This window comes from Abramis brama (genome assembly GCF_963993115.1).
Source record: "Abramis brama genome assembly, chromosome: 13".
In the NCBI taxonomy this organism is placed as follows: Eukaryota; Metazoa; Chordata; class Actinopteri; order Cypriniformes; family Leuciscidae; genus Abramis; species Abramis brama.
In genome coordinates this window covers 7285351-7429529 of record NC_139975.1, presented here as the reverse complement: position 1 = coordinate 7429529, position 144179 = coordinate 7285351, and the positions used below count along the sequence as shown (strand labels likewise).

At 37.5% G+C, this 144179-nt stretch overlaps 7 protein-coding genes across 27 annotated transcripts; 3 read left to right on the top strand and 4 right to left on the bottom strand.

Annotated features, from left to right (window-relative positions):
• The first annotated feature begins 16080 nt into the window (after positions 1 to 16080).
• On the top strand, positions 16081 to 31813 carry brd8b (bromodomain containing 8b). 6 transcript variants are annotated; one of them, XM_084132197.1, is made up of 19 exons: positions 16081 to 16193; positions 16619 to 16715; positions 17531 to 17600; positions 17680 to 17729; positions 18055 to 18177; positions 18255 to 18335; positions 19070 to 19134; positions 19388 to 19530; positions 19611 to 19802; positions 20719 to 20818; positions 21065 to 21190; positions 21892 to 22076; positions 22802 to 23287; positions 24097 to 24299; positions 24434 to 24526; positions 24644 to 24712; positions 25630 to 25912; positions 27655 to 27747; positions 30970 to 31813. In XM_084132197.1, the coding sequence occupies exons 1-19, from the start codon at positions 16175 to 16177 to the stop codon at positions 31027 to 31029; spliced, it is 2538 nt and encodes an 845-aa protein (XP_083988323.1). In that variant the 5' UTR covers positions 16081 to 16174; the 3' UTR covers positions 31030 to 31813. The 6 variants fall into 6 exon arrangements, with proteins under 6 accessions (XP_083988323.1, XP_083988324.1, XP_083988326.1 ...); XM_084132198.1 differs by lacking the exon at positions 27655 to 27747 and adding an exon at positions 30066 to 30110 and having other exon boundaries at positions 16117 to 16193; positions 30970 to 31809; XM_084132200.1 differs by lacking the exon at positions 21065 to 21190 and having other exon boundaries at positions 16117 to 16193.
• Positions 31812 to 34204, bottom strand: LOC311094313 (DNA damage-inducible transcript 4-like protein). Its single transcript, XM_084132203.1, has 2 exons — positions 33930 to 34204; positions 31812 to 32969 (listed from the first exon to the last, which is right to left on the bottom strand). Exons 1-2 carry the CDS (start codon positions 34081 to 34083, stop codon positions 32518 to 32520), a joined length of 606 nt encoding a protein of 201 aa, XP_083988329.1. The 5' UTR covers positions 34084 to 34204; the 3' UTR covers positions 31812 to 32517.
• Positions 34205 to 38207: 4003 nt separating this feature from the next.
• LOC311095441 (stimulator of interferon genes protein-like) lies at positions 38208 to 51531 on the bottom strand. Its single transcript, XM_084133941.1, has 7 exons — positions 51209 to 51531; positions 47491 to 47717; positions 47233 to 47410; positions 41474 to 41582; positions 40757 to 40980; positions 38965 to 39151; positions 38208 to 38569 (listed from the first exon to the last, which is right to left on the bottom strand). Exons 2-7 carry the CDS (start codon positions 47715 to 47717, stop codon positions 38316 to 38318), a joined length of 1179 nt encoding a protein of 392 aa, XP_083990067.1. The 5' UTR covers positions 51209 to 51531; the 3' UTR covers positions 38208 to 38315.
• Positions 51532 to 54819: 3288 nt separating this feature from the next.
• On the bottom strand, positions 54820 to 70055 carry LOC311095442 (stimulator of interferon genes protein-like). 3 transcript variants are annotated; one of them, XM_084133942.1, is made up of 8 exons: positions 69925 to 70055; positions 69671 to 69786; positions 67240 to 67466; positions 66985 to 67159; positions 61275 to 61383; positions 60455 to 60678; positions 56803 to 56989; positions 54820 to 56403 (listed from the first exon to the last, which is right to left on the bottom strand). In XM_084133942.1, exons 3-8 carry the CDS (start codon positions 67464 to 67466, stop codon positions 56297 to 56299), a joined length of 1029 nt encoding a protein of 342 aa, XP_083990068.1. In that variant the 5' UTR covers positions 69671 to 69786; positions 69925 to 70055; the 3' UTR covers positions 54820 to 56296. The 3 variants fall into 3 exon arrangements, with proteins under 3 accessions (XP_083990068.1, XP_083990070.1, XP_083990069.1); XM_084133944.1 differs by lacking the exon at positions 69671 to 69786 and having other exon boundaries at positions 69925 to 70000; XM_084133943.1 differs by lacking the exon at positions 69925 to 70055 and having other exon boundaries at positions 69671 to 69797.
• A 5962-nt stretch (positions 70056 to 76017) lies between these two features.
• ppp3cb (protein phosphatase 3, catalytic subunit, beta isozyme) lies at positions 76018 to 126706 on the bottom strand. 13 transcript variants are annotated; one of them, XM_084133929.1, is made up of 15 exons: positions 126606 to 126706; positions 124770 to 125337; positions 96887 to 97111; positions 93238 to 93362; positions 93018 to 93129; positions 90879 to 91024; positions 89290 to 89429; positions 86803 to 86880; positions 85976 to 86070; positions 84272 to 84397; positions 83789 to 83863; positions 83425 to 83509; positions 82134 to 82231; positions 81735 to 81782; positions 76018 to 77850 (listed from the first exon to the last, which is right to left on the bottom strand). In XM_084133929.1, the coding sequence occupies exons 2-15, from the start codon at positions 124825 to 124827 to the stop codon at positions 77672 to 77674; spliced, it is 1590 nt and encodes a 529-aa protein (XP_083990055.1). In that variant the 5' UTR covers positions 124828 to 125337; positions 126606 to 126706; the 3' UTR covers positions 76018 to 77671. The 13 variants fall into 13 exon arrangements, with proteins under 13 accessions (XP_083990055.1, XP_083990056.1, XP_083990047.1 ...); XM_084133930.1 differs by lacking the exon at positions 126606 to 126706 and having other exon boundaries at positions 96887 to 97087; positions 124770 to 125138; XM_084133921.1 differs by lacking the exons at positions 124770 to 125337; positions 126606 to 126706 and adding an exon at positions 122488 to 122613 and having other exon boundaries at positions 96887 to 97087.
• A 171-nt stretch (positions 126707 to 126877) lies between these two features.
• Positions 126878 to 134621, top strand: ube2d2 (ubiquitin-conjugating enzyme E2D 2). The gene is made up of 7 exons (XM_084133251.1): positions 126878 to 127170; positions 128407 to 128470; positions 130251 to 130282; positions 131203 to 131280; positions 131630 to 131735; positions 132566 to 132659; positions 133473 to 134621. Exons 1-7 carry the CDS (start codon positions 127147 to 127149, stop codon positions 133516 to 133518), a joined length of 444 nt encoding a protein of 147 aa, XP_083989377.1. The 5' UTR covers positions 126878 to 127146; the 3' UTR covers positions 133519 to 134621.
• Positions 134622 to 135549: 928 nt separating this feature from the next.
• Positions 135550 to 140627, top strand: LOC311095444 (CDGSH iron-sulfur domain-containing protein 1). 2 transcript variants are annotated; one of them, XM_084133949.1, is made up of 3 exons: positions 135550 to 135716; positions 137336 to 137538; positions 139979 to 140627. In XM_084133949.1, the coding sequence occupies exons 1-3, from the start codon at positions 135644 to 135646 to the stop codon at positions 140066 to 140068; spliced, it is 366 nt and encodes a 121-aa protein (XP_083990075.1). In that variant the 5' UTR covers positions 135550 to 135643; the 3' UTR covers positions 140069 to 140627. The 2 variants fall into 2 exon arrangements, with proteins under 2 accessions (XP_083990075.1, XP_083990076.1); XM_084133950.1 differs by having other exon boundaries at positions 135557 to 135716; positions 137366 to 137538.
• Positions 140628 to 144179: the final 3552 nt, after the last annotated feature.

The following is a 144179-nucleotide window of genomic DNA, read 5'->3' as shown; positions in this document are numbered from 1 at the left end:
TCCTAAGAATAAACATCTGAGACTGTAAGTTGATATTTCAATTAAACAGAACTTGTGTCTCCTGAGTCATTAAAGAGCAACTTCTGAGCATCCAGTGGGCTCACAATGAGACAAACTTACAAGAAAGCATTTATGAAGGTAAGTTTGCGGTGAGTAAGTTGTGAGTCAGCCGGCATGTGGGAATGAGGCGTAGTAAATTACGTCTGCAGGCATCAGCAAATACACTCCTGCAGAGATGGAGGGATGCTATGACAGAATGATAGAGCACAGATGAAAACAGATCAAGTGTGTGTGTGTGTGTATGTGCATGTGCGTGAGAGAGTGTATTAGCTGTGCCAAGACAGCATGTTTTCAATTGTTTATGCCATCATTTTTTTTCTTAAGTGCGCATGTAGTGGCATGTGAAAGGGTATCCGAAGTTAAAAGCATTTTCCGGTCAGTTCAGTAGATTGGGCTCAGTTTTTCCCCTGGGAAACTGTGGTTTGCAGTACAACAGAAATGGATGAGGATGAAATTGCGAGCACCTTTTGTTCTCTATTGTGACGTAAACTACTGGCCAGAAGTTTTTTTTGAAAGAAGTCTATTATGCTCACTAAGGCTTTATTTATATGATCAAAAAGATTAAAAAAATAAATAAATAAAAAATCTATCAACATGCAGAAACATGCAAGTAGGCTTATGTGCTGCTAACACATGCTACTACAATGTTAAATCATGCTAGCAACATTTTAAAACGTGTTAACATGCTAAATCATGTTAGCAACTTGCTAGAAACGTACTACATCATGGTAGCAATGTGTTAATTCATGCTAGAAACATGCCAGCAATGTGCCAAATTGTGCTAGCTACATCTTAAAACATATTAGCAATGTGATAAATCATGGTAGCATGCTAACAATGTGTTAAATCATGCAAACAATGTTAAATCATGCTAGCAACATACAAGCACAATACTAAATCATGTTAGCAACATGTTAAAACATGTTAAGTCATGTGAGAAACATGATAGCAAAGTGTTAAATCATGCTTGCAACGTGCTAAAACATGCTGTCAATGTGTTAATGCTAGAAACAGGCTAACAACATGCTTAATCATGCTAGCAACATGCTAAAACATGTTAGCAATGTGCTAAATCGTGCTAAAAACAATAGCAATGTGTTAATCATGTTAGGAACATGTTAAATCATGCTAGCAATGTGCAGAGTAAAACAAGTTAAGAACTTGCTAAAATGTCTTAAAATATGCTAGCAATTTGCTAAAACATGTTAGCAATGTGTTAGAACATGTTGATAACATCTTATTGACTGAGAAAAATCTGCAAACTTCAAGCTTTTTAAAGGTTTTTCAAACTTTCAGACAAGGCTTTGTCAAGCCAACATCAAAGTTTTTAATCAAACTTTATTAATTTAGTTTCTTATTTTATTCTTTCAATATCTGTGTGAAATATGACCCACACATTTCTTTGTGAAATTCACCCATGGATTCACCTGAAAAGTCTGTAGAGGTAAACGCTGGGGAACTTTTCAACTGACTGGAGCTGCTCCCAGAATGAGAAAACGTGGATATGAGGTGAGAAAACGTGGATATGAGGTGAGACAACCTGAGAAGACAGAGAAAGAGAGGCAGACAGAGTGAGGCAAGCATGGGACATCCTCTTAAAACAGAGAAAACAGGAAGACAAGAGCAAACGAGGAAGAAATTGGGTGAAAGATTAGAGGAGAGGAGCATGAAATGAAAGTATTGAGTGGGGAAGATAGGAGTGGATAATCGAAGAAAGTAATAAAGTGGAAAAAATAGAGGGAGGGGAGAGAGGAGAGAATTAGAGAAGAGGAGGGAGGTGGAGAGGAGGAATACAAATTGAAAGGGAAAAGAAGGTGGAAATGGAGGTGGGTCAAAATCGCAGACACACACACACAGAGAAAATGAGCAGGAAGATCTCATGAAAAAACTTCCAGATCACATTTAAGCACAAAAGCAAAAGAAACAAATATTGAAATACAAATTCTCGCATAACAGAAATGAAGCCTATTTTAAGGACCATTTAGATTTTTGTATTCTGACATTATTTTCACAACAATTAAGCCTTTTCCCACTAAAAACAAAGCTTCAGGGAGCCGCCCCTCATTTCTAAGCCAATCAGAATAAATATACCTTTTATTTGTCTGGTAGAGCTGCACAATTTGAGAGGAAAAAAACTAAATTGCAATATTTCAGACAGACATTGTGATTAAAAAAGGTTTGCTGTGCTTGTTTATTGGGCTGCATGTTTTGGCCCAGTTGTTTTTGATTACATATCAATATGACTAAAAATAATAATCAATAATTAAAAATTATAATAATAAACAAAAAATGAAGCCAGATAAGAAATATTATTATTGTAATATTTCACTGTAAAATTAAAAAGCAAGAATTTAGGAAATATATAATAATAATAATAATAATAATAATAATAATAATAATAATATTAAATAAAAATAAAAAACAAAATAATAAATAAATATTAATATTGTAATATTTCACTATAAAATAAAAAAATCAAGTATTTAGGAAAATATAATAATAATACTTTTTCTTTTTTATGATGATTATTTTACAAAACAAAAATATAACAAAATAAGAAATATAACTATTGCAATATACACTCTAAAATAAAAAAAAAGTATTTAGGAAAACATTATTATAATTAACAGTACAACTGTAAAATGAATATGCAAATTGTATCCTTCGTCAACTTATCCTTCATTCTCAAGCGTTAAACCTATTCTTTCGTTAACAACCACCGGTTTCCAGTGTAAGGCTTTATTTTGATTAATCATGCAGCCCTAGTTTCTTTGGCTGGGTGGGGTTTTGGAGGCTATACGGTTGTAATTTAGTGGCCAAGTCTAGCAGAAGTTAGCAAAGTGGCATTAATCGCTTCTGGGTTTTGGGGTGAAATATGACTCAGACTTGTTCTTGACAGCTTTGTGAGATTCTTTTAGATATTGCAGATGGAATAAAGGATAGCTGAGCAGAGAAGGAGAAAATGTGGTGGTGAATGTATGAACAACCGAGAGAGAGAGAGAGAGAGAGAGAGAGAGAGAGAGATAATCAGGAAGAAAGAGAGTAAAATATGAAGTGATGAGCCAAAGGAGAGAAATGAAAGATGGAGGGTGAATAATGAAGGCCAGAGGACCAGGACAGGATGCTGAGCAAGAGAACCAGACATGAATGAGGGATGAGGAAGGATATAGGTGAAGGAAATAAGGAGAATGTTGCCGAACTGAACCATGCTGCAAATTAGGAATGAGGGGAACGCGAGGGAGAGAGACGGAGATGGAGAGAGAGGAGAAGAAAGCCCTCAGCGATGAGACCATTACATTGGGGATAATGAAGAGGTTCCACTCTGTCACACTGAGCATTAGGCCTCTGTCAAACTGACCCCAAAGTGTCAACAAGTTAATAGCCTGGGTATCAGCTGTATTATGACATGCCACCATACATAGACGCTGACACACTCATCATTTACACACAGCGACAACCACATGCAAGACTCATTCAAACACAAACAAACACTGTCTGGCACACTCACCAGAACAAGCTGGGAAAAGCAAACACAAACGAGGGAGGAAAGACAAGCGAACGCAGGTCTCGCAGTGAAAGAGTCCGTGCATGAGATGAAGAATATTAGCTTCAGATGCTCTGAAGGCATACATTATTTAAAAGGTGTTGTTGCTCTTTTGCACATTGTTAATGTATTGTCTTTGCGATCCGCAGAACGCGCCGGAGCTTTGTTGAATAAATAAAGGCCGAATCTGCTGGGGAATGCCAACTACAGAAAGGCACATGGCATCGAGTGAACATTATTTCATTTTTTTTTTAAGCTGGAACAAATAAAGCTTTAAAGAAAATGTCTTTTGAAAAGACTCACTCTCACCTTGTTTCGCTCTCTCTCTCCCTCTTCTTTACTGTAGAGAGTTCATACTGCTGACTGTCTTCAGCTAATGCTTGAGTTCAGAGTAAACAGAAGTGTTATTTACAGTGTTAGTGTACAGTAGAAGTCAAAGTAGAATAACAGACAGCTCTAATGTGAATCATAATGCACCATATGGAGCCTTTTCACGAACTGTGATGACGCGTTTCCAAAGTTTTTAATATTTTAATTTTTTTATTAACACTATACTTTGTGTTATTTTACCTTGGCATTAAATGACTTTTGAAATGAAATTAATTGTCAGCTGTGAGGTTGTTTTTAATGCCTCGTTTCCACCGAGCGGTACAGCACAGTTCAGTTCGGTACGCAAATTTGACCGTTTCCATTGTCAGAAGTTGTGAATGGCACCCTAATTCCGAACCATACCGTACAACTTTTTTGGGACCCTTCCATTGGGGTCTCTAGCACAGTAGTCCGGTACTAAAGGGTGGAGCTAGACTCCCTGCAGAACGCTGATTGGTTGACAGAGAATCGTCACTTGTGCGTGCTTTTTCGGCTGTGTTTTTCCTTGCAGCCTGAATGCTGAGAAGCAAGAACAAGATCTGTTGTATGTCCTCCATTGTTGTTTACGGTGTCGTTTCCGTCTTCTTCAATCAATGACGTTGATTACTACACCACGCCTATCAAGCAAGGGTACTATTGGTGGTGGAAACACAAGCCGGATCATGGTTTACCGTCCCGAATCGCACTACTGTACTGTATTGTACCGTACCACTCGGTGGAAACGAGCCATAATACAACAGCTGAGGGAGCGGTGGAAAGTTTGACATCTTTCTCTCTTCTGACTGCTCTTCAGTCTCTCAAATTGTTTTCCCTGTATTGGAAAGTCAGGGAAACTCTATCACGGTTTTATCTTTTGATTTCAGAGCAAATGCAAATACTAAATAATATTTGCCATCTTCTCCAATTCACTGTTATAGAAGTTTACCCAACCATGACGACTTCTGCGTCTGAGAACCACAGAAATGTGAATCATATCATAATCATAATGCTCCTGTCTTTCTTTCTTATATATATATATATATATGGTTTGCTCTTGTTTATATATTATTTGTTATTATTAGGCCCTACTGTTTTTTATTAATTAATGCTTGCCATTGTTGGTTTTGTTTTGTTTGTTGTTAAAAGTTAAAATGATAATAAAAAAGATCAAATGAATGACAGTTTAATAAAATATGTCTAATAATTAAAGGCTACTTTATATAAACATTATACTTTGTAATATACTTATACTTCATCCAATGTCTAAAAGTAATAAAAAAAAGTTTTGAATATTTTACTCATATTTGTGTGTGCTTTGTGTTTTTAGATTAGTTAACTCAGCAAAATGCCAACACCAAGCTCTGGAATCAATTGTGAGTCAAATCGTCTGTGTTGGAAAGGGTTTTTGTTAGGGCCTGTGGGGTTGCACACAACAAAATCAAGTCACTTATCATTCCATTTCAGTTAGGAAGCTGTCTATGTAGGCAGCAGACAGAAAGGCAGCTCACTAGTTTATGAGTTCAGAGAACTCCCAGCACAATAATAACATTTCTCTTAAAACACTTCTGATTTGCACCAGGGGACCATAAGAGCACTGCGCGTCCAGCTGTCCCCGACTAATATTTCTCTAGGCTTTTGTTTAGGCTTGGTTGTCTTGTGTAGCCCACTGCATTTAATGTGCTGCATTGTTTTTCAGTTACTGGTCATTAAAAATTTAGAAACGACATATCAAAACTCTTAATCGAATCTAAAACCCCTCCCTCAGCGGCGACGGGCTCCTATCTGGACCAATTAGAGGCAGGCGAGGCTGACAGTAATGGGTGCTATCTGCAGGTCCCCCGGGGGCGGATGGAGGGAGATAGATAGCAGGAGGGCAGGTACTGTGTACAGTACCCCCCCGCAGCAGTACCTCCCTCCTTCCACCCCATCCCAGGAGAGCTAATGCTCCCTAATGCACAAGACGGACGGAGATAATACCTCCCGATTACAAACGCATCCCTCTCTAATCCAATCAACTGTCAGCGCACACACAAACACACACATACACGCGTCCTTCTCCGCTGTCCCGTATACCTGACTCAGAATAGAGAAGGACTGAGAAAGAGAGAAACGGTGAGTGGCAGAAGGAGGAATAGCGGGGAAAAGAGAGGCATAGTGACAGGAATGAGGAAAAATCATTGACACCTGGGATGAATAGTAGCATTCAAAAAAAAAATATGGGCGGCTTTTGTGACGATTATGACATCGTTTTGAGCGCTATGATGTCATTAAAGAATTATGAGGGGAAACAACTGAAGCACTTCAACAATGGCTCAGTCAGGCAAACAGTTTCCACTCTTATTTCAGAACAAAACCCCATTCATTTCTGTCTGTTCCCTCCCCGCGCCACTTAGTCACAAAAACCCTTGCACTCTCGCTCCCTACCATGATCCAATCAGCAAAGAGATCAATGCGGCAGAGGGCACAGAGGTCAAAGGTAATGCCACTCACCCTGTGGCATTCTGAGGTCAGATCTCAATGCCTCGTTTTATGCAGTGGGCAGGCCCACATTGAATCTGTATCCAGAGAAATCGCAGCTGATGGAATTTGGAACGCTGACTATTCCCAGAGTTCCCCTTGAGGGTTTGTTTATTAAATATTTTGGATAATTTGATAACGCTTTCAGTTGCTCTCTGCTCTGTTTAAAGAGATTCACTGTAACTCCACTATGGCTCTTAAATGCATATTCAAATTTGGTACATCATGATGAATTACAAAATCAATGACAAAACTAATTATGTGTGGCATCATGGATACGATAAATGGACCATATTTGAATATGCACTACCGTTCAAAAGATCCCAAAAATTAATTAATGTTTTAATGAATGAATTAATGTTTAAAAATAAATGTTTTTATTCAGCAAGCATGCATTAAACCGATCAAAAGCGACAGTAAAGACATTTATAATACAAAAGATTTTTTATTTCAAATAAACTGTTCTCTTGAACTTTCTATTTATCAAAGAATCCTGAAAAGAAATGATCAGTTACCATGAATATATTAAGAAGCACAACTGTTTTCAGCATTGATAATAATAAATATTTCTTGATCATTAAATCAGCATTTTAGAATGATTTCTGAAGGATCATGTGACACTAAAGACTGGAGTAATGATGCTGAAAATTCAGCTTTTATTACAGGAATAAATGACATTTAATATATATTAAAATCAGAAGAAAGTTTTTTTTAAATTGTAATAATATTTCACAATACATTTATACATTTTTGAATGGTAGTGTATGCAAATGTGAATGATCTTCGTAAGCAGTGCCAGAAGAATAATTCTGCAGAGAGAATTAAAAAGAGCAGAGAGAACATTCTGCTTTTCTGTGTTTCAATCCATTCTCCAGATTTTCCCTAACATCCTCATGGAATTCTTTTTTTTTTTTTACATCCACAGATTCTGCCTAGGCCTGCCATGGGTAAAACTCTCAAATAAAAACCACAAAAATCCATGGTACTTTGCTCTTGTTGTGATGTTTCCTTTCCTTGAGCACTTTGCCTATCCACTTACACCGTACATAACCCTATATTTATCTCTGGGATTTTTTTCAAATAATACAGAGCTCCTGCAGAGCAGTGCCATGGGTATTTTCAGGAAACCCTGGCTGTAGAAAAGAATTCGATCTGACTCAGCTTAAAAAAAACAGCTTTCAATTATGACATTCACAAGATTGCACACCTGTCCTTGGAAAGAGCTGATGAAACGTCTCTCTAGCTCTTTCTGTTTTTCCCCTCACCATCTTTCTACCTTCGGTCTCTTTCACAAAAAGGTGATGGACTGCCCAGTGACATCGCTCCTTTTTTTGCTCTACTCTCTCTCTCTCTCTCTCTGGTGTGATGGAGTGTGGAAGAGTAGTATGATTTATCACCAGCTGAAGGCTGAGGATGGCGTCACTCTAAGAAGTGTGTGTGTGTGTGTGTGTGTGTGTGTGTGTGTGTGTGTGTGTGTGTGTGTGTGTGTGTGTGTCACTCCGTTAGGTCCATCTGTACAGTGAGCTAGTATACGGACAGTTTCCATGTGTGTGTAAAACCAGGCGTGCAAAACAGCTTATCATCTGAGAACAATTCTCAGATGGCGCAGCCCCTGCTGACTGAGGTTAAATCCATTTTACCCCCCACACACATATGTGCTAACATTAGTCAGACTCACACACACATGCTGCTAGTGCACCCATGTTCCATATATCAGAATTTTACACTCGCTAGATCAAGCCAACACATCCAAACCCACACAACTCCCCCTTTTTTTGTTCACACACACACACACATTGGTGATTTGTAGCTGTTACGAGCACGTGTGGGCCCATTGCCTCAGCGAGATGTCATGCTGTGGTGTCACACTGCAGTGATAATGGCGAGGTCAAAGGTTGAGTGTGAGCGAGAGGGTGTTTGGGGGGGGGGCACTCAGGCACTTTGGCAAATTGGCTAATGTCCCGAGGGAGAGGGGCGGGGCAGGGGAGGGTGACACGGAGACATGACATCATAGAATCCCCCTGAGAGGAGGCGGGAGGAGAAGGTGAGGAAAGAGACATGCCACCTGGAATGGCCAGCGTACTGCTACTGTGCACTATACACTACCTAGTATTTTTGTGATGTATGCTAAGGTGAGCATCACTATTGCTCATATGTAGGGTTGAAAATCGTAAGTTCAGTCGGATAGAAAAGCAATAGTGTCCGTCCACTTTTTCAGCGGCCTTGGTTCTGGATGTATTTTTCCCCATTTATTTTTCACATAGTGATTTTTAAAAGTCAGTGTTTAAGAGTTATAAGCCATGAACCAAAACAAACAGCAATGAGGTAAATCACACCAGTACGAACTTTAATTTGAAGCATTAAAGCATTTGGACAAAAAGACAAAGGTACAAGAATGTGTATTTAACAGCTTTAATGAGGGAATGAACTGCAATCCCATAGCATTGCGACAAACAATTTGCTAGAACTGCCCGGTCCTGCAGATTTGCCTTACACAACATTAGGCCCTTCCTATCAGAGCATGCTTCACAACTCCTTGTCCAAGTGCTTGTTCTATCCAGACCGGACTATTGTAATGTTCTCCTGGCAGGTCTTCCAGCTTGCACTGTCAAACCTCTGCAAATGATCCAGGATGCGGCAGCGGGACTGGTCTTTAACGAGCCGAAGAGAGCACACGTCACTCCTCTCCTCACAAAATTGCACTGGTTGCCAGTTGCCGCTCGCATCAAATTCAAGTCACTGACTTTTGCCTACAGAACAACCACTGGCTCTTCTCCCTTTTACCTAAACTCATTTACTTCAGACTTCCGTGCCATCCAGAAACTTGCGCTCTGCAAGTGAACGCAGTCTTGTGGTGCCATCTTAAAGAGGCACACAATCTCTTTCTCTGACCTTTTCCTGGTCTGATCCCTGCTGGTGGAATGATCTGCCCAACTCAACCAGAGCGGCTGAGTCTGTAGCCATTTTCAAGAAACGGCTGAAGACGCATCTTTTTCGGCAACACTTGATCCATTAACACTTTCTATTCTATATCTATCATCTTTATTAATTTATTTATTTATTTATTTTTTTTTAAAAGTACACGTACTGCGTTAGATTAAACTGGGAAGTGTCATAGCACTTGGTTTAACTGCTTCTATTGTTCTCATTTGTAAGGCATTTTGGATAAAAGCATCTGCTAAATGAATAAATGTAAATGTAAACAATTTAAAAAACAAGGAAGAAATATAAAACGTTGGGTTTAAAGACGTTGATTATCTTATCTTATCTTATATGTGACCCTGGATCACAAAACCAGTCATAAGTCACACGGGTGTATTTGTGGCAATAGCCAACAATACATTGTATGGGTCAAAATTATCGATTTTTCTTTTATGCCAAAAATCATTAGGATATTAAGTAAAGATCATGTTCCATGAAGATATTTTGTAAATTTCCTACAGTAAATATATAAAACATTTATTTTTGTGAGTGAATGCAGCACAATCACGAACATAAATGGACAACTTTAAAGGCGATTTTCTCAATATTTCGATTTTTTAGCACCCTCAGATTCCAGATTTTCAAATAGTTGTTACTCGGCCAAATATCCTATCCTAACAAACAATACATCAATGTAAAACTTATTTATTCAGCTTTCAGATTATGTATAAATCTCAATTTCAAAAAAAATTGACTCAGGTGACTTGTTTTGTGGTCCAGGGCGCGCATATACATATGTATATATATATATATATATATATATATATATATATTTCTTTACAAACAATAGCTAGAATGAATACATTTTACTTTTATTATTATGCATTGCATACAAATATTTAAGTAGTTTTAGAGCATAGGGAAACTAACTCTAGGTCATTCGCAGTGCTTCATGTGAGTGGATGAGCACTAAAGTGTTCTTTTGGTGCAGTTTTCTTGTTTAATTCTCTGATTGGTGGAGATTTCTCTGCATAATCATGGGACATGTTTGTTTTTCACCACGAATTCTGCTGTTAAACATGATTATTTAACAAACAAGTTTAAATAATGCAAGCTGATGGCTTCAACAAAAGCATATACCACCGATTAACAAGCTCGTAGCTCATAGAAAGCCGGTCTTTAAAGGTTTATATAAGTTAACATTCAAAATCAATTCTCCTATGGAGAAAAGTAATGGGATAATTCCGGAACGGGACTGTTGCATTCTATAAAATGACTCTGCTCAACAATCCACATGATTTGAGGTATAGTTCATGTCTGCAGCACAACGTGTAGTGGTAGGGGTCGGATCGAACTCCATGTATAGTAGTAGCCTAATATTTATAAGTGCCTTAGCAAGTGCCACCAATAAATATATCTTGCTTTAGTTAACTCTGTTTGTGTGTGTAATTCTGGGGCTCAGGTGGGTTCTGCCCTAATGAGCCAATTGAGGCCATCATGATGCATGCCCTGATTTCAGCCAGGAATACCAACACAATTTGGCCCAGAGGACAGATGAAGAACACACACACACACACTTGTGAGGTTTCTAACCTCAGCTAACACAAAAAGGGGTCGAGTTTATGAAAGCGAAGACAGAAAATGTAGAAAGAGAGAGGGGGACAGATAAAAAGAGTAAGAGGTTGATGGAGTGGAGAGGGCCAGAGGCTGAGAGAGAAACTATCATCAGCCTGTACACCGTTTCAGCTTTCTGTGCTTAATGGACTCAGTGGGCAGAAAAGACAGTGGAGATGAACAGAGAGAGAGAGTGTTACAGAAAGTATGACGCATTAATGGCTCATATTAATAACACAGTAGGACCAAACAAAATCATTTTGGCTCATCTCTAACTAACCACAGTGACCAGGCGTTCTTGTTTCCCGGGGCAGTCCTTGTTTTTGGTCCCCGTCTGAAGCTGTCCTGTGTGTCTACAGCCTGAAAAGTGAAATTAGACTTAACGAGCTAGATATTGCAAACAAAACATTAGGCCTATAATAACACTGCATGCATCCAATGTGTCATTTCAACTTTTCTTACAATTATAGAAAAAACTAAAGATAACTCACTGAGAATAGAATACAACTAAAAACTAAATATTCTGTATACTTTATAGCTATATTGTAAATAAAGGCCCCATAGTTATAACTAACCTGTTTCAGATTCATTAGTTCACGTGTCGGTGTTCATGCTTAGTTTTGGATTTAATTATTTAACTTTTTTATATTTAAATCAGCATCAATTGCTATTTTCATGGCAAGATCAAGATTTAAAAGAAAAGATACCAACAAGAGATAGCAGCATTACAGAATAATCTATAGCTTTGTTTTGGACGTGTGCTGACGTCAACGACAGTCTACAAGCAAACGAATGAGTTGCACAAGTATGTTGAACAACTTGAAGGGTTCACGATTAGCGATAGACAAAGGCTGCATCCGAAATCGCATACTTCCCACATATAGTAGGCGAAAAACAGTATGTGACAAAAGAAGTATGTCTGAATTCACAGTAACTTTGCAAAAAGTACCCGGATGTCATACTTCTTCCTGAGTTGGATCTTTTCAATGACTTGGTTAAACCAGATCACAAAACTTAATGGTTCTGATCTGATTTAAACCACACATATCAGACTGAACGATTCGTTCACAAGTCAGACTGAATCAGTCTAACCGGTTCTTGAGTTAACAACTCACTGAACCAACTTCACTAAACCAAAAAATGCCTCTTTTGGGCATGTCACAATGAGTCTGTGACCGATGAATAACCTAATAGTAAGAGCATTTGAAGTGTACAGATATTTTACTGAAAATTAAGTTGTATTCATAGTCGAAGTGTAGATTGGCAAGAACTGGGATGTATAAAATAAGTACTGTCAAATCGATTAATCGTAATTAAATCACATCTAACATAAACATTTTGTTTTTATAATATATATATATACACATATATATACACACACAGAGATACGAGCACACACAAACACTTATATAATATGTATAAATATAATAATATATACACACACACACATATTATGTAAACAAAAACTTTTATGTTAGATGCGATTAATCGTGATAAATCGATTGTAATCGATTTGTAATGTCTCGTATGTCATGACGTAAACGTTTTTTTTAACCGTTTCTTTGAAACAAACTGTTTGAAATATCCGATTTACATTTCCCAAATTCCCATCATTGGCTTTGATGTCTTTGCAATAGTAGATTTACCATAAATCCTTACAGTGCTCCATTTACCATGGTGAAAATACATAAAACCAGGATTGATCCCCTTCAAATGATTTAATTCATGTATCATTAGAAATGTAAAATAGATCGCTGAACTAGAAACGTCCCTGGTTTTCATTTCAGAAATCTGGTCACCTTAGAGTGTGAGAGAGTTTTAAAGTCCAATTCAATTGTATTGCTGCACTAAAAGGGAAAAATGGGTCAATATCCAACCGTATAGTTTCATTAGCTACTGAAAACAGGTCTTGTGTTTACGCCTCTGAGCTCATGGTCTCCAACATCCCATTTCTTAATCTGTCACTCCTCTCTTTTGGTCTCTATATGACCTCCCTTTCTCTCTCTAGCAACAGCTGTTGTTGTGTAGCTCTTCCTCAAACCCCCTGCGGGCAAGAGAAGTGAATGCAACAAACTCAACCCACACCACAAGGCCGGGCGCCCAGGTCCGCTGTGGTCCTGTCTGACCGACACATCAGTGTGATTACAGGCAGCATACATCAGTGAGGTTCTCCCCAACGAAACCCAGCCACTTACCCTCACAGATTCACCTCACATTCTTCTTTCGCCCCGGGCGTTCCTCAGCCCTTCACTGAATAAGATGAGCTCATCAATTCAATGCAACAGAGATATTGATTCAAGTGAATGGTGTTATAACCGTAGAGACGCCTGAGGACATCGTATTATGCCGATGCGTTCATTAATATTTGCTGTAGAACACAGACAGAGCAGGTTATCCGGTGGAGTGTTCAGAAATTCAGCATGGATCTGTTGGTCTGATACTGCTGACGAATAAACTTACAGCTCAGTTACCGCAAACCGTGAAAATGCTGCTATTCAGGAATTCATATTAATTAGTCATCATTTGGCTAGATCTGAAATTCAGGATTGGTTTGAACAATTACTCTCTGATTGGCGTTTTTGGCAGGTGTCATTCATAAAAGAACCATGCAGGATGTTAGCCAGGCTCTGTGCGCATGCGCAATGGGTTTACAGGCTTGAAAGCGCAACACTCTTATGACATCTCGTAACTATTTTACGTTTTAGCGAATTTGTGACTAAATGGTTAGGTTTAGGGGTGGACCTTCATGCTTATGTTTTTTTTTGTATTATAAAAAAATCATAAGTTTCCAAACACATCGAATAAATGTATAGGCCTACCAAATCACTTTGTAAAATGTTAAAGGGTTAGTTCACCCAAAAATGACAATTCTGTCAGTAATTACTCACCCTCATGTTGTTCCAACCCCGTAAGACTTTCTTTCATCTTCGGAACACAAATTAAGATATTATTGATGAAATCTGAGAGCTGTCTCACACCTCCATAGGCTTCTATGGGATCGAAACTTGCCAGCCCAGAAAAGTTTTCATCGTTAAAATAGTCCAAGTGACTACAGTGGCTCAACCACAAGTTTATCAAGCGACGAGAATACGTTTTGCGCGCAAAAAACAACAAAAATAACGACTTTATTATCCAACTATCCATTTTCTTCTCTCTGGGCCTCGTAGTGTTTTTGCGCAGCGCGTCTGTGTTACACGTCATCACGCATCACACACATGACCAGCGTCGGCCAATAGTGAGCCTACGTGGTGACGTGCAACACAGACGCGCTGCGCAAAAACACTACGTGAACCAACTAGAGGCCCAGAGAGAAGGAAATGAATAGTGGAATAAAGTCGTTATTTTTGTTTGTTTTTGCGCACAAAAAGTATTTTCGTCGCTTGATATACGTAAGATTGAGCCACTGTAGTCACTTGGACTATATTAACGATCTCTTTAATAACTTTTCTGGGCCAGCAAGTTTCGGTCACCTAGCAGCCTATGGAGAAGTGATCAGCTCTCAGATTTCATCAAAAATATCTTAATTTGTGTTCCGAAGATGAACGAAGGTCTTACGCGGTTGGAACAACATGAGGGTGAGTAATTACTGACAGAATTTTCATTTTTGGGTGAACTAACCCTTTAAGGTTACAGGTAATTTCTGCCTGAAAAGGGCGCATTTACTACGGTACATCCTGATAAGTATATTCTGCTGACATTGTAATGTTAACTGTTGCTCATCCTGACAAATAAGCACATTTTCTCGGACAAGTATGCCTGCTTAAACTATTAGTGGATCATCCTGTGGCTTGATCATTTCAGAAAGATCGCTTTTTGATAGCGTTGCAGATTTAAATGTAATAAGTATTGCTAATGTTCACATCACTTCAGAAGAGTAACAACACTGACAGCCTCCCCATATTGCTAGTAATAATGATTTCTCCTTTGGGATCCTAAATATAAAAAAGGTTCCATAACAGGTGGGAGACGTGCTTTATTTCAATAGGTATAACAACAAGTGGTGACTGTGAAAATACTTATATAAGTATAATTTAATAAAACATATTTACAATAAGGTGCATATGAGTATTTCATAAATGGGAATTTTTTTAGGCAGGCATCTTTAGGGCCCTAGATAAATGTGAATTACGTATGATCTGCGTATTGTAGTGTGCTGTTGTCACCTGGCGGCTGAAAAGGAAACTACAGTATTATTTTGAGCGTCTTTTTTTCTTTTCGATGCAGAGGTAACAAACTCCATTTATATATAATACGTGAATTTATTTGTTATGTTGATAAAATGATGAATACATGTATGCATCGGTTCTTATTCAGAATCGGTTCTTTAAAAAAGTCGGATAAAAAGAACAAATACAGGAACCGAACGACGTTCGGTTCATCTAACGATTCAAACCGCTACTGAATCAACATCGTAATTATTTGGATTATTTGGATTTTACTAGCCTACCTTTAAACAACACTTGTAAAATGAATTGTCTGTAAAAGTTGGTGGGCTGGATTTTTTTTCCTAGTGTGTCATTATAATGTTGCAAAGATCCCTATTAAACTTTCTAATTTTCATAACCAAAAGCTATTGGCCTGACCTCTAATATACAAACACTACTTTTCTCCACACAGATATTACATATGGAGCAATAAGGATTCTCGACATAAGTAAATCACATTTATTTTACAACTGGTTCAAAAACAATCTTGTTTTAGTTAGACAGCTTTTTAACTCACAGGGCAGATTTTTTTAACCTAACTAGTATGTATAGTAGAGTATACCTTGGGGAAAAGTATGGTCCTTCATAGCCTAAGTAGGCTATCTCTAAATTCCTCGCGATTCCTATCTCCATAAATATGTAATGAATTTGAACTATAAGGAACAGCAACTGTTATGCTACATGGTAGTTACAATAATCACAAATAGCATCTTTGTCAAATAATGATATTTGTTTTAATTACACTTTTAAAATGAAATAAATAATTGGAGGATGCGGGCATCGATCCCGCTACCTCTCGCATGCTAAGCGAGCGCTCTACCATCTGAGCTAATCCCCCTACAAAGACTGCAGTGGCGGAATGATATCTGTGGGACACCTGATAGCGTTCATGTGGGTGTTACACTACAATAGTACCGGCGGAAGTGAGTAGAACGAGCGCGCGGCCTGTTTCGCATAGGCGAAAATGTCGAGCGGGGTGGGAAGTAAGTGTAATTTATTTCATAAATAGATTAACATTACAGTCTGAAACCAAAATCACTTTGTAAATTGAATTCTGAAGTATTTGATCATATGTGAGAAGAGCATCTAAAGCTCTTAATAACGCCGAGGTGAGCAATATAGCGGTTGCGCTAACTTAATTGGCTTCATGATAACAAAGACGATCTATGTTTACATTTTCAACACACATTTCTCTCTATTTTTAAACAAAATGTACTATTTTACGTTCTCTATATGTCATAATAAATGGTTCGTGTCGTTTTAAATAAGTCACTAAGGTCACACTACATGAGTGATTAGCCTTTTTTATTGTAAACAAATTTCCCCCTAACATTACACTTTTGTTATAAATTGAACTAAGTTACAGCGAAATAAAACTCATCATTTGAACCCCTAACTGTCCCTGTAGAACACAAGATGCTGTCGCTGGGTCCGACTGAACCCTGGTCTATTCGGGAGAAACTCTGTCTCGCCTCCTCAGTGATGAGAAGCGGAGATCAGAACTGGTAAGAATAAATAATTAACGCACATGATTCATAGAACTGTAAAATTAAAGCGTGTTAAATAATTCAGAGCTTTATCCTGTATCACCCTTAACCAAACGTGGGGCTTTTACGTTTAGAAATGATTGTGACAGTTATGTTAATTGTTATGATCAAGGCAATAAACAGATATTGGAGGATGCGGGCATCGATCCCGCTACCTCTCGCATGCTAAGCGAGCGCTCTACCATCTGAGCTAATCCCCCTGTGGTAGACATGGAGGTGACATCTGGGGAGGCACCCAAAATAATCTCATTTACTGTGTTATTTGTATTAAATTACATATTTCTGAAATAGAATCACTTTAAAAAAAATTAGTAATATTTTTCCTAATTTCAAATAATAAATTGTATATGATCATTTATAACTTAATTGATAATGTTTTATATTTCATGACTTTAGCCACTAGATGGCCTTATAGCTCTATATGAGCTGTTCCGCTGGGTACTAAAGTCATTTCTCTTCCGTGTGCATTCAGATACACATGTAAACATTATAAAATACTCTCTTTTTTTGGTAAATTTTGAGCATTTTTAGGTTTTTCTATGTGTACTGAAGCATTCCTTACATCAAATTGAAAGGATTTGTTACTTTTTTTAAAACTCCTCCTCCCATTCAAATTTGTGTATTCGTGGTTCAAGTGCGACAAAAGTCCTAGGGTCTTGGACCCCTCTGATGAACACTCAAAAAAAGAGTTTCAGCTCAAAATGACCCGAGGGAAGGATGAGGATAATGTTTTATTGTTGAATGTGTCCGATACACTGTTATTTTTTTGTCAGGGTGTCTGTAAGCAGAGCCATCAAGCCCTTCTCAGAGTCTGGACGACCCCCTGACTGGTTCTCCCAGAAGGTGATTCATATTATTGATTATATCCGTATTAGTGATCTGCTGAATGAATCATGTTTTAACGTCAATATGACCTCTGCAGCATTGTGCCTCCCAATATTCTGAGCTGCTGGAAACCACAGAGGCCCCAAAGTAAGTGATTCTCTCTCTCTTTCTCAAAACATCTGTGCTGAGCAACTTTACTAAATCTTGCCATTGTTCTTGCAAAACCCAAGAGTTAAAGTCCTCAAACCATCTGGTCTGTGTATACAATAAAAAAGAATAATCAGCAAAGATGTACTTTATATTTGTGCATGGAAAGCGGTAAATACGTGGTGAATGATTTTATGGCTTTTCACAGACTTTGTGTAATTAGACTTCACACTATTATTTTAGCCAGTATCATTGGCAACCAAAACCATCTAATTCCCATCATTCACAAGTTCATTGGCAAGTTTGGCATGTGCTCTCCCTGCAGACGTAAGCGGGGTGAGAAAGGAGAGGTGGTTGAGACCATTGAGGACGTGATCGTCCGGAGATTGACAGCAGAAAGAATCGAGGAACTCAAGAGGCTGATCAAAGACACACAGGAGAAGTACAGGTGCGTCTCCTCCTCCTTCTCCCTCTCACTGTCTATATCTGCCACTCACATGTGATAAATGTATTCTGTACCTTCAGGAAACTGAAGAAAGAGGTGGATTTAATCCAGGCAGGTCATATGGACACTAAACTGGAGGAGCTGTGGGCAGAGATAGAGCTGTAAGACAATTCTGCACTGTTTCCACATTTGTGCTGTCATTTCATCCTCTTTATGCTAAGAACTGAAATTTCTTCCAGTATGATCTAGTTTCAACCACTCTTGTTGAAATGTAATTTAATAAACATTGTCATATTATGTTAGCGATATCAGAGATGTTCAGAAGTTATCAGAGCCCCATGATTGTATAAAGATTATTTTTATGAAATGAATGCACTATATTTCATTTCAACAATATTTTTCAATGCTATTTTGAGAGTTTTTCATGGAATTAAACAATATTCACCTCTAAATTATGCACAATTTATGTCTATATATTAAGATAAAAAATTTGGTATTATATATTTGTATATTATATATTTGTTATATTATATATTATACATACATATTTATTTATTTATTTGGACATTGTCAATGACTACTTTTTGTCAAAGTTTAGATTTTGTTTTGTTTGAAATGTTGATTTGAAGTTATGTTGGTTTAATGCTTTAATCGCGATTAATCAGATCTAATATAAAAGTTTTTGTGTGTATGTATATATATATATATATATATATATATATACATACACACGTTTACTCACACACATATACTTTAGATCGTTAGATATTAATCGATTTGACAGCACATAGAGAAAGCATTTTGTTACCCATAATCTAATTCAAACATCAAAATTTAATACATATGTGCATTGTGTGTGGGATCATGGGATTGTGTGTGTTTTCATGCTTGTCAGAAAAAAGAAGCAGGAAGAGGAGGAGGCGGAGCAGAAGAAGAGGGCAACTGAGGCGGCCTATCAGGGTGAGATTTACATTCACTCAGCACTTTTAAAAGTTAATGCCTTCACACAAAAAAGTTATTTTGAATTATATTAGTTTAGCAGTTCAACATATTGCCAATGTATTTTCAAATAATATTAGTTCAACATGGAGCTTATTGCAGATATATTAAATTTTTAATACTAAGAAAATTCAGTTTTTATTACTTTGGCTTATTGCTGCCAGTGAATTAATGTTTATTTTGCAGAATTATTTTTATTTCTCTTGTTCTCCAGTTCGTCAGGCAGCTAAAAACACTCCAAAGAGAGTCCCCAGCGTGACGGTACGTTCTCCACCCGATGCTAGCTCTCCCAGCATGGAAGTCTCTCAGCCAGACACATCGCAGCCAATGACGGAGGAATCCTGTGCCGTTCCCATGGTGAGTTCCTGCTTCTTTTTTATTAACCTTTTAACTTGAATCTGACTTAAAGGGGTCAAAATCATGATTTTTTTGTCTAGACTCAAGGAGTGACCGTCTTCATGCCTGTGTCAGAGGTCACGGGTTCAGGGCCTAAAGAGCCAGGTTTGGGCGCTCTAGTGGACGACTCCCCACAGAAGAAACACCTCGCTCCGAAAGCCACACCACCTCCCTCCCCGCTGCTGTCTGAACTGCTGAAGAAGGGCAGCCTCATCGCTGCCAGCTCTAGACTGGTGAGTGAGGGGTACTGTAAAGCACTCAAAGTTTAAGCCTTTGGATTTAAGATTTAAGAGGCATGTCACAGCAAACAGGCTTGCTTCTTTCCCAGGCACATTTTATATTTCTCAACCCTACTTTTATGTCTGAATCATATTGTCTTATAAATAAAGTCAAGAAAGATTCCATGGTAATCAACATACTCTAACGTTCACAAAGGAAACTTTCCTCTTCAGTCCAACCAGCCCATTTATTACTAACTAAACTGCAAACATTAACATTTAACAGCTTTACATTGAGTATTTGGATTTGTACTTTTGCTGCATCTCGCACATGAGCAGCATGTTTTTTAAAATGCTGTGTAGTACAACTTTTAAAAACACATCTTGAGACGTTGCATTTTTCTTCTGCATAGACAGCCAAAAAAAAGGCCATCTTGCCAATGGTGAAATACCCTTTTAATACAGTGGAAACTGTCACTTGCCACCAGTGTTATTTTAGTATTATTTATATACTATTGTAGTTTTTATTATTTTTAATGAGCTATTTTTGTTAATTTCAGTTTTCATTTTAGTTGTAGTTTAATTTTTAGTAATTCTGTTATGTGCTTTCATAATTTATATTATGCTTGTGTAAAAATAATAAATAAATAAAATATTTTAGTTTTAGTTTTTTATTTATTTCCAGTTAGTTATTTTTGTGCTTCAACATAAGCTTATTTCAGTTATTTGCAAAGACAGCATTTCTAGTTTTTCATATAATATTTGTCATGCAAAAATGTTTTTAATAGTTTGTTAATGTTTTTAATATTTTCATATTAACTCTGCGTACAGCTAATCTATGAAACCTTGACTCACATTAAAAGTGGAGAATGTGCCTGTAGATTTTGTGAATGGTTTGTCATACTGTTCTGTGTGTGGGTTTGTCGTGCAGGTGGTTGAAGGCGATGTGGCCACAGGTTTGAGTAACGGATCTCATGTCGAGCTTCACACCTCTGCAACCGCTCTGCCTATTAATCAAGACATCACAGCAGGTAAACACGAAAACACACTTCTATCTGCTTGCTTGTACGTTTTAAATGTCCCTCTTCAACGTTTAACATTTTCTGTGTCGGTGAACAAACTGAATTTTAAGTTATTTTGACTGCGTCCTGTATGCAACTTTTAGATTTCACGCCCGTTGTATTGCATTATTACTGTGTAGTTTGAGTATTGTGAAAATAGCTTTGGCTTTAGTGTGCGTGTTTGTAGCGCTATATGTGTGTGTGTCTCTATGTCAGATGCTCCTACATTATCTCGTCTGTTGGAGAGCTCCACCCCAGCGCAGAAACCTGTCAGTGTTGATCCCCCTAAGTCCCCCACAGTGGTCCCGCCAGCCCTGGGCCACCTCTCTGTGCCTAAAACAGGTCTCTGATCTGATTTCCTCTCTTCAGCACTCTCTCTGTAGGACAGTCAGTCTGTTTTTGCTCAGGCAATCTGTTTCCTGTTTGTGTCATGTCATGTGTAAGCTCATCCAGTCATCCTCATCCAATCACAGGCTGGACTTTTCTGATTATATTCTAGAATAACAGGAAATACTGCAGATTTGTTGAACTGCAGGTCTAATATAGAACGTCAGAAGTATTTTTATACAGAAGACTTTTATACATTTATTTTTGAATTCTAGGTGTACACTAAAAAGTGAAATATTATTATTATTATTATTTATTTATTATTTAATACATTATAAAATATAATTTATTCTTGTGATGCAAAGCTGATTTTTTTTTTTTGCATCATTACTCCAGTCTTTAGTGAGACATGATCCTTTAGAAAGGATTTTTGATGAATAAAAAGTTCAAGAGAACAGCATTTATTTGAAATAGAAATGTTTTGTAATATTATAAATGGCTTTACTGTCACACTTGATCCATTTAATATGTCTTTGCTGAATAAAAGTATTAATAAAAAAAATAAAAAAAATGTTACTGTCCCCAAAGGCCAAATTCAGCATTTAAAAACATTGATGTGTTTTTTCTTCTCAAAAAGAATAATCACTTCTTCTTCAGAGCACTCCATAAAAGAGATGAAGCATAGTAAGAGTGAGTGTGTTTGTTGGCACGCGCAGGAGCCGCAGCTGTCGCTGAAGGTTCTGGAGCAGAGGCGGTAATGGCAGGTTCGTCCACGCCAGCGGAGGTGGAGGGGAAAGAGACAGAGCTGGTGGAGGAGGACACAGTGGTGTCGGTGTCATACATGGCCCACGAACTGGACCTGGAGACTGTTGGAGACATCATTGCAATCATAGAGGAGAAGGTATGCACACACAAAAACATATACAACCACCTATGTGGTTTTAATGCAAATCCCCTGTCCTTATTAACTGCTATAAATGGTTGTAATAAACAAGCTGTCATTCCAAACCTGTAAGATATTCATTCATCTTCAGAATACAAATAAAGATCTTTTTAATGAAATCTGAGAGCTTTCTGTCCCTCCATTGAACGTCTACGCAACAACCACTTTCAAGCCCCAGAAAGCGAGTAAAGACATCTTAAAGTAATCCATGTGACTCCAGTGGTTTAATCTAAATTTTATGAAGTGACGCAAGTGCTTTGTTTCAGCAAAAAAACAAACATAATTTACCACTTTATTTACAAAATATTAATCTCCAACAAGGTCAAGGTTTCTCTGGTTTTCCCAGAGAAAACAAACCATCTCCTTTATTGTTTACGGCGAATGCAGAACGTGTAGAAACAAAATGTGACTACTAAATTCTTATAATGTTTAATTAAAAACAGTAAATGAGTGTAAAAGTGTAAGTGTAATGAGTAACACAACAGAAACAATGCAAAAGTGACATATGAATGTTACGTTTAGTATTTAAACTTCTAAATGTAACAAATTACAAGAGCTCTCCAACCCCACCAAGTGCTTTCATGGTTTCCTTCAAAACATTTTTCTTCAAACAGAAATAGTTGAAAAGCTCTTTCTTTCTGTTGCCATATCTGAAACAAAGTAATCAAATGGCTCTGTCTCAGGTGGACGACCCTGTGGAGGCTCTGGACGCAGCCGCAGTGGAGGCGGCTCTCTCCCTCTGTGAGGATCCAGCGGTCGGGGGACACCCCCTCACCAGCCCCTGGGAGTCACAGTCTTTTAAGGCAGATGAACCGGAGCCCATCGTCCAGCAGAGCGCCGCCCCAGCGGTCACACAGAGCGACCCTGACCCTGCCGATGTGCAGGGAGAAATGGAGGTTCTGGAAGAGGAGGCTACAGAAACTGAAGCGGTCGACGGAGCAGCAGGGGAAGCTGTGACGCCCGTCGCCCCTGACGCAGGGCAGAGCCAGGACTGTGAAGTTAAGATCGAGAGGGAAGGAGAGGGAGAAGGAGGGATGGAGGAAATGCAGCAGGAGATCAGATCCCCAAGTCCAGCTGTGAAGTGTGAGGTGGAGGACTGGGTTCAGCCAGAGACAGTGACGCCCTGTCTGGACTCAGAGGACAGCTCAGCCTCGGCGAAGGACACGAAGGTATCAGCAAAGCAGCAGCAAAATGAAAATGTTGTTTTCTTATACAGTTCCGTTTCAAAAGTTTGGGATCAGTTTGGGATCATATAATATATAATACTTTTATTCAGGAAGGATGCTTAAAATTATTATTTTTTGTTGAGCACAAAATGAGAAAATAGCACGGGGTAAAAACACACCCCAAAGGTGGTCTATACAAAACATGCATCATATTTCAAGTCTTATGAGGTCATTTGATAGTTTTATGTAAGTAAAAGACCAAAATGTAAGTTATTATTCACTGATAATTGTACGTTTGGTTGCAACTCTCAAATATTTTACGCAATTGAATTTGTGCCCCATTCAAATATAGTCACACCTGGTTGATTCAGTAATGAGATAAATAGGCCATTTTGCAAAAAGATCTCCTGTCATCCGTGAAAGAAAGTGAGTTAAAGAATTAGGGTGAGGAAATAATGACAGATTTTTTCATTTTTGAGTGAACTACTCCTTTAAAACAGCAAATCCCAAACTTCTTTGTCACTCATACCCTTTTTGTTGTAATTTAACAACACCTTCGCATGTTCATGGTTCTCTCATGTCAGTTAATGGTAACATAACATGCAGATAAACAAATAATCTATTTAATCTTTTTTTTATTTTTTTATTGTTTTATTTAGATTTTTTTTCGAATTATTTACTTATTTTATTAATGTTTTTTTTGTTTTTTTACACTTCATCAACTCTTGAAACTGCTTCGAAAGAAAAAAGTGAAACGCTGTGCTAATAATTTATTACGTCTACGGTTTATTTTTCTCTTTCACATGATGTAGGAGGTTAAAGAAGAGGATGGAGGTAGTGAGGTGGATGTGGATGAAGGGATGGAGATGAAAGAGTGTGGCGATGTGGACGGAGAGGGTGCGTATCTCTCGGAGGTTGATCCTCCTGCCAGTGAGAGTGAGGATGGATACGGCAGTCACTCCCAGCGCTACACTACTGCAGACTCCACTGCCAGCAGCCCTGCCTCATCTCAGTTGTGAGTGTCTGAGTGCATGTTTGTGTGATAGCATACACTACTTTCTTTTTTATCTTTCACCTGCCTTTAACAATTTTCTCTCTCTCTCTCTCTCTCTCTCTCTCTCTCTCTCTCTCTCTCTCTCTCTCTCTCAGCTCAATGTGTAGTGAGGATCAAGAGGCCTTGCAGGCTCAGAAGATCTGGAAGAAAGCCATCATGCTGGTGTGGCGGGCAGCAGCCAATCACAGGTGAGCTTGGAATTCTTACTTAACACAGTTGCTGTTTTATGATAACTAACGACCTATAGATAGAAATGTGTTTGTGTAGTAGCCTATGTGTGTATCATTTATGGTTTTGTGTTTCAGGTATGCAAGTGTGTTTCTGCAGCCTGTGTCTGATGACATCGCCCCTGGTTATCACAGCATTGTACACAGGTACCAAGCTTAGACTGCTTTAAATATAAGAATCTCTCATTCTTTTGAGTATGTAGGGCCTATGAAAACTTGAAAGGAATTCTGAAATCCAGTCATAAAAATGGAATTTATAACATAACACCGAATGTCAAAATTTGGATGAATTAAGCAAAAGTATGTCTGTACAATTAATTTAATTGTGATATGGATGAGTGTCTTTGAATATTATTAATAATATCATATTAAATCATAATTCAAAATATTAAATCATAAATCCTGAAAAAACTGAATTAACACAGAATTTCTGAAAAAAATTCAAACATTTCATAGAGCCCTATCATTGTAAAAATGTTAATAAATTATTAAATTGTTAAAATGTTATGAATTCAGTTGATTAGACATGCTTTTGATTATTTAAATTTAATTAAACCGTTAAAACAAAATCCAGAAAAATTCTAATGGAAAACATGGAAACTGGGAAAAATAAAACTGAATTTAGGGGGGGATTTCATAATGGAATCCCCCAAAAATTCAAAAAATGTTTTATAGAATCCAGAAATATTTAAATTAAATAATAATAAATTATTAAATAGTTAAAATTGTATGAATTCAATTGATTAGACATGCTTTTTAATTATTTAAATTTAATTAAACAATTAAAACAAAATTCAGAGAAAATTAAATGGAAAACATGGAAATTGGGAAAAATTAAAAACATAATTGAGGAAATTTTTTATAAAAATGGATTTCATAATAGAATCCAGCAAAAAATTAAATGGAAAGAAATTGAATCAAAAAAAAAAAAAAAAAAAATGGAAATTTGAGAAATTTTTTGATATTTTGGAAAAAAATAAAATGCATTTCATAGGGCCCTAAGTAAGGAGTTTTTCTATTGGCTAATAAGGTTTCTGTCTTTCCTGATTTCTCCACCTCCTCAGACCAATGGACCTGTCAGCCATCAAGAAGAACATTGAGTCTGGGCAGATCCGTACAACAGCGGAGTTCCAGCGTGACATCATGCTGATGTTCCAGAACGCAGTGATGTATAACAGCTCGGATCATGACGTCTACCACATGGCCCTGGAGATGCAGAGGGATGTTCTGGAACAGATACAGCAGTTCTTGGCTACTCAGCTGATCATGCAAACATCAGAATCAGGCATCAGCACCAAGAGCCTGCGTGGAAGGGAAGCCAACCGCAAACAAGACCCCAATGAGAAGGTTAGAGACACACATGGATAGTCACACACACACACACACACACACACACAAACCTGAGTGGAAACAAGACACTGTGGAGAAGGTTGCAGGAATAACAACACAAACACACAGTGAGCACCATAAGGAGACCCATCAATCACACTATGCTTTCAGCGCTAATTATTTGGCCAGTGACATTTAATAGTTTTTCAATGGCTTAACAAACTTATATTGATGTATTTCCTATTTAGTTTGTTGTTGGTGCGTTAGAACATAAAAGGAACAGGTCCGTGTCAGTATAGCTGGTCATTTCGTAATATAAAAAAATTAGAGCAGATCATTCAGTGAGACAAAAGAGAGCTCAAAGAAGCAGGAAGATCATTAGAAGGTCTTTAAGACTGTTATTTTAGTATTATTTATATACTATATAGTCATTAATATTTTAAATTTACTTTTATTTTGAAATTTTCAATTCTTGAAAGTTATTTTTAATCATTTTAGTTTTAGTCAACAATAACACTAGACTGTTGAGTGAAAAGCATGTGCAGTTATGAAGAGAAATTGCATCTCTAGAACAAATCAAGATCCAAGACTGGGGTTTTTTTTAGAGAGCAAGGCTAGAAGCTTCAAACGCCTCAAGGACAGGACATCAAAGTACATCAAAGAGTCTGTGGACATCTGAAGTGAAGTGTTGTGGACAGTGAAACGGTTTAGGAAGAGCGAGAGTCAAAGAAAGGAAAGTGAAAATCAGCTTCCTGTGCGCCACAGCATGGAGCTTTATCTGGGAGGATGATGCTGTGGGGTTGGCTCTTATATCTGTATCTGGTGAAGCAGCATGAATTCAAGTGTGTCCTGAAAACATCATTTTTACTTGGGTAAAACCTTTTGCCTCCAACTATCGGTTGACAATGCCACCAAACATACGGTTCCTGCAACTTGACCTGATTTCAGTCCAGCTGAGAAAGAATGAGAAAGCACAAACTGAAGCATCATCAGAAAATATAACTCACGATGTCTTTAGGCTGCAGACTTAATGGCCGTCGGTACACTCAGAATGGATTTGCGGCCATGAACTGCACATGACGTTGTTGTAATACTCACAGGTAATCTGCACAAATTGATTTTCTGGCTCTTAATGGGATGGCTCCGCTCAAATTGTCGTTTCAGCACTTTGTCCCTGAGCTAAGTTTTATTTAAAATCCAAAAATGCTGAAATGCAGGAAAAAGTGTCACTGTCCAAATACTTTCTGTATAAACTTGGATGGTGAATCTCACAAAACCTGTCAAAAACTTGTTCTGGTTATATTTTACCCCAAAACGAGAAGAATGAAATTAGAACCAGATTTTTAATTGTTAACAGACTTTTTTTAGTCCCTTTGTCAAATATAATATACAATGCATTCCGACATTTAGACGCCTTCAATTTATTTTGTTACATGCTTTACATTACCACATATTATGACAATATAAGAACCAGATCTGTGATAAGAAAAAACTGAAATGTGGAAAAAAAGGAGTCTGAATACTTTCTGAATGCACTTGACCGTTGATTTCGGGCTAAACTTTGGCCGGATATGTTTTCTTGAGATTGAATCAGAAGCAATTTGGTTTCCACACACTCCACATAGATGAAACGCTTTGTTATAGGACCCAAACAACAGATTTTTTTGTCCCTTACCCTCACTCACACACACAAGTGAACTACTGAAGTCCCTGACAGTAAGGTTAGCGTTACTTGCACTAACACACAGTCTCGTATGTAGACCCTGAGTCCTGCACACAAAGACCCTCATTTAGAGCCAGAACCACCTGCCAGAAGGAAAAGGAACAACTCCAAACAAGAAACTAATGAGAAGGTCAGTGATGTACACACACAAACACACTCACAGGTGAGAATCAAGGGCAATGACTACTGCACTACTAACCCATAATGAGACTTCTGCACAACTACTCCACATGCATCCAAGGTTCTCTTCCAGGTTTCCACACGGCACTGGATTTGTGGCTCTTGTTGTTCTGTAAAAGACTGAATCTGTGGTCCTATCCGTCCGTCCGTCTGTATATACACTACCGGTCAAAAGTTTGGAATATGGAAATCATTCTAATATGATGATTTACTGCTCAAGAAACATTTCTTATTATTATCAATGTTATTATTATTAAGTTTATTTTATTATTAAACAATTATTAAAACTGTTGCGCCGCTTAATATTTTTGTAGATTGTTTGTATTCTTTGATGAATATAAAGTTAATTTATTTGGATAGAAATATTTTGTAACATTGTTATAAATGTCTTTACTTTTGCTGAATAAGTGTTAATTCATTTTGAAAAATCTTACTGACCCCAAACTTTGGAACGATAGTGTGTATTATTGTGAGAACTATTGTAAATACAACTTGATTATTGTAAACAATTTATTTGTATATGTGGTGTAAGGGTTGGGTTAAACAGCCTTTTGGTGTCATCTGTTGTTGAATCTGTGTGCCATTTTTATTTTTTAACACACCAGACCAAAGTTAAGTGAAAGTTGTTTTGTTTTTTTGCATGGTTTGTTCAGTGATGCGTTCACACTGAGCTGTGTGATCAAGATCATTCAAATGACTGGACGCTCATTTCATCACCATCTTTTTGAGTTTATGTTGGAGTGCTGCGGTCGTCATGGAAACAGTTACAACACACTCTCACTTACATGAACACCTCATGTCTTCATCCGGCTAACACACACATAGACACAACTCTGTTACTCATCAACCCCACAGATCCTCCCTTTAGTATCTCCAGTTTTGGATTCTCCTTTTTCCATCTTTATTTCATTTAATCCTCCTTTTCTTTCTCATCTGTGTGTTCCTTGTATGTAAAGAAGCTTTCCAGGGTGACCAGATGACCATGATAGAAAACTGCTCCGTTTTTCAACACGTTTCATATGCGAGAGACTCTAGTTCAAAACCAGTGTGAAAGTCTGCGTTTTTGTTTGAATTCACAACCATCTGAAAACAAAATCCAACAGAAAACTGGATTCGTGGATAAGATGTTTTTAAGAGGACTGGCAATGTAAAAGATTTGTCAGATTCCCAAAAGCGAGTCTGCTAAATCACCTTTATTTATAAAGCACTTTATACAATACAGATTGTTTCAAAGCAGCTTCACAGTAATCAACAGAAAAAAAGATCAATGATTCAAACTTCATCAAAAATGAGACTCATTCAGATTCTGCTGTAAAGCAATCATTATTCAGCTCAATTCAGTTCAATGTTGATTCAGTTCAGTTCAGTGAGTGGCATCGATGTTGCAAAATTAATTAATTATGAACCAAAGTCGAATCGGCTATAAAGCAGAAAACTTCATAAATAAAAATGAATGACTAATATCATGAGTAGGTTTGTTGTTATAAGCGATTAGATCAAAAATGTTAGAACAATAAAATGAGAGCAATTTCTACTTAAAACTGCTGTCAATCATTTTACACATGCATGACAGATGTGTTCAACTTATCTCTTTATATTATGAAAGGAAAGCAACAGATTTCCCATACACTTGTCATTTAAGGCTAGATTGAATCACTGTAGTATCAGCATACGCATGTTTATTAATCACCATCAAACTAAGATTAAAAGTCAAGTCACCTTTATTTATATAGTGCTTTATATAATACAGATTAGTTTCAAACGAACAAACACAGTGTGATTATGATTCAGGCTGCATCACACTGTTTATTTTGGGAATTGGTATGTTTTGTCGGGGCACGAAGAAATATGAAGCCGAGTATCATCAGCGTATCAGTGAAAACTAATGCCATGCTTCCTAATGATATCTCCCAAGGGTAGCGTGTATAGGATGAAAAGCAACGGTCCTAGTACTGAGCCTTGTGGTTCTCCATACTGAGCTTGTGATCAAAATGACAGCTCTTTCTTTACTGCTAAAACTAATTGTTGGGTCAAATGACATCCTGAATAGAATTCCCTCAAGATACGTCTGGTCATTCTGGTCCCTTTGCACGTCTCTGATGTTTTCCGTCTCATGATCAGGGATTTAGATTAGTATACCTGCTGTATGCTCCCATAACACCTGCTTTTGCTCTGTTGTACATGTCTGTCTGTCTCTCTGTCTGTTTCTACGGTAGGTTTTAAATAGTGAACTCTCTTTTTCTCACTGTGCTGTTTGTCCTTCTACAGGACAGCCTCTCCATGGCCTCTCCTGCTTTCCTTCTCTCTCTCTTTGTAAGTATCCAGGCCGAAGATCACAAGATATTCCCCGTCCCCTCTAACCAAACATGCACACACGCACACATTTCATACTCTGACTCTGTTCTCTGATTGGTTAGATCTGATTGCTCGTTTCATGATTGAGCAGCATTTGCTCCCTGTTATGAACTCGTCCAGGTTTGTATGATGAAAAGGGTTGTGAGCTCCATGATATATTCAGCCAAATAATCCATTAAAAATGAGTATTGTCATTATTTATTCACCCTAATGTTGGTTCCAGTTCAGCTTTGACATCACAGGAATAAATTACATTTATAAATATATTACAATTGAAAACAGCTATTAATATTGTGAAACATTTCTGTTTTCACTGTATCTTTGATCAAATAATTGCAGCCTTGGTAAGCATTAAAAAATATGTGTGTGTGTTTGTGTGCCGATTTGGAATAACATGAGGATGAATAAATAATGCACATTTTTTTTATTTTTGGGTGAAATTTTCCTTCAAATGTTTTGGATTGCTTTTTCCTTTTTTTTATTTCTCTTCAAGAAACTTCAACTCTTCAGTGAGCAACTCACTTTTGACTATTAACACATTCACTCTTTCTTTACTATGAAATTTTTATGCTGTTTTACTGTTGTTTAGCTTTTCTGTTGTTTCAGCTTGTAGTCTGCAATTTCCTAACTATGTGTTGCAGCACTTCCGAACTCACTGTCTCTTTAAGATGAATATCTCATGTTCTAGTAACACACACACACACACACTTCCTGTTCTCAGGTAATAGCTAGTTAGCTTGGCTCTGATGGTCTGGTGTGTTAGGGCAGTGGATGACAGGCATTGGCTCACATCTTTCCTGCTTCTCTACTCTTCCAGGACGGAGGCACTAGAGGACGCCGCAGTGCCATTGAGGCCGACATGAAGATGAAAAAGTGAACTGAGATGTTTCACTGCAGCTGTCACGGAAGTTCAATAGGCTTTATTTCCCTGTTTCTTTAAGAAGTTCTGGCTACGTTTAGTTACTCAATGCCTGGGTGGTTTGATTCAGCAGTTCAACACAGTCTAATTACAGCTGGACATAAAGGACACGAAAAGAAGAGACTTTTTAAGGGCTCGACCCCCTTTCACCTTCAGTCCTAGACCTGAAGAACTGGTCCAGTGTGCTCTGATGGTACACTCACGGGACAGGTCAAACTGACCATGTTTATTTGAAGTTAGAGGAGTTGGTTAAAAGTTTTTGACTCTGTCACAAAAAGTGAGCCGTCATCACTGGTCTCTTAAAAAAGTTGAATGTACCACCATCATGACCACTAGATGGTTAGAAAGCAGATTGTCACTTTCTAGAGACAAGTATGAAACTTTACAAGCCATTGTTCAAGACAAAGATTGCTATCGCCTTATCACTTTGGGATGATGTAAAACACTGAGGAAAGAGCAATAAAATTAAGTTTTTTTCTTTTATAGGAATGAATAAGGATCCTCAGTTTCTTTAAACTTGATTTTTCCCCTAGTCAAGATCATTGATGCTTTGGTTTACAGTTTAAAGGCCTACTGTACTAGTTTCGTTCTTAAATAAGTGAGACTTAATTTGACATCTGTATGTTTAGAAAGAACATATAGTTTTGTACAGAGCCTTCGTGTACAGTGTTTTTGTATAGTGTTGTGAAATGTTTTAATAAAACATGAGAGTCTGCAAATAAACAAGATGTTCAATGGGGTTATTTTAAGAATAATTTATTCCACTTGTGCTTTCAAACAAAAATACTGTTACAAACGCTTCACTGGGAGACAATACCAGCTTGTCCCGTTCGTTTCAAAGTCACACACACAAAAAAATAATAATCGATAACTATTAATGGCTTCAACATATATCAGCAGACAATCTGAGCCTTCCTATTTCCCTGAACATCGGTAACAGTAGTGAAGAATCTGCAGTCACAGTCATACACACATGCCATTGTGATCGCATCACACATGCGCTGTCACCTGACAAATACAACTAGTTACAAAGTAGTGTTTGTTATTCTTTGATGAGCTTTTACAACATTATATAATCCCAGATTATACATGATTGTTCAAAAGTTTGGGGTCAGTACGATTTTTATACATTCAACACTTCTTTCAAAACATTTTAAAAATCTTTCCGACCACAAACTTTTGAACGTTAGTGTATCGGGTTTCATGTTTTTATTTATTTGTATGAATATTAATGATCTTTTAAGCATCATATAATGCAATATTATGACAGCATAGCTGCTAGAAATGTCAGCTTCTTTAAGTTTTAAACATCATTCTGTAAACTCTGAAATATACTGATGTAACAGTGAGAAATAATGTGCAAAATGAACAGTTCCTAAAGTTGCCCTCATCCTCTATATACCTCAGGCATTGCCTTCTCCTTATTTTACTCTTAATACCACAAGTTTAATAAAACTGAAGTACAGTAGGAGTGGCGGACGAGTAGAGCTTCCGTTTGATCAGCCGGTATTCCCGTCGGAGGCTCAAGATCTTCCCGCTCCCGAACAGGATCTTCAGCGGAGGCCATCCGCCCAGGTCAGGCTGCAGGACCACTGACACCTCGAAGGTCGGCGTGAGACTCTGATCGGGAATGACGGTGCCCAGCTTCAGTAGTGTGCCCTTGCTTTCCATGAACATGTGGATCAGTGCGCCCCGTATCCCACACGGCTCATCCGTGGATGAGCGCAGGATGTCTCCGGCCACGCGTGTGGTCATGTGCCTGGGCAGACGCAGCTCCTGACAGCGCAGACTCGCACCTTTAGCGTCGTAGAGGCACTTCTCGATGCGTTTGGACAGGTCGAGGTGAAGACTCATGTCTTCTCTTTCCTCCTCTTCCAAACTGCTCTCAGATCCCAGACCTGTGAATGAGTAAATGGGAAGAATGTGTCAGGCTCAGCTGATCAGACAGAAACTTTACGCCTCAGCGGTTTGAGAGTGACCAATGGCTCATTAGATTAGGATCAGGAAACTAACACCGTCAGTCTGTACAGTGTCATCTGATGATCTAAGCTGTTGGACTTCAGCAGAATTAATATGTTGCAAGTTTGGAAAACTGGAACAATGTACATCCCTGCTCATGGTGTCATCAATAAAATAATCACATGCTCTTTCAAATTGACCTTAATGAGAAATCTTAGGCCAGACAGTTCTTAAAGTCTTGATACAGGAAAGCTTTTGAACATTAAGATACATTTTTATACATTTTGTTGGTGCACTGCAGGCTATATAAATTGTCAATGTGAATATTCTGTTCATTGTATAGTAAAATAACAAAAAAATGGACAGGGTAACAAAAATGTCAACTGATTAATGAAAGTCAGGTTGGGGCAAGTTGTCACGTCTATTATGTGGTTGATGTGAATTATGCCATTCAAACTAAAAATAAAACTTTTTTTGTACACAAAGAAAATCACAATGATATAGCCTACATTACAATCTACTTTTCTGTAGATTTATACAATAAAATATAATTAATATAGATATATCAATATAGAATGTACTAAAATATGACACTAATTTGAGGCCAATATATTGTAATAATTTTAAAAATATAAAAATAAATAAATTAAATATAAACATATAAAACACGAGACAACTTGCTTCAACCGGTTTTCATTCAAAAAAAGATCCTAATTTAACATTTTTAAACTAGACTATGACTATCTAAAGCCAGCGAAACCAAAACGGAGACGGAGCGTCTGTGACGACATGCCCCGCTCTCCCTCACAATAGATCGTTTTACATTAAATCATTTAGCAGACGCTTTTATCCAAAGCGACTTCCAAATGAGGAGCGCAATAGAAGGATGAGATTCTTACTTGATAAGCTGTGTGCTTTCATGAGTCTGCCGCCGTGTTTGAGCTTGTGTCTGTCGGATCTGAAGCACTGTGGCAAGCTCAGGTCCTCTGGGCTTTCCTGCTCGTTTCTGACGGTCATCCCGTTACCGAGCACGAGAGCTTGGGTATAGACCATTTTAACGTGATTTCCTCCGACTGTTTCCCCGAGAGCTCGCCCAACTCGTCAAATGAGTGTTTCTTTGTTCCTTCCATGAATGCGAGAGGTTGAAATGTGTGGCTCTGACCCGCAGTCTGTATTTATACTGAGCGCTGTTGTTGTTGCATCAGCTGAGGTTTGTGGGATGGGCGATATGACGAAACCCCGTGAGAGGTTGCTTTAGTTTAGTACATGCAACCTAACCGGCTTCTTGCGTTTATACGTTTAGATTAGGTTTTATAGTATATTCAATTATATTTAGGCTATGTATATAGCATAAATATAAGCTATATATAGCCTAATATATATATTTTAGGCTACTTGTAGCCTACTAAAGCTACCTATAGCTTTTATATATATATAGGTTTTTATATATATATATATATATATATATATATATATATATATATATATATATATATATATATATATATATATAGCTTTAAGGTTCTTCATGAAACAATAGATTGCAACAAAGAACCTTTATTTTAAAGAGTAGGCCTATATTATATTATATTATATTATATTATATTATATTATATTATATTATATTATATTATATTATATATCATTATATTATATTGTATTATATTATACATACAAATAATTTTGGATTAAATATTATGTATTTATATTATGTAATGTTTTTAGATGTGACCGATCACTATATATCTTATTACAAAATTATATATATATTCTCAATTGACATAAGGTCATAAACATGTCTAAACTACTTTCATTTTAGCATAATAATTGTGGGAATATTATAGCAATGTTTGAGACACTTTGGCATTTGGAGTTACACACTGAAACAAAACAAAAATGATTATGCTAATGATGAAACAAAGACATTTAGAGTAAAGCTTAGCTTATAAATACACAGAAGTTTATTGACTTTATATCTTTGAATCATTGTGTCAGATGACTCAAATTGTTCTGCCATAACACATGCAAAATGCTGGTGAACAGAAGAAGGATGTAGGCTTCTGTAAAAAAGAAAGTGATTCAGACAGTGCGAGATATGAGATTATGCACAGGTGAGACTCACATGACCAGAGAGACAAACAATGCGGCCAGTAAAATCCAGTTCTGCAGCCTGTCAAAGAAGCACTCTTAAAGGGATAGTTCACTAAAAAAAAGTAAACTCTGTCATCATTTACAAGTGGTTCCAAACCTGTATGAATTTCTTTCTTCTTCTGAACACACAAAAAAAGATACTTTGAAAAATGGCGGAAACCAAACAATTGATGGGCCCCATTGACTAGTAATTTGCCCATACTAGTCAGTAGGGCCCATTAACTCTTTGGTTACCGACATTTTTCAAAGTATCTTTTTTTGTGTGTTCAGAAGAAGAAATTCATACAGGTTTGGAACAACTTGGGGGTGAGTAAATGAAGACAGAATTTTCGTTTTTGAGTGAACTATCCCTTTAAGAGCGAAATGATCCTCATGACCCAGAAAACATTTCTACACTCCGAGATGTTCCCTCTTTCCCTCAATCCCTCTTTAAAATCGAAATATTTCTAAGACTCAAAATTGATTTAATGAATGCAAACTACAATCAATACCTGCTTTTTAAAACTGCATTTGCTAAATGTAAAACTTTAAAAAATAGTTTATTTTTCATGGCAATCAGTTTGATTCTGAGTTTGATTTCATTCATTCTAAATGGAAATAGATGTGTGACTAAAGTCTGTCTGATTTGCTGATCTAGGAAGAGCTTTTACTGTCTTACTGGCATGTCTGAAATCATCAGCTTCTGTATGTTTGCCGTCAGTCTGTCTCTGAGTCACGATGAGGGACTTTTCCTCGTGACCTCGCCTTTGTTCTGTCATTAACCAACCGGTCGTCACACTGCACCACTGAAGAAATGAACCATCTTACGATATTATAATGAGGAAGTAGGAGAGACTTCTTTAGAACCACCTTCGAGAAGTTACATGTAAATGAGGAAAGAAGTGAACCACAGATCTGGTGTATGTATTCCTGAGTGGGCCAACAAGGAAGGAAGATTAAACTAATGAAAACCTTTGACCATGGAGGGTTTTCATAATGTGATTGCATGTGCAAAATGCGATTGTGTGTCTTCACTGAATCAGCTGTTACTAAAATACATTCATGTGACCTCAAATTAAGTCAACAGTAGGCCTATATATTTAGCTTATTCCTTCTTTCCATTGCATGGTATTGAATGGGAAAACCCTCAGTCTATATACTGAGAATATAGGCTACATTTTGTAGTAGGCTAAATATCACAATAATACATTATTACACCTAATAAAATCTCTGAATATCATTTAAGTGATTGTTTGAGGTGGAGATATCACAATATTGCCTAAAAGTCCACAGGTTCATCTGTTATTTAAGTTGTTTTCATGAAAAGAAAGTATTTGACCATGTAGAAGAGATATTGTATCTCAATGGGACCTTCCTGGTTAAATAAATAAATGCTTTTAATGTATAATTACTATATTTTTGTTACAGTTCAATCAAAATATTTGAGAATGGAAAAATTATACTGATCAGTTGCAAGAACTACAATTAGTACTCATTCCATAACAAAAACGTAAGAAATTGAATAAGTTAGACATAATTAACAATTGCGAGCAAAGTGAGGAAAGTCTCAAGCAAAGAGAGTAAATATTAAAATGAAGAATTATATTTGTGTGATTTTGCATAAAAAGAATATAGGAGGAAATCTGTTAGTGTTATGTTTGAATTTAGGGGCTTCAATAAATAAATATATTAAAACATATATATAATATAATAAATATAATACAATTATATATATATATATATATATATAGATAAATAGATAGATATATAAACCTCTTAGTTTAACCTGTTTTAATAAGAATAATAATATTTATTTATTTATTTAATATAACATTTTAAATACATTTTCACACACAATTCATTGGAAATCGATAGCAGTCTGAGTGTAATAAAAATTAATCAGTTTGTCAATCCACCAGTGAAATTACATCAGCTCAGCTGTTGAAACCTTTGTTGAACCCTGATGGACTAGTTTGCTCAGCTTTATTCACTTTAGTGGAAGGGCTTTATAGTGTCATTTCAAAATGTTAAAATTAGATACCAGCTGATCTGGATAAAAGTTAGATAATATATTAGTCATAGGCAAGCAGTGTAGTGATTTAGTTTGAATCTTCCCAGTGTTACGAATCACCTCCGACACCGTCACCATGACTTGTTTAAACGTGTTTCTCTCATTCAGTGTAATTGTTCTGCCACAGGACATGGAAAATAATGCAGCCAATCAGAAGAGAGCTGTTCACTGGAAGAGGCAAGGAATTTTCCAACAACATTGAGAGTAGTAATTTTCTTCAGTAATAAGGAAACACCTTTCATTGGAAATCTTACCATTTCTGTATAGGCAATAATTTATTTAAATTTCTTGTCAAATCTTTTTAGAGCTAATTTTAACATTTTGAAATGACACTCTATAAAGCCCTTCCACTAAAGTGAATGAAGCTGAGCAAACTAGTCCATCAGGGTTCAACAAAGGTTTCAACAGCTGAGCTGATGTAATTTCACTGGTGGATTGACAAACTGATTCTTATTACACTCAGACTTCTATCATTTTCAAATGAATTGTGTGTGAAAATGTTTTACTTTACCAAGTTTTGTAACATTCTGATTCTAAAAAAACGAACATAAAATTTTTCGGCCAATAATTATCGAACTACCAACTAAAACTAAAACCAAAAAAAACATTTCCATTACTGAAATGAATTAAATGTTAATTTAAATAATTATATATATATATATATTTTTTTTTTTTTCTTTATTTTTTTTTTTAAACCCTAAAACTCACTTAACTTACTAAAACTTTAACTAAAATTAAAGTGAAAACAGAAAATCGAAAAATAAAATCTAATTGAGAAAATATTAACAAAAAATATATCAATGATCCTAAAATAACACTGGTCTCAGGTGTGTGATTCTAGAGCAATTTATTAGCAATACTTGACCTGTAAAAGTGGCATGAGCACTATTGGGTGTGTTCAGTGTTGGCAGATATTTCTCACTGAAAGTGTCCATGAGAATTGCAAGAAAGGAAAGAGAGAAACTTATACATAACAGCTGATTAAAAAAATTCTTTATTATTATTACATTAAAGTCTAAATAATTACTGAACACAAGCAACCAAGAAATCATGCAGAGCACGCATCTCCTGTTAGTAACTACTGCTAGTAATCAGTGGTTTCCACTGGTTGCGATCTTAATGATTGAGGTAGGCTGAACATGAGGGTGGGTTCGCTGCTCATTTGGTCTCCTGAGAAAGTGGCAGACAGCGCACCCTTAAAAATCTGACCCTCTTCTGGAACTGGATAGACTTCATTTGGTGGCTCCTGGATGGGGTCCATGTGTATCTCTCCGTCCTGCTGTTTCAGGTGCTGGATGATCTCTCTGGAGAGGTGATGAGGATCACCTGTGTGCTCATCTGAAAAACAGATGTATCAAATCAGTATTACGGACACTGGGCCGAACTATAGGAGAATGTTACAAGAATAACATCCAAATAAGCTTTTAAAACTCTAAAAGATTGTATTTTGAACATTTCCAGGACAAGGCTCTTAGGCCTGGTTTCACAGACAGGGCTTAGATTAGGCTTTAGTTCAATTAGGGCATTTAAACGTGCCTTAGAAAAATCATTACTGGTGTGGATCTTGAGACAAAACAATGGCAGTGACCTATTTTAAAATATGTCTGTGTAAGTTGCTTTCAGTTAAAACAGCTCAAACATCAATTTTAGTCTGAGACTAGGCTTAAGTGTTGTCTGTGAAACCGGGCATTAAAGGCCTTGCTTGTTTTATTGATCTGAATGGAATTGCTCACCGTCGAGCAGGATGAGCCGGTAACGGTTCCGGCACTCTAGGGAATTTTCCAGAATTTGGCTGAGGGTTCTGTAGAACAGCAAGACCTGCTGTTTTCGTTCTCTCTCTCCAAACCCTGCGCTGCTCTCCTGGGACATCAGATACAGCGTCCGCAGCGGTGTGGCATATTCCAGAACACAGCTATAAGTCTAGGAATAGAAACACAGAGAGAAGGTAGGAACATGCATTTACGTTCAGTGCCAGTACAGCTTTTAACCACAAGGAGATGCTGTTTTGACAGCTGAATGTTGTGTTGCCCTGCATCCCAATTTGCAAATTATCTATCATACTATCTATGCTATTTAAGTGCAGTTCATTGAAAACGTGTGACGGTAATACCTGAATGGTATATACTATTTATTGTATCTTAGTATCTTAATGTGTGCATGCATACTACACTATTAGAAGAGAAGGTTCTATATAGAACCATAAAAGGGTTCTGCCAGGTGTTTCATACCTTTTAGAGGTTCCCATCATCATTTTATGGATTTAGTTTTAATTAAATAATTAAGTTTGATTTCGTTTTTAATTGTAATTAAATGTTATGAATTAAACAGCTTGTAAACATACTTTATCTCTAGACAAATTTGAAATAACCCGTTAAACAAGAAAGTATTATGCAATCATTTAAGACATTTCTCCTTATATACTGTTGAACCTTTTTTGCATAAAGTAGAGTTACTACAGCTAACATTACAACAACACCATATCTTGGTTGTGTGAAACATAGCAAAACCGGCAGTGCAACCTCAAAATCAATGCAACCTCGTCGTCCGTTTTCAGGCTGTCCCACTTAAGCACGGGAAAGCTTTTCTCATGTTAAAGGGGGGGTGAAATGCTATTTCATGCATACTGAGTTTTTTACACTGTTAAAGAGTTGGATTCCCATGCCAAACATGGACAAAGTTTAAAAAATTAAGTTGTACGTTTGATGAAGTATTTCTGTGCCAAAGTTCTGGCGGTGAGTAAAACTGCTTCAAATGTCTGTGTGTTGTTAGCTATCGGCGCGTAAGCACCGCCCACACGGCATGCCTCCAGCCGCTCGCTTTTTTCCGGAAACTTTTTTCGGTACAGCCTATCTTTCTTTTATAAATATAATAAAACTAAAGACTTTTTGGAGATATGAAGGATGCAATACTACTCTATAGGTACTCAAGATTAACATGAGATTGACTGAAACTGAGTGTTTCACCCCCCCTTTAACATGGGGTTAAAGCTCTGGCCTGATCATAACCCTTATTTCCAACAACCCATACCCTTATTTGATATTCCTCGGACCTTTTCTCTTTTGTAATGTTTCTCAGCCATCTCTCTTTCTACAGTCTTTCTTCAGAATCTCCCTTTGGCTCACTCTCTCTCCTCCCCCATCATGAGTGGACACGCCCCCTACTGCTTATTGGCTCACCCTCTCTCCTCCCCCATCATGAGTGGACACGCCCTCTACTGCTGATTGGCTACAAATGTGTTGCGCTGCTTGGTCGGATCCACTTTCAACAGCGTTCCTCAAAAATTGTTTACTGCACCTTTAATACTGGCATACTGCCATACCACATGCTTAAAAGTATTTACTTTCTCAACAACAGAGAATTACAGACAAGAAGCATATGCATTAGCATGCAACATAGCTCTTCTCTCAATCAAAGTAAAACACCATCTTATGCTAGCTCTTCATATCATCATATTTTAGCTTTTTCTAGAAAAAGTACAGGACTACTTCCAGTATCAAAGAACTAAAATGATCAGCATTATCCCACCTTATTGTTCTGGGTGATCTTGTAGACGCTGTTCTTGTAGCTACGTTTCCGCACACCTGCTATGTCCAACTCCAGTTCTGGAAGGTTCTCGTGGAAGACCACATTAGTGTCCTCCTCTTTAGGTGTGCTTGGGACCACAGCGTTGAGTGGCAGAAGGATATGTAGACGTGAGGAGCTCAGTCTCGCCCCCGTGGAGGAATATTGGCTGATTTTGTTTTGTAAATCTGCAAGTGAAAGAACATAAAATGGAAATGAAAAGGGAGCAGAATCTTTCAAATGATCAAGTGGTTTTACAGGTTGGAGCAATTCACTTATATTCACTAATATCATGATGTATGCACATACTAAACTAACCTTGTTATGTCCAAATGCAACACATCATGTTTGAATATGTGGGCATGTGAATAATATTTGAGAGCTATGGCAAATTGAAAGATTTTCAAAGTAAAATGAGCTCTGTTAGTCAAAACTCATCGTATGGCTTCAGTAGACTTGGAATATTGTGCAAGAGTCATATTGAGAAATTGTATTGTAGTTTTTGTCCTTTTTTGAGATTCCCAGCTAACTGGAACTTTGGATAACGTTCTGGCAAGGTTCTCTCAAAGTTGTGAACAAAAGTTTTTTCAATATTTTCATGCACACATCACGGTGCGTCATTACTGCCCTCTAGAGGCGTCAACAAGCAGTGGCTCACATGTGGACTGCAAATAAATGTACCTGGAAGGATCAATTTGAGGTAGCCGATATAGAAAGACCAGGCCAAACCATGAGCCACATTCATCTTCTTCACTTCACAGATTTCTGAGATCTCCACTGGAGTAGGGCCCTGCAAACACAGAAATATAAAAGAACTGAAAATCAAACAGAGAGATCTGTTATTATTTCTTTAAATGATTTGTTATTATTATTTTATTTGACTTGCACTACTTTTTAATCGTCCATAGTAAAGCTTCAGTACTAACACACAGTTGTTGTAATTATGGTGTATAGTTGGTGTATATCATAGTCGTATAAATTATCATTGAAATTGAGTGAGATGCTTGTGCATAGAGACAGAACCTTAAGAATGACAAAAAATTACTATAATGAATTTATACAACACTTTGATAGGCTAAGTGTGCATCCCGTTGGCTAACTAAAGGTTATAAAAACACTTTATGACTGTCTTCACGCCCACTTGAACTCTGTGGCCAAATACAGAAAAATATGTTATGTAGGCTAAGTGTCAAGTGCAAAGTCTGTGTATTGAGTCAGGCCCGTACTTGTGAAATCTGGTGATGGCCAATGTCTTTATATGACAGAAATGGCAGTGCGCGTAGAATGCTAGTATGCTATTTGTCTCTGATATCTGAATGTGATTATCTGATATTTTTGAAGATACTTATCAATAAATCAATCAAACTTTATTTATAAAGCACTTTAAAACGACCGAAGTAGACCAAAGTGCTGTATATACAAAAACAGAACACATTAACACAACAATTCATTCTCATACAAAACATAAAATACAATCTAAAACAAATTAAGAAACAAAACAACAGCCAAACCATAAAACATTTAAATAAACAAAATGTCAACTTCTGGTGTTAAAGGACAAAGAAAAAAGATGGCCACTTATCTACTTGGCCACTTGAAAACCGTAAATAAGAATCGGCTTTGCCACATTTCATACTATTCCGTTGGCATCAAAGTAACTGAATCAGTTGAACAAATATATTGAATATCATAGCTAACAAAAATAAGTTCTAAGAGCGTTTTGCTAACATTCCCATTAAGTTATAAAAACGTTTAAAGCATCCTTTTTTGTGTGAATGTTAGAGAAAACATTAAAGCTTTTTTATATAAATTTTCAACTTTCTTTAGTGTGTAATGTTGCTGTTTGAGCATGAAAAAGGTCTGCAAAGTTACAAAGCACAAAGTCACTCCAAAGGGTGTTATTCTCTATATCAGTGCGCACTGTTTCTGAACTCCCTGGCTGAATCTGAAATCGCCCCATAAACCCTCAATCACTATTCCCTACGTTAGTCCACTAATACAGTTCACTTGAAGGAGTGAATGAAAATGAGTGAGCTAATTCAGACAGCCGTTGAACTTACATCGGCTGTAGGCTGGCGTAACTATCGGTAAGCAGGGTAAGCGGTTGCTTACGGGCCCGGACCAATCAGGGGCCCGCCCGCGTTGCTGGAAGATATTGATTGACAGCCGGATCCTCCTATCGCATTTTACTACTTTTAGTCTGATCGCATTTTAATTTTTTGCGAATTGATTTGAATAAATAATGACAACAACATATTTGACTGATCATTAAATAAATGTTTGAAACGAACAATGATGAATTTGGTGTAATTTGTTTCGAATTGGGACTGGGGAATCCCCGGGTGAACATGCGCATTGCATGCAAAACAGTAAAAAAAACGTTGAACTTGAGACAGATATGGAGTCGTCAAATTTTAAACACAAAAGTGGCTTTCAAAAGCGTAAACAAAAAGAAGAATTTGATAAATTAATTAATAAATTACCAAATATAGGAAGCTTAAAAAAGATGACACAGGGGGAGATCGAGATTGAGATGGAGCAAGAGAGTGAAGCGAGTAGCACCTGAAGCGACCGTTGGTAGTAGCAGCTCCGTGGTTAAATGCAGCTATAATGTAAGTGAGCATCTTTTTTATGTATTTGGACCTAGGCCTATGTGTATATAGCAGTGACAGTAACAGTAACAATGTGTTATTAACTGTTCTATAAAAACAGAACTTTTTTTTTGGTGCGCGTAGCGTCATCACGTGTTGTAGTAGGGGGGCCCGCCTTGATAATCCTGCTTAAGGGCCCTGTGTTGGCTCGTTACGCCACTGCTACACTCTCAATAACGTCCACAATGGACACCACTACAAATGGCTGTCCCTTCAAATAATGCCCTATTTGAGGGTATTGGGGTCGATTTCGGATTCAGCCCGTCAATCACCATTGTAGTCTTGAGTTTTCTTCCAGGAACACGTCACAATATTCCTCATTAAATAATTCCCACCAAAGGAATTCGCAAAAAAAGGGGGCGAGGCCTGGTTGAGTTGCATTAGTAGCCTAGTGTGTTGAAACGATAGACTGTAAAAAAAAGGATGGACGACGTCACGCATTCACTGTGAGACACACGCATTTCAAACAGTTCAACCAGCATTACTCCACACGCACACACGCTGAGGAAGGGATAACTTGTCCTGCTATAGGCCTACAATTAATGGACGAGGCGCAGGCAAACGGAGGTAAGTTCTCTGCCGAGTTCATAGCCACCCACACCAGCCAATCAAAAATTAGAATTAGTTTTTTTCCGGGAAAATTACTGTTCCCGCTGCACGTTCGTTACTAGGCAACACGGAACAGATAGACTATGCTTTTAACTTTTTAGTGTTAAATAAAATGTACCCTCGTCAGATGAAATCCTGCAGGTGTCAGTGCTTTCCCGATTCCCGTCCATGCAATAAATGTACATCCTTGAATGAGCGCGGATTTCTAGTGCATGGTTTGACCCATTTGAGAGGCGGACAAAATCATAATTTAAAATGGACTGAATAAAGCTCTCTACGAAGTACGAACTTGACGTGTGATGGCGCGATGACATGTATGCGCATGAATCATTTTTTTTACTAGCAGAATAATACAGCATCACGATACACAGTCTCACTTTTAGTTGTCTTTTAACTATTATAATATTTCAAAGGGCAAAAACATGAACTTTAATTATTGGCTTTAATTCTTCAAATCAGCTGTCACTTTAGCGCGAGGCAAGTATATAGCATTAGCTCCTTAGCCTGAGCTAACTCCATCATGTCGAGCTAGGTGGGCGTGGTTTCAGCAACCAGCACCTCAGCTCCACCCACATCCCGCCTCTTTGCCCATTTTCTGTTATCCGGGAGTGACGCACGGTGACGTGCTGCCAAGATGGTGATGGCCGGCTCCGCCCACTTTAGGCTTCAAAAATGCTCTTCAGAAACCTATGGTTGACGTCATGGACACTTTGTCCATATTTTTTACAGTCTATGGTTGAAACCATAGACTGTAAAAAAAGATGGACGACGCCCCTTCGCTCTCTTCCATTGATGAGAACTGAAGCCGCCAGAGTCCCAAGCGCTGACATATTGGAACTTGAGTCTGCGCAGTAGCGATCTCGGGACCAGACCTGCGCAGTAGTGAGTAGGAAGTAAAGCCACGAAATCAACGCTCCGCCCTCACTCTCGCAGAATGCACTCAGGGAGAGTGGATTCTGCACAATTTTTTAAAAATTGATTGCAGTACGACAAGAGGCTTGTTAAAATAAAGTAAATACAATCTCCTCAGTCCTCCAAAGATCCCGAAAAAAATGTCCGTTGGTGCTTCAGTGACTACTTCGCTCAGAGAACCTGTCAATCACAGCTGTCAATCATGACGTTACACCACCGCATCACGTAACTAACTAAAAACCAACTTATTTTTGAAACAGACACTTGAACTTACATCAGCGTGATAGAAACGACAGCAAATGAAAGAAACCACCTTTGGAAAAAAGATATTTGAAGTGTAATTTAATTGTTCTCACGTCCCGTTGAATAACACGGGGAGGCGGGGCTTATGACCTATACTAGGACCAGTCACCGGGGGGCGATCGAGACGTTTTGGCTTCACTTTTCAGGGCTTGTGCGGCACGCTTGGTTGAAACTCGCAGTTAAGGGTCGTGATATTTCCGAATCACGCTGGAAGTGGTTGACCAATCACAGCACACTGGTCCAGCCAACCAATCAGAGCTCATTGCTCTTTTCAGAAGGAGGGGCTCCATAGAGACAGGAACTAAACAGAGCTTTACTGACAGACTGGGAAGAGAGGTGCTGCAACAATGTGAAATGCCTGAAAAATGTTTTTTTTTATTTTTTTATTCAAGCATGAAAACCTATTCTAGTAGACCCAAGGGCATAATAGGTCTTCTTTAAAGTCCCCCTGCCCTTTTGTCAATAATTTTATCCCTTTAAACTCATCTTTGATCACCCAAATTACATGCCTTAAAATATCTTGAATGTAATATGCGGTTCTATGAATATACAAATTAGCCCCGCCTCCACTCACTCACACCAGCTCAGAGATCCATTCGTTGACGATAACGTTGACCTGATTGGTTACAAGGTAGTTTGTGACATCAGAAACACCAGCGATTTCAAACCACATTTTTGACACTGTCTTTGGTTCACTGTAGCTTTAAGAAAAAAATACTCCGCAATGGTGCTGACTTATGACTTTGCACATGGTTTGTCTTAAATAATATTAAAAGCTTGATTTTTCACCACAGTGGGACTTTAAGTGAATGTTTTCTGAAAACATTCGCTATTTTTTAATGTTCTCTGAACCGTCTGAAAAAAGTAGTAAGTAACTAAAGGCCCGTTCACACCAAGGACGATAACTATAAAGATAACGATAAAGATATAATTCTAAAAATCGTTCTCCATATTAAAGAATAACAGAGTTCACACCACAACTATAACGATAAAGATATGAGGAACGATATCGTTGGGATCACTTTCAGAACGATTTTTTTCCAGCTGTCGAACGATAAAACACTGACAGCCAATCAGAATCCATTCTAATTTAAAGGTCTCGTGCATTTAAAATGGATCTGGATCATCCGGGCGCGCGCGTGCTTAGAATAAAAAGACCGTTATCGGTCGTTGGTGTGGACGCATATATAGTTATCTTTATCGTTATCTTTATAGTTATCGTGTTTGGTGTGAACGGGCCTTAAGCTAAGTAACATCTAAAGAACATTAGATGAATGTCCAACTATGTTTCAGAAAAACATTCCATGAATGATGTATAAATTAAAAAAATTGTGCTAATGTTTGATAACCTTAATAAAGACCAGATAACTTCGAATGGATACTGTGCATGGAATTTTTAATTAATCATAACTAACATTTATTTTTCTTTCAGGAATAAAAATTGTATGCTTTTGAAACCTAAATGTTCCCAAAATCTTTGGCAGAAGTCAGTGTGTGTCTGAATCATGGGGAAATGAAGCTCAAGATGTCTAAATATATAAACTCATGACTTTGAGCAACAAAGTGAAGAAATCAGGATTTGATTTGTCCTAGTAACAGAAGGATTTGCTGAATTATACATTATGAAGAACCAATCATATTGGAGAAAAATGATGTAATGACTCATGTAACCTTTGCATGCTCCTATAAAAACAGTATTCTTTTTGTTGGTCGGATTCTCTCTGAAATTGGTCTGAGATGATTATAGCATATTCAAAGGCATTGTCTGGAGTCTGTCTGGTTAGTGCTGCGCAGTAAATATTACCAATAAATATTATTGAACATCGATCAGAAGATGTTTAGAGGAGTCGATTAGGAGACGAGGTAAACTAAGTCAGGTGCGTAAGGGAAAAATCTACCACAATTCTCAGAAATATTTTTGATTTGGACATTGATATTGTTCTCCTGGCATGGGATAAATCTTACCAGCACCCCCAGGCTGTTGAGCAGCAGGTAAACAGCACACATGATGGCCATGGTGCTCCACTGTTCGTGAAAGAAGGAAACGCCACCTAACATTAGCATCAGGAATACTGCACACATTCCCAGAATGACACATCCTTTAAAGCAGGCCTGGAAGATCTCATTTACTCTGCCGTGATACCTGGAAAAGAGCACATTTTCCTGAAACAATACAAAAAACACTTTCATACCAGACTGAATCTTATTCCATTGGTTTCAAACCTTTGCCTTGAATGGAAGATCCACTCCTCTGCAAACAAACACATACTGTGAATAAACGCTGCCACTGTGAGGCAAAAAGTGATCATTACTGCTCTCTCCATGAACCTGTCAGCGTCCAGCAGCCACACAAACACCAGTGTAAGAAGCCCCAGTCCAGCATCACACACCACCGGCAGCCTGCTGCGCGCTCTGGGGACGAGACCGTCCTCTCCAATCACACCAAACATCTGAACACATCACATTCACAGTTTAGACATATGTATGGCTTTCCCACTGTTGTGACAATGTCCATAACACCCAGTAATTTTGCCCCAAAGTTAGTGCACTTGTTTGCCAAAGAGATAACAGCGTCAGCGCAGAGCTCGAGATAAATATGAGACAATTATGAATTTATATATTTTTATAGTTTGTCATTTTCAACAAGCTGCAATTTTGTTTTAATATTTAGAACTTCACTTATAATTAAATAGAGTAAAGGTTATGCGTATTTGCTGTGCTGTCCTGGGAAGGGCTATGAGCTCGGAATTTGGCCCGAACCCAGAGTATTCCCCGCATCCCAAGTTGGAATATGAATAGTTAGAAGTGAGGAGATGGGGTGGTGGAGGAATGCTGGAAATGGGGTCTCTTATCTTGTTAATTGAGTTGATTACCTGAATGTGCTCCTCCAGTGTTTATTAGGTTAGTTATCTGAACGTGCTCCTTCTGAACTTTGTTAATAAAACATATCTAAAATGAAATTAGCCTTAGCAGGACAAAGGAGTAGGCCATTTTTTTCCAAACTTTGTTTAAAATGTCATTTCATCAGTGTGAATTCACCTCGCAGAACCAAACATTCCAGTCCAAACATTCCAATCAACCAATCAGATTTGAGGGACAAGTTTACTGTTTATGGGCCCTATTTTAACGATCTGCGCATGGTCTAAAGTAGGGCTGGGCGGTATGACGGTATATATCGTTACCGCGGTAGAAAATGTCAACCGTAACAGATTTTTTTATTCCGTGATACCGCGACATGTAAATAAGTGGGCGTGGTTAACTCACTTGCAGCGTGCTAGAGACTGTCACTGAGACACTGAGATTTGTCAAAGAAACACGGACAAAGCAGATCAAGAGGATCCACAAAGGAATTACGTTTTCTAAAGGGTTGTTGTTAACGTGATATTTTCAAGGAGAAAGGCGCAGCAGTCAACTAGAGCAGAGCAGCACCCGTAGGCTACAGTTTAGAGGAGTGCACGATCGCAACGGGGAAAGCATGAAGCTTACTTGACAACAACAGTTCATATATCAATATCGTAACGAATAGAAAAAACCTTAAATAATGTATAGTTGTCTGCATCTTTCTGTCTCTTATGTATAGTTACATTTCACACACGAAACTCGCATTTTAGTATAACACGCGAGTGGTTGCCGTGGTAATGAACAACGTACCTGCTTGTTAAAGCAATCCTGTATCTGAGGCAAAATTACTAAATATGCAAAATTGCAAATAAAAAATTTGCAATTAATATGCAAATAAAAAATGTGCAATTAATATGCAAATAAATTTGTCACTCAAATTAACCGATCGCATTGTAGCGATGCAAAAGACGCGCGCGTGCACGCGCACTGAGAGGGAGCGCGGTGTGTCGGTGTTCACCGAGCTATGGTAAATAATGGAGCAGTTACAAGGTGTGTATAATTTACACTACTTAGTCAACACTAACAGTAGCTGCTGTTCGGTTTTCATACTGCTGTTCTCCTAGTCACTTATGAACTTGACACTTCTGAACCTCTCTTGATTAAAGCTTTAGGTGACGGGTTGCCAGATATCACAAAAAGAACAAAACAAGCCCTTTAAAAAGCAGACATGACAAAAATGTACTGGGAAAACATTTAAACATAACTAGTATCTACTAATATCCTACCAAATTAAAAAGAAGTAACAAATTTATTATGAATAGAATAGTTCAATATAAAATATTCAGATATTATAAACTGATTGATGAAGTAAAGCAATAACATGATATTGAAAAATTATTTAGCAACACTTTATTTAAAGTTGAATTGCACCTATGAGTTGTATTTAATATCAATCAGTTGGGGGCAGTTCATCTAAAAGTTGATGAGAGTGTTTTGTTTACTATATTTAGCTATTAAAAATAGTTTACCAAATAAATAATTTACCAAATAAAAGAAAAAGAAAATTCAAACAAAGTGAAGTACTTTCCATTTCTAAAGTATTTGGGTTTATTTATTATACAAAGCCCTTTTTGTCGATTTTTCGAGAATAACTACAGATATAAATAACTATATCATGAAATATATCATTACCGTGAAATAAAATTAGTCATACCGTCAAACAGAATTTTGGTCATACCGCCCACCCCTAGTCTAAAGCGCACGGCGCAAGTGCACTTAGGGCGTGTCCGAATCCACTTTTGCTAGTTTAACGATAACGTGCAATAAACCAATCAGAGCCTCATTCTCTTTAAAAGCCAGTTGCGCTCGCACCATGGCGGATTCACTATTTACATAGTGAAATTTGCAAGCCGGAAAAACTGGACGCTTCTCTATTGAGGAAAAGGATCTGCTCGCCTGGTGTATGATAGGAGCCCCATGTCAAGTTCAGGCTTACAACCGGGGTTAGGTGCTTTTACATCAGTCTTATTCACAAATCATTTCCCTCTGATATTAGGGATCATTTATGGGTAGAGTTAGGTTTAGGGGTAGGGATAGGGTTAGGATTAAATTTTCAGACAGGAATGTTGTTCCTGGGTCAACCAAATATTTTGACCCAGGAACAAGTCTAACTCTGCAAAATCGGACGTACATTTACCACAGAATGCTTTTTAAAATGAATACATAATTTCCACCAGATGTGGTGGAAATGTTCATTATTTTAATAAAAATTATATGTGCATAACAGAATTCCCCTGTGACATATTCTGGGCCGTCCCTAACAGGCCTTAGGGATTTACTGGAATCGCAGGTTTTACAATAATGAATGCCACTCCTTATTCCACCACTAACATCTCTAAAGCTTCATTTGGAAACAGGTACTAGTTAGTGGAGCTCTTTATTTAGCCTAGAATGACCAACAGAAAGCTTAAGCCACACACGGAAGACAAAACCACAAGCGGTTGAGATTCACAGCACCTGCTGAATTTTTTATTTTTTTTCCTATTTCCAAATGTAACCACATAAATTACTGTGACACATACAAAGAATCATACATATGAAACATTACAGCAACACGACAGCTTTATCACTGTTTATAGTACAAATTATGCTAAGGTTATTGTGTGCTTGCATGCATCCATAAATATTTCCAAGAAAAGGAAGAAATGCAAGTGAAACCCAAACTGCAAAGCAGCATGTAGTACTTGGAATACAGCTAAGCAGTGCAGTTCTCTATTCCCCTTTTTAAAATGTTTTGTTGTCATACCACCAGAGAGGTCAGTTAGCATATAAATGGAGACATTTGAATACAATATTAAAAGTAAAACTAAATTGGGGAATTTAAAGATATACAATGGTCCCCAAACATATTTAGACTCTTAAGCCATATAATGTATGAATGTCATTGGATCAGATCAAATATGTTACGTTAAGTATGCTTATGCCATCTTTTACCTATTATGCTGCTTGCTTTGATATTTCCTCCTTCAATACTATAGTTGTACATTCAAAATCATAAGAAGGTTGATTATAAGACATTATAATACTTGTTCAAGCTTACCTTGAATTAGCTTTGATGGTGACCGGTTTTATTTGTGTTCTCTTTCTTCTGCTCTCTCTCTCTCTCTCTCTCTCTCTCTCTCTCTCTCTCTCTCTCTCTTTCTCTTTATTGGTTGGTACTGTCTTTTACTGTCACGACCACACCTAATTTCTTGTTCTGACAACATTCAGTTTCATATTTAGTAAATGAATAATGCCCTTCTCCAATCAACCTTGGAGTTTTCTATAGGTTCCATATGTGCTTATGGCACAAATCTCTACAAATCTACGAGTATTGAGGAGTATTAGCCTGACTTCGTCATACTCATATTCTAGGCAGAATGTGAGTCTGATACTGCTCCATAGAGCTTTGATTATGAGGCGTGTCTTAACCGAACCAGGAAAAAAAAAAAAAACTCTGCACTCAATTGGATAGACCTACAACCAATCGGAGCAACGCAGTAAGTTCTCTTTCATTCATGATTTAATAACTTTAAACAGAATCATCATCTGAAATCTGCGCGGATTATCAAAAATACTACACATTTATAGGACATAAAAGGGTCTCTGCAGCAAAAGTGAAAGTAAAAGCACAGAAAAGCACCCATTTCAATAAAAGGATATGTCAAAGTTTATATAACAGGGTCGGGAACAGACCATACACTCGCACATCTGTATAAAAGTGAAGTCAAAGCATCTTGACCTCGTGGGTTTTTGTGAGAGGAGTTTGTCAAAGGCTGGAGAAATTATCTTTAAAAAAAGAACTAGGCTCTAATTAGGAATTAGAAAAAGTCCTTCCACAGCAGAGAAATTAATATTTGTTTAATAAAAATCTATAAAAAAGTGAGACATTGTGGCTTGATTTCTTTTATTAATATTCATTTTTCATGACCAAAATAACATTATGCACAGTGAGGAGCCTACAGGTTACAAGCTTCACATATTAGAAAAATACAATAAATAAAAAAAAAAACATTTTTAATGGCTCGACAAGGTTGTTTCAGATCAGCACCTGCAAGTGTCGCCCGTTGAGACGGGTGTCGGATTGTTTCGAAGCCTCGACGACACAATATGGCACATTTGCTTCAACTGTTTCACTGTTTCACGAAGCCTCGATCTGCCCACCACCAGTTCTCTGTTCGTCTTTTAAAATTAATGCGCTGTCGTTTTCTTTTATAACAGACGCGATAGCGGAATCTAAACATCTTAATTCTCCAGCTGCAGTCATCTTTGTTGAAAACCAATTCAACCCAAGCGCTATTTGATGCCGTGGTGATTACGTAACCGCAGATCATCTGTCCATCATCGATTAAAGCCAGCCCTGGCAATTTGATTGGCTCGGCCTTCTGGGAGCCGAGCATAATTACTCCTCAACGGATCTAGTCCAGAACTTCCCGACCAAAAAATGTTGTGGGCGGGGTTCGGGCTGGCACCCAGACTAGAGGAGTATAGTATACAATATGAAATTGAGGAGTATAGTATACAATATAGAACATACCTATAAGCATATATGTGCTCTATAAGTATAGTGGGGTCCACATTGAAAATCAGGGACAAATCTATACAAACCTTCAAATGTTTTAGGATTTATTGTATGATGAAAAAAACATTATCCTATAGGCTATAAGTCATTCTTAGAATGAGTCACTGAATCATCATTGATCTGATTCGTTCAAAAACACTGCTACATTTCAGCAACAACAAAAAAGACTGTCTTATGAGACACTGAATCATTCATTCAGCTGATTCGTTCAAAAACACTGGTTCATTCAGGAACAAAATGAGTGACTGACCTAATGAACGAATCACTGAATCGTTCTTTCAATCGTTTCTTTGGAAAACGAAACAAGGAATAAGTCAAGTGATAATTAGCCTAAGTGTTTTGCATGTTGCAACGGTTCTGCTGTGTGTCACGGTTCATGGATCCGTTTGTTCATTTTCCGTGTATGTCTGGTGTGTTTGTGGGCATGTGGGTGTGTCTGTGGGTGTGTGTTCGTTGCCTAGTAGCAACCACAGCTGATCAGTCTAATCAGAATTCACAGCTGTAGCTAGTCAGCTGCCTTTATCTAGCTGGCGTGTGAATTGTGTGTTGTCGGTTCGTTATTCGCGTCTTGCTCTCTTTGCCAGCGCGCCTTGTTTTTCTGACTCTTGTCCAGTCTATAAGGAATACCAGTCTAGAGTTTCGTCAACCAGCATCCTTGTCTGAGTTCCACGCTGTGTTGGATCATCTGTCTAGAGCTTTCGTCAGCCTTATGGATCTTTTCTGATTTCCCTGAGCACTGCTATCTCTGTCTTTTGCTGTCTCTAATAAACTGTTATTCGCACTTGCACTTGGATCTTGAGACTCATTGTGACTGCATGGCTTCATGTTCATGATTTCTGTTGGATGTGGCAAGTGAAAAGTTATTACACTTCACAGAGGCTTTTCATATTCATAAAAAGAGAATTATTATGTGTTATGTTTGTATAGTTTATGGACCTCAAGGCTGTTTCGTCAGAGCCGACTCATCTGAGACAGAGTCTGTGAAGGGCAGGGGACTTTTAATTTGGTCATTGCTTTCTTTGTTGGCTTTATTTGTACTAATTAGCATTTGTTTGTACAAGAAACACTTTGTCCATCAAATATCATTCTAAATGACCATTTGTTGATCTCGTATGTGATGCTACAACAGTTTTAGAGACATATGAACCATCTGTGTTTATGGACCTGTATGTGAATATTATAGTCTATACCTCCTGCTTTCAGCAATATCTTCCATTAGAGAGAGGGAAGATAAAATGGAGAAGTTTAGATTACCTGCTGTAACACATCACAAGCTCCTCAAGCATCTCATTGATCAATAGACGTTTGACAACTACTGTATGAGGCACATTTCTTGATATCAGAAAGAACCGGGTGCTTGATTGTCTGGTATGGCTGAACTCATTATGCAACAGACACCTAACTTTACAGGACATCTTCCACACGTGGTCTGAGGATTGCAAAATCAATTTGCAAAATGATTACAAAATCATAGCTGACCCCAGTCACACATCCTGTTTAACAAACTGCCATCTGGCAGTTGGTACAGGAACTTTAAATCTAGAACCAGCAGATTGAAGAACCTGCAGGCCATCAGAACTCTTAACACACTGTAATCTTCTTCCTTGAACTGTCTGTTCATGTACTATGACAGCAATTTTTCTACTGTTTACTCCAGGTTTTTGCACTGCATACTTTGCACACAAACATTAGGTATCAAATACATATACTTTATGATAATTTCCACTATTTAGAAAGAACATTTGCACTTAAAAACATATTATATATATATATATATATTTATTTATTTTTCTTTCTTTTTTTTTTAAACCCTAAAACTCACTTAACTTACTAAAACTTTAACTAAAATTAAAGTGAAAACAGAAAATCGAAAAATAAAATCTAATTCAGAAAATATTAACAAAAAATATATCAATGATCCTAAAATAACACTGGTCTCAGGTGTGTGATTCTAGAGCAATTTATTAGCAATACTTGACCTGTAAAAGTGGCATGAGCACTATTGGGTGTGTTCAGTGTTGGCAGATATTTCTCACTGAAAGTGTCCATGAGAATTGCAAGAAAGGAAAGAGAGAAAATTATACATAACAGCTGATTAAAAAAATTCTTTATTATTATTACATTAAAGTCATTAATTACTGAACACGAGCAACCAAGAAATCACGCAGAGCATGCATCTCCTGTTAATAACTACTGCTAGTAATCAGTGGTTTCCACTGGTTCCGCATTTAATGATTGAGGTAGGCTGAACATGAGGGTGGTGTTGTAAAGTTTTCTTTCATCGACTCACAGAGCCGGACAGTAACGGAGTACATTTACTTGAGTACAGTACTTAAGTACAATTTTGAGGGATCTGTACTTTACTCGAGTATCATTTTTGGGGAGTACTCATGACTTTACTCAAGTACATTTGAGAGGCAAATATTGTACTCTTTACTCCACTACATTTCTATCCATAACCGTGAGTACCCGTTATTTCTTCTAAAAAAAAAAAAAAAAAAAAGGAAAAAAAAAAAATCTCGGAAACCCTCAATTTGTTGGTTCCATCTCAAATGTGATTGGATTGTGCAGGCGCCACTGATTGGGACAGCCTATCAGCAATCACCTTCAGCTTTCCGCCAAAGTCAACTCCATGGCCAGATTTAGATAAGAGACGAAACCATGGACGAAACAATGGATGAAGACGCAGCAGGTCCATCCCGGGAATGTGCCAACCAGTGGCCCCACCTCGCCAGACTATTTAAATTTTCTGAACAAGTTAATGATAGTTTTCGCTTCAAGTGTTTGCTGTGTTTACCAATGTAAGCACTGTGGCAGTAGTAATGCAATATTTAAAAAATGTACTCTTGTACTCTTGATCCTCAAGTACTTTTAAAAACAAGTACTTTAGTACTTTTACTTAAGTAGACATCTGACTGTAGTACTTTTACTTGTACTTGAGTAAAATTTAGCAAGGGGTATCTGTACATTTACTCAAGTAATGAAGCTGTGTACACTGTCCGCCTCTGTCGACGCAAGACCAGGAGACGTTGGGATAAGCAGAAGTGATTTATTGGGATCTTTGCTGTGTGTCGTCTGTAGTGTTCTTCCAAGTCTAACTCAAGACAGTTGCCTTGCAAATTTATAGACATTTAGGGGGAGGGATTTACATTGAGGTTGAACAAAGCATGCAAATTAAGTATACAGGTTAAGGAACCCGCCTGACTCCAGCGTGTTACCAGTCTCAATCCAATCAGCATAACCATTCAAACGCATATGTGCTAATCCAATCAGCCCAACGATTCAACGTCTGGGCTGTGGCTCTGAGTGAAACTGGGACTCCAAGAGCCATTAAAGACAATAAGGAGAAAACAGGAATTGCATCTTTGCTGAGCAGAATCATTATCTCAACCTTAAACGTTAAATACAATATTCTTTACCGTGATGTTATGTATGGAAGCATATTTGAAATAGATTTAAAATTTGTAACCCTTCAGTGGGTTCGCTGTTCAGTTGGTCTTCCGGGAAAGTGGCAGACAGCGCACCCCTAAAATTCCTAATCTGACCCTCTTCTGGAACTGGATAGGCTTAATTTGGTGGCTCCTGGATGGGGTCCATGTGTATCTCTCCGTCCTGCTGTTTCAGGTGCTGGATGATCTTTCTGGAGAGGTGATAAGGGTCACCTGTGTGCTCATCTGAAAAACAGATGTATCAAATCAGTATTACGGACACTGGGCCGAACTATAGGAGAATGTTACAAGAATAACATCCAAATAAGCTTTTAAAACTCTAAAAGATTGTATTTTGAACATTTCCAGGACAAGACAATTTCTTAGGCCTGGTTTCACAGACAGGGCTTAGATTAGGCTTTAGTTCAATTAGGGCATTTAAACGTGCCTTAGAAAAATCATTACTGGTGTGGATCTTGAGACAAAACAATGGCAGTGACCTATTTTAAAATATGTCTGTGTAAGTTGCTTTCAGTTAAAACAGCTCAAACATCAATTTTAGTCTGAGACTAGGCTTAAGTGTTGTCTGTGAAACCGGGCATTAAAGGCCTTGCTTGTTTTATTGATCTGAATGGAATTGCTCACCGTTGAGCAGGATGAGCCGGTAACGGTTCCGGCACTCTAGAGAATTTTCCAGAATTTGGCTGAGGGTTCTGCAGAACAGCAAGACCTGCTGTTTTCGTTCTCTCTCTCCAAACCCTGCGCTGCTCTCCTGGGACATCAGATACAGCGTCCGCAGCGGTGTGGCATATTCCAGAACACAGCTATAAGTCTAGGAATAGAAACACAGAGAGAAGGTAGGAACTTGCATTTACGTTCAGTGCCAGTACAGCTTTTAACCATAAGGAGATGCTGTTTTGACAGCTGAATGTTGTGTTGCCCTGCATCCCAATTTGCAAATTATCTATCATACTATCTATGCTATTTAAGTGCAGTTCATTGAAAACGTGTGACAGTAATACCTGAATGGTATATACTATTTATGGTAGATTTTCTAAGTATCTTAAAGTCTGCGTGAACCGGAAGTTGCAAACGACTTTTCTCCAGTGTTGTGACGTATATTTCCCAGTGAAACGGAATATTGAACAGAGGGCAGGGTTTTACTCTAGCGCTCCTCCTCTCCATCTCTTGCTCATAACAGACTAACGGTTTGAGGGGAGTGGTTAAGCGTTTCCCAAACCAAGCCATCAAACCTACGTCATCAGAGAAGGAACGCCATTCCAGACCGGAAGTAACTTTTCAGACTTAGATTAAAGATTACGACGGCAAACAATTTTTTTTATGTGTATTAACTTGCACAGATTAATTTTTCACCACACGACTAGTAATATGCGCTAACAAAGTAAATAGGGTCAATTTTGATTTCAGTTGGACTTTAATGTGTGCATGCATACTACACTATTAGAAGAGAAGGTTCTATAGAGGTTCCCATCATCATTTTATGGATTTAGTTTTAATTAATTAATTAAGTTCCACTGGGCCATTGAGGGCCATTGTGGGCCATTGTTTCAATGGGCCATTGAAAGTGAATGGGAGAGACCAATGCAACCAATGAATGGAACAACAAAATAGGTAAAAACATTTTTTAAAGCTTAGAATCTCAGCTTTTTAATGCATCTAATCACTTTGATCAACTCCTAACGAGTGCTGAGTTATCACTCTAAAACGGAGTGTACACCCCGCAGGCGCTACCTAGCTGCGAAATAAATAATCATAATATTTTTCAAAACTATTACCTTGATCAACTTAAAAATAGGTGTCATTTGAAAGCTTAAGAGTCTGAAATTTACAATGAATGTAGCCAATTTGATAAACTCCTAAGTAGTGCTGAATTATTTGCTGATAAATAGAAAAAAAAATCATAATTTATAAACTACTTTTTTGTATTACATTCAGCAATATGTCAAATACATCATACAGCTCAGATAGTCCTGTGTCATAAGTCATTTGAAAGGTCTCAATGAGTAGAATACAACAAACATAATTTTTCAGGCTTTTTACTAAACTTGAGCAAGGTTTTTGTAAAAGAAGCCCTTCAAGAGACCCATGTGTAAACCATATATGGATGCTGAATTTTAGACACATTTCCGCTCGTAACTTCATAAAACATACATCGATCATGAAAAATGGCACATCGTTATTTACAGCAGGAGCTCACGATTAAAAAGAGCCCAAACTCAATATATCCTGAGTAAAACGTAGCATAATCCATCACTCAGATCTAAAGATATTCCTAATGGAGTTGTAACACACAAACCCCAACAGGCGCACACAGAGTCTTGAATATAGATGTAGCCTAGCACTTATGTCGCGTTTTAACTCATAACTCATAACTCAATGAAGCATGCATAAATTGTGGAAAATGGCACATCATTATTTACATGAGATTGTTAAGATTAAAAAGAGCCCAAACTCACCATAATCCATCACTCAGATCTAAAGATATTCCTCATGGACTTCTAACACATGTCTCTCCCATTCACTTTCAAAGGCCAATTGAAACAATGGCCCTCAATGGCCCAGTGGAACACCACAAGTGTAACTCCGTGCCATTTTGTACAAAATAAAAGTTTTTCAAAACAAAATTCCAGGTGAAAAATTAAAGTAGACTAGTGTGATCAACAGTGCCAATTTTCTTCAGATTTTATTTTATTTTTCCAAAATTATTCAAAAATAATGTTTTTTTTACTCAAAAAGTGAGATGCCTACTCTCAAATAAATGAGGCCTACAATTAATCAGATGCAAATAGAAATATAAAACCAGTCCTAATTGGAAGAGAACAAGTGGACAAAAAGATTGAATCCAATATTGGGTGATAATATAGCATAACAAGTGATTTATAAGCTATTTTTTATAGTCCGGTCATTTTTGACCGGGAATACCACGGGGGAAATTGGGTTGTGAACACCACACAAGGGTTAAGCATATTTTCAATTCGCAATTTCAATTTGCGCAATTTAAAGGGTAATGGAAACGCGGCTACTGTTTATATTTGAAATCAACCCAAACCAACACGCCCCTTGCTCTTCCCCCAAAATGCACAAACACACAATGCAAGAGTGGATGTCTCTTTAGCTGAAGCGAAGCAAAATAATGCTTTGTGAACAAATAAAGCGAAGGTAATAAACAAACGACAAGGAAGAACAAAAAAGGAACATACAGTACACAAGAGTATATACAAGCAAGAGTTAGTTGTTAGTTGCCAACAGCACACCAGCTCCAGACCAACAATGACACTCAAAACTGTCCTGTTACTACAGCTAACATTACAACAACACCATATCTTGGTTGTGTGAAACATAGCAAAACCGGCAGTGCAACCTCAAAATCAATGCAACCTTGTCGTCCGTTTTCAGGCTGTCCCACTTAAAGGAATAGTTCACTTTAAAATGAAAATTCTGTCATCATATACTCACCCTCATGTTGTTTCAAACCTGTATGAATTTCTTTCTTCTGCTGAACAAAGAGGAAGATATTTAGAAGAATGTCAGTAACCAGGCAGTTTCTGGGTCCCATTGACTTCCATAGTAGGAAAAAAATATACTATGGAAGTCAATGGGACCCAGAAACTGTCTGGTTACTGACATTCTTCTAAATATCTTCCTTTGTTTTCAGCAGAAGAAAGAAATTCATACAGGTTTGAAACAACATGAGGGTGAGTATATGATGACAGAATTTTCATTTTAAAGTGAACTATTCCTTTAAGCACGGGAAAGCTTTTCTAATGTTAACATGGGGTTAAAGCTCTGGCCTGATCATAACCCTTATTTCCAACAACCCATACCCTTATTTGATATTCTTTTGACCTTTTCTCTTTTGTAATGTTTCTCAGCCATGTCTCTTTCTACAGTCTTTCTTCAGTTCAAATCTCCCTCTTGCTCACTCTCTCTCCTCCCCCATCATGAGTGGACACACCCTCTACTGCTGATTGGCTACAAGTGTGTTGCGCTGCTTGGTTGGATCCACTTTCAACAGTGTTTCTCAAAAATTGCTTATTGCACCTTTAATGCTGGCATACTGCCATACCACATACTTAAAAGTATTTACTTTCTCAACAACAGAGAATTACAGACAATAAGCATATGCATTAGCATGCAACATAGCTCTTCTCTCAATCAAAGTAAAACACCATCTTATGCTAGCTCTTCATATCATATTTTTGCTTTTTCTGGAAAAAGTACAGGACTAATTCCAGTATCAAAGAACTAAAATGATCAGTAATTAGCATTATCCCACCTTATTGTTCTGGGTGATCTTGTAGATGCTGTTCTTGTAGATACGTTTCCGCACACCTGCTATGTCGAACTCCAGTTCTGGAAGGTTATCGTGGAAGACCACATTAGTGTCCTCCTCTTCAGGTGTGCTTGGGACCACAGCATTGAGTGGCAGAAGGATATGTAGACGTGAGGAGCTCAGTCTCGCCCCCGTGGAGGAATATTGGCTGATTTTGTTTTGTAAATCTGCAAGTGAAAGAACATAAAAGGGAAATGAAAAGGGAGCAGAATCTCTCAAATCAAGTGGTTTTACAGGTTGGAGCTCAGGGTCGTCGTTTATGCATTCTCAAGTCATTACATTTCCAAATGAAAGCATTAAGAGATCAGGGGCTGCCATGCTCCACAACCCAAAACACCACAGTTCACTCATATTCAATAATATCATGATGTACGCACATACTAAACTATAGCCTTGTTATGACCAAACGCAACACATCATGTTTGAATATGTGGGCATGTGAATAATATTTGAGAGCTATGGCAAATTGAAAGATTTTCAAAGTAAAATGAGCTCTGTTAGTCAAAACTCATCGTATGGCTTCAGTAGACTTGGAATATTGTGCAAGAGTCATATGGAGAAATTGTATTGTAGTTTTTGTCCTTTTTTGAGATTCTCAGGTAACTGGAACTTTGGATAATGTTCTGGCAAGGTTCTCTCAAAGTTGTGAACAAACATTTTTCCAAATAGAATATATTTTCATGCACACATCACGGTGCGTCATTACTGCTCTCTAGAGGCGTCAACAAGCAGTGGCTCACATGTGGACTGCAAATAAATGTACCTGGAAGGATCAATTTGAGGTAGCCGGTATAGAAAGACCAGGCTAAACCATGAGCCACATTCATCTTCTTCACTTCACAGATTTCTGAGATCTCCACTGGAGTAGGGCCCTGCAAACACAGAAATATAAGAGAACTAAAAATCAAACAGAGAGATCTGTTATTATTTCTTTAAATGATTTGTTATTATTATTTTATTTGACTTGCACTACTTTTAATCGTCCATAGTAAAGCTGCAGTACTAACACATAGTTGTTGTAATGGCAATAAATTATCATTGAAATTGAGTGAGATGCATAGAGACAGAACCTTAAGAATGACTAAAAATTACTAAAATTAATTTATACAACACTTTGATAGGCTAAGTGTGCATCCCGTTGGCTAACTAAAGTTTATAAAAACACTTTATGACTGTCTTCACGCCCACTTGAACTCTGTGGCCAAATACAGAAAAATATGTCATATGTCAAGTGCAAAGTCTGGGTATTGAGTCAGGCCCGTATACTTGTGAAATCTGGTGATGGCCAATGTCTTTATATGACAGAAATGGCAGTGCGCGTAGAATGCTAGTATGCTATTTGTCTCTGCTATCTGAATGTGATAAATGTCAACTTCTGGTGTTAAAGGCCAAAGAAAAAAGATGGCCACTTGAAAACTGTAAATAAGAATCGGCTTTGCCACATTTCATACTATTCCGTTGGCATCAAAGTAACTGAATCAGTTGAACAAATATATTGAATATCATAGCTACAAAAATAAGTTCTAAGAGCGTTTTGCTAACATTCCCATTAAGTTATAAAAACGTTTAAAGCGTCTTTTTTTGGTGAATGTTAGAGAAAACATTAAAGGGTCCGACTATGCTTTTTTATATATATATATATTTTCAACTTTCTTTAGTGTGTAATGTTGCTGTTTGAGCATGAAAAAGGTCTGCAAAGTTACAAAGCACAAAGTCACTCCAAAGGGAGTTATTCTCTATATCAGTGCGCAGGAAGAGGCCATGCCTCTCATGGAGTGCGCTCTAACCCCGAAAGGGCACTGCATGCCCTTTGATTCGTAAGCCAGCGTGATAGCGTCCACTATCCAACGCGACAGACTATGCTTAGAGACTGCTAGCCCTTTTGAGCGGCCGCCAAAACACACAAATAGCTGTTCTGATCGTTTGAATGACACGGAACGTTCCAGATAAGTTCTGAGTGCCCTGACAGGACAGAGCAGACTCACATCACTCTCTCCGTCCGGCGAAGGAAGGGCCGTTAAGGAGATAATCTGCGCTCTGAACGGAGTGGAGAGCACTTTGGGAACATAGCCATGCCTCGGTCTAAGGACGACCCTGGAGTCATTAGGTCCGAACTCAAGGCAAGAAGCATTGGTAGATAATGCTTGTAGGTCACCCACACGCTTGACTGACGCTATTGCCATAAGCAAAGCAGTCTTGAGCGAAAGCGACTTTAAGTCCTCAGACTGAAGTGGCTCAAATGGGGGGCCTTTCAGGGCCTCTAGTACCAGTGACAGGTCCCAACTAGGGACAGAGGGGGGCTGTGGAGGGTTCAACCTCCTAGCGTCCTTTAGAAATAGAAACAACTAGGTCATTCCTTCCCAGTGATTTACCAGCTACCGCAGCATGAAAAGCCGCTATGGCTGCCGTATACACTTTGAGCGTGGACGGGGTGCGTCCCGCGTCCAGCAGCTCTTGTAGGAAGGCGAGCACCGATGGTACCTCGCATGACTGTGGGTCTAGCTCCCGTGCTGTGCATCAGCTAGAAAACGTAGCCCATTTCTGGGCATATAGGCGCCTGGTCGACGGCGCTCTGGCCTCAGTTAAGGTTCTCAACACCCTGTTGGAAAGGTCCCCTGATATCTGTTCAGTGGCCATGCATGCAGGGCCCACAAATCTGGACGAGGGTGCCAAAACATGCCGTTCGCCTGAGAGAGGAGGTCCCTCCTCAGCGGAATCGGCCGGGGGGCTGAGGCCGCCATCTGAATCAGCCTGCGGTATCATAGACACCGGCGGAAAAGTATAGAGCGGGCGTTCTGGCCATACGTGGGTGAACGCATCCTTGCTCTTCGTGAAGTACACTGGACACTGAGCGTTGTCTTCTGAGGCGAAGAGGTCGACCTCTGCCCTGCTGAAGACGCTCCACAGCTGCTGAACCGTCTATGGGTGAAGAGACCACTCCCCTGGGAGTACTTTGTCTCTGGACAGCATGTCCGCGCCCTGGTTCAGGATGCGTGGTACGTGAGCTGCCCTGAGCGAGTGCAGGTTGCGCTGGGCCCAAAGGATGATGCTCTCTGCCAACGCGTGCAGGTTTCTGGACCTGACCCCGCCCTGGCGATTCAAGTACGACACCACAGGTCTGTTGTCCGTACGGACCAGCACGTGGTGGATCTGTGGGTATGGGAGAAAGGCTTCCAGCGCTAGAGCGAGAGCGACTGCCTTCATCTCCAAACAGTTTATGTGAAGGCTCCTTTCCGAGTCTGACCAAAGACCGGATGTTGGCCTGCCCTCGAAGAGAGCCCCCCTACCCAGGTTGGAGGCATCTGTCGAGATGGTCTGTCTGACTGACACGATATCCAGACTCAAGCCGGACCGAAACAATTCGGCCCTTTTCCAGGGAGCCAGAGCTCTGACACAGCTGAGACTCGCTCTAATTCGTAAATGGCCAGATCGCCATGCATGAGTGTTGCAGTGGGCGCATGCGTAGCAAACCATCATGCCCAGCATCTTCTGGAACCTCTTGAGAGGTGTCAACGCGCCCACGCTGAAAGAGGTGGCCAGGCGTTGTATAGAGAGTGCGCTCGCTGACGTCAGGCACGCTTTCATGTCCAAAGAGTCCAACCTTATGCCCAGGAAGGAAATTCTCTGTCTGGGCAATAGTTCGCTCTTGGCAGCGTTGATCCTGAGGCCCAAAGAGTCTAGGTGACTGAAAAGCCAGGATCTGTGAGTTAATAATAACTCCTCCGATTGCGCTATGACTAGCCAATCTTCTAGGTAATTCAACACGCGCACGCCCCGTTGTCTCAAAGGGGTAAGTGCCGCGTCCATACACTTCATAAATGTACGAGGATTTCATAAATCATCTCCGTCAGCACGAGCCAAAGGTGTCGCTCGAGTACCGTGAGGTTAGCCATCGCCCGCCCGATAGCCTGAGCCGTCGACTTAGTCGCCCTTTTCGAAGTTCTTCACCGCAGGACCAAGGAGGCCGGATGAAGTGATGGGGGTGTCGAGGAAGGCCGCCTTATCCGCGTCCTTCATCTCCGTCAGCACGAGCCAAAGGTGTCGCTCGAGTACCGTGAGGTTAGCCATCGCCCGCCCGATAGCCTGAGCTCCAAATCAGAGAAGACCCGCCGCGCACAAGGAGGGGCGTTGGTCGGCCTGTGTAAACAGGACAGGCGAGGGCGAGGACTCAGGAGGGCGAGGTGATGGAGAAGCACGCGGGGACTTGACTGGCGTGGGTTCTCTGTCAACCGCAGGCTCAGGCTCTCTCTGTGAGCGCCGTTTCTTCTTACGCGGCTCGAGCAAGAGAGGCGGAAGAGCAGACTCATTGTCGAAAGCCGCTAACCTCTGACGTAGCGAGGTTAGGTCCAGGAACTCACATTCAGGGCAGCCACCCTTGGTCAGCGCGGCCTCCGCGTGGTCGCGACCCAGGCAGGAGGAGCACTGGATATGACGATCCTCGGCGACGAGTGGGCCTCTACACAAGGCGCAGGTGGAGCGAGGCATTTGAAACAACGCCTCAATTTGCTCTTTTAGAGAAAAAACAAACGTGAACGCGACAGCGAAAACGCTTGTTGTGCGTTTAGAAAGGATATTTATAGCACGCCAGATGGCACTGCAAGACAGCGGGCAGAAGGCGGCGGAGCCGGCGTCCTCAGAACTGCAAGGCAGTGGCTCGTCCTGCTGATGGTGCTTTTCGACGTCGGCAAAGCTTTCTGTTCCGGAGTCCAGCGAAGAGAAGTGAAGTCCTCGCTGAAAGGAATTTGATCTGATTTCCTATGGCGAGTCATGGGCTAATATAGCCGTAAGCCACGCCCATCTTGGCGGGTTATGACGCGCGAGGGCGCAAAGCGTTCTGGTTGGCTGGAGCGCCCGCGCCGCCACGCCATAGGTTCATGCAGTTGCCGCAGCACAGCCAATGACCGCGTTCGCGTTCACTGTGCTAGCCGTGCAGCTGCACTGCGTTTTAAAAGTTAGCTTTCAATATTCTCGAGAAAAGCATTTTCCCATAGCGTATAGCAATAGGAGAGACCTCATTGAAAGTGAAATTGTAATTACTGCATAATATTTTTTTTTACTAGCAGAATAATACAGCATCACGATACACATAGTCTCACTTTTAGTTATGTCTTTTAACTATTATAGTATTTCGAAGGGCAAAAACATGAACTTTAACTAATGGCTTTAATTCTTCAAGTCAGCTGTCACTTTAGCGCGAGGCAAGTATATAGCATTAGCTCCTTAGCCTGAGCTAACTCCATCATGTCGAGCTAGGTGGGCGTGGTTTCAGCAACCAGCACCTCAGCTCCACCCACATCTCGCCCCATTTTCAGTAATCCGGGAGTGACGCATAGTGACATGCTGCCAAGATGGCGACGGCCGGCTCCGCCCACTTTAGGCTTCAAAATCGCTCTTCAGAAACCTACGGTTGACGTCATGGACACTACGTCCATATTTTTAACAGTCTATGGTTGAAACTCACAGTTAAGGGGCGTGATATTTCCGAATCACATTGGAAATGGTTGACCAATCACAGCACACTGGTCCAGCCATCCAATCAGAGCTCATTGCTCTTTTCAGAAGGAGGGGCTCCATAGAGACAGGAACTAAACAGAGCTTTACTGACATACTGGGAAGAGAGGTGCTGCAACAATGTGAAATGCCTGAAAAATATATATATATTTTTTTTTAATTCAAGCTTGAAAACCTATTCTAGTAGACCAAAGGGCATAATAGGTCTTCTTTAAAGTCCCCCTGCCCATTTGTCAATAATTTTATCCCTTTAAACTCATCTTTGATCACCCAAATTACATTTAAGGAATCTTCATGCCTTAAAATATCTTGAATGTAACTCTACACCCTTGCCTCATTTAGTATACGCGGTTCTATGAATATACAAATTAGCCCCGCCTCCACTCACTCACACCAGCTGTATAAATTAAAAAAATTGTGCTAATGTTTGATAACCTTAATAAAGACCAGATAACTTTGAATGGATACTGTGCATGGAATTTTTAATTAATCATAACTAACATTTATTCTTTCAGGAATAAAATGTATATGCTTTTGAAACCTAAATGTTCCCAAAATCTTTGGCAGAAGTCAGTGTGTGTCTGAATCATGGGGAAATGAAGCTCAAGATGTCTAAATATATAAATGCATGACTTTGAGCAACAAAGTGAAGTAATCAAGAAATCAGGATTTGATTTGACCAAGTAACAGAAGCGTTCTTTTTGTTGGTCGGATTCTCTGAAATTGGTCTGATATGATTATAGCATATTCAAAGGCATTGTCTGGAGTCTGTCTGGTTAGTGCTGTGCAGTAAATATTACCAATAAATATTATTGAACATCGATCAGAAGATGTTTAGAGGAGTCGATTAGGAGACGAGGTAAACTAAGTCAGGTGCGTAGGGGAAAAATCTACCACAATTCTCAGAAATATATTTTGATTTGGACATGGATATTATTCTCCTGGCATGGGATAAATCTTACCAGCACCCCCAGGCTGTTGAGCAGCAGGTAAACGGCACAGATGATGGCCATGGTGCTCCACTGTTTGTGAAAGGAAACGCCACCTAACATTAGCATCAGGAATACTGCACACATTCCCAGAATGACACGTATTTTAAAGCAGGCCAGGAAGATCTCATTTATTCTGTCGTGATACCTGGAAAAGAACACATTTTCCTGAAACAATACAAAAAACACTTTCATACCAGACTGAATCTTATTCCATTGGTTTCAAACCTTTGCCTTGAATGGAAGATCCACTCCTCTGCAAACAAACGCATACTGTGAATAAACGCTGCCACTGTGAGGCAAAAAGCGATCATTACTGCTCTCTCCATGAACCTGTCAGCGTCCAGCAGCCACACAAACACCAGTGCAAGAAGCCCCAGTCCAGCATCACACACCACCGGCAGCCTGCTGCGCGCTCTGGGGACGAGACCGTCCTCTCCAATCACACCAAACATCTGAACACATCACATTCACAGTTTAGACATATGTATGGCTTTCCCACTATTGTGACAATGTCCATAACACCCAGTAATTTTGCCCCAAAGTTAATGCACTTGTCTGCCAAAGAGATAACAGTGTCAGCGCAGAGCTCGAGATAAATATGAGACAATTATGAATTTATATATTTTTATAGTATGTCATTTTCAACAAGCTGCAATTTTGTTTTGTTTTAATATTTAGAACTTCACTTATAATTAAATAGAGTAAAGGTTATGCGTATTTGCAGTGCTTTCCTGGGAAGGGCTATGAGCTCGGAATTTGGCCCGAACCCAGAGTATTCCCCGCATCCCAAGTTGGAATATGAATAGTTAGAAGTGAGGAGATGGGGTGGTGGAGGAATGCTGGAAATGGGGTCTCTTATCTCGTTAATTGAGTTGATTAACTGAATGTGCTCCTCCAGTGTTTATTAGGTTAGTTATCTGAACGTGCTCCTTCTGAACTTTGTTAATAAAACATATCTAAAATGAAATTAGCCTTAGCAGGACAAAGGAGTAGGCCATTTTTTTCCAAACTTTGTTAAAAATGTCATTTCATCAGTGTGAATTCACCTCGCAGAACCAAACATTCCAGTCCAAACATTCCAATCAACCAATCAGATTTGAGGGACAAGTTTACTGTTTATGGGCCCTATTTTAACGATCTCCGCATGGTCTAAAGCGCACGGCGCAAGTGCACTTAGGGCGTGTCTGAATCCACTTTTGCTAGTTTAACGATGGGAAAATGGTCGGCGCACACAGTGCATGGTCTAAAAGGGTTGCCCATATTCTCTTAATGAGTAATGGGTGTGTTTTGGGCGTAACGTGCAATAAACCAATCAGAGCCTCATTCTCTTTAAAAGCCAGTTGCGCTCGCACCATGACGGATTCGCTATTTACATAGTGAAGCCGGAAAAACTGGACGCTTCTCTATTGAGGAAAAGGATCTGCTCGTGTGTGCGAGCAGACTATCTACAGGACAAAGTGTATGTGCGTTGTGGACCCGCCTATAGGCACACATTACTAACACACTCTTTAAATAATTTTTTTTTAAAAAACAGTATTGCGCCATTGGCATTGGCATCATATTTTCCCCCAATAAATATTCCTTATTTTTCCTTCTACTTTTTTTCTTTTGTGATAATACCCACCAACACATAGCCTAAAAAACACATGATTAGAACAATAACCAAAAAGTACATAGTTAGACACTTTTACATATGATTTAAGGGGGAAAAGACAAAAAACAATAAATAAATATTAATAAAAATTTAACATTCACATATTTATATCAAACTCTTATAATGACACATAATTCCTAATAGTTATTCAAGTAATATTATTTGAATATCAAATATTCAGTATTAAATAAGTAAATAAATAAAATAACAAGTAACTAGAAATAAAAGGGAGGGAGGTAAAAATTAATGTAGGCTAATATATATTCCTTTATTTTATGGAATATTCTTTGATTTTAGAGTTGCACATATCTTTTCAAAATGTATACATTTGCTCTTAATTTCATGTCCTCTCCATAGTGTATTTTAGAAACTAAATCTAACCACTCATTTAAAACTGGGGATTCTTGCTTTCTCCAAAAAATTATTGCATTAAAAGCTGTAATTCTCAGCATTCTAAATAAGTATACATCATCTTTATTAAGTAGCATAGGTCCTATACCCAAAACTATATTTTGTATCTTTATATAGGCTATTTAGTTTCTTAAAAAATTAAGCTACTTCTGTTCACTGAAGTACTTCTGTTCGCTAGAAGTTTACGGCAACTTATCCAACATCCTAAAGATAAATTATTATAATTAGAAGATATTTCTAGTGTTATAAAATATCGCATATTAATTTTCCAAGCAAAATGTATATTTTAGTCAGAATTATTGCGCTCCTATCTCGTTCAATATGAAGATTAGCAGCAAAATGGATACATTTGCATGACTTTCTAACATTTACAGATGAAGAATATAACTGTAAAATGTAAGTTCTGCACTGAGGGAGAAAAAAAACATGTCACAAACGCATAAAACAGCAAAAAATATAAATGCTGTTTGATGGTGGATCGATTTGATCCACGATCGACCTCTAGGGCTGCTTAAGAAACACGTGCACACGCAATTATCTAGACTAGATAAACCTGGATCAAATTAGTGGGATTGCGTGAACTTCAATTACCTTTTATGGAACCACTTTAGCCCCAACTTATTTGTTAGGCTCATTCAAGTCCGGTTTTGGAGTTTAATTCCCGCTTTTCTAAGCGTCTTTTATGGAACAACCCTCTGAATACACACCTGGAGACATTTGAATACAATATTAAAAGTAAAACTATACTGGGGAATTTAGCTTTGATATTTTCCCCTTCACTACAATAGTCGTGCATTCAAAATATAAGAAGATTATAAGACATTATAATACTTGTTCAAGCTTACCTTGAATTAGCTTTGATGGTGACCGGAGTTGTTTGTGCTCTCAGTCTCTCTCTCTCTCTCTTTCTCTTTATTGATTGGTACTGTCTTTTACTGTCACGACCACACCCAATTTCTTTTTCTGACAACATTCAGTTTCACATTTAGTAAATGAATAATGCCCTTCTCCAATCAACCTTGGAGTTTTCTATAGGTTCCATATGTGCTTATGGCACAAATCTCTACAAATCTACGAGTATTGAGGAGTATAGTATACAATATGAAATTGAGGAGTATAGTATACAATATAGAACATGCCTGTAAGAGTATATGTGCTCTATAAGTACATTCATGTATACGTATAGTGGGGTCCACATTGAAAATCAGGGACAAATCTATACAAACCTTCAAATGTTTTAGGATTTAATGTATGATGAAAAAAACATTATCCTATAGGCTATATAGGTAATTTAGGAATGAGTCACTGAATCATCATTGATCTGATTCATTCAAAAACACTGCTACATTTCAGCAACAACAAAAAAGACTGTCTTATGAGACACTGAATCATTCATTCAATCGATTCGTTGGAAAACGAAACAAGGAATAAAGCAAGTGATAACTAGCCTAAGTGTTTTGCATGTTGGAACGGTTCTGCTGTGTGTCACGGTTCACAGCTGTAGCTTATTCATTCCACGAAACCGGTACGATTTGGATTTACACATTTTTGGATTTTTTACTTATATGTATTACTTTTCTGAACACCCCACAACATTAATTACATATTTAACTTACAGAAAAACATATTTTCCCACCTCAGGCATCAAATCCCTATTATTATTGGTAATTATTTTGAGATATGGGCACTATTAGTCTTCAACCCCGTTATGGACACTATGGAAGCTCTCTGAATATGATTATAAAATATATTTGTAATGAAATCAACATTTTCCTATTAATCAGATGTCCCTCACACTAATTCAGTCATTGTAAATGTAAAATTTACATACATTTTACACTTATGTTATACTAATACTTGAAATGGGCACTTTTTGTGACAGCAACCTCATCATTTTTGATCAAAGATGTGGCTTAACTTCAGAATTTGAACTAAAATCAGTATTCTTATGATTGCTCTGAACATTTCAGACTAAGTTCAACAAACATTAAATTACTTATTCATAAACTTTAAAAAAATGATTAATAAAAATGTAAGTGTGACGGGTTTGAGACTAGGGTAACAGGGTTGAAGATGGTAATGGGGTTGAAGAGACAAATACAGCTTAACATATACATAGTATTTTTTTTCCTCTAATTCACTGTAAGATATTCTATAAGCACTGTATTTCATTATGTAACCAAGAAAAACAACAGATATAAATTGCAATTGACCCTTCGCAGGAAGCTTGATTGACAGGCGATCTAACCAATCATAATCCGCCATCCGCCATTTTGTCCGACAAAGCAGTCAGGAGAGATAGCAGATTAACATGGGAGAATTTGAACTTGAAAAACGGAATGTACTGACGCCTTTCCGCGGTTAAAACAACATTCCTTCTTATGTTCATTCATGTTTATTTGATGCTATATATTAACTAGAAGGAAGAGATGATCGGTTCACGAGCAGCTTTAACTGATGCTCTACAGCGATCTGTCAGACACATTTAAGAGCCACAAAACGGTATGTATCGTTTAAATTTCTTTTAAAAAATGACCACATTTGAAAGGTGAGACTTTGTTTATTATGTCTAATATCAAAAGTAACCGAAAAGTAACCTGGTCCGTCCTGTCTGTCAGCGTGTTGTCAGTCTCCTCTCTGCTCCGCGATGTATTTTTCACTGCGTGAGAACATGGTGTGGCGTGAGAGCAGCGTAGCTTGTCGGGCATAGCGACAGTAACTAAGGGGGGCGGGTCTCTGCGAAGGGTCAATTGCAACTCAGTTTTATTAAAAACAACAACTTAGTATACATTAGAACATTATAAACTGACTAAATAGGTCATTAAAATAAAACATATTACTTGTGTACTTTTTTGATGTGTGTGTGTGTGCGAGCATGTGTTTGTGTGTGTTATTTTTTTGCATGTGCGCGTGCTTCGTGGCAAAAAAGAAACGGGGTTGTGATTTTTTGCCTCGAAAATGGCCACTGCTCTACATGTAGTGAATAACAGGAGAGTACATGGCATGCATGGTATTAAGAAATCATGTATATTGTTGAAATAACAAAGATAATTTTCACAAGTAATAGAATTCTATCTTTATTTGATGTAACAGGGTATAGTCGTTGAGCTTGACGACCACAATATCACATTCTAAATAAGTTATAGTGATAAAAGAAGGTGGTAACTTGCCTGTGTCTGCACACAATGTTGTTCAGAAGACTTCTATGATGTTACTTCCTGTTACTGATGTCACATAAGGATCTGTTCATTAGTTTTATGGGGGAGAATGATTTATGTAACGGGGTTGAGGGATTACTGTGGGACGGAACTAAATAATGTGATTTTAATGAATAATCATGAATTTACTTGGGGAAAAAAAACATTACCAGCAAAAAAGCACAGATAGATATTCATGGGAAAGGCTAAATGTATGGACTTTTTTCTAATTTTATTATTCATATCCCAAGTACACTTTCATAGAAGGCCATGAGGGACATGACAAAATAGGTGATGTCAACTGAAAAAACAAAATAATTTCTAATAAAAAGATAATATGTATGTCATTATTTTTGAACTGTATTGAAGGAGACATTTCAATTGATACAAAAAACGTTTAAAAATAGATTTTGGTGATCCAAAAGGTAAAATACACTTAAAAAGGCCAGAGGGACTCAAATCATACCGGTTTCGTGGAATGACTCAGCTAGTCAGCTGCCTTTATCTAGCTGGCGTGTGAATTGTGTGTTGTCGGTTCGTTATTCGCGTCTTGTTCTCTTTGCCAGCGCGCCTTGTTTTTCTGACTCTTGTCCAGTCTATAAGGAATACCAGTCTAGAGTTTCGTCAACCAGCATCCTTGTCTGAGTTCCACGCTGTGTTGGATCATCTGTCTAGAGCTTTCGTCAGCCTTATGGATCTTTTCTGATTTCCCTGAGCACTGCTATCTCTGTCTTTTGCTGTTTCTAATAAACTGTTATTCCAAGCACTTGGATCTTGAGACTCATCATTGTGACACTGTGGCTGCATGGCTTCATGTTCATGATTTCTGTTGGATGTGACAAGTGAAAAGTTATTACACTTAACAGAGGCTTTTATATTCATAAAAAGAGAATTATTATGTGTTATGTTTGTATAGTTTATGGACCTCAAGGCTGTTTCGTCAGAGCCGACTCATCTGAGACCGAGTCCGTGAAGGGCAGGGGACTTTTAATTTGGTCATAATTTTGCTTTCTTTGTTGGCTTTATTTGTACTAATTAGCATTTGTTTGTACAAGAAACACTTTGTCCATCAAATATCATTCTAAATGACCATTTGTTGATCTCGTATGTGATGCTACAACAGTTTTAGAGACATATGAACCATCTGTGTTTATGGACCTGTATGTGAATATTATAGTCTATACCTCCTGCTTTCAGCAATATCTTCCATTAGAGAGAGGGAAGATAAAATGGAGAAGTTTAGATTACCTGCTGTAACACATCACAAGCTCCTCAAGCACCTCATTGATCAATAGACGTTTGACAACTACTGTATGAGGCACATTTCTTGATATCAGAAAGAACCGGGTGCTTGATTGTCTGGTATGGCTGAACTCATTATGCAACAGACACCTAACTTTACAGGACATCTTCCACACGTGATCTGAGGATTGCAAAATCAATTTGCAAAATTGCTAAATGATTACAAAATCATAGCTGACCCCAGTCACACATCCTGTTTAACAAACTGCCATCTGGCAGGCAGTACGGGAACTTTCAATCTAGAACCAGCAGATTGAAGAACCTGCAGGCCATCAGAACTCTTAACACACTGTAATCTTCTTCCTTGAACTGTCTGTTCATGTACAGTAATTTTTCTACTCCAGGTTTTTGCACTGCATACTTTGCACACAAACATTAGGTATCAAATACATATACTTTATGATCATTTTCCACTGTTTACAAAGAACATTTGCACTTAAAAACATACACATACTATTATTATTTAATATAGCAAACATACATACATAGGCCTATATTTGTTTTGTAATAATACACACATATATACACAGTACCAGTCAAAAGTTTGGAAACATTACTTTTTATTTATGTTTTTGAAAGTAGTATCTTATGCATTGAGACTGCATGACACTGATGACTTGAGTAATGGCTGATGAAAATTCAGCTTTGCATCACAGAAATAAATTATGTTTTAAAGTATTAAAATAGAAAACCGTTATTTACAATATTTTCACAACAAATATTTCACAAGTTTTTTTCTGTATTTTTGATCAAATAAATGTATCCTTGATGAGCATAAGAGACTTCTTTCAAAAACATTAAAAATAGTAATTTTTCCAAATTTTTGACTGGTAATATCTGCTTAATTTGTTCGTGTTTTTTTCTCGTTTTGTACTGTTTACATATAACATCTGCACTTTAAGGCATACTGTACACATACCACTCATTATTTAATATACAAAGCTGTCTCTTTAAATTGTATTGTATTACATTGCATTAGCCTCACTCTAAGCATTTCAATGTACAAAATGTCACTGACATTTGTATACATGACAAATAAACTTGAAAGTAAACCCATGATGCTGCAAAAAAATAAATACAAATTTTTTTTTTTTTTATGGCAGAACATGATGCTGATGTCCATGCTGATTTATATGCTATATGTGTTTAAAAGCTTTGAAAGGCTTATTAAAAAGTATGTATAGTCCAAAAACCAACATTTATTGGATCCTTTTCAATTTGCTTATCTGTCAAACAAGGGAGTGGATTGTGCAATCTTAACATTGTTGCATATTGTTTACTCGCATCTTGAAGGTTCAAAAAATCACATGAAAATCCTATTTGCTGACTTTTCCTCAGCTTTTAATAATATCTTGCCCTCTGTGTTGGTTGAAAGACTAGCCACAGAGTTTAACCTAGAAGGACCAATTCTGTGGCTGCAGGATTTTTTAAGAAACAGTACAATGAGTGTGTGGGTGGTTCACTGTCAGAGAAACAAATGACTAATGTTGGATCCCCACAAGGCAGTGTCCTCTATTGTTTATATTGAACACAAACATCTGTATAAGTGCCCATTCAGGGAGATATTTAATCAGATTTGCAGATGACACTGCATTAGTTAGTCTCCTTCAGGGGGACGAGGACAGGACAGTCGGTTTTAAATTAATTCATTTCTTGGTGACATGTCAAACCTTAAGTTAAATATTTCAAAAACATAGGAGATGTGTATTGGTTTTAGGAAGGAGTCTTTAGTGAGTGTGATTCAGTGTATTAATGAGTATAAACACCTCAGGGTTGTCTTTGTTCACAATCTGAGGTGGGATAAATGGACTGAAGTGTACAAAAAAGGACATCAAAGAAGATGGTGTCATTCAGTGTAAGCGTCTTAATCCTAAGAGTGTTTTATAATTATTTTATTGAAAGTGTTTTGACCTTTTGCATCACCTGTTGGTTTGGAAATGTCACAGTGGAACAAAAGAGTTGCTAAGAAAAGTTTTGAGTATTGCAAGTAAACTTGGTGTCCCTCTAATAGGTCTAAAACAAATTTATCAAACCAGATGCCTTAGTAAAGCCACGAAAATCATATCAGACAATAAGCATCCTCTGTTTAATAAATTTTAGAGATTACCATCGGGTCAGAGATTTAGGATGCCAGTATCCATCCTTCCACAGGCAGTAAAATTCTTAAATGAAAGGTAGTGTGTTTTTTTTTTTTTTGTAGAGTTTACTGAGCGGGTCTCAGTGATGATTTTTTAATAATGTGTGTATTCGTGTTTTTATATTAATGTACATTGTTGGTTCTTTGTGTGTACCGGTACGCATGAAATGAAACTCAAGCAACTCAAGTTGAAACTCAAGCAACAAGAATTTCCCTACGGGGATAATAAAAAGTCAAGTCGAAGCTTGTAGCCCTAAAGGCCCGTGACACACTGGCAATGCGAGTTAAATAAATCAGAAAAATCCAAAAGGTTCATGCATATTTTATTCAAGAGTAAAAAAAGAGATTTGTCCCATAGGGCATGCTCACACTGTCCGTACTGTAGGTCAGGAAATCATGATGCTCAGAATGAAGCTCCAGAGAAAAATACAAGATATAGAATCACAAATAACTCATGAACATTTTCATTATTCATAACATAAAGCACAATGAGCAACCAAATCAAGGATGAGGCAAAGTGGAATAAACCAGCAGAACTCTTAATAATAATAATTAATAATCATAAATAACCAGAATATTGTTAAGATTAGAATAATGATCAGAATATACTTCTCCTTAAAAATGTGAGACACGTTAAGGTGTGTCTATATTCGATTTACATTTGAAATAACCATGCAGTCATGCTTTGGCAGCCTGGATGTCTTTTCACAGAATTATATGTTCCTTCACACTACTGGATAACTTCTGTACATCCATAAAGTAACGCAAAAGATTTAACACCTCAGTGGAGCTTAATTAACTGTACAGCAATGTAAACGAAAAAAAAAAACAAAAAAAAAAAAACGAACAAACAAACAATAAATAAATAAATAGCTTGAATACAAAATAAAATAACATGAAAATAAGCAATAACAAAACGTTCCTTAAAAATATACGCCATTTATATACAAAATAAACTCCCATGAATTATGCGTAGCTGGAAATCCGTTCAGCCTAGTGCACCTATACAGGACAAGGACCTGTTTGAAACCACCCAGAATGGCCCGACACAATCCCTCAGGTCAAATCACCTCCCTGTTTCTCACACACACATACACACAGCCAGCCTATAGTCTGTGATGCAGCTGACAGAATGCTTGCTTCCCGCCGCTCTGCTCGGAGCACGAGAAGAGGCGGGAAGCGCCAGACTCAGTCCGAGGGACACAGGGAAAACTGCCATAGCAACCACAGCACGACGTGACAACGGCGGATTTACACAACGCAGCAACGAGCACACAGCTGAACAGCATTAGGGGCGACTCCAAACCTCTCTTATTTGCGGATTAATCGTGATAACCTGTGTGGAGTTATTTTGTGTAATATTAGTTATTCTGTAGATATAGAGATTACTAGAGTAGCAAAACATAGAACTGCGAGAGAAGTGTAAAAAGGAAATGGTTATAAGCTCCTCGCGCACGTTCGAACGCAAACGTACACTCCTCCGCTTTCGAATAAATAGAGCGTTGGCTTGGCGTTTAACGTTCCAAGGCAGGCCAGGAAAAAAAACGGTTAAGCGTTTGTGAAAACCTACTTATCATCATATAATTATATATCACATGTCTCCCACACACACAGACACGCACGCAGAAGTGCAAACACGCATAAATAAACATCTCTTCGGACAAAAGAACAGGAAATGCCCTCTTCTCTGTGTTCACATTTCCATTACATAGCCCCATATCCATAAAACTACATATCCCATCATGCAACTCTCATGCATGATCTCCTTCGTGCGGCCGTTCCGTTCGTCTCGTGTTTGTTGTTGAGGCCGTTGAACGTCAAGCAGGGAGTTCTGTTTAAATATATCACATAGTCCATCTGCTACATAGACTGTAGCAGTGAAAACGAGGGGAGAGGGGAGAATTGCATTATGGGAGAAGGAGCAGGGGCGAGCGAGGGACCGGAGGAGTAGATGAATCACTGGATATTGCTGTTGTCGTCCGTGCCGTTGGATTCGGCCATGTTCATCTTGCCCATCGACAGTCCCACGCTGTTGACCACGTCTCGGCGAGGGGGCATGCGCTCGTTTATGCGGTCCAGACCCTTCGCCTCCTCGAAACTGTTGATCTTGTGCTGAGGAGAAAAGCCACGGATGGCTATGAGGAAGAAAAGAGAAGAGCAGTCACCAATTGCGCATAGGCGAAATAGAAAACGGACCATACCACAAATGATCACATACTGCTAGATGGGTGTAATATTCTAAATTTGATACAATCACAAAGTGTACTTTTGACATAGTGATATAGTCTATAGGCTATATTATATCAAGAGATACACACATGTCCGGGTCATATTTCCCTTCAAAATGATTTGAAGCTTTCTGAAAATATAATTTTTTTTCATTCCAAAATTATTATTATTACTGTAATGTGAAAACCAAAACAATAAATACAATATTTATTTTAAACACAGAGACACATTCTTGTACATATATCTTTGTGAGGACATTCATTGACAATGCAATCTCTAGGACCGGCCGAAATGTCCTCACTTAACTCTTTGTTCTCACTCCAATGGCCTAAAACTCAAACTGGTCCTCACAAAGATAATTGTACAAGTACACACACACACACACACGTCCAGATGAATAATGGTACTGACATTTTCAGGAACAATAAATTACATAAAATTAATATCATAATGCAAAAAATCTTAATGTTCTTGATTTGTTCCATATTTTTTCTTTTTGGAGTGAAATGTGACCTGGAATGACTTTAAATTTCACTCATGTAGAGTCTTTAAACACTCCACTGATCCTGCTATGTATTAGTCACAGTATTGGCACAAATTCACAACTGCACGTATTTCACAACCAAACACATACACGCACAATATATGGTGTACAAGGAAACAGCTGTGGCGATGACAATGAAAGTTACATCTTATCACTTTCCCTCCCAGTTCAGCTGGAAAACCCCACAAAGACCAATAGCACAGTCAATGTTTCCATTAGAAAACAAACCCACTTCACAAGCATCAAATTTTTTTGTAATGTAAATTGTTTGAATGTACTTTGATCAGTTCTGATGGAAACATAGTGCTTCATCATACCACAGTCAGAGATGATGTGAAATCCTCTCTTGGGTTTGCTCTCAGACCACACAGAAGATTTTGGTTTTCAAATGTATAGAAACTCTTCCCATCTCACCCTGTGTGCTGGGAAAAGAGCTCTGGAAGTAATTTTGCCACTGATTTTCTCCATAGGCATTCCAAAATATTATTTGATAAGGAGCTATATAAACCTTGAAGCAAATCACCAAACTCTGAGGTGAATCACAAAACTACAACATTTGAATTTATTCTCTGAGCTATTTAAAAAATCTGGAAAACAGATTTTGTACCAGTGTTTTCATTGTTAATTAAAACTAAGTGCACGTTTACAACGGACTAAAAGCAGAAAAGCTTTTCCTTTGTGTTTTTCGCGTACAGACGACAACATTGTCAAAACGATCCTCGTTCACACGGATCTTTAAAAACGACTAAAAACACTGTAGTCTGCTGCCAGGCCAGTAGTCGGCAATGTCACTTTGTAAAGAAACACTACGCGCCTATAGACTGAACACGCAATACCGTTTTCACAAATTCACGTTTTTGTCTGTTTTGAATGTTGAAATGTGTATTCCACATACCCGGATGGTCTACTTTTTCCGGTTAGAATCCAAAGTGCAGATCCGTGCACACTTTAACGGATAATATTGCCCACAACCCAATGCGCGTTGGACGAGGATTTGATTAGAACTACAAACACAAATAAAAAGTGTTAAAAAAAACTACAAATATGGCGGATGTGCGAGACCAACGGTTAAGAAGTGAGGTTTAGATAAAGGGGTTTAAGGGAGTAATTATCAGTATCCAACCTGACTAAAATATATTTATTCAATGTTATCCACATTATATTTCATCTGCAACAGCATTGTGAACTTTTGTTCACAAAAGATACGTTTGGTCATTAACCTTTACATGCATCATTATGCAAATTGCAAACACATGAGAGAGTTAGCTGCATGAAAGGCCCATGGCTGGCAGATCAACGTGCTCCTACATGTCTCTCTGAAACAATGGGAAATTAAATTAAATTGAATGTGGAGAATTTTAACCTCTGCTACACACTCGCTTCACAAAAACAGTACCGGTACACACTTTTAGGGCATAGTATAAGGCGAACTGGGACGCGGCAACATTGATTTTTGTCTCACCTGTTCCTCGTCATCCTGTGCATTTATACCCTCAGTTTTCTTCTGTTCTTTGTCTTGTGATAATTTTTCGTGCTGGTATGTATCTTTGTTTGGTTCCAACTGTTAGGAAATGTCATTTCATCGTTCTTCTGCATCTTTTGTGGATTATCAAGTCAAGCCAGTGCGTGACAAGGCTAGGTCAGTCTCACAAGGTTAATATGTTATTGATTAAAAACCTATTTTGCTGGAGATTTTAAACAGCATTTAAACTTCCAGAACCCTCATTGACCTTTAAGTCATTGTTTACCAGATATCCGTGAAAACGGTTCAGACTCTGAATGAGTTTAAAAACAAACCCTGTCATTGAGAGGTCACATGATCCCTGCAGATCACATGGTCACGACAGACCAAACCCAGAGTGAGTGCGCGAGGAGCGGCGCTGGGGTGATCAGCGTTTGGGGTGTGGTGCTGTAAGAATACTGGGTGAGAGGCAAGGGGCGTGTGCCCCAACCCGCCCATGGCCCAGATTCTTGCCGTCTGCTGAGTCATTCTGTAACCTTGCTGAATAAGAATGTGTGCCATTAGGGGGGAAAGGGTGGAGAACAGCAGAGCAGAGTCTAGCATTTGCATAAGCAGGAAGACGTGTGTATGTGTGTCAGTATATTTCTATAAAACACTATTCAGACTGGATTATCAATTATCAACAGAGGATGTCATTATATATATTCATTTAATAGGATATATATATATATATTTGTCTATTGGCTGGATGTAAGTGTTATGGCTGGTGTGCTGGTATTGGCTGGTTTAAACTGGTCAAACTGGTCTAGCTGTTCTCCCAGCCTCACAACAAGTGCCCAAACCCCCTATGAAACTAGCAAACCAGACTGGCTTGACTAGGATGAGAGACCATTCAAGACCAGAAAACCAGCTTGGGCTGGTTTAAACTGTTTCTTTCAGCAAGGATATGATATGCTTATCACATTATACAGTATATATATAATTATGGGAAGGAATTGATTAAAGTGATGATCAAACCTGATGCTACACATTCTTATCTTGACTGATTACATTAGACCTTTTCAGGGTAGAGTAAGGTAAATCTGTAGTCTTTATAATTAGCAAGCCTATGGTACACTACCATATGATTTAAAAAAAAATTTTTTTAATATTTGATATTATTGTTTTCTAATTTAATATATTTTACAATGTAATTTATTCCTGTGATGACAGCTGAATTTTCTGAATTTTCATTTTTGTTGCTCAAGAATCAATTATTATTATCAATGTTGAAAACAGTTTTGCTGCTTAATATTTTTGCTGAAACTCTAATACATTTATTTTCCCAGGATTCTTTGATTAAAGGTATAGCGGAGGATTTTTTACTTCCGGGTGGATCACCTATACTATTGGTCCTCCTAATTGTCAATCATTCTGGTGAATCAGTCAAACTTATTCAAAAAGTGGAGAGGGCGGGTCTTATCTAAAATTCGGAAAGATCCTCCACTATACCTTTAATAGAAATTTCAACTTTTGTAACATTATAAATGATCAATTTAATTCATCCTTCCTTAACAAGTCTTAATTGCTCTCAAAACTGACTACAGACTTTTGAACATAGTGTATGTCCCCATTTAGATATTTAGATAAATGTGTGTGTCTGTGTGTAATACACAATCCCTGACCAGTCATAGCACCCACACGCTCAGTTAGCTAGGCTGCGCTGTCTAGCTAGCTAGCGTGTTACAGCGGTCACTATGAAACCTCTGAGCAGCACAGAGAGAGATAGAGGCCGGCCAGTTTACCTTCTCCATCCTCAACCGTCTCGACTGCTTCAATGGCCTCGATGGTAGCTGAGGAGGCACAGAAAGACAGACGGAGAGAAGGAGAGAGGGAGAGAGGGAGGATGGATGGGGGAGTTTATTGTGATAGTCATGCACGCAGCACAATCCCCCAGCATTAGCTGCCAAGTAGCTGCCACGGGCAGTTAGCAGTTAGCATTAGCCGGTTAGTTTCCCAGTATGTTTGTGTGTGCACATTTCAGATGGTATAATTAGTGAAGAGAATGAACGAAAGTGTTTCACTAAAAGAGAGGGGTTAGCAAACATGTGCGTGAGTTTGTATGACATTGTCTTAGTGACCTTGAAAGAGAAAAGAGGTTGTGATTGGAAGGTATAATAGCGCGGTTTGGTTTTGTAACTCACCGCTTTGCAAGGTCTGTTTTCCTCCAGACAGTACGCCGCTCGGCAGCATGCCAGTAGGGGTCAGACCTTTCAGGGTCAACACATTCTCACTCTCCTCTCTGTTGAAATACAAACCAGCGTACAAGTTGATGTACAAGTGAAATACATATAAATTCAAGCTAAATAGAAATATTAAAATGTAAAAATAAAAGCTAATTAAAAATATTAACATATATTATAGTATATAAATATTGCTAACATATTACTAAAACTATATACTGTACTGTACAATCAAGCTGAATAGAAATATAAAAAACAAAAACTAATAAAAATGACTAAAGCACATTACAAAATTACTAAAACTTAAACTAGTTAAAATGAAAACAGAAAAAAATAAGAAATACTATTATAGCATATAAACAATACTAAATATTACTCAAACTAAACTAAATATAAATTCAAGCTAAATATAAATATTTAAAAAACGAATAAAAATGACTAAAGCGCATGACAAAATTACTAAAACTTAAACTAGTTAAAATGAAAACAGAATATCTAAAAAATAAAAGCTAATTCAAAATATGAACAAATAGTTTTATAGTACATAAATATTAAAATATTACTAAAACTAAAATAAATAGAAATTCAAGCTTAATGGAAATATAAAAAAACTGACATAAAAATGACAAAAGCACAGCAAAATTACTAAAAAGTAAAGGTAAAATTAAACCAGAAATATATACTAATAAAGGTTAATATAAAATATTAACAAATGCCCTTATAGTATGTTTATTAAATATACACACATTTAAGTTTATTGAAAAAATAGCCATAATGTACATAAAATATGTATTTTGAGAGCATAGGAAGACAGACTTGATTACATCACTTGCAGTGCTTCATGGGAGTGGGCGGAGCTAATGAGCTTTTTTGGCACATTTAGCTTGTTTTGACTTGGTGAAATTTTACAGCATCATGGCTAATGTAGTTTTTCACCACGAATTCCACTGTTAAATATGATTGTTTTAAAAATAAGTTGAAATAATGTGGGCTGATGGCTTCAACAGCAGCAAATAATCCCATAGTTCATAGGGCTGTCTTCAAAGGTGTATAAGTTATCGTTTAAAATCAATTTCCATATGCAGAAATGTTTTACTTCCGGAATCCAACTGTTGCACTTTATTTGAGTTAATCATAACAACAGTGTGTCTCAGGCCATGCAAACACAAACATATTGCTGTATTATTAAAAATAAATTATGTTGTAAAGATCCAAACCACAAACATGTGTTCCCAACCCCTTCTAGACTCACCGCAGAACTGAGAACATTTTGGCCATTTTGCCGATGGCACGGATCTTGTTTCTGATGACCTCTTTACGGGCAGCTGCAGCATTAGCTGAGAGAAACCAGGAAACAGGCTTATAATTCATAAACAACACACTGAAGCTGAATATTCTGTACAAGAATTTAAAATGAAACAATCTTTAGATGTCTAAAAAAAAATTAAAGCTACAATGCGCAACAATATACTGAAGTATCCACGATTGACAGAGAATGCCAAAAATTTGACAATAGGTTCATTTTAGTTGTCATCTGGTCATATCTAACACTTAAAATTAGGTGAAATAATTGTAAAAGTCTAGACATGTGTGTTTCTGAAAACCCTGGCCCTCACCATCAAAGATCTCATCTCCATCCATAAGCTCGTCATCAGAGCAGATGCTGAGGACATTCACCAACATCTCTGTCACTGTGGAGGCGTTAAAGGTCAAAAAGGCAAGATCTTGTGACATTTTAGCATAAACTATTAACAATTACAAACAAACAAAAACATAAGGTGTCACTGTAACATTTATACTCCAGCTAAACTCGATCTTTTAATCTCCATCTCAAATGACTTTATTATGAGGTAAAATCCAAAAAAGTTTGATCTGATAGTTTTACTTGTTGAGACAGAAAAGATGAAATACAGTTCATATCAGACCTATTCCATCTTCTTTGCTTTAACAAGTCGAGACAACACAGCAGAGGATCCACTTCCCTCACACACCCAGAATGAATAACAAGTAAGGAATTTGTGTAACCACAAAGACTGCGTCTCCTGGCAGAATCATGATGTCTCATGCTGTTTACCAACACTGTGTTTCCTCTTTCCCACCTTTCTCTCCAACAAACGGAAGCGACCAGGTGAAGACGTCCATGAAGTTGGGCAGCCAGTACGGATGTGGCGAGCAGTTGAACTGCCGTATGTTCATTACGTTGTTCTCGTATTTAAGCACAGCCGCTGCGGAGAGGCATTAAGGCAGTAATATTCACACATTACGTTTTAATGAACATAAGAATCTCGACTTTTCTAATGAACATCTGTACATTTCTTTCTCTTTGCACATGACTGTCATTAGATAAACACACACAAAAAAAGAGATTTGCAACTACCTATTTATCTATCAATCAATCAAAATACTAATAAATTAGTATATTATATATTCAATATAAATGTATTATATACTTTATTCTAATTTATATAAAAATGTATCTACATTTATAATTGATAATGTTTGCAAACAATGAACCAGACTATTTAAATGTTGAGCAAGCAATCCCATTGAGCCATGCAATAATGATGTGATTGCTTGTAGTTTGCATATACACTGAACAAAATTATAAACGCAACACTTTTGTTTTTGCCCCCATTTTTCATGAGCACAAAAGGCCTATTTCTCTCAAATATTGTTTACAAATCTGTCTAAATCTGTGTTAGTGAGCACTTCTCCTTTGCCGAGATAATCCATCCACCACACAGGTGTGGCATATCAAGATGCTGATTAGACAGCATGATTATTGCACAGGTGTGCCTTAGGCTGGCCACAATAAAAGGCCACTCTAAAATGTGCTACCTGAACTTGTCCATAACGTTGTCCTGAACTTGAACATACGCCTGCCCGTACCATAACCCCACCGCCACCATGGGCCACTCGATCCACAACGTTGACATCAGCAAACTGCTCACCCACATATACGCTGTCTGCCATCTGCCCTGTACAGTGAAAACCGGGATTCATCCATGAAGAGAACACCTCTCCAAAGTGCCAGACGCCATCGAATGTGAGCATTTGCCCACTCAAGTCGGTTACGACGACGAACTGCAGTCAGGTCGAGACCCCGATGAGGACGACGAGCATGCAAATGAGCTTCCCTGAGATGTTTCTGACAGTTTGTGCAGAAATTCTTTGGTTATGCAAACCGATTGTTGCAGCAGCTGTCCGGGTGGCTGGCCTCAGACGATCTTGGAGGTGAAGATGCTAGATTTAGAGGTCCTGGGCTGGTGTGGTTACACGTGGTCTGCAGTTGTGAGGCCGGTTGGATGTACTGCCAAATTCTCTGAAACGCCTTTGGAGACGGCTTATGGTGGAGAAATGAACATTCAATTCATGGGCAACAGCTCTGGTGGACATTCCTGCAGTCAGCATGCCAGTTGCACGCTCCCTCAAAACTTGCAACATCTGTGGCATTGTGCTGTGTGATAAAACTGCACATTTTAGAGTGGCCTTTTATTGTGGCCAGCCTAAGGCACACCTGTGCAATAATCATGCTGTCTAATCAGCATCTTGATATGCCACACCTGTGAGGTGTTTGGATTATCTCGGCAAAGGAGAAGTGCTCACTAACACATATTTAGACAGATTTGTGAACAATATTTGAGAGAAATAGCTTTTGTGTACATAGAAAAAGTCTTAGAGCTTTGAGTTTAGCTCATGAAAAATGGGGGCAAAAACAAAAGTGTTGCGTTTATAATTTTGTTCAGTGTGTATATATATATATATATATATATATATATATATATATATCATTGAATTCAGACCTTTGTTGTTGTAAACGTCCAGGTAGTTTGGAGCAGAAAAGATGGTGATGAGAGAGGGGAAACCTGTGGTCTGACTCTTCCTGTACATACGGTAACTAAAAGAGCAAGAAAAGAGAGAAGAGGTCGAAGAAAATTATAGAATGACCATCAGAAACATGATTAGAATTACACTGGGGTGTTTTCATAAACATCATTAATAAGTACATATTTGTGATAAAACCCTATTCTACAGCAAGTATTTGAAGCCTGGTTAAAAACTTCTTTCAAAGCATAGTCTCAGATCAAAAACAGTCATAATTGTTTTGAAGCCTTTATTCATTATTTCTTTTAAAGAACTTTGCCTTTACTGTGCTAAAGCGTGCAATACAACACAAAATTATTATTATTTTGATTAGACTGTGTAAAATTAACTAATTTGCTGTTGTCGACTGTTGTACTGAGTATTGTAGATTGCTGTGGAGCATTATAGTGCATTACTGACTGCTGTTTAGTTGACTGCAGGGATGCCTGAGGCAATGACTGATAAAAGGGCCTGGGCTTAGGTGAATGTGTGTGCATTGGTGGCATTTCAGATCAATGAACACTACTGTACTGTAATGTATGTGGATTATGGAGAATCAATTTCTCTCTGCGTCTGTCGGTCAGCTGTATCTGCACACTGATCGTCCAACAACACAAACTCAATCTAGACTGTCAATATACACATACTGTGTGTGTGTTTTAGAGGTTTTATATCTGTAGGAGGCGAGGAAGAGAGCTGAAGAGAAAAAATAGTCATATAGAAAAAGACAGGAAGTCAAAGGTGACGTTGCGTGTTGTTTTCTTACCCTGCGTCCTGCGCCTCATGTGCCCTGATGACCGACAGTAAGTTGTTGGTCTGTAAAAACTCACACACTGCAGGATAGCTGTACAAAATGATAAAACAGACAAAATGAGGCATGGTAAACAATATTTACAGTCATTGATAAATACTGATAAAACAAATCATTTGGCTAAATAACTGGTTAGCTGATCTGTTTCCGTAAGCTAACTAGCTAAACCCCAGCTAACAGGGAACGTTCTGGCAAGGTTATCTCAGTTATGAACAAAATTTGATGAAATCAAATGACAAATCAAATCAACATTTAATGTTCTTCCAGTAATATTAATAGAATGTTCATTCAAAATGATATAGTCCGTTAAACGTTAAAAGCTAGCACAGAAACATTTTCTATACATTGTTAAACATTTTTTCTGAAATGTTATTTTTTTTGTCATGACCAAGATTTTTTTTAACCATTTAAAAAATTGGACATTCTTAACATTCTTAGAACTTATTTTGTTAGCTAAATACCTGCTTAGCCAGGCTGGGAGATCAGCTAAAACCAGCTGAGATCAGCTCTAGACTGTTTTTTTATTTCCAAAAGGATTTTAGTGTGTCATTTTTAATAGTCCAGCTAGCACTTGTGATTTAGATCTAACATCACTTTTGAAACCTCTTCCTCAGTTCACTATGGTTTCATTTGATTATACAACCATCCTGATATTTCTGAAATGCTCAAGAGAGGTCTCAAAAACCATTGAGAGTGTATTTTAACCGTTTGCTAGCATGTGTATTATTGTCTTACCACTACGAGCCACCAGGGGGTAGCAGTGATGTAAATGTGCAGCATACAGTGAAAACCACCATCATTTCCTGCTCAAAATATTTGAAGGGTCTAAATGTGGTCCTAGCAAAGAAATGAAGGCTCAGATGTTGTGTGGTATGATGCCATGTTGAAGACTAGTCTTGTATGTTATTTATTACTTTAACTTGGCAGTCTTGACTATTTTTGTCTAGTCTATACTGGCCTAAAGCGCAGCACACTGACACGCCAGCCATCCATTGTGTTTCATTGATTTCAAAGGGTTTCATAAGAAGTGAAAACAGTGAGGATTGTGGGTAATAACATTCACACCCAAGGCTCTCATTCACAGGCTGCGCAATGTTAGCTGCATTAGCTTAGCATTAGATATCCATTTTTTCCTCTCCACATAGATTTTCTCTTAGGGCTGAATCTAATTGGGGATTTTTTTAAGGCAAAAATTGTAATGCCGTTTTTTTGTTTGTTCGTTCCAGGTTTGCTGTGCTGCTTTTGATGGGCTACACAATTTGGCTAAAATATCATATTGTAATGTGATTGTATATCTCTGACTGTATAATAATAATAATTATATTGTTATTATCATCATTAAGAATAAAGAAAATAAGAAATATATTACTATGTTAATACTTTCATTCACTGTAAGATAAAAAAAAGTAATAATAATTTTTCAGTGCCACAGTAAAATTACAACACTAATATTTATGTCTTAATTTCTTCCTTTTCAAACATTAAACCATCAAATGTTTATTTTGGTGTAAAACTGAAATGCTTCTCCCTTTGTCTAAAGATTCTCCTTTGTTGGCTACAGGTTTAAAAACACTTCACTTTACATATGTGCAGCGTATATATTTATTTAACTAAATCGCAGTCTTTGCAATTTGATAATCAAACATGGAAAGTCATATTGTGATTTTATTTCGCTTAATCGTTCAGCCCTGTTTTCTATCCTCTATCCTTTTCCTGTTCCATCATTTCTGTCTTTCTCTCAGGTTCTCACTATATCTCTGAATCTTCATATCTCAGCGGATCTGGCAGTAGTAGCCAGTTGTCATGGTAACGGCAGAGCGCAGATTCCCGTGGGATTGTGGGGATTCTGTGTTGTGCTGAAGCTGGTCACTGTTTGGACTTCTTTACAATTCCAATTAAACTCGCTCAGCACTCCAGGCGCTGGACTTTTATCTACACCTTTATTTCACTATACTTAACCGGTCCTTGAGGAACATTGTTTTGCTAAGTGGTTACTCTTTCATGACTCAGGAGACTTAAAGTGTCAACTCTGTCTCAGATGTTTCTCCTGAAATTTCTTAGGGGAAATATAAAGAGACACAAATGACACAATTGTTGACGTACAGCAGTGGTTCTCAAACTCTTTTGGTCACGCCCCCTTTAAACCTTAAAAAAATTATGTTCTTCTTTGGCTGAATGGAGCAGCTCAGATCATTTGGTCTCTGAAGAATTCATATTGAGATCTCTGACTTTTGATTTTGTACTTTAGGTATCTTGTTAAATCTGAGCACAGTCTGAGAGATTGTCTAGGGAAGCCACATGTGAGGTTACTGGTTATGAGAAGCAGGAGAGACTCCATTTGCTGTCTAGTAGAACTCATTGAGATACTAAAGAGATCTTGATTTCTGCACCTCTTCTATCACTTCTCAAAGCGATCTCCATGAAGAAGGCTGAATGGTTTACCTGTAAAAGTAGGAGCATCCACGGACAGAGTTGTGGCTGAAGTAATCTTGGCTTTTTTCATTGCCGAAGTCCTCCAGCGGGTCGGCCCACAGCAGATCACACATGGGGCCGAATGCTGGGGGTTCCTTGAACCTGTCCAACTGAGAGAGAGAGAGAGAGAGAGAGAGAGAGAAGAGTATACCTAGTGTCAACATCCCTACTATTTTATATTTGTAAGTATGCTAATAATGTTAATTAATGAACAACATTATTAATATTTAACAATATTTTATCTTATTTTACATCACACTTTTAATACTACTTTTTTATTGCATAGTTATTTTGCTTTTATTTTTGCTCTGTGTTGGTGATAAAAATACGCCATTCTTTGTCATACAAATAAAGCATACTAAATTAAAAAAGATAGGGAATAATAGTTTTAAAAACCATGCGCTGCATTTGTGCACAGCCTGAACACTGCTAAAGAAAATACAGCAGAAGCATAAGTGGAGATTTAAAGCAGATCCGTCAAACATCTGTTGTCAGAGCTCAGTCTTAAAGGCCCACTGAAGTGCCTTGAAATGCACAGCATTATTCAATGTGGTGACGTAATTTCGGAAATTACCGATTTCAGCCGCAGCTTCATTTATAATGTAGGGGGCGGAGCTTCAGATTCTAGAGATCATTTGATTGGGCAGGAAATCTGATCATTGACCCATATTGGCGTAAGTGCACGAGACTATAAGTTTTGAATCTTCTAAATGCAAATTTTTGTCATTGTTTTGCAGCACACTAGCTTATAGATAACTGTAAGGCTAACATATTCATACTAAAAAACAAAAAACGTCAATTTTTTGATTTCATGGGAACTTTAAGTTTAAAACATTTCAAATCATCCAGTAATGCTGAATTTTCAGCATCATTACTCCAGTTTTCAGTGTCACATGATCCTTCAGAAATCATTCTAATATGTGACCCTGGATCACAAAACCAGTCACAAGTCGCACGGGTATATTTGTGGCAATAGCCAACAATATCCAGTGTATGGGTCAAAATGATAGATTTTTCTTTTATGCCAAAAATCATTAGGATATTAAGTAAAGATCATGTTCCATGAAGATATTTTGTAAAGTTCCTACCGTGAATATATAAAACATTTATTTTTGTGAGTGAATGCAGCACAATCGCGAACATAAATGGACAAATTTAAAGGCGATTTTCTCAATGTTTCGATTTCTTTGCACCCTCAGATTCAAGATTTTCAATTAGTTGTATTTCTGCCAAATATTGTCCTATAACAAACCATACGTCAATGGAAAGCTTATTTATTCAGCTTTCAGATGCTTTATAAATCTCAATTTCATAAAATTGACCCATGTGACTGGTTTTGTGGTCCAGTGTCACATAATGATGATTTGCTGCTCAAGAAACATTATTACTATTATCAGTGTTTAAAACAGTTGTGCTGCTTAATAATTTTGTGGAAACCCTGATATATATATATTTTTTTCAGGATTCTTTGATAAATGTTCAAAAGAACAGTATTTATCAATCTTAAAGTTACTTTTTTTCGATTTAATGCTGAATTGATATATACTAGTCCTGCTCACCCTCTTGATGTCGTCTAACGTGTGGATTTCTGGAGACAGGCCGCCATGAACACACAAAAACTGCTGATTCATCAGTGCAGCCAGAGGCAGACAGTCGAACGCATCCATGCACGCATCGTACACCTGCTCCGAGTATTTGATTTTACCTGAAAGAAAGAGAGACAGAGATCACACACCTGCAGAGCATCTGATTTCACCCGAGAGACAGACAGAGAGAGATAAACAAAGAAATACAGATGGAAGAGTTTGAAGTAATGTCATTCCAGAGCTCAGAAATGAAGTGAGTGTTTATTTTCTCTGTATGAATCTAATTTGTACATTAAGCTCCTGCATTCATTTACACTTTCAGAGGACACTAAAGGAGTGTGTGTGTGTGTGTGTGTGTGTGTGTGTGTGTGTGTGTGTGTGTGTGTGTGTGTGTGAGAGAGAGACAGTCTGTGCTGTGTCAATCTCACTGCTCCAAATCTACCAATCTGTTCAGCCACATCTCTGCATCACTCTGCATTATCTCTCCATCTCTCCCTCCATCTTTCTTCACAAATACTCTCACTAATGACATTGGATCAATCAATATGTAAAGTTTCTGCTATGCTGTAGTGTAGTAGTATAAGAATACAAATGTGCTCTGTGTCGAGAATCAATACTGAATGTGATTATTACCTTTTCAAATGTGCGTCACAATAAGTGCATGTTTAATTTAGTTCTACTTTTTTAGAAAAATTACCCCACTAAACCTTTTTTTTTTAAATTTCTTACAAGATTTTTTTAAACAATGTTATGTATACATTTTTATAATATATTTAATCATTAAAAGAGTTATTAATGCTCTGTATTAAAATGTTTAATTATTTTATTATATTTATTTAATATATATGAATCATAATAATAGTAATACATTTATTATATATTATAATAATTAATATAACAAATATGATATTTATGATATTATAAATGATACTCAAATTTATCATATTAAAATTATTATAACTGCTTATATTAATTATTATATTATAAATAATAATTAATCATAATTTATATTTATGTATATGTATTCTCATAAAATTATATATATATATATATATATTGTTTATTATTTTAGAAATTAAAATAATTATTAAAATAATAATAAAAAACAAGATATTTATATGAAAATATTCACATATATAATTTCTTTTATTTTTTAATATATCAGATTTCAGACTTGCTGTAGAGAGAAATATAATTATTTAATAATGACCTAACTTTCCGTTACAAACATTTTTATTTCTCAAATGAGATATTTATTTTAAATAATTTATTCATTTAATAATAATAATAATATTTGTTATTCATATAATAATAAAATGAAACTAATTTTAGGTGTATGGTGTGTCCCCATTTAGATAGCACAATAAACATTTGTGTATAAGTGTGTGTGTGTGTGTGTCCTGGTAAACCCTAACATATGGGGACAAAATGTCACCACAAAGCTGGTAATATCAGAAATCCTTGTCCTTTTGGGGATATTTTTTGGTCCCCATGGGGAAAACAGCTTATAGTGCACATTAATAAACATAGATGTAAATGTGCCAGAATTAACCAAAAAGGCTATTTTTCATCTGTAGACCCTTGAGATGATAGTAAAAACTCGCCCTGATGCTCCTGCCACCATCTTGCTTTTTTTAAATGATGTTTTTTTAATGTAAAAATGCAGAACGTTTTCTGTGATGGGTAGGTTTAGTGTAAGGGGAAAGAAAATACAGTTTGTACAGTATACAAATCATTATGATTATGGAAAGTCCCCATAAAACATGGAAACCGAACGTGTGTGTGTGTGTGTGTGTGTGTTCTGTCAGTCAGCAGATGGTAAAGGAGGGCACTCACTCCTCCTCACTCCTCTCATCAGGGAAATCACACTCACAGGCTCCCTGGGCCCAACATTAACAGGCAAATTAATTTTCTGCTAATCATACTCCCTCTTTCTCTCTCTGCATCTCTCTTTCTGTCTGACAAGAGACTGCTCCAGAAAAAGACCTCCTTCAGAGGAGATGAGAGGTGAACTGGTGTGTTTATAGGAAATGCATAGTTTTAAACTTTGAATGTAAGTGTAGAGACACCGTAACAGAAGAGACGAAGAGTTTTCCTCATGTCAGTACTCACATTCTTGTTTGAAAGTGAAATATTCAGTCAAATGTCTACATTCATGGTTTCCCCGCAGAAGAAACAGCGTCTTTGGGTAGAGGATTTTCAGCGACCAGAGGTAAAGGACACACTGAAGGAGAGAATATAGATAGAAATAAAGATTTGATACTTTGATATCTGGACAAAGATGGTGTGTACTATAAACTAGGGTCCCTAAACAGGGTGAAGGGTGACTTACCTCAATACTGAAGTACCCTCGGTCCACATAGTCCCCTAGAAACAGGTACCTCGTTGTTGCAGGAGACCCGCCAACCTCAAATAACTTCATCAGGTCGAAGAACTGTCCGTGGATATCACCACACACTGCAACAACACAAAAAAGATCGGCATCAGCTGAAGGAAACACTAGCGCTTTATAATAGTGAAAAGGCTTTAGCAGAATGATCATTTGAAAAGTTGTAAATATAAATGTAGAAAGAGAGGGATTGAAAAAATAATTTATTTATTGAAATGTTTAATAATTTTAACCATATTTAAAATAATTTTAATAATGTCATTTGTAGTTACCAGTGTAATTGAAAGGCAGATATAAAACCATTAACCTTAAGAATCTACTGAACAAAGTTTATTAAAAGTACTCAAATATCTAAAAAATAATGCAAAAAAGGATTTTAGGATTAGAGTTTAAAAAAAAAATTAAAATGTCTTTGTATTCAGTGTAAATCAAAGGCAGATTAAAACTTTCTACTGAACAAATATTATAAAAAAAACGTACAATTCTAAACAATACTAAAAGTATTTTAAATTAATATAACATTAGTTATAATTTATTCAAATTATAAAATTAATTTCAAACATTTAAAATAAATAAATATCATTGGTGTCCAGTTATCAGTGTAAATCAAAGGCAGATATTAAAACTTGCATCTTAAGTTTCTACTTATAAAGTTAATAAAAAACAAAACTGCATAAACTTAAGGCTAACCATTTAAATGTACAAAAAGTTTTAAATGGAGTCAGTTTAAGTGCATATCACTATTAATGAATAATTAAATAGACAGATATGACAACGAGAAAGGGGTTCTTTGCAGTCAGATAGTTATGCCTTTCTATCAGCCTGAACCTTGTAAACTGATTTCATGTGATCAGGCAAATCAAGCGTCATCCTGAAAGTCCTCTTTTTATATGTCACCTGCTATGAGTTCAAAGTCACACAATAATAGTAAGCATTTGTAGTCATATTTAGCCGCAATCATGTAAACTCTAAGGATTTTTTCTTTTTTTTAATACCTCATTTTAATAGGTCCTACCCTTGACTTGACATTCACTTTTTTTGCTCTCCAGCCACTGTGGCTAGTGGTTTTCTAAAGCTACTAGCCACTCAGCATTTTCACTGGCCACAATTTTGACATTGATACCATGGGGAAAAACAGTCATATAGATATTTTTAATATTATCTCATAATTTGATAGCAGGTTTATTAGGCTGCTGTCACTTTAAGACCTGACACATGGATCCATTATCCTGTTGCACATGCGTTTTAATTCTCAACCTTTTGCGTTCACTTAAAACATAACTGACTGTGTTTATGTGAATACTCGTCAAGATCAGCATTTTGACATTATTTTGTTTGTAGTTGACTGTTTAAGTGAAATAAGGAGTGAAAAAGAACTCAATTTAGTACTGAGAGGCGGCTTTATGCGAGTGCACTTTGGGTGTGAGCACAAAATCTGCAGGAATGAGTACAATTATGCGCAGTACGTGCAATCCCACGCTGAAATTCAAGCCCTTTAACACCAACAATATTCATCCGGAGCAAATGAAACGAGTGAGTGAGGAGAGGAGGGTTTGTGTGTAACTCGCTGTCGGAGAGGTGAGAGAGAGAGAAAGAGCAGCTGGTATCGTGCGTCTATTCTGTGGAAAATGAGTATTGAAAGTGTTCAGATATTTCAGCATCGATATGTATTGAAAAATCTATATTTTTGACAAAATTAGGCCTACATTACACTTAGTTTATTATTTTAGATGCTTTTTTAAAAGACTACAACTGAAAAATGTATATATTATACTGTATTTAAATTTCAAACCGTCAAAGTGTCTAGTAGGAGTGACTGTGTTACACGCCACTGCTGAAATAATGTCAAGCCCTGGTCTTATTAGCAACATTAGCAAATCTAAATGGTTCCTGCATTTAATACATGTGATGTGCAAAATTTGGTTGTTTTGTGTCTGAATATGGTTAGAAAATTAAATAGTTGCAGCTGGAAATCAGTTTGAAACCATCCAACAACAAAAAAAGCTGTGTACATGCTCATAGAAAGATCACCATCCTGACTGAAACGTGTGTGTGTGTGTGTGTGTATCTGAGAAAAAGACAAAGATGGAGAAAGATAGAAATAAGATAGCAGAAGATATGGTGAGTGTTGTTTTACATCTAATGAAGACGTCTAATTGGAGCTATTCTCATGTGAGTGTGTGTTCCCAATGGGAGGTCAAAGGGTTAAAGGCCACGAGGTCTGGAATGCCTGAAAGCACACAAAGCTAACCATCTCTTTCTCTCTGTAATGGGTTCCAGGGAATTAAATCAGTTATCCAGTGAGCCATTAATTTTTAATGACCCCTGTGTGTGAAATTCACTAGGCCACCAGCTGATGAGGGTTCAGAAATGCATGCTGGGAGAGAGGGAGAGGTTCGGTCTCAGGTGTGAGGCCAACGCGAGCGGGGAAAGGTCCCGTGTTTCGCCTCTCTGCCTGCTAAATGACGGTTTCTTCATGGCTGAGGAGCAATGTCTTTGTCCTGTGTCAGACCTACTAAACCTCGCTTTGACCCATGGGAAATTAAAGTCACTATAGGTGCGGTTCATTATCTCACCTCTCCTAACAATATCATTTATTCTCTAATGTCATCTCAGCCTGTATTTTCAAAGTTTTTCTGCTAAGGTGCGAGAGATGTATCTTTTTTCTGTTATAAAATTCATATGTAGTGTAATTCTGTCTCACCACAGAGAATTACATAAATATGTGCATGTGCATATCAAACTCCCTGTTGTTAGTCTCTAGAGATGTATTTTGTACATATTCATATTACAGTATGCTTATACTTGTGAATGTATCTTTTAATCCTCTGACACGTGAATTATTCAATCTCAAAGGACAAAATCTTCTATTTTTACTCTAAAACATGAATATATAATTTCTTTTTTTTCCAGTTACACATCTGTCCACTGCAATAGAACATAAAGGTCATATTCAGCAATGTTGAATTTGTTGTCACACTACCGTTTAAAAGTTTGGGGTCTCTTATGAAGTCTCTTATGCTCTCCAAGGCTTTATTTATTTGATAAAAAATACAGTAATATTTAAAAATATTAAAAATATTTTTCTATTGTAATATATTTTAATATGTAATTTATTCCTGTGATGACAAATCTGAATTTTCAACATCATCACTCCAGTCATTCTAATATGCTGTTTTGCTGCTCAAGAAACATTTATTACTATTATCAGTGTTCAAAACAGTTGTGCTGCTTAAATGTGGAAACCGTGATCCACTAATATTAAAAAGTTTGGGGTGAGTAAGAATAAAAAAAGAAAGAAAGAAATTAGTACTTTTATTGACCAAGGACGCATTAAACTGATCAAAAGTGGCTAGGAATAAATTACATTTCAAAACACATTAAAATAGAAAACACTGTATTTTTGATCAAATAAATGGAGCCGTGGTAAGCATTAGAGACAAAATCTGAATTATTCCAAACTTTTGACCTATAGTTTATGTATTTGATATTAGTTTATTTAGAGATGAAAATAACCTTCAATGATCGTATATGTTGATAATAGAATAACAATATATGTTTTTATCCTCTTTTCTAGTTAGAGATGAGTAACCTGTGACGGGCGCCTCTATGTCCAGCATGGTCTTCTCCTGGCGCAGGATGGCGCCCCCCTCGTTGATGATGCGCAGGGCGACGGGCTCCTCCACGCGACCCTCTTTAGTGAGGTGAGCCTTCAGCAGGTCCACACGCGGTTTCCCCTCACTGTCGAACACCTCTCGCATGTTCAACCTGTGGCTCAGCGGAAACGGCACCGCTGCCGAGAGAGAAAGAGAAGAACCTAGTAAATGGTGTAGAAAACCAAGAGGGAACAAGATTACAAAAAACATCCATTGTATAGAGACACATCCAGAATGCTGAACAAACTTTATTCTTGAATTCAGCTAGCATTCAGGCCAGGACGCACAGGACACACTCAATAACACACTTTTAGAGGGCTTCCGCTCAATAACACACTTTTAGAGGGCTTCCAGACGACTTTGTGAGGAAGATGAGGATGAGAACCTGGACTGACTTCACAATTTAGAAGATGGAAACTATATATAGTATTATAGTATAATATTATACTGTTGATTCTAAGTGACCAGGCATACAATTTTCTAAGTGTGGACGACAAAACAAGTGAAAAATCCCATAGACTGAAGGAAGGATCAACTTGAGGGTGGGCCAGCATTCCTGGACATGCATGCCAGTAAATGTTAATGTACTAATTACACATTAAACCACTAACACATTGACTAAACAGCTAACTTACAGTTGTTTCAACCAATTTAATTAGGATTTTACAGTCGCTATGATCGGTCAAAATGGACCATTTTTATGGAAAATTGCAGTATTTATTATACATGATTTTTTTTTATTTTATTAAAGTCGCTTTGTAATCACTTTTAATCAAAATAACTTCCCCTCCATCTTTCAGCATCTCTTCTCTTCTCTGATGATGTGTTTACTGGCGTGAGGGCGGGGCAACCTGTCACTCACACGAGATCCACCAATAGCAAACCACAACCATCCAATCAATACACTGTAGACAAAATTGAGTCCCACTCGGATATATGTCATAATAGGAAACAAAAGACTATCGCAACTTCTGTTTCATGCCGACTTTAACATTACAAATACTAATTTCACTTTTATTTGTGAGGTTATGTAAAGAAAAACGCTCATCAACATATCCAGACATGTGAATGCAATCATTTTGTGCATGCATTTCCAAATATTTTTCAAACAGAAATCATATGAAATCGAGAGCAAAGGAAGATTTAAAGGGAAAGTTCCCCCCATAAAATGAAAATTCTGTCATTAATTACTCACCCTCATGTCGTTCCAAACCCGTAAGACTTTCGTTCATCTTCACAAATGAACACAAATGAAGATATTTTTGATGAAATCTGAGAGCTTTCTGTAGCTCCATTAACAGCTACACAACTACCACTTTAATGCTTCAAAAAGTTCATAGAGATCGTAAAACTAATCCATATGAATTGAGAGGTTTAGTCCACATTTTCTGAAGAGACTCGATCGCGTTATATGATGAACAGATGTAATTTAGGCTTTTATTCACATATGCTGTAATGTTCATAAACTCACAAATCAGTTAAGCTCAATGTTCGCTTGACGTGAGAGAACCAATGAGGTTCATTCTCGTGTGACGCAGCACGTTTGAGCTTCTGCACTTGTTCCATTGTGGTTCATTCTCATTCTTAATTCGTGTTCCGAAGATGAACGAAAGTCTTATGGGTTTAGAACGACATTAAGGGTGAGACAGAATTTTCCTTTCTGGGTGAACTATCTAAGGCTGACAAAAAAGACAAAAAGTCTGTAAAAAGGTGAAATGAGAGCAAAACTGTGGCAAAGTGTTACCGGGCAACAGCAGCCAGAGGTTGGCATGCCACCAGTGAAGCGCATCACACACACACTGAGTCATAGCAGCCCACATGCTAACCCATTTCTACATCCAAAAAATGTGTTTTCAAAAAACGTATTTTTCAGCCTGTATTCAAGAGTTTGAGCCGCGCAGACGTGCTGCAGCATCCAAAACAATAACTGTGAAGAAGATGAATTCAGTCAGGTAACATTTACATATTTACATATAACTTTGTCTCAAAAGTTTTTTCTAATATTTCTTGGAACAAATAAAAATTGACAGAATAGAGACAAAGGTTGACAGAGAAAGTATAGAGCTATATAATTAATGTGGATTGTAAAGTTCAGATCATTTGATCTTCAGGGTGTGTTCACACTTGGCAAGTTTGGTTCAATTAAAACGAACCCTGGTGCGATTGCTCTGTTAGTGCGGTTTATTTGATTAAGTGTGAACGCTGTCATCCGAACACTGGTGTGCACCAAACAAGCAGACCGAGATCCAAATTTTCAAACTCTGCCGTGACTGAAATATGAACGCAACATGGATTTGGATGAGGAATATTTAAGTTCAGAATAAAATCTCTGGCTTTTGATTGGAGAACATCACAAATGAGAGCTCTTTAATATCGTAGTTGTTTCTCGATGAGATAAATCGAGAGCAAAAGTCTTTTGCTTATGTCTGCTGCCTCTCAGTTGTTTTTCCCACATGTGTCTCCTCTAGAGTTTCAGAAGAGACATCAACAATGTCTAAATGAATCTGGGATGAAGATTTGTAATGGCATTGAATAGTGCCATAGTTTTTGAAGCTCCAAAAAACGCATTCCCATCCATCATATAATAATATCAGTAAATCCATTCGGCTCCAGGGTGCAAATAAATGCCTTCCGAAGCGAAGCGATGGGTTTTTGAAAGAAAAATATTCATATTTAAAACTTTATAGAATCACTGGCTTCCGGCAACAGCCATACGTGTGTTTATGAGAGAGTTGTGTTCCCGGCGGTCGGGTGACCTCTGACCCGACGTATGATTGGCGTAGCCGTAGCGTAATCTTAGGTGAGAATTGACGCCTCTCGCGAAAACCACGTAACACTCTTGTGAATGTGCGTACGGCCATTGCCGGAAGCCAGTGATTATAGTTTATAAAGTTTTAAATGTAGATATTTTTCTTAAAGGAACACGCCGACTTTTTGGGACTTTAGCTTATTCACCGTATCCCCTAGAGTTAGATGAGTCCATACATACCCTTCTCATCTCTGTGCGTGCCGTAACTCTGTCTGACGCACCCACCGCTAGCCTAGCTTAGCACAAAGACTGGAGGTAAATGGCTCCAGCTAGCATACTGCTCCCAATAAGAGACAAAATAACGCCAACATTTTCCTATTTACCTGTTGTGATTTGTGTAGTCACAGTGTGTACAAATAAAAAGGTCACATGCGACACAGCCATCTTCTAACCGTATACACACTGGGAACTATATTCTCAGAAGGCGAAGCACTGCTACTTCTGCGGAGTGATTTACTCCAACTCTGAGCGATCTCTCTGCTCCTCACCACGGGGCTTCTCAGGTGCTGCGAGCAAATCACTCCGCCCAAGTAGCAGTGCTTAGCCTTCTGAGAATATAGTTCCCAGTATATTTTATTCACTTATTTTGTTATTTTGTCACTTATTGGGAGCAGTATGCTAGCTGGAGCCATTTACCTCCAGTCTTTGTGCTAAGCTAGGCTAGCAGTGGGTGCGTCAGACAGAGTTACAGCACGCACGGAGATGAGAAGAGTATGTATGGACTTATCTAACTCTGGGGGATACGGTGAATAAGCTAAAGTCCCAAAAAGTCAGCGTGTTCCTTTAAAAAAATGGTTTCACTTCAGAAGGCATTTATTAAACCACTGGATTCATATGGATTACTTTTATGATGGATGGATGCGCTTTTTGGAGCTTCAAACACTATTCAAAGCTGGGAAGAGCCAGAATATTTTTTAATATAACTCTGATTGTGTTCTGCTGAAAGAAGAAAGTAATTTACACCTATGACTTGAGGGTGAGTAAAGTATGGGATAATTACTCTATACTATTTGTATTTTCCCCTTATATAGAACGTTTTAGCATAAAGTGTTCTTTAAAATTGATTTTAAGAATCCTAGGGTTCTATATTTGAACCCCACTGAACCTTTTTTTCTAAGAGTATATGAGCAATAAAATCTTTCTCTGAGTTGGCATCTGAGTTTGATTCTGGTCGAACATAGTTTGAGACACTGTTGAGATCTCTTCTAAAACAGGTGTCTGAAGTGAAACGTGTGAGATTACTAGGGTGTTTTTCTAAGGTGAAACATCCGAGAAGTAGGATATTCTCCATTTACTCTTCATTTAATCCCAATCCAGTCTAGGAAAAACATTTGATCTATCAAAGAGATGTCATCTGTGATTTTCCTTTCCTGCTGATCAGAACATGATGACATGCACAGTGTGTTTGGACAAGCTTCAGAAAGAGCGTCCTGAGAATCTGATCTCCTCTGTATATGATTTGTTATTGTATGTGTGTACAGTATGAGTGTGTGCGTGTCTTTATTTAGCAGTATGGGTGTATTATTGAAGTGCAGTATGCAGCAGAGATATCTTACATAACACTGTCTCCTCAGGCAAGTGCACTGCTCTCTCACACACACACACTGCCGACTCCACAAGCATTCACTTGCACGTGATAAATGCACACACGCGCTCATGAGAAGAGAAAAGAAATATATGCACGACTCGTACAAAATGTTCATAAATAAACTAGACATGTGAATGCAATTATTTTGTGCATGCATTTTCCAAATATTTTTCAAAAAGACTCGAAAATAAAGTATTTCTATATAACCTCTTTAACTTCTCAACTGCTTCTACAAAAAGGAATCAGATAAACTGCAAAGCAAATAAAGATTGGTAACACTTTATTTTACAGTGTCCTTGTTACATATGTTACATGAACTTACCATAGTACTAACCCTAGTAACCTACCATAGTACTAACCCTATAGTAAGTACATGTAGTTGCTTAATATTACTCAGTACTTAAATATATAATTACACTGTAACAATTACACCTTAAAATAAAGTGTAACCTAAAGATTTAAGGCTGCTCAGATCATTCTTCTGAGAAAGAGGCCCTGTTTACACCTGGTATTAAAATGCGTTTTGGTCGATCGGATCACAAGTGGACGACTCTAAATACAAGGGAAAACGTTTTGAGCTTGTCTATTTAGATGTACAGACGGGATTTAAACTTTGTCGACTGAAGACCCAGTTTGGTTTGAAGATGAAAAACGTACCAAGCACAATGTTCTCGTACCATTCCTGATTTCTATCACACACTCACAGCGTTCGGCACTCGCGGCTTTCAGAGCAGAAACGAAAGCTAATGTTCTCCGTATGTTTTTCTGTCGTCTCCGGGTGCATTTATATGTAAATTGCGCAAGCTTATTTTGTCCATTACATGGAAAGATCTGAAAAGGCCCATACATTTCCCCGCCCATAGACCCTCCACTCAAAGAAATCAGGACAGAAGTCGTTCAAAAGTGGACAAAAGAGAAGGACAAGGTGTCTCTTAATACCAGGTGTAAACAGAGCCAGAGACCCCAGTATTCTCACATGTGTCTCCTCTAGAGATCTTAACAACGTCTCAAACTCTGCTCAGATATGCCAAGATACCAAAGTCTGCAATACAATGAGATTCAATATCAACTCTCATATATTTCTCATCAAATTCTTTCAGGATCAAATGATCTACCCACATTAATTTTAGCTCTGTAATCTTACTCCATGCCAACAACCGTCTCATTTGTGTCTATTTTGATTTCTCCTAAGGAATTATGGGAGAAGCATCTGAGGTAAAGCTGATACTTAAAACGGTCATAACTGAGAACGTGCAAACTCTGAGCAATAACATGTTCCTTTGGGTACCTAAAACACTTACAGCAACACACACAGTCCAGATATTTGCATACATTCCTTCTGAATAAGCACATACTGTACACTGTCCTCTTTCTGAACATGAGAATAATTACTGTTGTCATGGACACAGTCATACAGTGACGGGCTTTACACGCCCTCTCGTGTCAACAAACACACATGTGGTGCATCTTTTCACAAGCGCTTTAATGTAAATAAACATGTTGGATTATGAAGCACAAGACTGAAATGAAACTCCATGAATCATTGATCAGAGAACGGGATGAACCTGCGCGAAACAATGTGAGCTAAATATAAACACGACTGTTGCAGAGACGCAGCTCAGGCCTAAACAATGAACACAAGTTGACGTATAATGTGTCATGGAGCTTTATCTCTCTCTCACTCGTGTGTGTGTGTGTGTGTGATATATATATATTTATAATATATATATATATACAGTGCAATGCATAAGTGAATACACCCATGCTAAAGTTGACTAAAAAGAGGAATAAAAAATCATATTTTGGAAATTGAACTTAATGCCTTAATTTAAAAAATTAGGAAAAATCCAACCTTTAAGGACACCAATTTTCTTTGTGAATGAATAATGTATCGTAAATAAATAAATGTTCTTCCTTAAAATACATGGTGCATAAGTGAGTACACCCCTATGTTAAATTCCCATAGAGGCAGGCAGATTTTTATTTTTAAGTATTTTTTTTTATTTTTTTTAGGATACTATGCATCCTGATAAAGTTCCCTTGGCCTTTGGAATTAAAATAGCCCCACATCATCACATAGCCTTCACCATACCTAGAGATTGGCATGATTTTATTTCAGTTAGCCTAAAAGCTAGTTTGATTTGCATTGAGAGATGATCTTATGGAAAGTACCCCATGCCAATCTCTAGGTATGGTGAAGGCTATGTGATGATGTGGGGCTATTTTAATTCCAAAGGCCAAGGGAACTTTATCAGGATGCATAGTATCCTAAATTTTTTTTTTTTTAAATACTTAAAAATAAAAATACAGCTGATACAATAAGCTGATAAATGGTTTAATGATAAATTATTTAAATTCTATACTATTTTGTCTAAAATCAAAAGACAAACATTTTAAATAAACTGAATTTTGTGAATTTCAGCATCACAACATTATTATTACAGAATGAAAAATGCATATTCATTTTGCTAAAAATGTTCACTATTTTTAATCACTTTTTTGACTTCAGTAGTTAATTTTACTTGTTATGCTGTGAATATATATATATATTTTTAAGTATATTCCATGTAGTCCCTAAATTATTTTTAAAAAGCTGATAATTATTTTAATTATGGTCAATGAATGATAAATAGCTCATATTAAAACTATACAATTTTTTGTCTAAAATTAAAAGACAGTTCAAAATCAACCATTTTAAATGCTGAATTTAGGCATCACAGTATTATAATGTACAAATCGAAAAATGCATATTTTGAGATAACTTTAGAGTATTTCTTTTATTTATTTAGAGTACATTTATTTTGATCACTTTTCTTCAGTAATTCATTTTAAATAGTCCTGCATTGAGACGATACATTTTATAAAAGTACAAATATTCCATGTAGATAATTAATCCTCAATGAAAAGCTAAAAAGCTTATAAAAGTACCAAGCAAAATAAATCTAAAAAAAAAATCTATAAAAATAAATAAAACCAAATAGACAAAATGCAGCTTAAAATATGATTCGCAAGACATGGTATTACTACCCAGTACCCACATTTTCACATATTGTGATCAGCAATGTCAATACGGAGTCACCATCTGCTCTGTGTCAACAGTGGTGTTGACCTTTGACCTCTGGTATGGAAAGTTAATATCAGCATTTCATGAATACTCGCTGCGCCTTTATTTTATTTTCTGTCAAATTTACTTCTTGCCCTTTCACAGCCTGTAAGCTCTCCGCATATGTGTGTGTGTGATGAAGCAGGTCAGGGAAGGACAAGCATTGGCAGTGTGAGGTCAGGATAACTGACCCACGTGTGTGTGTGTGTGTATGTGTATGTGTGTGTGTGTGTGTGTGTGTGTGTGTGTGACAGCCTCCAGCTGCTGAGACAGATGCTAAGACTCCTTTTGAATCTACTAGAGACTCAAGAAAAAACACCAGACCAAACACACACACACACACACACTCTGATCTCTGGCTCTCACTCAAATGCACACACACAAATGCACTCGCAAAAGCATTTGCAAACAAACAAAAAACATTTCTGACTGCTCACATCATTTCTGGCAGATATTTCTCTGACTTCTGCTGAGTTTGGTTATCATGGCTCCCCATATTCTGTCATTTACTCACTCTCTCATGTCGTCAAACCTGCATGACTTACTTTCTTACACTAAACAGAAAAGGAGACAGTGTTTACACTGCTATTTTCCATATAACGACAGCATACAGTGACCATCAAATATAAAATGATATAAAAAGATATAAAAGGACAAAGAAAGCACCACGTGGTTTCATTTGAGCTATTACTGTCTAATGCTTAAAGTGTAACTTCACCGATTTTCAACCTGCTTTGTATTATGTCGATAGTATATGCAAATGAACAGTGTTTACTCGTTCTCGTGTTACCTGGACCGATATATTCACGTTTATTTGTCACCAAAAGACTTTTGACAACTCCAGTGCTTTTGTGAAGACTAAAGATTATACTTCTGTGGCGTTCTCTTCGTATTTATGATACTTTGCAGCATTTAGCCTTCAACGCACTGCTGGATCCTTCATTTAAAAACTAAAGTAACTCAATCCCGCTAACGTTTACTCTTTGAATTCTTGCACCTGGGAACAATACAAGCCGACACCTTTATGACTAAAAGTTTACTAAGGAGTATTTCTTACTAAAGTAAGGTGGTATTTGACTCTGGTAAGCATATCCATAGCAGACTGGTGGGAGTGGCCTTGGACGGCAACATGCCCAGTGCATTATGGGAGTTGAAGTTTTCCTACCAATTTGGCAAAAGGGAAGACAACAGCCTTTCTACTGTATAGGCAGCCAAGTTTTATTAAAAGCCCATTTTCCCACGATGAAGTACCCATGCAGTGTAAAAAATAATTTAATTAGCTTGCAATTGTGTAAGAAGAAATGGAGACAAAGAACAAAAATATAGTTTTTTCATGAAATTGTCATGTGTATGAATCAACAGTCTGCGTTTTATGAACAGTGCCACGGGTTCTGTCAGTTTTATGGGAAAAATGTTACTGTTTGATTGTGTTTGCTGTAGTACCATTTTTTAATCCTGTAAGCATCATCAACATTTTAAGCTGGAAACCAAAATGTATTTTATTTATTTTTTATTTTATTTTTGGTGAGTTACTGCTGTTAATCTTGCTCCCTGTTTTCATGTTCGGATAGTACTGTTTCGATAATAACCAAATATATACTGTTCTAAATTAAGATACAAAAGTATTTGTATTAGTATTGTGGTTGTCAAACATTAGTGGAACTATGGTTAATATGATTAACTATGGTTTGATGTTTTGTTATACACTATCGTTCAAAAGTTTAGTTCAGTAAGATTTTTGAATGAAAATTACGATGCATTAAATTGATCAAAAGTTACAGTAAAGACATTTATAATGTTACAAAAGATTTCTATTTCAAATAAATGCTAATCTTTTTGATCATCAAATAATCCTGAAAACAAATGTATCATGATTTCCAGAAAAATATTAAGCAGCACTGTTTTCAACATTGTAATAAGAAATGTTTCTTGAGCAGCAAATCAGCATATTAGAATGATTTCTGAAGGATCATGTGACACTGCTGAATGATGCTGAAAATGAATGAGTTATTTCAATTTGCCATCCCAGTAATAAATTGTTACAAATATTTAAATATATTAAATTGTTATAATATTTCACAAGAGACAGAGACAGAGACTTACTCATAATAATCATCCATAATGCAATGAAATTCATAAATTTTACGTTTGACTTCAGTGTCCGAAATACATTTTGGGGCCACTGTATGGCAGTTAAACTTGTTATTTCAGCTAAAATTGTGCTGAAATAACAAGTCAGTGGTTGACTCTGAAGAATGTGACAGTATATTGGATCAACAGAGATGAGAGTAGCTCTCACAGAGCCAATGAAGGAATGATGACTTAGGGATGGTCTGAAAACTCACCAGGTTTGTTGAAATACCTAATCTTCAAAGCACAGTTAATACTCAAAAATGTAAATTCTGTCATCATTCATTTACTCCCCCACACGTCGTTCCAAATAACTTTGAAAGATGCTTTGAAAAATTTATTTTTTTCTCATACAATAAAGTATCGGGAAGGCCACAACTATAAAGATAAGGAATCTTTTTCACAACATTTTTTCCAGCTGATTAACAATAAAAACATTGACAGCCAATCAGAATCCACTCTGCGTTAAAGAGCTTGAGCATTTAAAGTAATAGATGACAAAACTGCAGCACATGCTTATAATAAACAATGTTATTGTCATGTTGATGTGGACGCAAATATACACTCTAAAAAAAAAGGTTCTATAAAAGTTCTTTACACGTAGTAACAGTTCTATTTAGAACCGTATCATTCTGAAGAACCCTTTATATGGTTCTTTGTGTTAGAGTTTAGGGTTCTTAATTCCCGCCTTTTTGTTTTTCAAATCTTTAACTGTCAAAGCCTCCTCATTACTGATTTTCAACTACTGTTACTACACAGACTGTCAACATACTCTCAACAGGTAAATTATTTCTTTCTTAAAATGTCTATAAATTATAACTTTAAAAATTGTAACAATCATTTCCTAACAATCATGTCCTTTTCTCTTTTTAGTTTAACTGAACATGTGAGCAGCTCTGTTCAGTTAAAGGATCTTCTCTTCTCCACAAAGTAACGGAGATATGGAATTTATGATCCATATTGTTTGTTTTTTCTTTTATTATGACCTTATGCCTAAACATACCAACTACAAAAAAAACTAGTGGTCGACCGATATTGGTTTTTTGATGGCCGATGCCGATATCTTGGAGAGCAGGGTGGCCGATGGCCGATATTTTTATATATATTTATTTTAATCAATATTTAATAAATTATAAATAAATTATAAAACAAATTTTTTAAATAAACATGCTTTTATACTTTAGATGGCAACTTCTTACATTTGCAATCCTATTACAGTATTTTTCACAAAGTAATTGTTTAGAAATATATGAATATGTGAATAAAATGTATGTAAACACTGTAACAGGGCTCTCAGTAATCTGGTAATTTCGTGCTGGTAATCATATTTTTTCAAATAAAGACAAGGTAACGCTAATTTTACATACAGCACAGTGAAAACGATATGAATATGACACAGTTGGCAACTGGTTATATATCAGCATATTTTAAAATGAAGGATTTAAAGTTTTTCGATCGCGTCTCCTGTGAAGCTGATCTTCTGTTCGCATTCACTCACTTCGCACGGACCGACCGTCACTCGCAGACAGTAATGCACACTTCACAAGATATCACAGTTGGATTCAATTAAATCTGCAAGGTTTGTGAAATTAAATGTTTATTAGATATTCGGAGATTTGTTTAAATGACGTAACGTTAGATGCGCATTTGCTGAATGTTGAGGGCAAATGAGAAAGTATTTTAGCCTAATTGTTTGCCTTTTCTGTTAATATAAAAGCAAACGCTTTACTTTACTTACTTCGCATAAGTTACCATTTACTTACTTTGTTTACCAGTTCTGTCTAACAAAGTATTAGATATGACTGACAGAGATCGTAAATTAATGAAGACGGAGAATGTGAGCAAAGAGTATAGAAGTACCAAGAGGCGAAACTCAATAGAACGTTCCATTGCAACAAACGCACCCATGCGCAGAGCTGCAGCTCCGCCATCTTGGACTGAACGCAACACAGCTGTCATAGAATTGAACGATAACCGGTTCAAATTCAAAAGCGGTTAAATGAACTAAATAGTAGTTTCTAGTTTTTAATATCTCTATAGCAGACATCCCATATGTCTCCCGGAAGTTCCGGGAGTCTCCCGCATATTGATAGCGGCTCCCTGATGCCCGCAAATTAGGCTAAAATCTCCCGGAATCTAGAGCGAGCGAGTGAGCAAGAGCGCGCAGCTCCAAACCGTGTAACGTTAGAGCACACGGCAGGAGCGAGATATCAACATATCAACCTATGTGGAACACAACTTCTTCAGATTTTTTGCTTTCATTTTCTTGCAGTTCTAGAGTAAAATATTTTGTAATATATATATATATTTTATATAAAATATAAATAATTATATTTTTAAATTTGTACATTTTAATAAACTCAAACTTATATAACTTTTTTCTGTTTCACTTTCATAATTTATTTCACTTCAACAATAATCTGACAAATGTCTTCTTTAAAACAAGACCAACCATAGGTCTATATTCCAAAGCATTCTTGAATTACAACCATTTAAGTTTGGATAGTGATTTTCATGTTTATGCGGAAAAAAGGTGACAGTTAAAGGGTTAATTTAGTGATAACAATGAATTAATAAAGCGGTCATTTGCCAGGTTAGGTGTTCATATATCTCTGAAAGTATGCGATTTAAAAAGCCCTCTTCGAGTCTTGACAATTTCGACCAAATACATACAAAACGTTAGCAAACTGTTACTGCGGTTATGGGATAGCTTACATTAACGTTACAGCACCTGTTATCGTTGACGTTAGCTCACTTTAAAGTTAATAAAAACCTTTTCTACTTTACCTTTCTGGATCTTTGGGGAATCTATGAAATGCTAGTTGATTGGTTGTAGACTGGTAGTTGTTGCAGTTGATGGCAGAACACTGTTTTCTTTGTCTCCAATTATTTCCAGACATAATATTAATGCTGTATACGGTAGTTGTGCTAACGGTAAAGCCGTTGGTTCAGTCCAAAATGGCGGCCGCGCTACCGAAGCGCCACCTAGTGGCTGTTGTCAAAACTGCAACGGAGTTTCGCCTCTTGGTACTTCTATACTCTTTGATGTGAGTGAGCGCTGTTTGATCTGACATCATCTGAGGAGCTGCCGTTGCCGTTCTCTTCAGCGCCGCCCGTCAAAATAAAAGTCCGGAGCGCCGTCAAAATAAAAGTCCCGCTTTCAACACATCGGCCAATCAGAAAAACTTATAGGCCGATGCCGATATTTCAAAAATGCCAAATATCGGCCGATATATCGGCCTTGGCGATATATCGGTCGACCACTAAAAAAAACATTAAAGCTATCTCATGCTTTTATATCACTTTTATATCACTTTTAACATGGTAAAGGGCTCATACTGTCCATTTTTGCTAATTTTGGCCTTCATTAACATAATTGTTTTTACATAATCAAATGGAAGAGACACAATGTAACTCTAAACTCAATTGTGTAAGATGCTGTCATATATACTAAGAAGATCTAGAAGATACTAATATACAAATATTAATGAAAATAAATATTGTTGAAAAGGTTATTTATACCACCATTAAGGTCCTATATAGCACTTTCAAAGCATGGATCTTTATGGAACCTTATAAAAATGGTTCTAATTACTTAGCACCAAAAAGGGTTCTGCTATTGTTACAAGCCAAAGAACCCTAATTTGGTACTGTTTATAACCATTTTTCTTAAAAGACCATATCATTATGGTTATCCTTCTTAGTGTGAATAGGCCTTAATAATGATGAACCGATGTAAATCTGGTGACGGTGTAAATTGAAAATGTTTTGTCTTTCTATTTAGCCTCTAAATAAAGTTTTTTGTAAAATAATTTTCTATGATTATGTGTGCAAGCTCCTCTCCTGATGAACCCGGGATATCACTTTAAAATGATTTCACTCCTTTTCTGTTCAAAACACTAACCACTAATTTTCTTACACTGTTAAAAATAAAATTTCCAAAAGGAGGTTTTCACAGCAAAGCAATAGAATTTTTGGTTTCCCAGAGACCCTTTCAGTGAACAGTCCTTAAAAGTCCCCTTTTTTTAGTGTGAAATTCATTTTAAAAATCTAAAGAACCTTTTTCCACTATAAAGAACTTTATATAAAGAAGGATTCCATGCATGGAGCCACTGATGCTAATAAAGAACCTTATGAAACTAATAATGAAATATTAATGTGATGAACATAGTAGAACAACAATGTGCAGGTGTTTGGTTGATAATATCTCTCCCTTTTTCTTTCTCTATCCTGCTTCCAGTAGCCAACCTCACCTTGACTCCTTACTGTAAGATACGCTCCTCTCAGAGTAACACTTTCAAACGCTGGGCCACCCTCACACGTTCACAGGCAATGAAGAGGATTGTTCTGCGGATCCGTTGAGCCCGCTGGAGCCCCACCAGTGGTAACACAGATAATGGCCTAGAATCATACTTTGGGAAAGTAGGCCGCTGACAGGCTCGCGCTTGTTCCCGGACCCCAGAGGTACGAGGGGAGGGACTCATTCAGGTCACAGCTGTGCTAGCGTCTCTCACTCTTTCTCTCTCTCTCTCTCACACTCTTTCCTTCCTGACTGTTCACTCCTGTCCTCGCCCCGTCCTGACCCCCACAAATGGGAAGACACTCACAAAGGTTTGCCTCCGAGTGTGAAGCCCTGCTCTGAGGAGAAACCATCGGCACACTAGCTCAGGGTTTTACTTCCACACGCGGAGTAGCATGAGCGCTCAATCTCAAAACAAAACTGACTTCAAAGACTAGCCTTTTTTATAAAGACTCACATTAGCTGAACATTATTCTTTTTTGAAGGGTTTTAGGTCGAAGGGCATGAAAGTTTCACTTGCTTGATTTCACGTGTCAATAGGTATGTTCCCCCGCCTTCTGAAGCGATGCGTTTCTGTAGGAAAAATATCCATATTTATAACTTTATAAACTATAATCACTGGCTTAATAGCCGTACGCGAGTCTAGTTCCGTTGGAAGAGTGACCTCTGACCAGTTGATTGATAATAATACATTACAATGATAATAATAAGAAATGCTTATTGAGGAGCAAATCAACATATCAGAAGATTCCTGAAGGATCATGTGACACTGAAGACTTGAGTAATGGCTTCGGGGAATTTATATTAAATATTTTAATTCAAATATATTAAAATAGAAAAGAGTACTTTTAAAATGTCATAATATTTGACATTATACTTGTATTTTTTTGAGGCGATAAGAGACTTCTTTAAAAAACATTTTAAAAAATTGTACCAGCCCTAAACTAGTGTATTTATTTACAAATGAAAACCTCTCCATTTTCCATTATATAATGCTTACATAGTGTGTGACACCATGGGTCCACTGCAAGTAAATGGTGTGACATGATACAACAGTCCCAGCAAAGCATTTTAATCAACAAATCTGTCATTGTAAACGTCAGGTTAGTTGTCACTTGCAAATTATATAGTGAGGATAAACACTTGTCCACTGCAAAAAAAATGTAACTTTCAATTTCAAAGATCACCTCCATTATGGAAGAGAGAAAGAGTCGGTGAGAAAAGGAAACAAAAGCAATTAACGTGTAGCTTTCCATATCAAGTAATGGTGCGGTGTAATTTATTATGCACTATAATACAATATATTGAATGAATGAAAACTGTATCAAAATACAAAACCCTTTTTTCCAGTTCTAGCATTAGCGTAGTTATTGTGTGCATTCTTGCTCGCCAAATAAGTTTGACTGATCTGAGGGAAAAACCTGGTTACGTTCACTTTGCTAATGACAACTTTAAAGAGAGAGCAAAAATAAATGAAATTATGTCATAATTTACCTTCATGTCATTCCAAACCTGTATGACTTTCAAACTTTTGTGATCTAAAGAAATGCAAACATGATGTTTTCAATGACAGGGTAAGTAAATGATGACGCCTATTGTTTTTAGGTGAACTATCTTTTTAAAATATGAGGAAATATTCAGCCTTCACATCTTGAACTTTGTACTGGTGACTGAGAAGCAGAGTTTCCCATCCTAATGAGGTCATACTGGATACTTAGAGATCCCACTGTACAATACAACATTGCTGCTGCAGATATTGTAGGTGGGAGGCTCACTTCTGGCTTTGGGGGTGATCGGGGTGGGGTGGCTGAAGTAGGGCAGAGAACTTAAGAGATTTGTGGTGTCGAACAACAAACTAGTGAGATCTGAAGCGGCATATAACAACCAAAGACCATCAGACACCCACGGTGCCGTTCTAGAAGCACTTCCACTGCACTAACTGCAACATCCTGTAATTAAACTGCTGACAATCTGAAATACATCATCCTGTGATCACACAACCGTGGGACTGCACTGTTTTAGCCCCCGAGACCTAAAAACGATGGAAGACACATTTTGCTGCGTGTCAGACAGAAGTGTTTTGTGTTACTACATGGCGAGTCTTAAAAATACAGCAGCCCTGTCCTACGACAATCCCATAATTCTGCAAAAAGATGAGACAAAGAGAAAGAAAAAGAATGGGAACAGAGAAAACTGACTAAAGAGATGGATAAGAGAAAAGGGAGGGAGACTCGCCGGTTAGCGATTGACCCAGATTGGGAGAAGGTAACATAGCATCACATGCCTTCGACGGAGGGATTTTTACAAGCGCCATTTGATGTTGCACAATTAATGCATGCTTCACACACGAAGGCGCAATCTGCACGTGCACAAAAGCGGGAAGCGGGACTTCGAGATGACAAACAGGCCAATGAACCAATCAGCAGAGTGAGCTGGGTTGATTGACAGGCCAGATGTGATGAGGTCATACAGCATTAAATACAGGATGAACAGTATACGAGATCCATTCTTCTGGATTTCTGGATCACAGAAGCGTTCCTGCTTTCGCATGGCCTCATTAGGTCTCTGCACTATCCAGTGTGTCCTCTGCGCTCCAAACTTACACCCAAAGTATTTATGTTAAAGAGGCTAAATTTAGTCACTCATATTCTTTCTCTTTTCTTTTTTCACTCTTCCTCCCAGTTTCACCTTTAGTCTGTTTTGAACCAGATCTACGGATGGGTATCTGTATGTGGCGGCATGTTATTTTTAACCCAGTCCGCTTCCTGTGTTGTGCACTAATAATTTCGAATATCCTACAGTTTCCTGCCAGTAACCCTGCTGAATCCTCTTCCAAGTCTAGTGTCAGTTTAAAGTAACAGTTCTCCCAAAAATGAACAATCTGTCGTTATTTACTCACACTCATGTTGTGATAAACCTGTATGTTGTCTCTCGAACCCAAAACGAGACATATAAATGTAAAAAATAACAGCATACGTTTGCATAAAAAGTATTTCAATTTAAAATGCGTTAAAAAAAAAAAGCTCCAGGTTTGCTGTGCTTGTTATAGGGCTGCACAATTTGGCCAAAGATTCAGAGTTTAGATATATGTATATGAATACATATGGCCAAAAATAACAGAATGAGGAAGAAAGAATACGATTTTTCTGATAAAAAATGATTGATATATCAAACTTAATAAATTGATGTATTAATAATAATAATAATAATAATAGTAAAGAACCAGGTTGGTTGTTCTTGTTTGTTGTGCTGCACAATTTGGCCCCAAAATGTTGTGATTATATATCAATATGACTATAAAAATAAACTAAATAAAAATGATTAATATAATATTTCACTGCAAAATAAAAAGGTATTTATAAAAAAAAATGTATTTCATATTACAATTGTAAAATTAAAATACTTATTTTTCTTTTAATCTTAAATTCTTTCATTTATAAATGCTAAACCATCAAACAATAATTTGGGTAGAAAACCACAGGGAGCCCTTAAAGCTTCTCTTTTGTTGACAACAGCCGGTTTATAAGCACTTCTCATTACAAGTTTGGGAAAATTATTGGCGCGTATTGCATTTTCAAATACACACTATAAGTGACCCAAACTTCATGTGTGGGGAGTTCATGTGAAGCAGAATTTACTGTAAACCAAGCTGCTCTGAGACACTGAAAACACCATCATGAGCTGTTCACGTGTCAAAGAACACAGTGGCACGCTTCACTCTGAAAAGCACAGCGCATATATATTTATTCAACTAAATCGCAGCCATTGCAAATTGATAATCGCACTGCTATATTGCGAATTTGTTTTTTTGTTTCGATTCTTGTGCATCCCTAGGCTAGCATACAGGTTTGTAAATACTTAAACAATGCCAGAATTTTGCTGTTAGGAAGTTATGATGACGTATGAAAAGTAATGATGAATGACATGCCTTTACAAAAAGTTCACTTTATTAAGTATACTTAAGTAAAGTTCAAGTATATTTTAAGTGTACTTTATAAGTGTAGAAAGTATACTAACATCAATGTACTATAAGTATACTTGTAAGTGTACTGATTCAATACTACTTGGGAAGAAATTGGCCCACTTTTTAGTGTATAAAAGTATACTTTTGAGTATACTTTAAGTGTAACAGTAGTAAACTTTGACTAGTTTACAACTAAGTTTTTCGTTTGTACTGCAACTATACTACTAGTGAACTTAAAGGTAAACTTATGATAGTTTACTAGTCAAATACTTTTTTTAGTTTATGAAAGTACTAGGGCTGTAACGGTACGTGTATTCGTACCGAACCGTTTCGGTACAGGGCTTTCGGTTCGGTGCACGTGTGTACCGAATGACTGAATGCAATATTTTGTGTGCGGAACATAGGTACATTTTCGTGTTTCCACACGAACATATTAAGTGGCGGAAGTCTCCGCGTTCAGCGCAAATCCCGCCCTGCAGCTGATTCTAATGTTTTTTCCTATTAGACATTCTCTGGTTTTACCAGTGTTTTACCCGTCGTCACTGTAACCTAAACCAATGAAATAGACTGCAGGGCGAAAAAAAGCTTTTCCGCTTCGTGTGCGCCGCCGCACTCTCCGTTCCGTGGTGTGTGTGTGTGTGTGTGTGTGTGTCGACGACCCGCTGCGCTCTCTGCTCAATGTTCGAGTCCCTGTTTGCGCTGCGCGTTCTGCTCTGTCGTTAACGGCCCAAACACTTCAATCATGTACCGATCACGCACTGGAAAAGCAAAGTCCGCTCAAATAAGGTGACATTTCTCAGTAGTAACTAGACTTCTGTTTGCTGAGCAGCTGGTATAGTCATGCTGGCAACAATGGTAAAATGACCTGCTCTGATCACATGCTCTGGTAATAATAGCTTTGGACTATATTTTATTTTGATAATTATTAAAAAAGTGAAAAAAAAATCTTAAATTGATTATGTTGATTGATTATTGAAAAATAATAATACATTAATATATTTGTTTAATATTATTTTAATATAGGGCTATTTTCTGTTCCTGCACTGTAATCATAGTTATTTATTTATATTTTTCATTATATTTTATTATGTGATATTGGTTTGAGACTGAGAGTATTTTATTTAGTGGAGAACTTTGCAGCAGTATTTTATTTCTTATTCTTTTTTTATTTTATATCTATTTTATTAAAAAGTGTTTAAAAAAGTGTAAACAACTTGTAAAAAAAAATTATAGTAATAAACAACCTGCAGTTTAATGTTTGCATTTCTTTCCCTTACTGTACCGAAAATAAACCGAACCGTGACTTTAAAACCGAGGTACGTACCGAACCGTGATTTTTGTGTACCGTTACACCCCTAGAAAGTACACTTTGAAGTATACTCTCAGTAAACTACTAGTTTCTTAATTTAATACTGCAAGTATACTTGTAAGTTTTCTTTAAGTGAACATAACATTATACTTATAGTTTACTATTTAATTTTTTTTGCACTTTAAGTATACTATTATGTTTCTATTTAGGTATTAATTGTTTTATACTTGAAATATAACTGTACTTTAACTCTTTCCATTTTAAAAACGTTTGATTCTAGCTTCATGCATCCTCTTTTATCAACACTTGAACGTGGGTAAGTTTCATTGAAAAAGCAACATTTTAAACAAAAAAAATCTGGAAAAAATCTCATTTTTGTATCGCCCGGAACGATAATCAAAACACAAATTGGGTAGATCGAGTCCATCAACATCCCCAAAGCTTCACAGTCGTTTCCTCGACATTACATTCGCTAACGCTAGGCAGTTTTACTTATATGCTGTTTAAATTCTCATGATCGCATTATTTTACAATCTTTTATCACTTGTTTCTGCTTCTTCTTCACCTGTGTTTTGATCTGAGATTCTGTACTCTTTCCGAAGATGTGTCATAGCGCCCCCTACCGTATTGCCGTGAAAACATGGATAGCCTATTTTGTCAATGGCGGGGAAAGAGTCAAGTAGATTTGATGTACACTACCAGTGGACTAGCCTACACAAAAATTCAGATACTCAGAATTAGAAACATCTGTTTTCTTTACAAATCAATATTTTCAAACAGTGTAAGTTTATAAGACAGTATGTACAACTATATGAAAAGTATACTTAGAATACTTAATTATACTTTTAAGTATATCTCGATCAGAAGACTGAGTACAAGTATAGGCCAAATAGGCAATACTTAGACTTTTCTGTCAGTATAACTCAACTTAAGTGTAATTTTAAGTATATTTCTGAGTGTCACGGTTTGCTTGTGTAAACAGCACGAAAATGAAGGAGCAAAAAGATAACAGTCTTTTAATGACAAAGCTCAAGAGAAAAGGGAGATATCAAAACTACACACAACATAACACAAACAAGAACGGACCAGGAATGCAGGATAACACAGGTATTAACACTGGTAAATAACAAGATAACTAATGAGAGGTGAACTAAATGACTAATCAGACAGCTCAGGAAAACACAGGGGAATCACAATGAAATGAACATAACTCTGACACACTGAGGAGTACATAAAGTACATAAAAGTAAACAGAAAGTATACTTTCTTATTTTTAGTTTAAAAGAAGTATACTATATAGCACACTTGAATAAACTTCTTTTTTGTAAGGGTATAGTGAGTCGGAGTTCCTATCCAAGGCATAGATGACCACGTTTTGTTTTCCATCCTACGCATGTGTGTGAGAGAGAGACACAGATAGCGGTGTGTGAAGGTTGTCAAGCATGTGAGCGTTCTTTATTACACATACATCTGTATGTATCTGTGTGTGTGCTTGCTCAAGTTAACATCTCTAGTGACCCATAACATATGTGTGTGTCTGTGTGTGTTTGTGCATCTGTGTGGGAGGAAACAGTTTTCATCATTCTCCTGCAGTCCTGTATCACCGCATTTGATGCGAGATTGCCTCTCTCTCTCTTTCCTGCTCTCTCTCCATTGCATCATTCAGGTGGGCGATGAAGTTGATTAGCTCAGTATCTGGTTAGATGGGCAGCACTTAAGTCATGTATAAAAAGCATACTCACATGCATGAAAGAAGAACCCAAGTGTGTGACACTGGCTACTTTCGGAAATAGCATACTACAATACTACTCTTACTATTTCTGCAGTATGCAGGATATATGCTGCATAAAGCATGCGCATTTTCAACTACTACATTCGCCAAAATGTGCAGTAAACAACAGTACCGCAATGCACTGTGCACTATATCCCACAATGCACTGTGCTCAACTTGGCCTTACATCACCATTGTGACAAATTAACAAAGTAATATCAGCTGCAATGTTCTTGCATCCTTTTCTGGCCTCATTACTTAAATAGACTGCCAAGAATTAAGATGAGTTTACAGAAAATTTGATTAAAAATGCAAAATAACTCACTGTAATATGCTGCCTTCAAGTCGTGTAAGAATGATTGCATTCGTAAACACCACTTTAAATTCATAATTCTTTAAGCTCTGACTTTCTAAACTGGGGCGTGTACATTTTAAAAATCATGGTGGAAACTAATTATTAAACTACTAAGTTTATGTACACTTTTTATTTGTGCACATTTTGTGCGTTCTGTATAAAGAAGAGCGATAAAACATGCTCATTTAGACGCTTGAAGCCAAGGGCGTAGATTTGGTTTGAACATTGGGGGGGTTGAAGTTTGGGTATGCCTCCTGATATTGTGATCATGGTATAAATATTGGGGGGGTTGTAATGCATAGATTTAAATATTGGGGGGGTTATCTCCCCCCTATCCCCCCCACAAACTACGCCCCTGCTTGAAGCAACAGGCTTGTGCGTCAAAACATTTTCCATGATTCTCTGTGGCAGAATGAGAATACACTGATAAAGCATCCATTACAAACCTATGTGCATTTTTTACTTTAAAACATATTTGTCAATAGTGAAATCCAAAGAATTTTGAAATTGGCCAATGCATCTATTTTTACCCCAACCAAAATCACTAAAATGAACACATTAACGCAATCACATTGCTATCTTCCAGACTACAGGAACATCCTATGAGGATTAAACATGCATGTAATGAGGTCATGTGACAAGGAACTGCAATGCACAAAATGACGGCTCTAGTCCTGCCTTCTAAATAAAAGAGCAAATCGGCGTTGGAAGCTCTGGCTTTCCATAGAAAGGAATTCAATAGATAGGAATTCAAATAAATAGGAGTTGGTCTTGCTAGCCTGAAACAGCTGCCCAGAGACGTTGCAAATATGGCCGCCAAGTGAACTGACTTTCCTTAAAGTCAGTATGAAAGGAAGTTCTGATTGTCTTTTCTTCCCTATTGTGGGAAGAAAGATCCAAGTGAAACGGCTTCTCAAGCAAGACAAAATGTAAGGTGTGGAATTGTTTGGATGGTTGTGGTTTGCTATTGCTATGATGTCATGTGAGTGACAGGTTGCCCCGCCCTCGCGCCTCAACACATCGTCAGAGAAGAGAAGAGAGGGAGGGGAAATTATTTTGATTAAAAATGACGAGGGCACATGAATTGAAAAAATAAAATAAAATAATGATGTGTATGGATAAATCATTTATAATAAATACTATAAAATTCCATTGAAAAAAAAAAGACTTGTCAGTTTTGATTTCATGCTGACTTTACATAGTTGACATACAATTTTCAGTGTATGCTGTGCAGTGTGCAGTGCTCTAGAATTATATTCCAAACGTTTGCCTGTGTGTGTGAGAGAAAGAGATTGCTGGGGCACAAGCGCATGCACATCCATCCATCTATCTGCTGTCAAGTGCCTAATTCCCCGTCTCTCCCACTTCTCATCCTCCGCACTTTTCACACATTCCCCCTCGCTTTTCTTTCACCTGCTCCCGTTTCATTTATCACCAGGCTCATGTCAACACTCTCTCTTAGTTTGTGTCGGGCTTTAACATCTCCCTCGTGTTGCGTGTCGGTGATCAGCAGGAGGCATGCATGAATTAACACAGACACACAATCTGGAGAAAATGTTGATCTTTGAAGTCGTTTCGATAATGCCTTGAACGTGTATTTCTGACTGCGTGCAAATAATATATTTCTGTTTTAAAACCTCCCAGGGGCCAAGGACACCTATTAGTACCAATCATAAAAAAATACACTATGATGCAATTAGAATAGTCATTATTGTCGCATTACTACATTCCTTCAGGAGACAGATGGCAGTGAGGCGCATTTTGTCTCGCAGAGAATGCAGCACATAATAACTTGTGGAAATGAGCAAATTCATCTCAAGCACTCTACTCGCTTACTCTGTGTGTCTCTAGCATGCCATCTTCCATGCACCACTTTTACTCTGTTACTCCCTAGAAAATTTTGCAAAATGTACTATGGTGTTACTGGACTATGGTAATACCATGATATCTTGGATCAACATCTAAATACTTATGCCCAGCATTCCATACTACAAAATATTGGACATTGGTACCACAGTATTACCATAGTTTGTAGACTAAAATGTATTTACTTAGTTTGACATGGTATTCTTTGAGGTTTCTTGGAGTAACATGTAACCTATTAGGCCTATCCAAAGCACACCATCTTCTTCACTAAAAATTCCATGATATTATCATGTTTTTTAAGTGCAATGCAAGTATTGCCATATTTTTTTCTTCTTCTGGACACTGCACTATATTAATATTTAGTTTTTTTGGACATGGTACCACCATGGTATTACTATGATTATATTGAAGCAACATCTAAATAGTTATATCAATCATCCCATCCTCCAAATATTGGACACTGTTACTATAGTATTACCATTTCTAGACTAGGAACCATACAAAATATCATGGTAATACCATGAAGTTTATTGGAGTAGCATGTAAATAATTATCCCAAACACAACATCTTCACTAAAAAATACTATGGCATTATCATGCTTTTTAAGTGAAATGCAATGGTATTACCGTGTTTTTGGGCATGCACCATAGTACAATACATTTTTTATATGTACCATGGTAATACAAAAGTATTCTTACAGTCCTGTGTAAATAGTTCTCAATAAATCTTCCAAACCTTACAAGCAAGTACTATGGCACCGTGATGGTTTCAGATAACAATAATAATATTACAGTACTTTGAAATATGCCATAGCACTGAAATTCATGTACTATGGTATCTACATGGTACTTCAAAGAATACCGTGGTAATACAATTGTGCATGTCCAAATTATCATGGAAGTACCATGGTACTTTTTGGTACATTTTAAGTGTAACAAAATCGTACCATTGTAATGTCATGCTTTTTTAAACATGGTAGCATGTTTCTTGATTTTTGCACATGTACCATGGTTATACAATAGTACTGTTTGGCCTACATTGGAGTATATGTAAATACCGTGTAATATATGCACATATACAGTATATGAAAGTACCACGGTATTACCAGCTTATACACTGTATCATGGATACACCACAGGATACTTTTTCCCTTAAGCTTTCCTGAACAATCAAGCATTTTTACACTTCAGCTGCATCCTAATACCTTTCTCACCTTCACACCAGCTGCTTTGCCTTCCTCGTACACCAGCTATATCTGGACACGCTCTCACACAGACCTTCCCGAAAGCTTATAACCCAACATACCTAACGGTTAATATTACATAAGTGTGACACATATGCCACACTATGATTATTTAATGCAGAATGGCATATGTTGCTAAATAATTACAGGCGACCACACTCCAGGGTTAAGGAAAAGCCCTTTACAATACACACCACATCTCTCTCTCTCTCTCTCTCTCTCTCTCTCTCGCTGCCCAAACCTCCCTCGCTCTACACAGTACGGTGGTCCAAAGCATGCCTCCCTGAGTCCCCTGTCCGCTCTTATTGTCTTCCATAATCCAAACAAATTCCAGTGTTGATCACATACACACAGGAAACAGATGCCTTCGGGCAGCTTTCGAGTATGCACAGCCATCGCTGACGTCTAATTAACCCCTCTCTAACCGCCCACACTATACATCCACATCCACATCTCCCAGCATCCAGTGATGCTGTAATGCCCACATCCTCTCTATGTGGCCTTTTTAGTGGGTTTTATTTTATCTTTTTATCTTTTCTTGCAAAAACTATATATAAAAATGGCTGTAAACACTGATTGGTATTGGCATTATGATGGGTTTGCATTAACGTATTTGCTCATCATCACATGAAATATATAGTACTGCAATGCACTGAAATGCAACTTGCTTCCTGCAATAACGTTTAGCTTTTATGCCTTTGGGATTTCTGCAGGCAATAGATGCAGTGCATCCTCTGTGTGCAGCCTTGTTTACAGTGTGTAACGCTGTACCAACGAATCGATAAACTGCTTCGGAATGATAGACTAACATACCCTCATAGGCCATCTATGCAAGGATGTCCATGTCAGTGCACGAGCTGACATTGCGAGCATCTCAGCGCATTTTCCCCGCATGACAAGAGTGCACTCGTGCAAGGGCTCGAGGCATTGCAAATTTTACATAATTACACGCACAATCGATACGTTAACAATCATCTCGTTATCCGAGTGCTGCTATCCGACAAGCGCGCGCACTGACATTGGAGTAAAAGATGCGTAAAGGCGAGCACAAGGAGATGCATAAAATAATGCAGGAATGCAATGCAAAAGCCACGCTACCTTTAAGTCGTCCTTTCGCTGTCATCCTCAAACTGCCAAAAATATTTCATTGGATCGAGATGCTAATCTCTCTCTTGCTCTCCTCCCCCCTCTATCTCTCTCTCTCTGGGGTAACCTGGCACTGTATAGCAGTTCATCTATCCGCCAGCAGGCGCGCGCAGCCGTCGATACGCTCCACATATGTGGCAAGCCGGTTTCACATTTATTCTTTAAAACGTTTGTCTAAATTTATATTTGTACTGTAGTATTTATTTTTAATTGCTATGTACATAAGTTCAGTGTAAAGGTAATATAGATACAAGTACTTATTCCATTAGTTACTAGTGTCTAGCTAGCCTACTTCACATTACTGCATTTATTAGATAGAGCACAATGGGGATAAACTGGCACACCTTAAGAAAATTTTGCTTTTCACTACGCCCATAATGTACGATTGAAGAAATGGAGCAACAGAATTATATCATAAAAGTGGTTTGTTTGTTTAAAAATCTTATAAATGTATAATTTTTAAAGCCCACATTTTGTCCAGGTTAAAAGATATTTTAGCTAAAAATAATGTTTTTAATAATGTCTAAGTTAATACTTGTTAAAAAAAAAATCACTTTAGCAAAGTTTGTTTATTTTCTATTTATTTTGATAAATAAAATATTTTTTTGCTCAATAAATATATAAAAATTCATTAAAATACGTTCATTTTAAAAATACAGAAACAAACTTATTTAAAAAAAACAAAAAGTTCTTAAAGCATTGAATGAGATCCCATTAAAATTTAATATAGCAACAATAAAGTAGCAATAAAGTAAAGTAGTGTAAAGTAACAATAAATATGATGTTTTATTAGCCTATATGATATGATTAATATCATATTTTTTTAAACATGATGGTTTCATTATAAATATGGTGATTATCTAAGGTGGACAGCCAATTTAATATATATTATTTATCATCTATTTAACCATGTCATGTCAACAAATGGAAAAGTCAGCCAGCTATTTATTATCATGTTAATTATTGTGCCTTTCACCAGAAACAGCAGGGGCTTTTTTTTACTCCAAATACCATACTTTTACATATTCTTCCATTATTGAAAAACTGTTGGTTTATTTACCTTGAACAAAACTGAAAATCATTAACAAGACCTTTGTCAAAATATAGACAATTGATTTTCATTAAACAATAAATATTAGATCAATTTAGCACAGAGTCAACTTTGTGCTGCTGCCCGCGATTGCAGCCAAATTTCCACGTGCATCTTGAAAAGAGGATGTTTACTGTACGTTCACACCGCCGCCGGCGAGAGCGGCAAAATTCGCTCTCGCCGCCCTGCCACCGACGCCGTAGAAAGATTTGGGGACGCTCTGACGCTCTGACGTAGATTAGAATGCGTGATTTTTTTCCTCTCAGGCGGAGGACTTCTACATTCCGATTGGTTGCCGCTGGTTGCCGCCGAACCGCGTCATTGCTTATTACCATAAAGTTGACTTGATTTCAACTCCTCTCGCCGCTCTCGCCGTCCAAGATGCGCCGCCCTCGCCGGAGCTCGCCGCCGGCTCTCATTCAAAATGAATGGCTTCCAGCCACTTTGACGCTCTCGCCGCCGGCGGTGTGAACACACAGTTTAGGAAAGCTCTGTGCCATCTAGTGGTTTAGAGGAGAATATAATCAAATGCGCCTTTTACCCTGATGCGCCTTTAGCCCCGTTGTACCCTTCTACATAATTTTGAGTCACTAGTATCTACAAGTTGTAAGTAATAATTTTTATTTTAGTAGTTAACAACAGTGTTTTTTTGTGTGTTTTTTTTTTACTTTTTTGAGATAGTGACTGATTGCAAAAAATAAGGACTAGTCTCTGATGAATGAGCATTAATGCTAGTCACTACTAGAATAAGAATTAGTATTTAATGAAGTTAATGACGAATAAAAGATACTAGTCCATGAATTACTTGCAATTAATAACATAATAATAGATGTTAGTTTTAAGGAATAAATGTTAAGATGGATTGCCATATCTCGCCTGCATCAGCATCACTGAGCATATAGGGAGCCTTAATGGGTTTGCCAATCTCATAAAGGAAAGAAAGGTGTTTTTTTAAGGCAAACACACCATCTGATCATCCTTTGATCACTGATCAATCATTTATGCATGAATTATCACGTTTTTAAAACCTTACAGTGCATCATCATAGAAACAGAATCATCGCAAACCATTCACAATCGCATAATGCTGCATGCTTAAATGTGCTGAGTATGATTAATAAAGAACACAACAACAATGCACTTACATTTGATTACGCGGTCGGTAGGGTTTAAACCCATGATGTCTGTGCTGGACATTCTCATGGGTTGTTGTAGATAACGGGGAAAGTGCGCCTACTCCTAACGGGTGAGCGTGCGGTCTTCGGTGCTGCGGGATGCGCGGGCTGCAGAAGCCGCATCACTTGGTGCGTCTCTCCTCAGTCCACCGTCGGTCAGAGGGAAAGATGTGTCGCAGCTGATCCGGGGGAAACAGTGATGCTGGGGATGCTGGACTCTGCCTGGTGCCGTGTGGGGGCGGATGGGTAGACAGATAGATGGATGGATGGATGGATGGAGCAGCAGCAGCAGCAGGAGGGGGGCTGGGAGACTTCTGCTCGGTTCAGGGTATCCTCAGCGAGTTGCAGCACCACCCCGACATGGCGAAGACAGGAACTCCCACGCTCTGGCTTGCAGGGACTGCCTCATACCGCCATCACGCGGAGGTTGATTTGGGGTTTCCCTGCGCACGAGATGAGAGAGAGAGAGCGCGCGCGCCAAGGCATTGTTGCTGGCTGCTTTATTGACGTCAGTCTTTTTAATGCGTAGAAAGTCTATCTGAATGTACAAAATACAAGAAAATGTGTATTATGAATGTTAAAAGAAGAACCAGCGTCCAAAGGTGTATTGTGAATGTTGAAAGAACAAACAGCTTAAATAATGTTATTATTATTATTATTAAGCCTAGGCTGTTTAAATGATCTAGAATCTATCCATCCATCCATCCATCAAGAATGTTGTATAAATAGCCTACCATTAGAATGCTGTTTCGTTACTACCCACTTGAAAAAGACGTAGCCTACTATTAGATGTATTAAAAATGTACTTGAGTATGTTTTTACAATACAAATATACTATAATGCATTTTTAATACATTTACCAGTACGTCTTTTTCACCTGGGTATTACAATTGTTTTTTGGTATTGCAGCATGTTAATACCATGGATTTTGGACACCATGGTGTTATTATAAGTAAGCTACCATATAATAGCATGTAAATAATGTCTGATAGTCATTCAGTACCGAGATTATCATAGTATCATTGCATCATCTAATACCATCACTTTATGGTACTGCCACAGCACAAATTTTGCAGTATAGGCTATTTTGTTGTCTTGTATTAATAATCAGTATTATTTTGTATTGCATTGTATGTTGCACATCAACAATACTATTCTGTTCTATTCTATTGTAACTGAATGATTCCACCTTAGGCCTGTTTTTTTTTTTTTTTTTTTTTTTTTAATGAATGTGTTTGTCTGAATGGGGTAGAGGGCATAAATCTGTGCTGAAGGATAAAGATATCACGATGAAACAAAGTATTTTAGGAATATAGGCCGATAGTTTGATCTTTTTGGATTTGTGTAATCAGGATTATGAGGATCAGACAAAAGCACCTAAAAATATGTGCTATTAATTGTTTAGACAATCAAATATTAGAAATGAGAACAAAGGCAGGTAAGACAATAAATAAAGGTTTCTAATGCATCAAATCAATTCCAATCAGAATATATATATGTATAAATTAAACCTAAAAATATACAGGTAAAAGTGCATACTTACTAACATAACTTAATGTGGCATGTTTGATAAAAAAATAATTAATGGCTAAATAATAAAACTTGCACAGCAGTGGTCCCTAGTTTCACACACATTCCATTATCTACAGACGATAATCTCGTATTTTGCCACGATAAAACATTAATTTCTCAAATATCCCTCCGCAATGGTGAAACTTCCTCTAGTCGAGGGTATGTATGTTATTGCCACATTTATGTTGAAATAGTATAAACTGCTCTCCTCATTTGAATGTAAATATGACTTACAATAAACATCTCGTCAGATCATATTTATATTCTCATAGTTCTTTCCATTCTATTTCTGAAGTGATCATCAAGCTCGTTTGTCGGCTCGAAATGGAAGCTTTCAACCACAGGCGTTCATTTGGGCTCAATAGCATTAAAGTCGCTGAGCACTAGCCGCCATTTTGGCTCCGCTATTGCATCAGTTTCGTGATTCACTACAGCATTATCTAGCAACTGGCGTCGGCGCGCAATCTGTCCCCGGCGACTGCGTCCATTGGCGGAAGGATCTGATTAGAGCAGCGCAGTCTGCGTGATGCGGTAGCTACTCGCTGCCGCTGCTGCAGGAGGAAGGACCGAACCGCTACCAGCACCACCTTTCAGTTTCGCCTTCAAATTACACCAACCGGCTCCGTCACACACACAGAACACCGACTGAATTATCACCCCAAGGCGTCCTTTATTACGACACCCGAGGGGTTGGCCGCGTCGAAATTAAAGAAGCGCCGTTTTAATCGAGTATAAGTCTGGTTTTTGTGTTTTTGACAGCAGTAACAGCACAACAATGGCTCTGAAAAGAATCCACAAGGTAAGAGAAGGAAGTCACGGGCGCCATTGCCCTATTCCGCATCATCCTTCCTATTTTACCCTGGAAAGGCGAATTAAGGGATGTTACTGAGAAGTTAAAAGTGTTAAGTGTGCCGCTGGTGGGATGACAAGTGTAGTAAAGCACCCCGGTTCGACGGTTCGGCCCGGGCTAACGGTTAGCATGTTAGCTGGCGACCCTCCGTCGAAACTGTGTGAGACTGATATAAAATGATTCTACCGTTTCACTTTTGTTTGTCTCCCATCGCTTTTTATCTCAAACAGAAATAAACAGTCATTTGAAATGGAAGTCGGTTTGCAATGGCTCACTCGAAGGATTAATGTTATCTCATGATAACGTGTTAGCATGCTAACCCTTCGTAGCCAAAAATGCTAAAGGCCCGTTTGAAAACCTTAAACAAAGATCGTTTATATCTTCCGCAACATCTTCAAGTGACTGTTTTTATCATCAATATATTAATGTACAGTATTATTATGTTGCATTTGTTTATATCGTGCTGTTTTGTGTTGTTAACTGGCTAACCGCTCAGGGAGAGGCATCTGGCCCATCAGTTTGCTTTTGCATTTATGTGTTTTAAGTAATTTTCGGATTATATTGGTGGTTTATATAGTTGAATATCTTTTTGTCCTTAACAACATCTTAATATTTGGTGCTTGAGTCCAACTGTTCGATTTTAAAGCCAAACTCTCACATTATATATCTGGATATTTGAGGTTAGCTCGTGGCGCAAGCAAATTGACGTTATGAACGTGGTCCAAAGCATTCATATTCACACTTATGACCCCTTGTTGAGTTTTTCTGACAATTTTGAAGGTTTTTAGTTCTCTCGGGTTTCAGTAGAACATACTAACCTGAAAACAAATATGTTACATAAGCTGTGGTCACCTCTCATGTCATTACAGCAGCAATAACTCCCATTACACAGACTGTTATGTGTCTGATTTGATTATTGACCTCTTTATTCTCTTCTTAGTCACCCAACCGGTGCGTTGGTTTGGTGTATTTTACTGTCATTTTGTCAAATGCACAGATATTTGGAGTATTTAGTTTCGGTGTCAGTTTCTCAGTTTCATTTTGGTGCTCCATTGTTAGCAGCGTGTACTGCAGGTGTTTCAGGAAGGTGATCTGGACAGGTGATTCACAGCTTTACCTGCTGGGTTTCAAGTCATGGTAGGTGAGCACTTTTTAACCTCCTTTTTTGTTTCTGGTGTGTTTCAGGAGCTGCATGATTTGGGCCGTGACCCACCTGCTCAGTGTTCAGCGGGCCCAGTAGGGGATGACAGTAAGTAACTCGCTTTACCCACCGATGTATTTGACAAACTAATGTATGTTTATTCTTCCCAATTCAATTTACAGGTATTCTGAATATGATCACTGGTAATTTCTGCTTTGTTGCAAATTCAACGTTCACTTTTAATCCATATCCTGGTTTTGTTTTGGACGATTCATGGTGCATGTTATTCTAAAAACTAAACATTTTGTTTTCGTAATTATTGATGTAATGAGTTGTTTGCCAGAATAACCTCTCTTTCGGTTCTTCCTCATCAACATCCTTCATATAGAGAGCACTTATCATGAGCCAATTCATTCAAATGGATAAGTTATTAAGCCATATTTTTAGTCTAAGGTGCATCAAAACTTGAGCATGTTTTTTTTTTTTTAGATTGTTAGACATTGTAAAAGCCTGTATTGTAAGTATGCATGTTAAATTAAGTTTGAGAAATACTACTGATACATAATGGTGTAACAACTAGTCACCTACTGTCTGCTGACATTTTAAACAGAGGAGTCTTAAAGGCATAGATATGCTTTTTATTGTTTATTTCGGAGTGTTAAATGTTCAGAATCAGCTCTATATCTTTGCTGTCGGGTGAAAACCCTGTATCCAGAAATGCTATTTTTCAGGAAATGGAAAAAACTATTTTCTTAAATAATTAGCCTAAACTCCATGTTTTCAAAGTTGATATTGTGGAGTTATACATGTTCAGACACTTGCATGGGTCGTTATATTTTTAACATTTTACAGAAATCAAGATCAAAAGTAGTTAAAAGGTTTTAGACCAGCGGATTTAGGAAAATTCCGGACATATGCGTTTTTATTGGCTGCATCTGAGGCAGTTAGTTACGTTTTCAGCATCATACAGATTATAAAGTTTATTGTAGCTATGTGGGCGCTCACTTTTTTCTGTCATTTGGCCAAAATCTCATGTTATTGAGCGCAGGCTATTTAAGACACACTGGCTATGACTCGATGACAAATGCTAGACTAAGACACTCTTCTCTACTCCTCAAATGCATAAAACATTAGCCTTTATATAGTGTTTGAGTAAAGAAAACAATGTACTTATTAAATAACCAGTCAGTTTACTTTCGCATTGCAAACCAGCAGAGACGGTTCAAACTGTGCGCCGTTCTTCATTCACAACAGAGGGGAGTGGAGTTATGAGGTTTTAGTGACAGTTTGAGGAGCCAATGAGGTTTAGTCTCATGCTCTTTTAATACTTTTAATTAGTTAAATGTTTGCAAGAACAACAGACAGACATAAAGGCTGACCAATCGTAATGATTTATGAAAAAAAGACAAAATATGAAGTCCTACAGGGACAATATGGTGACTTATAGGAACTGAATGGCTTCAATCACATAATGTCAGTTCTTTTTCCTGTCTGATCATGTTTTCTGTGTGCCTTGATAGATTTGCTCATCAATATCTAGTGTGAGGCTCAACCACAAGACAACGGATTGTTTGAACTGACAAATAGCACGTATAGCTTCCCTCAAAAGAGTCGACAATTCATTAAACCATGAATCATACAACCATCTGACCCACTTAGTGCCTCAGAGACTTGACTGAAATATGACAACATAATTGTACCCAAATTTGCCTCATCATATTTTATACTGTATTCCTCAGTGGGCTCTTTTTTTTTTATTTCTGACAAAACTGATCCTGAGCTTGCCAGTCAAAATTGTATCTCTTGAGTTTTTGAAATATTTTAAGAATGTTAGATAAACATGATGTTATACAGGCTTTCTCTGATGTTTCTGTTTGTCTTGTTTCAGTGTTTCATTGGCAGGCCACAATAATGGGACCAGTAAGTATTTTTCTTCTATCCCCTATAGTAGCACACAACATTACAGAAATCATTTGAACTTGAAGCATGATAATGTTGTCTAAAAAATTTGAAGTTTAATGAAGTTAGACCAGGTTTAGTTTTAGAATTTTTATCAAAGATAAACGTATAAAAAGATATAAATATATTAGGGCTGGGAATCGATTAAAAAATATTAACTAATTAATAGCACAATTTGCGGTGATTAATCGCATTTCCTCCCAAGCTTGTAATCATCAATATTTAAACGTAGAATCACCTAATTAAATTAAACAGTGGTTTAGTTAGTAGTAACAATTAGTTTACAATTGGCCAAAATAACTCATTTCTATTTATGCACCAACAATGTAAAAAAATTTTTTTTTAAAGTGCCAGTTGAATTTCAAAAAGGTACATATGTCAACATAGGCTAATCGTTCTTCACGAGCAGAACAATGAGCAGAGAGCGTAGCGCGCCCACACACACACACGAATGGAGAGCGCGACGCACACACAGAGCGAAAAAGAGCTAAACAAGTTGCGCGAGACTGAAACCTGATCGCCGAACACGGAGGGGTGGGGCGGCGGCATATTTTCTGCCTTTTTTTCTCTTTCGGCCAAAAACCGAAAATGAGGCGCACAAAAAAAGTGCTGCGTCAATTGCGTTATTTTTTTTTTTTTATGCGTTAAAATGTTTAACGCATTTTTTTATGCGTTTATGCGTATTATGTTTTTTTATGCGTTTTTTATGCGAATAATTCTTTTAAAATTTTGTTGGTCTATATATTTTAACATTTTAAACTTTTGTTTAGAAATATATTTCACTTTTTTCTCTCCATGAATATAGCTGGGGTTACTGGTATGGCGTTAAACTATAAACAAACAAACACATTTAATTCTAATTAAAAATGTTTACCCCACAGAATGACAGTCCTTACCAGGGTGGAGTGTTCTTCTTGACCATACACTTTCCCACAGATTATCCCTTCAAACCGCCAAAGGTCAGTAACATCTACACCAGTTTGGCACAGATTCTCAGGTGCTGCTTAATTGTTTGTCTCTTTGAATCATCTCATTTTACCAACCTGCTCTTTTTTGCCATGATATGAGGAAATGTTTTTCCTCCCAACATGCATTCAAATAATTCAGCTTATCACTGTAAATCATGTGGAGTTACTGAATGCAGAGAATCGTGTTAATGAATTTAAAGAATTTGTTTCAAGGAATCCAGTGCTTGTGTTTGGATTTTAATCTACATTAAGAACTGTTCTTGTGTTGGCGGTAGTAATTACTGTTTAGCCTGAAACGGGTGTGTTTTGTGTGCTTATGTTTGTCTCCTTCCTTGCTCAGGTTGCGTTTACCACAAGAATCTATCACCCAAATATCAACAGCAATGGCAGCATCTGTCTGGATATTCTGAGGTCACAGTGGTCACCGGCACTCACCATCTCCAAAGGTATAACACCGCTAGGTTTCAGCTGTTAGTTTTCAAACTGTCTTTTTGACAATTCCAGAAATGTTCTTTTCTTGGCTTCAACCTCTATGTTCCCATGGTCAAGCCTGTATGGATTTTATTGGGTTGCTTCCATATGGACCCATGTGGTGTTCTGGAGAATTCTGACATATCCTAAATTAATATAGACAAAATATTCAAAGCTAAATTATGTTTTTTGGATGCTCAAGCTCTCTCAATGCTCACAGTGCTGTGAGAACTGCTTTAAATAATGTAGCAGTCCAAATCCCATTGGGTATTGAAATTTGTTACAAGTACAATTAAAGAATTTTGTGTGTTATGTACAGAATTTTCTGACCTTTTTAAACTGAAATTTATCAAATGATTGTTATCTGTATCAGCCATGAAACAGCCTTTGAAGCTGGTATGAATATTCTGATTCTTTAGTTTAAAATCTGTATCTTTAACATGAGAGAAATAAAAACTAGAGAAAGCAATGTTGGAGAATATTTTCAGTGTTTCTTCCTTTAGTGTCTAATTGTAAATGCATGCAGCTTAAGGCAAATTTGATGCTTCTCGCATAGTATGTTTAGTGTTTTTTTTTTTTTTGGGGGGGGGGGGGGGGGGGGAGTACATTTTCTAACTATTATAGTTAGATATAAATTTTCATGTACATCTGAGCTGTTCGTAACAAATTTTTGGTGCTTAATTTATTCCCTAAGGAATGAGTGTCCTGATATTAGATGACAGCTGTTTAAACAAGGACAACTCTTTTTAAAGTGCCTTGTGTTATTTTTACTTAAACTTTTTTTTTCTTCTCTCTTGCACTTCAGTTCTCCTGTCCATCTGCTCCCTGCTGTGTGATCCCAATCCGGACGACCCCTTAGTACCTGAGATCGCCCGCATTTACAAGACTGACAGGGAAAAGTGAGTGTCCTCCTGTGAACTAGATCAATACCTCACACTGTGTTTGCCCTAACGCTCTTCCCCATAGGTGCTGTCTTGCAATCATTTGCATTATTAGCCATGCTATTGCCTACGCAGTTTCCTATTTACGTTGTCACTTTTCTTCCCTATGAAGGTTACACTGAAACTCTGAAGTCTTGTTTTGTGAAAAATTTGCTCTTCTTTTTTTTTTTTTTTGATGAGCCTTGTAGTTGACTGTAAAGCCACAGCAAAAGTGGAAATGTTTGAAGCTTGCTATAATTAAAAAAAAAAAAAAGCTGTCTTCAATATCTCATAAAAGCAACAGCGTTTTCTTTTCTCCAAACAATACTGCACTGGGTGTAATATTTTGAACAGGACAATTTGTTTATCAAATTCAACAGAAAAGGTTGTTGAATGCCAGCAGGCGCCTATTAGATCTTTTTTTGTTTTGAACTACTGTTACTGGCAAATGTAGGTGGAAAAAGCAATTGAGGCTGCGGCAGGACCTTATGAGAGTTCAGGGGATTACTGAAGAGTTTCTATATAATTGCATGCCAGTCATTGGTGATGCCCAATATTTTTCAACATGTCAAAGGGATCAAATCACGTTTTCATCTTTCTTTAGAGAAGTTGATTGTACTACACAAACACACACACATTCCTGCACTGATGATTAAGTCCATTGTAGTTGTTGACTGCCCCATCTTTCAACAACAGGTTATTTTCAAAGTCTGTATTACCTGTTATGTGTCATGCAAATAATATTTTGCTGGAATGTGATGCTGATATTTTTTTATTTGTCTCCCCTCACAGGTACAACAGAATAGCTCGGGAATGGACACAAAAGTATGCAATGTAGTTTTGGAGTTAGAATCATGATGGGAGAAAATGACACCTCTCCATCTTAAGATTAGGGGAGATTTTGAACGTTCAAAAGATTAAAAAAAGAAAAAAAGCTTAAGAAAAAAACAGATCTTGTTGGTTTCCATTGGAGTGCTTTCTTTAAGCCACGCCTCCCCTCACCAGAGCACCTCCCCCACTCTTAGCCCTCTGGCAGCCATGGTGTACATACTGAAACTTCAGCTGTAGCCCCTTTTCCTCCCCAAATTCAAACCTCCACTCCACAGCTCCTGCTTTACCTTCTCCGTTGCTATAGCGACGTACCCGCTGCTTAGGATCAGTCCGTATCAATTTTGCTGTAGAAGATGTTTATGGCTCTAAAAGCATTCCTTGTTGTTTTTAAGCACTGGGAAGGGAGGGCTATATTATTATCATTTTTTGATTTCTCCCTGCAATTTGTGATAGTCTGGACATAGAGGGATATGTTTTTTACAGTTTACTTTTTCATTTCCATTTCCTGGGCTTCCAACTGTACATTGGATCAGGAAGGTTTTTTTTTTTCTTCTTTTTTTCTTTCTTTTTTTGATTTCTTTACTGCAGAGAAGGGAGGGGTATGCTGTCTGTCTTTTTGTATAAAATCTATCAAAGGAATTCTTTTAAAATCATAGCAGTTAAAGGAAAATGGACCTCCTGTCTTCTCCTCTGGAGTATTCTAATGGACTGGAATACTATGAATATATATATTTTGTTTCCATTTGCCATTGCAAAGACTCTCTGCCCCTTTCCTTAGCCACGACCAACTTCACAAACATTCACCATCACGAAGGGTTTTGGACCAGTTATTTAAAGCAGTCTCTATAACATGCGTCTTATTGTTTTTCTTTAGTTTTTTCTCTTTCCCCCAACCCACCCTTGTAACTCTTAGTTTGCTTTTTTTCTTTTCTTTTCCTGCTCTTGTTGAATTAGATGCTAACATGGTTCAGCCAGACTCGATTGGGTCCCTGGGTGGGAGGACACAAACTCCTCACAGACAAACTTCTGTATATTTAATTTCCTGACAGGCTCGTTGAGCTTTGTGTGTTGATTAAAACTGTGTAATAAAATGATTACTAAAGTCTGAAATGATTTGTGTCTGCATGGGTTTTTTTCTGACGTATTTATTAAACAGGTGGTACAGGTCTAAACTTTGTCCTTTGTTTGGGTTTTAATAGTAAAGTAAAATCTCTGAAAAATGAAATTCACTTCTCATCTGCTTGCCCAATCACTGGTCACTTTGACAGAAAATAAATGTAATCAATTGCACAATGTTTGCTTAAAGTTGCAAGTTTTATATAATTATTCATAAACTTTTTATTGGAGCTTTTTCCAGTTTGGTGTGGAGGAACAAAGCACTTGAAAATAAAGTGACTGAGGCTTGGTTTTACAAACAGGGCAGGCCTTCTATTAGGAATTAATTGAATTATTATAAACGTGCCTTAGAAAAAAAAAACATTACTGTTGTGCATCTTGAGACAAAATGGCAGTGACGTATTTTAAGATATGTCAGTGCAAGTTGCTTTCAGTTAAAACAGCTTAACATGCATTTTAGTTTGGACTAGCTTAAGCCTTGTCTGTGAAACGGGGTGAATTTATTACATGCACTGTACAATTTACTCTAATATTTCATAAAATTATATATTTTACTAACTACGGTATGTTTTTTGCAAGCAGGTGTCATGACATGTTTAACAATTGTGTTATGGGCTATTACAAAATAAACTCATTTGAATTATTTACTGATTTTTATATTTTGGATCTTCATTCTTTTATAATATGAAATATTGTCGACTGACAGTTTAAAGATGCCTCAATTCCTTTTTGCTGTTATGTGAACGGTCAGTTGAGGTTTTGTTGTTTATGCAACATTTTATATTACGAAATATTTAAATATCAAGACTTAAAACACTACCAAACTGCTAGTGGAGCACTAAGAGGGATTTGGGCCCCATGTTTACAGCAAGTGCGAGATCACGCTCTCCAGCCATTGGTTGAGATGTTCAGTGACGCAATCACGCAGAGTTTCCGCAGTCACGGCGTCCCTCTGGTTCAGCGTCTCTCAGACCTTGTGGTGCCCTTAAACTTGAAGTTATAACAAGTCTACCGTCATGGTATCTCAAGTGTCGGGGCTTTCAGCTCTGATTAAACCGGGGTTAATACCGGGTTTCAAGGTTTCTAAAGGTAAGAGCGATTTTTGTTTTAATATAAAGCCGATGGCAACCTTGATCGATTGCAGTCAAGCAACGCTAAGCAATCAACACATATTTGTCGGCATGTTCAATTTATTGCTGTGAATCCGAATATTATATTCATTTTAGATTTTAAATGATTTTAGATTAAGTTATTAAATTGGGATTCTAACATGCAAAGACGCTTATACTGCATGCACGCGTTATTATTATGTCATAAGTGCAGACATTATACAATGCATTTTGGATATTTAAATCAATGCAATGATTTAGTAGGCAATAAAACTGCATCTTGATGACATGTCACTGTGCAGCATTTGTTATGCGGCAAAACGAGTTTGACAAACTCGATTGTTTTCATATCTCGCGATGAACGAATAGTTATTTTGAGTTATTTATAGGATCTTTTAAATGAATCATTTGAAACAGATTGGTCTGTACGATTCTTTCACGTTTTAGCTTTCACGTACTTGCAGCAATATGTTTACAACTCTTTTTTTTATGACAGTTTTTAGAGTAAGCTATGTAATATATCATCTCGAGATGTCAGTGATCACGTGATGAAGTAAAAGAATTGCGAAACGAATTGTTCGTAAGAACCGATTCGCGGAAGTCGTGAATCCTTCTCACCTGACCAAGATGAAAGACAAATGTAGTACCTATACCTAATCACATAGTACGCGATTTCGGACGCAGCTAAACACTACTAACGTCCAACCTGGATTTGCACAGTCTGTATCAGTGTCGACATACTGTATGGCATGACTCGTGACTACATTTTAGTGCTGATTAAGTTTCATGGGTTTAGGCCATCCAGGTGTCATGACGACTTTAGGTCACATGACACATAAAGATATGTCTATATAATCCCTGCAAATACCTGTATTATGTACAGCATGTGTTTTGTTGTGTGCTACAGATATAATATGTATCTGTAAACCATTGATTTAAAGTCCTTAGGATGTGTATTTGTTGTTTGGGCACTGAGCTTTTTGGTTTACTGATATAAAATTGTAAAGTTATTTTTATCTAAAACTGTTTGTTCCAAAGGGCAATTTTGTTTTGTTTGTATAATTGTTAATTAATAACTAGCCTACCTGCTGTGTGATGGTGAAACTGAAATTCATATCGATTTTCTTAATTCATGCATTGCATTAGTTTGGGGGCATTATATGTCTTATAATTAAGACAATAATTAATTGTCTAATTTCAATTAATTAGATGTTATTTTTCATGACTGATATTTAATCCAGAAAAAAAATAAATCTAGAAAAAATAAATCAGTAAAAATTGAATTTTGAAAAAAATAAAACGGATGTCATAGTGCGCTACCTATAGATCATAACATCCAGTTTTAAGATGGTTAGACTTGTAAAAACATGGTGAAATTTTGAGGGTCCACAATCTAATTTCTGCATGTTCCCACCACAAAAGAAGCCTTATTGTAAGACATTTTGTCTCCCTCGTCATACCAAAAGTTTAAACAAAAGCTTACCTAGACAATAGAAATATGTGATATGCTTTTAATAATGAAAGTGATGCTGAGTGTGTAGAGCAGGCAACCTCCCGGCCCTCTCAAAAACAAGCGCCTCCTCGTGTGTACATTTGCAGATCAGCTGACCACCATCGTTCCCATTGCAGTGGCTGCGGCTCTGAGCACATACCTGCTGACGCGCTACTTCAGTTCACCGAGCAGTCCCCAGAGCAGGGTCAACCCCTCAATCAACAAAGACAGCCCGAAAGTAGTGCACAGCTTCGACATGGAGGACATCGGCAGCAAGGCCGTCTACTGCCGCTGCTGGAGGTCCAAGAAGGTGAGTGAAACCACCGAGATGAATCATGCTAATAGGATTTAAATGCCTGTTGAATGAACCCGCTGGTCTGTTTGGAGATTATCTGTATGGACTATTTTTAACCCTTTAAAGCCTATTGAATCATATACATGAAATTCTAAGGCCTCTAAATTATTTAAAAACTTTGCTGAAAACCTCTTGCGTGCCGTAATCTGCTGCCTTCCAATGCCTTACACACACCACTTGAACCTTCTATAAAATAATCATTCATATAGTTCGAAAAGGTTGAAGCGAATTACAAGGGTGTTTGCAGTGGGCTGTTTACATTAAACTCGTGTCATAAAAGCATTCTGAGGTGCAAGTACATTCTCAGAATCAGCTGAACGCATGAGCGCTCTTCTTCGTGAGCATTTGAGCGTCTTTCGTAAAAAGTAAGCTCAGAAGCGATGCATTCGGAAAAAAATGGAATCGATCCACGAATCGCGATGCATCGATATTGTCCCAGCCCTATTATCCATACATCATTTTATAGAAAAAGCATGTTAAAATATAAGTAACACTTGAGACAACAGGCTTCTGAGGAATGTTTTTTTATCTCTTTTTTTACATTTACACGACAACAATGTACTAAAAACAGAAAAGTTTTTTTCCTTCATGTTTTTCACTTACAGATGACAACATTGTCAAAATGATCCCCGTTCACACGGATCCGCAAAAATGACTTAAAGGGACAGTTCGCCCAAAAATGAAAATTCTGTCATCATTTACTCACCCTCAAGTTGTTTCAAACCTGTATGAATTTCTTTTTCTGCTGAACACAAAATAATATATTTTGAAAAATGTCTGTAACCAAACAGTTGATGGACCCCATTGACTTCCATAGTTTTTTTTTTCCTACTATGGAAGTCAATGGGGTCCATCAACTGTTTGGTTACCGACATTTTTCAAAATATCTTCTTTTGTGTTCAGCAGAAAAAAGAAATTCATACAGGTTTGAAACAACTTGAGGGTGAGTAAATGATAGAATTTTCATTTTTGGGCGAACTATCCCTTTAAAATGTTGTATTCTGCTGCCAGGCCAGTAGATGGCGATGTCACTATGTAAAGAACACAACACACCTATAGACTGAACGCATGCGCATGACGAAAACACAAATTTGTGTTTTTGTAGTTTACATGGAGAAGATAACTAATAATATTGTTTTAAAAAACTTGCACTTTGAAACCTGTTTTCAAAAGTTTGCATTTTCAGACCCCCAAAACGCCGTTGTCGTGTAAATGAACGCCCAAAACGCATAAAAAGTTTTCCATTTTTATTCGAAAACACTGTCGTTTACCCACCTGAATAAAAACTATAGAACTTTGATCATAAAACTTTTAAAACATAAAAGCATTTAAATTACACCTTGCTAAGGGCACGTTTGCATGACGATGTACTGAAAACAGAAACATTTTTCCTTTCAATTTTTTGCATAAAGATGCCAACATTGTCAAAACTATTCCGTTAACATGGATCAGCGAAAATGACTAAAAATGCTGTATTACGCTGCCATGCCAGTAGTTGGCGATGTTTCTTTACAAAGTGACACTACGTGCCTATAGACTGAACATGTAATGTGCACGTGCATGAAGTCACCGTTTTCACAAAAAAATATATAAAATAACTTTAAAAAACGTTGAAATCGGTTTTCAGGCCCCCAAACGTCATTGTCGTGTGAATGAACAGCCAAAACGCATAAATTTTCCATTTTTGTCAAAAACGGTGTTGTGTAAACATTGAGAGACATAGTGACAACTGATATTTATATGCATTTTATGTAAGTAGTCTGTTTAACTGTTATAAAGAACTATAATGTACTGATTTACATTATACAATCTTACGTATAACATATACATACATACATACATACTCTACATACATGCTAACATATTTTTGCTCAGTTTGGGCTACTGAGGTGTTTTCTTCCTCCTCATAAATTATACTATATGAGCCATAAAATCCTGCTGTATCAAAAATGATACAAAACATAATTCTCATATTAATATAACTCTTCATTTGTAAGTCGTTTTGGACAAAATTATCTAATTTAAATAAATGTAAATGTAGGCCTACATAAAACATTTTTTTTAGATGTACTGTACACATTTTAGATAAAGGTTCAATAAACTGTTTCATTAATAAATTTATTTCTGACTGTTTTTTGAAATGTCAGGCTTTCAAGGGTTAAAGGTATAATTCACCCCAAATTGTGAATTCTGTCATTTATGCACACACTCATGTCACTGTTTGCCGCATCCTGAAGCGCCATAGTAATCTACAAGAGCTTCCTGTGGATGTATTAATGCAAAGTGCTGGAATAAACATCAAAACCACATACTGCGTGCAGATACATTATCATGCTCTCGGAAAGATCATCATGCGTGGTTGTGATTTGTATGTATTTGTTTGTTCCCTGGACAGTTTCCCTACTGCGACGGCGCACACACCAAACACAACGAGGAAACTGGTGATAATGTCGGACCCCTGATCATTAAGAAGAAAAACCCCTAGATATTCTCTGTGTGTGTGTGTGTGTGTGTGTGTGTGTGTGTGTGTGTGTGTGTGTGTGTGTGTGTGTGTGTGTGTGTGTGTGTGTGTGTGTGTGTGTGTGTGTGTGTGTGTGTGTGTGTGTGTGTGTGTTTCCATCAGTGTTTTCCATCCACTGTAGTTGAGAGTAACTGGATGAGGATTTCAGTTCTCAGTGTTAATGCATCTCGTTCACACAAGGACTTCCTGTAGCTCTGCAGACATGCATCAGCAAGCATACTGTAAACGCGGTGTGGTTTTACTCTTGGTCTTGGTCTTCCTCTCCAACTCTAACACGACCCATATTATTTAAATGTACTCTAAAACAACTTTGCACTACAGCGCAGATGAATGTGGATGAGTGGCGGGCCAAAGCTCCTACGCACAGTTTAATCAACATTTTAGTGATTATGACTTGAACATGTAGTTTTTACCATATTAGGTGTAAAACTAAACCGGTTCCATTTTCCAAGACTGCATTTAAGTATATTTTGCTGTACAATGAAAAACGTGCATTTTGAATAAACGTGATTTGCAATGGTCATCCTTGTGTCGTTGTTTCAAGCTCTATTCTGCGTATATTCACTAAGCAGGGTTATCTCTACCCACAGTTTTAAAACAGGATGTGGGAGAGAATGTGCTCTACTTCCTGTACCGCTGCAAAACACAGGAAATAGAAGATCCCCTGCTGCAGTTCTGCTTACATCCAGCAGATGGAGCCACTTTATCAATTCACTGCTCCTGGATTTATTTAGAAGATACTGTGATCACCCCTTTGGCTCTGAAGGATGTGTGAGGTTTTAAGATTAAACGAAATAAAGAAAAGACTTGACTCAGTTGATTTTTAAATGCTGGACACCCCAATCCGTTTAGCTTCTTTAGACCATAGTTGTGCCCCAAATGATGCACTATGTACTCAACCATGTAGTGTATGAATTTTATAAGGCTATTTTGTCATCCAACATCAGGATCTGTTACCCCCTCCCCTCTTCTACATAAGTAAAGACAGTTGAGTGCAACTGTCCAACATTCCACACTTTTTCTTCGGTTAATTAAGTGCATCATCCGGGTATTTAAAGTGCACTTTTTATATTTGGAATTTTCAGCGTGAACACACTACTCGCACTATTTATACCACAAAACGTCATAGAATAGTGCATAAGTACACAAATTGGGATGCATCTCATGTTCTTCAGTGGTATTTGAAAGTTCTGGAGCGGATGATCAAATAATAAATACATTTCCGTTATGAAAGTATGCATATAAATTATTTGGTGGTTTTATGTTTGTTTATGTAGCTTTAAGGTGTGGTCACATTAGCCAATTTTTTTTTTTACTAACATTTTGCTGCCATAAAAAATCATTGTCAATAATGTGAAAAGTCACTTTCAAATCAAGCAGCTTTCTGTTGGTCAACATGGCAAATCCGAGTGACCAACTTGAATCAGTTGTGAAATTTGCGCTGGAATTTTTCACTCTCACACGAAACTCCCAATCACGCAAATTCCATTGGACAGATTTGGCAGAGCGATGGTAAATGTGACATCACCTTAATTGCAGTCATCTCAATAGGAATTCAAGCGATCAGGCACATGAGAGGCAAAAAATGTCCTGCTTCAGGTTTCACGTTGGATTCATGTTTGTTTAACTTTTAACATGCATATTGGCTGCGTTTATCAAAGTTCTGTCATGAAACTCTAGATGGCGCAGTCTGATAGGTCGTTAACTCAATCTGCTTGCAATCACATCGTTCTCTATAGGGAACAGCTGATTGGTTCCTGCTGTATCAGTAGCCAATGAGCTCGCTGCTCAACCTTCAAATACTTGGTCAGTATTTTCTGCAGCAGTGCGCTTTCAGAAACCCTCCACCTTCCCCAGCTCCACCTGTATAGATCTGCTACGGGTAATTCATGTACGCTATATTGTACAGCAGCAGCATGTCTTACTTGTTTACAGCAGTGTGTCGTGTGTGTGTTGGCAGTAGCAAGTCCCAGAGCAGCATAGCAGATCTATTCCGCCAAGACCAAACATATCAACATTGTCATATCCATTACCAGCCCAAACACTCAGAGAGTTGTCAAGACAGAAATATATTTATTAAAGCTGATTAGATTGGTAGGGATCTCTAAACAGTGCTTCATGCATCAATACACTATTGGCAATGCACAGTGGACCTATTTAGATTGTTTGGTGACCACGCCTTTAGTTTGTAAGGGGCCGTTCACACAGAAAAACGATGAAAAAGCAGCAAAGCTGTTGCAGCCATCAGCATTTGGTGTGAACACAGTTAAACTATCACACATTCTAAAAATATATATATTTTTTTGTTGTTGCTGCAAAACTTTATATACAGTGGTTAATAGCGTGTTGTAGGCAGTTGCTAGGTGGTCACTTGTCAAACAACCTTTAAGTCTTAAATTTTGGTCACTGGACATGGCTCTGGGGCCGTATTACAAAAATAATTCAACTAATCCCATCTTGTCTGTTAGTAACCTTTAGTTACCATCAATAAGGATGTTAGTCAGTGAGACTAAAGATAGGTTAGATAAGATTTTGCTGGGTCCAGATGTCGATTACAATGTAAGTCTTTAAGATAATTTTATGTCTAATTGCTAATACAAACAGCAGCGTACCTCTCCTGGCCGAACAATTTTAGGTATCATTGATGCCCGAAGTACAATTGGCATTGGACAGGTTAAGTTTAAATCATAGGATTTGTTCAAATCACTGCAGGTAAAATAGAGACCAATACCAAGACCATTAATAGTCTGCATGTTATTCCTTGTCTAATACATCTTTCTGAAGTGGTATGTGGATGGTGGGATGGGGGGCCGTGGAGATCTCAGTCATTGAAAAACAGGAAGCTCTGACAACATGGTGCCCAAAACCACAGGTAACTCTCAGGAGTGAGAAATAGAGAGAGCAGAAGAAATACACATAGGGTCTCAAGGGGGAACGAGTCTACTGCATTTCTGTGTTGGAGAAGCGGGCTGACGGCATTCCTCAGCGTCTGAGAAAACCGGACGTTTGCTCTATCTCTTTCTCTTTTTTTTTCTCCTCCTCTCCCTCGGTCTCTATGCCGTCGTCTTTCAAGTGGGTTTTATCCCCTCCTGTGGAGCGGGTCATGTGTCTGGCTGCCAGAGAGAACCATGTGACGTTAATCCCCCCCCCCCCCACACTCCCACCATCACACAATCCCCCCCAGCTCAGAGAGGAGGAGGGCTCAGCTCTCAAAGTTATCTGGGAATTATGTGGCCACAAGGAAAGGCAAGTGTGTATTTGTTTATTTATTCACCCATTTTCATGATCTATCCTGTGGCCTCATTTGGAGATGATCTGTGTTCTTTCGCACAGCAGGGAAACACTAGCTGAATACTACAGGAACGTCCTCCACGGTGAACTCAGCGGATGATGCAACTCAGAATCCAAAGGTCTGATCAATGACCTCGCAAACAAACCTGGCTCAAGTCAAGCATCCTGGAATAGTTCTCTGTATAGTCCACTTCCACACTGATTGTTATGGAATGCTGTAGGACTGTACAGAAAGCTAAAGGAAAAAAAAAATATTTTGAAATGTATATTATTAAAATTATATTATTTATTTTTTGTTTGCATATACCACATGGTATATATACGGTTTATATATAGGCCTACCATATATACCACATATATATAAATTGTTTTTAAATAAGATTATATTCTTTGAAGTACTTTGAAGTGGCTTATATTCTATGATATATGAATATAGTTATATTATATTAAATCATATGATCATATTAATATAAATTAAATATATTTTTCTTATCTTAATATACAATTATAAATCTTTGAAGTGGCTTATACTGTGGTATATGAATATGGTAATCACATAGAACCATGCTATATATCAAATTACCGAAGTTCTACCATGTTTTTAGAAAACTGTGATGTAATACCATGGTATTCATTGAAACACTATGTAGTGCCATCTCTTACAAAAAAAATGCAGTGGCTGCACCATGGTACAGTTGTGGTATGAGTTGGTAATATTATGGTATATACATTAATATATACCACATTACTTCCAAAAGAGACAGTGGCATTACAATGGTGCATG

Coding starts and splice junctions, on each gene's coding strand:
- brd8b (XM_084132197.1), top strand. Junction 23,288..24,096: donor CCTCGGCGAAGGACACGAAG/GTATCAGCAAAG, acceptor CACATGATGTAG/GAGGTTAAAGAAGAGGATGG. Junction 24,300..24,433: donor AGCCCTGCCTCATCTCAGTT/GTGAGTGTCTGA, acceptor TCTCTCTCTCAG/CTCAATGTGTAGTGAGGATC.
- LOC311094313 (XM_084132203.1), bottom strand. CDS start 34,083: ATGGTCTATACCCAAGCTCTCGTGCTCGGTAACGGGATGACCGTCAGA. Junction 32,970..33,929: donor GAAAGCACACAGCTTATCAA/GTAAGAATCTCA, acceptor ACTCATTCACAG/GTCTGGGATCTGAGAGCAGT.
- LOC311095441 (XM_084133941.1), bottom strand. CDS start 47,717: ATGTTTGGTGTGATTGGAGAGGACGGTCTCGTCCCCAGAGCGCGCAGC. Junction 40,981..41,473: donor CCTCAAATTGATCCTTCCAG/GTACATTTATTT, acceptor TTTCACTTGCAG/ATTTACAAAACAAAATCAGC. Junction 38,570..38,964: donor CCGGCTCATCCTGCTCGACG/GTGAGCAATTCC, acceptor TCTGTTTTTCAG/ATGAGCACACAGGTGATCCT.
- LOC311095442 (XM_084133942.1), bottom strand. CDS start 67,466: ATGTTTGGTGTGATTGGAGAGGACGGTCTCGTCCCCAGAGCGCGCAGC. Junction 60,679..61,274: donor CCTCAAATTGATCCTTCCAG/GTACATTTATTT, acceptor TTTCACTTGCAG/ATTTACAAAACAAAATCAGC. Junction 56,990..60,454: donor AGATCACCCAGAACAATAAG/GTGGGATAATGC, acceptor TTCTATTCCTAG/ACTTATAGCTGTGTTCTGGA.
- ppp3cb (XM_084133920.1), bottom strand. CDS start 124,827: ATGAGAATGTCCAGCACAGACATCATGGGTTTAAACCCTACCGACCGC. Junction 93,363..96,886: donor CATAGAGGCGCCCGTCACAG/GTTACTCATCTC, acceptor GTGTTGTTGCAG/TGTGTGGTGATATCCACGGA. Junction 77,851..81,734: donor GACGGTTGAGGATGGAGAAG/GTAAACTGGCCG, acceptor TCTTCCTCATAG/CCATCCGTGGCTTTTCTCCT.
- ube2d2 (XM_084133251.1), top strand. CDS start 127,147: ATGGCTCTGAAAAGAATCCACAAG. Junction 127,171..128,406: donor CTCTGAAAAGAATCCACAAG/GTAAGAGAAGGA, acceptor GGTGTGTTTCAG/GAGCTGCATGATTTGGGCCG. Junction 128,471..130,250: donor GGGCCCAGTAGGGGATGACA/GTAAGTAACTCG, acceptor GTCTTGTTTCAG/TGTTTCATTGGCAGGCCACA.
- LOC311095444 (XM_084133949.1), top strand. CDS start 135,644: ATGGTATCTCAAGTGTCGGGGCTTTCAGCTCTGATTAAACCGGGGTTA. Junction 135,717..137,335: donor GGGTTTCAAGGTTTCTAAAG/GTAAGAGCGATT, acceptor GTACATTTGCAG/ATCAGCTGACCACCATCGTT. Junction 137,539..139,978: donor GCTGCTGGAGGTCCAAGAAG/GTGAGTGAAACC, acceptor TTCCCTGGACAG/TTTCCCTACTGCGACGGCGC.